Here is a 144,179-nt window from a genome sequence, read left to right as displayed (position 1 = left end):
TTTTATGTTCCTCTTCTTGGCCCAATCTCTAAGGTTAAATGCCCTGGGATTCAGTCTTTCCTCTCTACATTTTCTCCCTGGGCTTACATACTAGTTATGTGCTAGTGACTCAGGATCATCAGTTAGGATTCATTCACTGCAAATAACCAAAAATCAAACTCTGTCCTAAAAGTAATAAAGCAGGAGGCCTATTGGCTCACATACATGAAAAGTCCAGAGGCAAGGTAGTCTTCAGGGCTTAATGATGTCATCAGGGAACCAGATTCTTTCCAATTCTCTGTCCTGCCTTCCATGTTATTAGCTCTATGTGTCCCTCCTATGTGTGAGCCAATGTGTCCCTCATGTTGACAAAATGGTTGCAGTGGTTCCAGACTTTATATCCACAAATCATGCCATCCGAATGAGAAATAAGATTGATTTATAGTAGCTTTCTCAGTATTCTCGGCAAGACCTGAAAGATTCTTTCTTAAAAGATCTCCCAAAATGAAACCCTACATGTGGCTATTTGCCCCAAATTTTTCACAGACCTACTTCTGATCTGATTCTTTTGCATAGGGTAATGCTATGTACAGGGTGCCTTAAATCTAAGTTTCCTGAATCAATAACGATGTGGGAGAGGTATGCAAAATACTTCTATAGGCTGATTAATCCATTTCCTCTCCATCTACGTTGAACTTAGGCCAATTACATTAAGATATATGTCCTTTATTCTTTTTATATAGCCCTGCAACTTTCCCGTACCAAATTTTTATATTCTATATTTTTTAACTATCCTGAAGTGACTGCTGATTCTCTATTATTGTGCCTTGACTTTTATAACAATATATCAATTGGAGAAGTTTGGAAAGAAATATGATTAATTCTATTTGATTATGTTTTGCTTGAGATGCAAGGGTAAAATTGGTCCAGATGGCCTTTGGATATAGGTCTGGATCTTCACTTTACCAGTTTTTGTTGCTGTCTATAGTAAATGATGTAAATGACTGGGTTTAGGTGAGTTTGGTGCTTCCATCATGTAGACTTTTCTCTGTTTCTTTGTGTCCTAAAAAGAATTTTAGGCTCAATAGTTTTATAACTAAAATCAGAATCTTTTTGTGTATAAACATTAATAGTGACTCAAAGAGATAATTGCCTATAAAGTGATGAATAGATTTTTTAATATAATTTTTCTCAAAAAGTACACATCAAAGATTATAGTTATTAAATTTAGCCTTAAATAAACACAGAACAAGTATCTTCAAAGTATCTTGAGCTCAGAAAGAATGGAAATATGAATGTATTAATGAGGTAAATAAAGAGCAAGAGTTGAATCCTCGACATTTACTTAGAAGCTAGGTTAATTTTATAAAGCTGCATTATTTTTTAAGACTTTACATATTTGCCTTTTTAAAAATATTTTTTTTCAGTAATCCTTTGAAAGGTCTTGCATTGCTCATAAATGGAGTAGTTTACAGTCATATTATTTAAAAATTCTTGATTGCTAACCTACTTGGTGAACAGCTAATAGCATGACTGATTAGAAATCATTTTGGCTTCCTTTACCTGAGGTAGGGTCATCTTAGAAAACATTCTTCATGTTCACTAGAATTGAAATTACAATTAAATAGATGAAATGTGTTGAGTTCTTATCAAGAAAGTTTTTAAAATTAAATATACTTCAAAATAAAAAAATCTTAAAATTTTATTATAGTCAAAAGGGGAATAAGAAAAAATATGGCTCCGAAACTTTGTGTTGTCTCTACATTGAATACACCTAAGATGGGGCAGCAAGTCCTGTCTTTCTTGCAGAACTATCCCCAGATTGCTCTCCTTCTATGGCAAATAGGAGAGCCATAGGATTTGTACATGGAAGGTCTCCTTATTGAGGGCTCAAGAGGCCTCAAGTAGGAAGAATTTGGACCAAGAGTAGACAGGAGTGGAGAGAGGAAAAGAGGGAAGGAGAGACTCCTCTAGAAGCTCATAAAATAAAACATAAACCCTTAAACCCTATCACAATAAATAGGAAAAAATTACACCATGCCCAAAGTTACACAGTATCATTGTGTCTTCTTTCTCCCTGTCAAGGGGAGATCTCACATACATAAGATAAGCCACTGGTGACTGAACAAGGGTGTGGAATTGGAAAAGAAGAGGGTACCAGGCATCATGATGCACCAGGAGCCCCAAGGCCTTGTAATCCCACACTTTGATTTTAGTTTTAAAAGGAGAAAAGAATTGTGATTAGCCATTAAAACACTCATTGAGTTAACCTTTTATTTTATGTAGTCTCGTAGTAGCAGGGGAGATACAAAGATGGGATGTTTTGGGGATACATTTTTGGAAATAGATTAACAGTTGGGCTAATAGCAAAAAACACAAGAATTTCCCTGAGGTTTTTGAGTAACTGAGTGAGTGATGGATGCCACTGACGTCAACAGAAAGATGGTTAAGAAATAGGGTTGGGGATGAGGATTGGAAAGTAAGAGTTCTAATTTGGCCATGCAGTATCTTCTGTAATGTCTTCTATAGTCCCAGTGAATGCAGACCTCAGAGGTTCTGTTGCTAAGCTTAGACCAACATTCCTCATTCACTGGAACGACACCCTATACACCCTGTCTCCCAAGAGCAAAGCCTGAATGTCATTTTAGACCAGTCCTTCCCCTTCCTGCCAGCCATCAGCTCAAGCTGTCTACATTTCACCATCTTATTATATCTGACTCTCATACCCAACCCCACCTTTATGATCCAATTCCCACTACTCTGTGCCTCCTCCAATGATTAGAACCTAAATAGTACTATGTGAAACTATGGCTGGGTGGTACCCATCACCACACAGGACACAATCCAAGCAATGATAAAGATTTGATGATCCAGAGTATAAGTTTCTTTTTAAGTCTTTCCTTTTTATATCCTCCCCATGCACCCTAATGCTAGCATTATTTTCTGGATAGCCCCTGCAGCAATCTGGTTGACCAGAACTCCAGTTAAGATATACAGACTAGTTGTTCCAAAGTCTGAAAAATATCAGCATCACCTTAGACAGCCCAGAGTTTTCAACCCAGGTTTGTCCATCTTAAGAACTCCAGCTTTACCTAGCATTTCCTTGTCTCTATCAAGCAATAGAAGAAGGAGAAGGAAAGAGGAAGAAAGAGAGGATGGAAAGAAAAATCTGTATATATGTCATCTTGTTTCCACCCTCTCAACACTATCATCATTCTAATATAGTATGCTATTTGGATCATTTTCCTGTTCCAAGGGCCATCAGAATCTCCAGTGAATGCAGTCTTCTGTATATATAACCAATGTTGCTAACAGAATCAAAAGAGAAGAGCTGATTATAAGTAATTAAAAATTATTTAAATTTCTTCAGACAAAGTTCTTGGGATAAGAGGGTTTCCGTTGGTATTGATGGGGGAAACCGAGATTCCGCCCACAGAAAGGAAGACAGATATTATGCTAACTAGAGAAAGTAAGGTAAAACCAGTCCACTTAGAGGCAGTTCATGAGGAGGTATGCCTCAGGAGATGGGGACACACACACACACACACACACACACACACACACACACGCACGAGGCCAGTGTTGGCATGTGATGGATATTAGTAGAGTCCATGGGAAGGAATTTGAATTTCATGCCTGAGGTAACTGAGAAATCCTCCAAGCAAATTTGACCAATTATCTGCAACCCCATTGGAACAGGCATCGTTAGAAGCACACTTCCCTTCTGTTTTCCAGACTCCACCTCCATAAGAAGTTAATTTGTATTGCACAACCCAGTCTTCTGGCTTAGACAGAAACATTTCGTTTTTTTAGAAATTACCAAAAATATTTATAGCTTGACTAAGCTAATTTAAAACACATAGCAAAAGCATGCCGTGCCTTGCGCTCTCTGGGCTGCAGCTGTGGGAGCGGCTGCTTGCCTCTCAGCCAGGGGGGACTTGGTCGGTGGGGACACTGTCAGGAAATCGCTCTCCATTCATCACAACCTTGCACAGGTTACACGGGACCCCTTTGCTCACTAGGTAACTGTCTGGCATGGATGCAACCGTTTCCAGGCAAGTTTTCTTCAGAACCTAAACTTTCAAGGCATTTGAGCCTCAAGCAAGACCCTGAGCTTGTCTCAGGGTGAAATATGTTGTGTCCTGACCCAGCAAAATATTTTACAATCTGTTTCCTAATCCTGGAAAAGCTGAGTCTTACCCTTGTATAAACCAAAAAATTGCCCTAAAAAATGAAAGCAATTAAATAAAACAATAGGGAAAAGATTTCCTTTGTTCTGTGGAGAAAATTCAACATTTGCCCCCCTGGGCCACAGCCAGCGGGCTATCAGGAATCTCAGCTGAGTGAAGGCGGCCAAGCCTGCCCCAAGCACCTGAACCAGACACCAGACATTCTGCACCTTCTCCCTGGTGTTTCAGTGGAAGCAGCGGTTATTATTAGCTTCTGTAATATTAAGAGACGTGCCAAAAGATTCTCAGATCTCCAGAAAACATAAAGTTCATAAATTATAGGTATACTGGGTAGACTTATTTTTCTGATTAAACTAGGAACGCTTCCTCTGGAAAAACTGTTTTGTCATCAATTAGAAAAGGCATGGAAGGAGAAATTTTAAAAAAAGTTTTTTTTCTCCAAAATGTACATGGAGAAAACGACTATGGAAGAGGGGACAGAAAGGGAGGCCACTAGGAAGTGGAAATGACCACCAGCCACTTTTGTTCTGAAAACCAAGCAGATGATGACTGCAACAGTACATTTGATACATATATACCTCCTGATAAAAGCAAAGATGACAAAATTACAAAGCCAACATTATCATTGTTGAAAAGCAATATGCAAATTATGGTCTTAAAATAAGCCTGGGAGAGGCCTGGGCTTCACCCACATGAAGGCCACTTCTTTGCTAGGCTGCTCTTATTGTTTACACTAATCTCCGGTAAGGCGAGCGTGGAGTTTCTATGAAGTGCACTGTTGTGATTCATGACATTTAGCAGATGAGGAAGGGCCCTCTCCAGAAATGAGCCTCTCCGCTGAGGCTGAGCAGAAAAGAGCCTGAAATGAGTCACACAACGTAAGAGACAGCACAAAAGATGATTCATTGGGTCCCAAGGAAAATAAATAGGAGTGAATGGCTAGTGTGCCCAGGGAAACTCAGGCTCAGTGGGCAGAATTTATTGGTCTGCCTCACACTGAGCCCCGTCACTGAAGCTGGTGGGACAGAGGTGCTGGGGCTGAAAATGTGATGGGTGACAGTGAGCTCCTTTTGAGGCAGTGGCACTGCAGTGGCTGCTAGCTTTCAGTGAAGGATCTTTGTGGCTGAGGGATACATCTGCACTAAATGCTGTGAAGTATATGTTGTGAAATGATTTATCCAGAAGGCTACACAGCTGGCATCAGATAAAACATTTGGAATCATTTTAGATGTACATTACCTAGAGGCAGCCTTCCCTCCCCAATGCTAAATTTAAACCATTCCTGTCATTTCAGACACTAATGAAATCTGTTTCTCATAGGATGTCTGTCTTGGAAATAGCATGCAACCCCCACCCCACCCGTAAAATGGAAGAGAATTTGAAATTTATAAATCACCCGTTCTTCCACCTTCCTCTCCCTGTGCGCATGTGTGCGCGCCCACACACGCGCGCACACACACACTCATGCACAGCCCTACCTCTTTTAAGAATTTCAGAACAGAAGAAGGAATGCATGGAAGTGATAAAGATGAGCTTCCCAGGATGGAGGAAGGAGAAGGAGGGGGTGGCTGGTGCCTGCCAATAACACACAAACAGCGGCACTGAATGACTCATGCAAAAGCCCCAGAGGGATCATCGGTTCCCTCAGTCGCCCTTTAGAAGAGAGACAGAAAACACGGTATTATAAATGTTCCCACAGAATCACAGCTTTCCTGGATCCAAGGGAACCACAAGCTTACCCTGCTGCTCACTATGCTGTAGTATAAATAAGCTGATGTGCCCTACATACCAAGAAACCCAACAGAAAACATTGAACACACACGTGATTCAATATCCAATGGGAAAGCTCACATAGTCTGATTGAGTCTGTCCTGTTCTATGCTTGAATATTACAGTTTTAAAAGCTTCCAATGTTCCTTGATGCCATTTAAAGGCAAAATGAACATATGAATATTATTATCCTTATCTCAACTGTAGATTCCAAAACTATTTCAAGAAATTAAAAACCAACTTTAAGCAGAACCCAGGAAGAGTTCCAGTTTGAAACCCAAATACGAATGCTCTTTGCTCTTTTTATGTAAAGAAGGGGCTTGCTCACATCACTGATGATCATAACACACAGTCACAGGAACACCACATCTTTAACTTTTCCCATATGTCTTAGTTTTGCATGATGATGATGCTACTGCTTACCATAGTTCTTCACCTCATCTGGAATGAGTTAGCAGAGGAATTGGATGCTATTGCACGGGGGCCAGGAAAGATGCCTAGGATCCTGCCCAATGTGTAGCAGTGCTTGTAAATGTCTGCAAGTGTAAAAAAGGATTGGCAAGCCTTGCTTTGTCTGAGTAACCTTCTCCCTTCCCTCAGTGTGGCTCAGAAAGAGCACGTTTCTATGGCCCTCTCCTAAACTGAGCAGACAGGCGGAGATACCACAGGCCTTGAACCAACACTTGTTCAGTAAGTGTTGTAAGACTGGGAAAAGTCTTTGACTGTAGGATGCCCAAAGTAGTAGATCCCCCGAATACTTCCTTAGAGAGTCTAAACTACCTGAGTTGCTGTGTCTCTTGAGTTTTCAGGGTTTTCCATCAAGGCATTTGGCCAAGACTGTTGTGGCTACCATGCATTGTGACATTGCATTGCTCAAATAGCTGATGTGGCTCAAAGCCTCCACTTGACATTTCAAGGAATGTGCATAAAACCACTGGGGAAAAAGTGGTTCTTCATAGGAAGTCCTTAAATCCAATGTCATACATCACCTCAAGTGTGAGAATCTCCTGTTCTCAAGCTCTATCATCAGTGCTTCTGGCCTTAATTAATCCAAGGAAAACCACGTGCTGTACTCACTACCACAGTTAAGAGTTTTGGCCTTCTTTGGGCTCTGCCATGTTTTCCTTCCATAGTAAGTACTGCTGAAATACCCAGTCCCCTCACACGTTTCTTTTTTTAAGACTTTATTTATTTACTCATGAGAGACATGGAGAGAGAGGGGGGGGGGGCAGAAACACAGGCAGAAGGAGAAGCAGGCTCCATGCAGGGAGCCTGATGCGGGACTCGATCCCAGGACTCCAGGATCAGGCCCTGGGCCGAAGGTAGATGCCCAACCGCTGGGCCACCCTGGCTGTCCCCTCACATTTCTTGATGTGAGACTTGCCATCAGGAATAGAAATAGTCAATCCACTATTGACAACCTAGTGTATATCAATATATACTGTTCAGTGCAAATGACTGTTTTATATCACCATATTACTTTGTGATGAAAGAGATCTGTGAACTCATAAGATCACTTGCAGTCATCTACAGAATGTAACCACCTCTACGGTGACAAGATGATACTGCTATCATCAAAACGTCCTAACCTGGCTCTGTCCTACAAATTGGACTCCTGATTATAAGCACCTTCTTCTGGGTGGAGTCTGCCTAAAGTAAAAGTTACTTCAATGAAGGTATGTTAACAAAGGCCAGTTCACTCCCACTTGTTATTTAAATCTTTACCCAGTGCTCAGAACAAAGTTTGATCAATTCCCTATTGACTTTCAGAATGCACACAGAATCCATATTTTCTCTTTGATTAAAACACACAGTGATTAGCAGAGCCTGGCAATACATACCCAGTCACTTAAATTTTTTTTGAAAGTATCACAAGATGCTTTAGAGTCAAGACTCAGGAAACCAAGACTCACAGTCAAATGTAAAACAAGGCACAACACTTAGGCATATTTCTTTACTATAAAATATATTTGAAGATCTCTTGATTGACACAGGAAATAGTTTTGGTTATTCTAATAGCAGTTTATAATACTGGCCATCTCTTCAGGGTTTCCAGTGTTCCTGGTCAAGGCTGGGCTGTGCTTTCTACAGAGTAATCAGGGTAACCTAATGGCCACTGACAATGTGTAAAGGGGACTATGAGTTATTCCCTATGGCTGGGCCCAGAATTCCATGTTCTGCATTCCCAAAAACAGCCTATTTTCGAACAGAAAATAAAAGGTGATTCCCACTATGTTAGAGAAGCTCAAAGAGCTTTGTGTTTTTTTAAAAAAATTAACTTTGATGGCAACCCATTGAGATAAGGAACAGGTGTTGACCAGATTCTTATTGGGAGATTGTAGTTATAAGCTGTGAAGGACATGGTATGCCAGCGAGCAGGCTGTATTACAGTCAAACATTGGGTTGACATCTTTGCACTTGACTTCCTGCTGTATCACTTCATGCTTTCATGCAACACATTTATTCAATATGTAAAACTAGATTCAGAATCATCTTCTTGTTAGTGTATGAAACTTCTGATAATTGAAATCCTGGCTATTACAGCCACTACTATCTTTGTTAAAATATAGCCATTATGATGTTTGGTACCACTTGGAATTATATTCCAATAGAAAAATCTGCATGAGATAAATGCCAAATTTAAGTCATAAGGGCAACTAAGCAAGTGATTTTATCACCAAAACTATTATTCACAGTTGCTTCAGATTTTTTTTTTAATTCCATATGTTCTGTTTAATTGAGAGCATGTATTCAAATAATATCCTGCACTAATTCAAGATTTTGAAGCACTGTGTGTTCGGTAGCTAATTTAAAATAATTGACTATCAAATTGATTTTTTAAATGTACTCTGTGTAAATTCTAGGCATTCTGAATATCTTCAGAAATAAAATTACATCCTAGAAAGCACTTGAAGTGTGTGTGCCTGGTACTCAACATTTCTAACATTCAATTAGGGGATTGAGTTGTATATGGGTATAAAGAGCATAAAATTCTATATAAAACATTCTTCTCAAGGATGGAGTGGAAAGGCAGAGAGACTCCAAATAAGACAGTCAGCATTTACTCAAATGACTATTCACAATGGGAACAAGAACTCAACCTATTGATCTAATCCCATTATACTGGGATGCAGGGATAGAAAAAAAGAGAAAGCAATTTGCCTTTTTGTCTGTTTTGCAAAGTGAACAAGAGACTATTTGGTCAGGGAAAATTTAGAGAACAAATACTTACATGTATTGACATAGCTTTGGGGGCAGGGGGATTATATTGAGATTATTTTAAAAGTTCTTCCTTCTGTTCAAAGAAAAAGCAAGGACAGCGTCCAGAAAGCACATTGCCATTCAGAACTACCACCACCACCCCACCACCCCCACAAAAGAAATAGAATGACTTCAGTCACCCTATGTGGTTTGATTTCGTCTAAGTATAACTTTAACAATCCTTGCTAATCAGTATTTTAGTTCTATAAAAAGAAATATAGTACTTTGCAGTCATTTCCTAATTAAAAACATATGCAAGAAATGCAATGGTAAAGGAAAGGAGGTAAAACTTGGGATTCCTTGGAAAAGGAAAGTGCCTATTTTCTCTTTATGCTTTGACCTTTGCGTGATTTCTACTGTCCACATTCTCTAAGCTCCTCACCATGATGTCCCATGTGAGCTTGGGCCTCTCCCAGTTCCAGAAGTCTTTCAATGGGTCTGTGCACTTTACCTGCCTCTGAACCCAACACTGTAGGATTTGGTGATGAGTAACACTGTCAGCAAAGGACCCACTGGCTCAGATGCCTCAAAATTTATTGCCAAAACTCTGCAAGTCTGTCTAATCCCCAGGTTGCCCATTCCTTTCTCCAATTTGGCCTCATTTTCAGAATTAGGTCTCTACCTAGGTTTCCCTTTAATTTTTGCCAGTTAGTTGCTCCATCTGATAGACTCTTTACCCTCAAAGATAGGTGCTAGATCTTGAGGCTGAATTAATGGAGATTAAACCCTGCTTGTTCTAACTCATGGCTCCTGCCTCCTATCCTCTTAAATAGGAACAGATCATCCAAAATCATGACTTTTGTTTGCTGGCTCCTAGAGCCCAAATTCTGTTTTTATGTCACTATTTACTCACTTACCTAGGAGACTGTGTAACAACTTGTCTCTAAAATGGTAGCAATAATCCCTCCCATCCCACATGCACATTTTTTTTTAACTTGCATTTTGAGATAACTATAGACTCACAGGAAGTTGCAAAACTGGTACAGAGTCCCATGTAGCCTTCAACCAACTTCACAAAATGGTGATCTTAAAAGTATAACTATGGTATGATATCATGATTATTGGACAATATATAGTACACTATTAAAACCAGGAAATTGACAATATATTATAGCTAAGTAAAGATCTTTACATTATTTTTGAACCTTTATTCATTTGTGTTGCTTATAGTATATCTATATACTTTTCTCATTTTGAGAATGTTTCATAAATGAAATCTTACAGCATGTAATCTTTCAAGATTGATTTTTTTTTTTTTTTTTTTTTTTTACTAAGCCTAAGACCCTTGATGTCTACCCAGGCTGTTGCTTTTATCAACAGTTCATTCCTTTTTATTGCAGTATTCCATTGTATGGATGTACAAATTTGTTCAGTTGAATGCAGGATGAGGGATTATTGCTGCCATCTTGGAGACAAGTTATACAACTCTTCAGGTGACTGAGTAAATATTGGCACAAAGACTGAGAACTCTTTACGCATAATGTAGGAGATTTAGGTTGAAGATTTAATTTGCTTCCAGGATTTTTCTGTTATAATTAAAGTTACTATGAATATTTGTATACAGGCTTTGTGTGAATATAAGTTTTCATTTCTCTAGGATAAATGCCCAAGAGTGCAAATGGTGGGTCATATGGTAAGTGCAGGTTTAGTTTTATGAGAAACTGCCAAACTATCTTCCAGAGTGGCTGTGCCATTTCACATATCCACCAGCTAATGAGACCCAATTTCTCTACATCTTCCCTCACTAGCAATTGGCATTATCACTAGTTTTGATCTTAGCTATTGTAGTAGCTGTATGATGAATACCTCACTGTGGCTTTAATTGGTATTTTTCTAATGGCTGATGTTGAATGTGGTTTCATGTGCTTATTTGCCATGTGTATCTTCTCTGTGGTGAAAAATCTGTTTATATCTTTTGTATATTTTAGGATTCATTTTTCAGATGTGATTCCTTACTCTGTAGTCTTTCATCCTCTTAACAAGGTCTTTCACAGCACAAAAGTTTTAATATATGTTGATTCATTTGATTCATCATGCTTTCGATGTCCTACCTAAGAACTCCACATATTTTTGGAGAAATTGAAAACGTATATTTATATGTGCTTGAATCTGCATAAAGGAACTGGAAAAACACCTAATCTAATGAAAGTGTGAGGCACCTGAATGTGGGAATTGGAGAATATAGGCAGGGATAGGAAATGTGACTTTTCATCTTTTTATATTCAAGTTTTTAACTATATGAGGATATTAATTTTATTTTTTTAAGATTTTATTTATTTATTCATGAGAGACACACAGAGAAAGGCAGAGATACAGGCAAAGGAAGAAGCAGGCTTCCTGTAGGGATCCTGATGCGGGACTTGATCCCAGGACCCGGGGATCACGACCTAAGCCAAAGACAGATACTCAACCACTGAGCCACCCAGGTGCCTTGAGGATATTAATTTTAAAAACAGAGCATGGGCTTTGGAATCAGATCAGTTTCAATATAGGCTCCACAAATTAGCTGTTAGAGCTTGGAAAGTTATTTATTACTTTAGTTTTCTCATCTGTAAAATTAAATGTAAATAGACATAGTATCAGTCATTTTTAGGAAGATTAAATAAGATTGTGAAAATAGTTTAATAGTGAGATTATGAGATTGAAGTACAAATCATAAGCCAAAGTAAAATTTATATTTAGTATAAAATAGTTCAGTTTTTTCCTCCTGCTTCAGAGTTATCTTTGGTGACATATTGCTCAGTTTTTCTAGGCTTTGTACATTCTGCTGAGGAATTACAGTGGCTACTTTTGTGGACTCTGCTTCTCCAATTAATGCTGTTTTGATAAGTAAGCATTTTTTATTTGTGCTTATAATAAGCTCTGTTCTTTACACAAACTAGCAATCTCTAATACTCTCATTAAGTGGCAATTTATATTCTTCCTGAATAGGTGAGAACTCAGGGCTCAGAGAGGTAAAGTGACTTGATAGTTTGTCAATTCCAGAGCTTCATATGTAACTTTGGGGTGCTTGGGGGAGCTCAGTCAGTTAAGCGTCCCAACTTTTGATCTCAGGTCAAGTATTGATATCAGGATCATGAATTCAAGCCCCATATTGGACTCCACACTGGATGTGGAGTCTACCTAAAAAGAAAAAAAACAAAACAAAACAAACAAAAACAAGAAAAACAAAAGAAAACAAAAACAGCATATAGCTAACTTTGATGCCAGTATAATCTAGAATATTTTCCAGGGAACTCCAGTCCCTTAGAGATATTGCTCAAAAACAAAAAACAAACAAAAGGCATTGATTCAGTGAACTTCATGTATATTTTAAAATAAAGCATGTTGAAAAAGTCCCTTCTTGAGAGTCTGCATTGCCTAATCACAAATTAAAGGTTCTGAGGAATCCTATAGTCTTGAACCAGCATTTCCCAGATTAACTTTATTACAAGGCTCTTAAGAAATATAGAACTATTAGGGCAGCCCAGGTAGCTCAGCTGTTTAGCGCCACCTTCAGCCCAGGGTGTGATCTTGAAGACCCCGGATCCAGTCCCACGTTGGGCTCCCTGCATGGAGCCTGCTTCTCCCTCTGCCTGTGTCTCTGCCTCTCTCTGTTTCTCTCATGAATAAACAAATAAAATCTTAAAATATATATATATATATATATAACTATTAGAATCACTCAGAATTAGAATTCCATAAATATTTTAGGACTCCTTAAAGCCCTAAAGAGCATATGCTTTGCCCTATTTTAAAATGCTTGATATTTCTGTAAACTATTTCTAGCATAGCTTCACAAAAACTCCACAGATAGTTCATTTATATGACATTATAGCATCCTACTGATGAAAATAATAATCTTGTGGCAAACTTCATGAAATATATATGCTTTGGATTTATGAAGAAAACCCCCAGGGTAGCAAGTTTTGCACCAACTCTGAGGGCAAATGGTGTTAAAGAGAACATAAATCTCCTTCTTGATAAGTCTGTGACTTTTCACCTTGAATGGTGTACTATTCTGAAAACTTTAAGATAAGGTCATGTTGGAAACTCCAACTAATGCAAAATATTGTTTAACATACATACAACCAAAAATGAAATTTATTTTCTTTAATCTCAGTCGCTACCTTTAATTCTGGTACTTCTTACCTATTTCTTCTTACAGGCTTTTAGAAACATAAGGTATTATGTTATCAGCTCAAATGTCGGTTCCTAGATGGAAGGGAATATACTTGCTATTTCCTGTCCTTGGATTCTACCCTCTGTGCAGTAGCTATTTAAACAAAGGCTTGGTAATGAATGTGATGGTTTTGTTTCTTTTTTAAAGATTATATTTATTTATTCATGAAAAACAGAGAGAGAGGCAGAGACATAGGCAGAGGGAGAAGCAGGCTCCCCAGGAGGAGCCTGATGTGGGACTCAATTCCAGATCACGGGATCATGCCCTGAGCCAAAGGCAGACGCTCAACTGCTGAGCCACCTAGGCGTACCATGAATGTGATGGTTTTAGATACATAGTTATAGACATGTATGTAACATAAAATCATACTAAATACCTCTTTTCCTAAATTTTTCCGTGTCTGATGATGGCAAAATGAGTCAAATACGCTATTTTATTACTTATTAGACTGGTCACTGCTATGTTATTCTTGAAAGGTAAAAGAAAATTCATCTTTTCATTTCAGCCTATTGTTATTTACATTTTACTTTTTATTAATAAGTACAATTAGAAATTTGTTTCCGAAAGTTTAAAATTTCTTTAGAAACTTTAAATGCCTTAATTGAAACCAGTGACATATGTAACAAATAGAACTTTAGAGATAAAATAAACTCATTTTCTCTAAAAATTAAATTAAAATGATAATAAGTTTTATTTCCTCTAAATATTATGCAAGAAGTGAAGAATTGAGTTATAATAACACAATACTTTAATTATTTTAATAGAATCATCTGTAATTTCTACCAATAGAATATTTCAAAAGTTTAAACTTAGACATTTAATAGTGTCAGGCATAAGTTGTTATGAATTGAACTTAATTATGATGCTTTTATTTTCTCTTATTAATTTTTTTCAGTAAGGGTGGACATTGATACTTCCTTTTTGTCCTAAATTATACAAATATGCTTTTGTGATATTTCAGAATATTATGTTCCACAGAATTTTAAGACTAGCTCATTAAAGTAAGGTACCGTGGAGCAAAATCTACCTTGATTTGATGCTTATGACTTGATTTTAAAAGAATTTATTTACCTCCTGAATTTTAAGCTTGCTTATTTGGCTCACAATAAAATAAAAACAGAAAAATAAATTGATGAGTGTACTTTGTGTAATTCTTTTTAAACATTTATCCATCTTTAAATATTATCCATGTAGCAACTGTAGGTGTGTTCATAGAGAATATAAAAAACTCTCACACTTCCAATTCCTAAGCTTATGATTTTGATGCAATTCACAACTAAAAATTCTAAACTAAGAGGCCATCTGTTTCTATGAATCTGAAAGATACTGCCCTATTTGGAGACTTTTATTACATTAAACATGAAAATCTGGAGTTTTAAACTTCTAGTTACCTGTAAAAAAAACTCTAACATCTAATTTGAGGATAGTTTTAATATTCACATATTCTTAAAACACAAACCTCAAAGTGATTCCAAAGAAGACTCTAAGGCTGAAATGGAACACAAGATTAAAACCAATTTTTTAGGGATCCCTGGGTGGCGCAGCGGTTTGGCGCTTGTCTTTGGCCCGGGGCGCGATCCTGGAGACCCGGGATCGAATCCCACGTCGGGCTCCCGGTGCATGGAGCCTGCTTCTCCCTCTGCCTGTGTCTCTGCCTCTCTCTCTCTCTCTCACTCTCTCTCTCTGTGACTATCATAAATAAATAAAAATTAAAAAAAAAAAAACCAATTTTTTAAATGCTTATTAGCTTTAATAAAAACCAACCCCCAAGTATTGATAAACTTTAACTGACTTCATTCATTTTCTGCTTTAGTTTCTTTTAAAAAAAAAATATTTTACTTATTTATTAATAGAGACACACACACAGAGAGAGAGAGAGAGAGAGAGAGAGAGAGGCAGAGAGAGAAGCAGGCTCCATGCAGGGAGCCCGACGTGGGACTCGATCCCGGGTCTCCAGGATCACACCCCGGGCTGCAGGCGGCGCCAAACCACTGTGCCACTGGGGTTGCCCTAGAGTTACTTTCTTGGCTGACTCATTGTCCATTAATTGTTGGATCTTCCAGCAATTAATATGCTTATTAGAGGGACAGTTGGGTGGCTCAGTGGTTGAGTGTCTGCCTTTGGCTCAGGGCGTGGTCCTGGGATCAAGCCCTCCTCATGCTCCCCCACTCCTCCGCAGGAGCCTGCTTCTCCCTCTCCCTATGTCTCTGCCTCTCTCTCTGTGTTTCTCATGATTAAATAAGTAAAATCTTTTTAAAAAATGCTTATTAGAAAAGGGTTTTTTCAAATATGCTTATCTACTGCTGTATATGGTATATTTTGGTAATTTATCAGAATACACAGTTTACTCATCTCTTTATATCATTTATACATCACAATAGGATTCAAAAGTTTTTTGCTTTAACAAGTCTAAAAAATACTCTGAAACAAGATTTAACATATGTAAATAATCTAAATGCTTATGTTATATTACACCACAGATTTTGCCTTAAAATATTTGATAGCTGTAGCAAATGAAGATAGATGCTTTACACTATACATTTTCTGAGACTAGGGCTTATTTTATGAAGCAAACTTGACTGAATAATTAGAGCTTTTGTGTTGACAAGTTCAGGGTTTTTTGTTTTGTTTTTTTTACAGTCTCAGATTTTAAGATTAAACTAGTTAAAGCAATAGTTATACTGAGCAAGAATTATGTCTGGTTTTCTTTTCTATAAAGCCATCTAATAGATTTTTTAGTTTATATTATAGTTAATTTTACAATTTTTAAATTATTTTATACTTGTAGAGCTTAGAAGTCAAGCCCTGCTAAAAAAGGCTTGTGCCAAAATAGTTGCTCCCTGACCTCAGCTCAAACACAATCCCTGTCAGCTCTTTCACCTGTTTCTTCTTTATTTCAATTTATTTTTTAAACCACTTTACTTACGTATGACTGACAGGTAAAAAGCTTACATATTTAATGTATACAACTTCATGAGTTTGGTAGTAAGTGTATACCCATGAAGCCATTACCAACTTCACTATTATTAAGGTCATAGACATATCCATCACCCCCAAAGTTTCCTCCTTCCCTCTTTATTAGTAGTAGTAATGTGTGTGTGTGTGTGTGTGTGTGTGTGTGTGTGTGTGTGTGTGTGTATGATAACAACACAAGATCTACGGTCTTGGCAAATTTTAAGTATAAAATAAGCAGTGTTAGCTCTAGGTGGTACGCAGCATAATAGATCTCCAGAACTTATTGGCTTGGGCCATAAGAGCAAAGCACTATGCTAAAGTCTACTAAAAGCTGAAGTCATTGGTTAATCTACAAATTACTGAAACTCCTCAAAGTGGACAATCAAATCTCCTCTGAGAAATGAGAAAATTCTCAGTAACTTGGGATAGATATATTGGACCCAAAAGAGGTCAAACTAGAACCAATTTAAAGGGTAAAATCTGCAAAGAACCAGAGCTTTTCTGTAGTTATAATCAAATAATAAAAGTGGAGGTCATTCTGCTTGAAGTTTGATGGGATCCATACATTTCATCTTATACTGAGATTTAGTCTTAAGAATAACTCCTGGTTTGGTCAAAGGGGAAATTTGTGTTTGCTTCTTGTTTTTCTTATTATTTAGAAGTGATTTCAATAGCCTTGAAGATATCTTTTCTCTGTCATCTTAAAACTGGAAGTCCTACTGCACACTAACTTGTGCTTCCAAAGTCTCTATAAGTAAAAACAAAACAAAAAAACACATCACCACCAAACCTTTCTTTCATGTGCACATGAAAGCACTAGGGGTTTCCTTAATTTTTAGCCTAACTTTAAAAGAATACTATATATATTTGCCATCAATTTCAAATACTATCTATTTTTAAAGGAGTCTATAGGGCAGCCCGGGTGGCTCAGTGGTTTAGTGCCACCTTCAGCCCAGGGAGTGATCTGGAGACCTGGGATTGAGTCCCACGTCAGGCTTCTTGCATGGAGCCTGTTTCTCTCTCTGCCTGTGACTCTGCTGCTCTCTCTCACTCTCTCTGTGTCTCTCATGAATAAATAAATACAATCTTTAAAAATAAAAAATAAAAAAAAATACAAGGAGTCTATAGGATTTTATTTTTTTAGGAGCTCCAAGTACATCCTAAATTGAACTCCACAGCTAAGGAGATTTGTAAGTATTTTGGAAAATATTTGTACTGTAAGTTCGTATTCATAATTTTAAATGCATTCAGTTCTTCATTTTCTGTGCAAATTAAACTCAAAGTTAAAAGTCCACATGAAAAAAAAAATAAAAATTAAAAAATAAATAAATAAATAAAAGTCCACATGCAGGATCCCTGGGTGGCTCAGTGGTTTAGCGCCTGCCTTTGGCCCAGGGTGCGATCCTGGAGTCCCGGGATCAAGTCCCACGTCAGGCTCCCAGCATGGAGCCTGCTTCTCCCTCCTCCTGTGTCTCTGCCTCTCTCCCTGTCTATCATAAATAAATCTTTTTTAAAAAAGTCCATATGCACATAATTTATAAAAGATGGGTAAAGGGAGAGCTTGTATAACAAAATACCTGATTACTTAAGAAATGATAATCTGTTTGGGATATCTGAAAATAAGTTTGGCTCTCTAATTCTTCCCACACAGTTTTAGTCTACACTGTTTAACTTTTATTTTCTATCAGAGAATATAACTAGAAAAAAATTAATTAATTGAGGTATAATTGACTTAGTTTCAGGTGTAAAACATAATACTTCGTTATTTGTATATATTGCAAAATTATCACTGCAATAAGTCTACTTAACATCCATCACCACATATCATTAGAAAATTTTTTCTTCTTGTGGTGACTTTTAAGATCTATACTCTTAGCACTGTTCAGATTTGCAATGTGTTATTAACTACAGTCCCCATGTCTCCATGACTTGCTTATAACTGGAAGTTTGTACCTTTTAAACTCCTTCACTCATTTTATCCACCCTTCACCTCCTGCCTCTAGCAATTGGCAATCTGTTCTATCTACTAACTTAGGGTGTGTGTATAATATTTAATATAAAATATGTTATTTTTATATATAATTATATAAACATTAAATATAAATTATATATATTTTAAGATTTCACATATATATATATATATTTTAAGACTGCACCTATACATGAGATCATATGGTATTTGTTTTTCCTGTCTTATTTCACTAGCATAGTGCCCTCCTGATCCATCTGTTATTGCAAAAGGCAAGACTTCTCTTCTTTCCATGGCTGAGTGATATTCCTGTATGTGTGTGTATGTCACAATTTTTTACCATTCATCCATCAATGGACACATAGGTTGTTTCCATATCTTGGCTGCTATAAAATAATACTGCAATGAACATTGGGGTGCATCTCTCTTCCAGTCGTGTGTTCTTCTTAGAAAAGCACCCAGACATGTAATTGCTGGATCATGTGGTAGTTCTATTTCTAATTTTTTGAGGAACCTCCATACTGTTTTCCATAGAAGCTCTACCAATTTATATTCCCACCAACAGTGCACAAGTGTTCCTGTTTCCCTACATCCTTACCAAGACTTATCCCTTTTTTGTTGTTAACTGTCATTCTAACAGGTGTGAGTGATATTTCCTTGTAGCTTTGATATGCATTTCTCTGATGACCACTGATGTTAAGCCCCTTTCATATGTCTGTTGGCCATCTGTATGCCTTTGGAGAAATGTCTATTCAGGTCTTCTGCCAATTTTCTTTCTATCTATCTATCTATCTATCTATCTATCTATCTATCTATCATCTATCTATCTATCTATCTATATTTGCTATTGTATGGCAATATTTAAAATTTTAATTTTTTAAATTCAATTAACCTAGTGTTATATTAATTTTAGGTGTACAATATAATAATTCAATAATTCTATATATTGATGCTCATCACAGTACATGTACTCTTAATACACTTCACCTGTTTCACCTATCCCCCCAACCCACCTCGCCTCTGGCAGCCACCAGTTTGTTCTCTATATTTCAGAGGGGTTTTTTTTTTTTTTTGCTCATCTTTTTTGTTTTGTCCCTTAAATTCTACATGAGTGAAGTCATATTTTTCTGTGATATTTTTCATTTAGCCTTATACTTTCTAGATCCATCCATGTTGTTGCAAATGGCATGATCTCATTCTTTTTTGTGGCTGTGTAATATTCCACTGTATGTATATGTGGGGTGTGTGTGTCTGTATACCACCTCTTCTTTGTCCATCTATTGATGGACATTTGGTTTACTTCCATATCTTGGCTATTGTAAATAATGCTGCAGTAAACATAGGGATGCATATGTCTTTTTTGAATGAGTGCTTTCATTTTCTTTGGGCAAATAGCCTAAAGTAGAATTACTGGATCATATGGTAATTCTATTTTTAGGTTTTTGAGGAACATCCATTCTATTTTCCACAGTGGCTGTACCAGCTTGCATTCCTACCAACAGTGCACAAGGGTTCCTTTTTCTCCACATCCTTGCCAATACTTCTTATTTCTTGTATTTTTTATTTTGGCTATTCTGACAGGTTTAACTTGATAACTCATTGTTTGATTTGCGATTTCCTGATGATTAGTGATGTCAGGCTTCTTTTCATGTGTTTGTTGAGTTTTAGTTCTTTATATATATATTTTGATATTAGTCCCTCATTTGCAAATATTATCTCCCACTTGGTAGGTTGCCTTTTCATTTTATTGGTGACTTCCTTTGCTGTGCAAAGCTTTTTAGTTCGATGTAGTCTCATCTGTTTGTTTTTATTTCCTTTGTTTTTGTCAAATTCAAAAAATCTTTGCGAAGACTGATGTCAAAGACTTTATCACCTTTTTCTTTTAGTAGTTTTATGGTTTCAGGTCTTTATTCCAGTCTTTAACTCATTCTGAATTAAATTTTATACATGGTGTATGATAGTTTTTCCAACATCATTTATTGAAGAGACTGCCCTTCCTGCGTTGTATACTCTTGACTCCTTTGTTGTAAATTAATTGGCCATATATGTATGGGTTTATTTCTGGGCTCTCTGTTCTATTCCATTCATCTGTGTCTTTTTATGGCAATACCATTTCGATTACTATAGCTTGGTAATAGAATTTGAAATCAGGAAATGGTGATGCCTTCAGCTTTTTTAGTCTCCCTCAAAATTGCTTTTGCTATTCAGTCATACACATTTCAGAACTGTTCTATTTCTGTGAAAAATGCCATTGGAATTTTGATAGAGATTGCTTTGGATAGTATGGCCATTTTAACATGACTTCTTCCAGTCCATGAATATAGAACATCTTTCTATTTATATCTTCCTCAGCTTCTTTCGATATTTTACAGTTCTCAGTGCACAGATCTTTCACTTCCTATTTTATTCTTTTTGCTGCAACTGAATATGTTCATTTAAATTCCTCTGATGGTTCATTATTAGTGTATAGAAACAACAGATTTCTGCGTGTTTATTTTGTATCTTGCAACTTTACTGAATTTATTAGCTCTAACACTTTTAGTGAAATCTTCAGGGTTTTCTGTTTAGTGTCATGTTATCTGCAAGTAGTGGCAGTTCTACTTATTTCTTTCCAATCTGGATGCCTTTTCTTTTCTTGGCAAAAATGCTCTAGCTAGGACTTCCAATATTATGTTAAATGAAAGTGGCAAGAGTGAGCATCCTCATATTGTTTCTGATCTTTCAGCTTTTCCCTGCTGAATATGATGTTACCTGTGGGCTTGTTGTATATGGCCTTTATTATGTTGAGGTACATCTCCTCTAAATCCACTTTGTTTTTATCATAAATTGGTGCTGCATTTTGTCAAATGTTTTTTCTGCAAGTATTAAAGTTGGTCATATTTATCCTTCATTTTGTTAATGTGGTATATCACATTGTTTTAGATGTTGAACCACCCCTGGAATAAATCCCACTTGATCATAGTATATGATCCTTTTAATGTACTGTTGAATGTGATTTGCTAATATTTTGTTGAAAATTTTGCATCAGTGTCAATTGGGGATATAGGCTGGAATTTTAGTTTTCTTGTGGTGTCCCTGTCTGGTTTTGGTATTAGGGTGATGCTGGTTTTGCAAAATGAGTTTGGAAGTGTTTCTTCTTCTACTTTTTGGAAGAGTGTGATAAGGATTGGTGCTAATTCTCCTTTAAATATTTCGCTAGAATTCATCAGTAAAGCTACCTGGGCTTTTGTTTGTTGGGAGGTTTTTGATCGCCAATTCAATCTCCTGAATAGTAAGCAATGTGTTCAGGTTTTTAATTTCCTTGATTCAGTCTTGGTAAGTTGTATGTCTCTAGTTTATCCATTCCAGACAGATTTCAAACTTGTTGTGTTCATAGTAACTTATGGATCCTTTGTATCTCTGTAGTATTAGTTGTAACATCTCTTTCATTCAAATTTTGTTCCTGTCCTTTTGTTTGTTTGTTTGTTTTGTATTTTTACCTTGGGGAGTCTTGCTAAACGTTTGCCAATTTTATTTACCTTTTCAAAAATCAACTCTTGGGCAGCCCAGTGGCTCAGCGGTTTGGCGCCACCTTTGGCCCAGGGTGTGATCCTGGAGACCCGGGATCTTGTCCCATGTTGGGCTCCCTGCATGGAGCCTGCTTCTCCCTCTGCCTGTGTCTCTGCCTCTTTCTGTCTCTCATGAATAAATAAAATCTTTAAAAAAAAAAAAATCAACTCTTAGTTTCATCGACACGCTCAACTGTCTTTTTAGTTTCTATTTCATTTCTTTCTATTCTGATCCTTGTTATTTCCTTCCTACTACTAATTTTGGACTTCATTTGTTCCTCTTTCTCTAGTTTGTTGAGGTGTAAAGTTAGGTTGAGATTTTTTTTTGTTTCTTGATGTAGGCATTTACTGCTATGAACTTCCCTCTTAGAGCCACCTTTGCTACATCCTCTAAGTTTTATTATGTTGTATTTCTATTATCATTTTTCCCAAAGTATTTTTTCTTTTGATTTGTTCTTTGACCCACTGTTGTTCAGTAGTATGTTGTTTAATCTCCACATATTTCTGAATTTTCCAGTTTTCTTCCTGTGATTGATTCTAGTTTATACATTGTGGTCAGAAACGATGCTTGATAGGATTTTAATTTTTTTTTTTTAGCCTTAGGCATGGTCTTTACAATTTTTTTATTTATTTATGATAGGCACACAGTGAGAGAGAGAGAAGCAGAGACACAGGCAGAGGGAGAAGCAGGCTCCATGTACCGGGAGCCCGATGTGGGATTCGATCCCAGGTCTCCAGGATCGCGCCCTGGGCCAAAGGCAGGCGCTAAACCGCTGCGCCACCCAGGGATCCCAGGCATGGTCTTTATTCACTTGGATACTGTACAAATATTACAATTTCTTTTTGCTGCAAAAAGTATAAAAATAATCTTTATATAGGAATCCATTCGTTACTGCAAATCTTTCTAAATCTCTGCAAATGGCTCTAAATGAGGGTAAATGGATAAACAAGAAGGGAGGGTTGGTCTACAGCACAGCAGGAGATTGGGCCAATCCTCAGGGGCTCACCTGCCCAGATTTCTAAAGACCTCTCTGTTCCTTCTGGTTGACAGCCCCTCTCCCCCACCTATAGGTACTCAGAGCTAAAGGTCCAGGAGATGAGGGGTACACAGGAGAGGTCTAGGGGGAGCTGCAGGGTCGGGGTGGGGAGAAGTGAAGGAGGCTCGGAGTGGTGCTGGCAAGCATCTGGCTCCACCCTCAGCTTCCCTCCCGAGTGGGAGGTGTTGGCTGGAACAGGGCAGTGGGGCTGGACAAGCTGCCCTACGGGGATTATGGCAGGTCTTCAGTTCTGTGCCACTGAGTAGCAGCCTTGGCTCTGAGAGGTGTTGGCTGGAACAGGGCAGTGGGGCTGGACAAGCTGCCCTATGGGGATTATGGCAGGTCTTCAGTTCTGTGCCACTGAGTGGCAGCCTTGGCTCTGAGAGGGCATGAGGTGGGGGGAAGCCCCAGAAAAGGAGAGGCAAACACTCTGGTGATAGGATTTTAATTTTAAGTTTATTAAGATGTGTTTAGTGGCCTAACATATGATCTATCCTGGAAAAATGTTCCATGTGCACTTCAGAAGAATGTGTATTCTGTTATTTCTGGATGGAATGTTGAGTATATAACTGGTTTACTATGCCATTTCAGGTCATTATTTCCTCTGGATGATCTTTTGAAAAACTATTACTTTCTTTATAACAAGTTATAATGAGGACTAGTGGATTTTAGGGCACTAAGGAAATTCAAAATCTTTTTTTAAACTGTACTAAATATTTGAGAATTAAAGTTGTAAGCAATTTACAAATATTCCCCTTTTGCTATCAATTAATAAAAAGCCCTCCATTTAGTGACAAAATTTAAGTTTTTAAATTTATATTGCAAGTATGTTTTTGACTGGCCTTCTCTGTGCTATGAAAAATAGATTATCAAGCCAAGTTTATCTTCCCTTTTCTTTCACCTCAAAATGTCCTCTGTACTATGGTTTTTTAAACTTTAGCATGCATCCGAATCTCCTGGAGAGCCTGCTAAAACATAGATTGCAGGGTTCTACTCCAAGTTTCAGGTTTAACAGAACTGTTGTAGAGCTTATTAATTTGCATTTCTTACAAGTTCCTGATAATTTTGATATTCTTTATCTGGATACCAAACTGAGAACCACTGATCTAGGATTATACTAAGTTACTCTCCTTCAGTTTAAGAGAAATAAATAGCACTTCTCTCCAACAAATTTTACTTTGTACTCTTGATTCCATCTTCATCTCTATCACACAATTATTTCCTCTGTTTGCAGCTCTCCAATCTCTGTATGCACTGACTTCCTCCATGCTGCTTTCCTGATGAGTAAACTTCAATTTTTAAAAACACAAAACAAGGGCACCATCTAAATACCATTTTTGTCTCATGAATTACCTGTTCACTGCCAAATTTCTAGACAAAATATCCTTGAACCAGAACCTCTGCATGCTCTTGCTTTTCTTCATTACTTGGACCATCTCTGAATCAATTTAGAGTCCCAGCAGGAAACAGGTAGCACTCTCAACTTAGGTAAATTATTAATAAACCTATAAAAGTGTCAGCAGGATATAGGGAAACTACAATGGATACTGCAGTAACCTGAGCTAGAAACAATGAGATCATCCTGTCATTCCTAGATCTGAATGAGAGGAAGCAACACTTAACAGAATCTGAAGAACGCTCCATGGGAACAAGTTGCCTAATAGGATTTATGACCTTCTGGCGAGTAGGGTAGCCCATAGCAATACCATGTAGGCAGGAGACAGGAAAAAACAAACAAAACAAAACAAAACAAAACAAAACAAAAAACTGTTCAGACTCTTTCCTCCTGTCAATATGCCAATATTATACTAGTTGCTCCAAACTAGCTAAAGTAACCAGAAGCTAGAAGGAAAATGAGCTAGCTGATAAAGTTCTAGAGTTCAACCTCACAAAGACAGAATAGTGGAGAGAATAGAGAATGGATCTGAGGTGCAAATAGATGATATCCAGCACAGCCCATACCTTTTGATTTTTAGCTTCTATTCTTGTCCTTTATTTTGGTAACAATTTCTGTTCTCAACACAGAAAACAAAATCCTATAAGCTGCCATTTCAGAAGATGATGTCAAATTCATTCATATTCTTCTCATGAACACATGGAGCAATCTCTAAGATTCTACATGATAAAATACATCTAAATAAATTAATAAATTTAAAAGGATTGAAACAATACAAATAGGTTCTCCAAATTTAACAAAATTAAAACAGAAATAAACAACAAAAGGATACTGGAGAAATTCCTGAATATTTTAAAATTAAACAATATACTTTTAAATAATCCACAGTTCAAAAAAGAAATCAAAAGGAAATTTTAAAATTTTTGAATGAAAATGAAAACATACAAAAATTAATGTGCTAAATGGTAAATTTATAGCTTTAAGTGCCTATTACTTGGAAAAAAGAAAGCTCTTAAAATCAGTAATCTAGGGTTAAACATCTAGCAAAAGAACAATAAATTAAAGCTAAAGCAAGCAGAAAAAGGGAAATAATGAACATCAAGGTTAAAACCAATGGGGGAAAAATAGGGAAAGCAATCAATGAACCCCAAAGTTGATTCTTTGAATAGATTAACAAAATTAATATATCAAGGGAAGAAAGGAAAGAAAACACAGACCCAAAATTGAGAGTGAAAGTGGAGACCTCACCACCAAGCTTATCGAGATTAAAAGGATTAGAAATACTGTGCAGAACTTTATGCCAACAAACCAGGTAATTCAGATAAAGTCCTAGAGATATAAATTATTGAAACTGACCCAAGTAGGGGCACCTGGGTGGCTCAGTGGTTGAATATCTGCCTTTGGCTCAGGTGGTAATCTGGGGTCCTGGGATTGAGTCCCACACTACACTCCCTTCGGGGAGCCTGCTTCTCCCTCTGCCTATGTCTCTGCCTCTGTCTGTGTCTCTCATGAATAAAGAAAATCTTAAAAAAAAAAAATGACTCAAGAAGACATTAAAAAAAAATCCTGTAATAAGCCTGTAATATGTAGAGAAATACTGTATTACTAAAGATTTTCTCAGAAAGAAAAGCCCATATCCAGATGGAAAAAAAGGATAGCAGCTAAGGACTAAAGCAGTGTTTCTTAATGATGTTCTCAACCTTTCAAGAGTTAGTGAGGTCAAAACCATTTTCATAAGTTGTCATTTGTCTCTATCTCAGTTTCTCAAGTTTCTAGACACTATATGACAAAGGACACTGCAACAGAATGAATGCAGAAGCAGCTGGGAGAATTGAGGAGTCCTCTATTAACCCAGACAGCAAAGACCTAAACCTGAAATATGGAGTTATATATTTTTATATATAGAAATATAAAATGATCCAAATCTTATTGTTTTGTAAAATAGTTACATTTCCATTAAAAATGTTATTTAACATGATAGTTTATTATTTTTAAAGGAACTGAATTTTTACAGTTCTCATGTTGCATACATTAAATACAAATATACGTGACACATATAAATTAAAGCTCTCTGGAGTTCTCAATTTTGTATCAGTATAAACCTTTGGTTGTGGGACCAAAAGGTCTGAGCATTTTTGGAAAAAAAGGACATAAAACACAGTAGTAAGTAATGAGAATGAAATGGAAAGGATTAAATAAAAGATAGAAGTTGGACAACCAATAAATTTGGGGGCAAATGAGGAAAGAGATAAAGTAGAATCCAGAAATTTGGCTCAGGGATGCCTGGGTGGCTCAGAGGTTGAGCCTCTACCTTTGGCTCAGGGTGTGATCCCGGAGTGCCGGGATTGAGTCTTGCATTGGGCTTCCTGCATGGAGTGTGCTTCTCCTTCTGCCTATGTCTGTGCCTCTCTCTGTGTCTCTCTCAAGTAAAATCAATCAATCAAATGTATGTATATATGTATGTATGTTTAGCCCAAATGCCATAGAAGAATGACAAATTAAGAGATAAGGAAATAAAAAAAAAGATCAGTGAGTTTGGTGATATCAAGAATTCAGTTTTGACATACATGAAATGCCAGCCAAGCAGCCAAGTAGACATATAAGAAAATAAAATATATAAAGACTAAGATATAGTTTGAAAGTTATGTGTGTATGAAAGATCAGGTTGAGGGATCCCTGGGTGGCACAGCGGTTTGGCACCTGCCTTTGGCCCAGGGCGCGATCTTGGAGACCCGGGATCGAATCCCACATCAGGCTCCCGGTGCATGGAGCCTGCTTCTCCCTCCGCCTGTGTCTCTGCCTCTCTCTCTCTGTGTGTGACTATCATAAATAAATATTAAAAAAATAAAATAAAATAAAATAGTTTCCTTGTTTTAAAAAAAAAAAAGGAAAGATCAGGTTGTCCTGGCATCTTACATAACTGAGCATCACTTCAAGCAAATAAGATATTCATAACCATAAATCTTGGATCACTTTTCCCTAATTCCTTGGTGGATGATTGTTATGGTTCTTCTGAAAAGCTCTCTTAAATGGACAATTCTGGAAGCGTCTGGGTTATACATTTATCTTCTCTAAGTGCTTTTTTATATTTTCTCAGTCTCAGTTAAATTACTATAGACCATTAACAATTTCTAAGAGGCCCAGCTTTAGGGGAATCAGACTGAAAAGACAAACTTCACTCTCATTAGTCACTTTCTCTGGAGTTTACTTTCTTTTTTTTTTTTTTTTTTAATGAAACAGCTATTAATGCCCTTATCATGAGCAAACACATATATTCCAACCTCCAAAAGAGTTACAGAACAAACCTAGATACTGACTAGCAGTATTTCTCAACTGTCTGTCATTCCTATATAATATAAAGTAGAAATATCTTAAACTTCTTTTAAAAGACATCCCTTTTGAACTTTGAGAGGTCCTAAATCCTACTATTCTGACAAAAAATTTACTTTTACTTTGATTGGTAGACTTATCAATTTTCCAAGTTTTCAGGATATTTTTATTTTATACCTCCACCTCCATGTAACCATCACCTTTCCAGGCTAAAGAGTTCTATGACTGTTGTGGTCAATCTTAAAATCTTCTTCACCTCCCCGATCCTTTAAATTGACAATTTCTAGATTTTCTTCAATTCTATTAAGTCTTGAAGTCAAGAGATTAAAGATACATTAATTATTACAGGCAAAATAATATTGTTAGCAGAAAAAATCCCATCACTTTCCCAGGCTTTTTGGCAGCAAAGTATTAGGTTACTATCTTTATGGAATTATTAATGAAGAGTTATAGTGTATAGCAGTGCTTATCTTTCATTGTACTAGCAAAATAATTCTTTTTCTCCCAATGAAATTTTATACAATACCTCACTATATAAAATGGGCCATAAAGTGCAATGCTCTGATGTTTGTAAAGACTTAAAGCCCCCAGAGGCTCAGTCAGCCCTTTTTCCTCCTTCACAACCCATCCAAAAAAAGGCTCTTTAGGGTGCTTACCAGGCAACATGGAATGCACTGTGAAAACCATCATTTTAAAGCATCATTAAATGTTAAAGATGCCAATATGGATTTAGAATCAAAGCTTCACATGAAATAAAGCAATTACTTCAGAAGGCCTCTTTACTGCAACTTCAATAAAACTTTATAAAATCCATTTCTTCTCAAAAATAATATAAAACTTTTCACAGATGCATCCTCAGAAAACTGCCTTTCTTAAGCAGTGAAGGAATGAACATAGCATCACTTTAAACAATACTGGTTATAGTACAGTAGATCAGGAGGTCTACTGTAACTCCTCTTATGGTAGATGTCAATATAGTGTATCAAAGACACATTAACAGTAAAATGGATCAAGATTATTTTTTATTGCACATGTGCTTACAAATTTGCTGTTTTAAGTATAGCTAAATCTCAAGTATTAAGTTAGTTTCAGCCATATTTCCATCAACTGAATTAAAGCAGTGAATTGCCTATATATTCCCTTAAGATTATGTTTCAGAAACTGGAACATTAACCTTCCCAATTTGTCTAGTTTATTGGAGCACATATTTAACATTTGTTTTTTAAAAATTTAACTACTCAAAACCAAATAGCATACAATAAAGAAAACAATGTTTATGTCTATTCATATAACTCAAGCTCAGAGAACTTCTGATTACATAATATGGTAAAGGGTCTTCAAAACTATTCAATTCTTCTTTGTATAATTTTGGAAATTTTAATATTTTGAGAAATTGATTCTCTCATAATCAGACTTTTATAAAGTTTCCCCTCCCCACCAAAAAACAACCCACAATGACTCCAAATTTAATAAAGGAACCATTATCTTGGACTAAGCTTCAAAATAGTATTCACATTCTCTATTCACTGTACTCCACAGTTTAATGCAAAATGCAAAATGTGCTATACAAATCGAAATAATATGGCATTTGAGCAGTCCATGCTTTAAACAGACCTTGAAACATTGATAGCCTGATCAAAAGAAACACAAGAATGAAAACAACTACTGCAAATGCAAAATTTTGGCCATTAATGGATTAGAGTAATGGCTGATGCTCCTAATAAGCTCATCAATATCATATAAAAAACAAAGAAGAGTAACAACAGACATTTGGCAAAACCTTCTAAATTATTTATCCCAAATTCTCAAACGGAATTTTTAATGCCTCACTCTTAAATTTTACACTTCAATCATTCATGTTTTCCTTTTCAGACTGTTAAGAAATAATTCTACTTAAACTTTTAACCTATTTATCCTCTCACACATTTTTACATAAAAAATTACTAAAATCACAATTCTGTGGCATCTGTTTATAATCATACACCTAAACTGCAGTAAAGAAATTAGATCCTTTCTTACTCTATCTAGAAAGATGTTTCCGAATCTCTAAGAACTCTTTTCCACAGCTCTTCTTTGTAACAACCATGATTTATGAAAATTGCATTTCAACTCCATAGCAAATTAACATCCATGCTTATTCCACATAGGTACTGCTAGTGGTCCCTGTGGTGTCCTTTCAACAATAACAAACTCATCAGGGTTGCCAAATGCCTCATAGAAAACCAATAAATCTTGTATTGCACGCTCTTCAATCTGAAAAAAAAGGTGAAAAAAAAGATCCTTTAATCTTTTAGCAAGATTATATTAGCTTTCCAATTTCCTTTTGTGGAAGTACAACTTTATATGAATACAATGCAGCAGAATTAAATGAGGTATCCTGCTATCCCCTAGGCAAGTAGAAGGCTTAAGGCCTGAAGAATAATCAGATACCCATCCTCCTTTGAATTTTAATCTTGAGCAGAAAGAAAAAAACCCTGAAAATAGTTGTTGGAATCCATTTATTCCAATAACTTCAGGAAGATGCTTTCTGCTACATAAGTCTTCTAACTCTCCAGGGCAACTATGGGTCTTATCTGTTTCCAAGCCTGGCTCTCTGGTCTTTCAAGTAAATCTCAAATTTTAGCATCCCTTGATAATTTATCTTTCCTTGAACTAGTCAAAATTGGTATCTGTGGCTTACAACCTAAGGACACTTTCTGATACAGAAGCACCAGATAACGCCAAGTTTGTTACTAATCATTCATTCATTCATTTATTCATTTTATATTTATTTATTTATTTTTTTTTTGAGAGCAAATGCGAGTGCAGCGGGAAGGGTGTAAGACAGAGAGAATCTTAAGCAAGCTCCACTGCCCAGCGTGGAGTCAGAAAGGGGGCTCAATCTCATGACCCTGAGATCATGACCTGAGCTGAAATCAAGCGCTGCATGCTTAACTGAGCCACCAGGTGCCCCTATTGATCACTTAAAAAAAAAAAAAAAAAAGCCTTGTGACAATTTATTCATTCTACATTAACCTAAATTCCTTCAATTAATACTCATTGAGCACCTCAGTTTTGTTTTATAGTACATTTTAACACAATAAATATATGTACCTTTGCAATGAAAATAAACATAATTTTCTTAAGATGAAATGTAGTGTAGTTCTTCCCTAAATTAAGTCCATAAAAGCATATTACTTACCTGAATCAAAGCCAAGGGTTTTTCTCGACTTCTGATTAAAGCTGCTTCCTGCTGTAATTCTTCTTCTACAATAGATGCAAAAGTGACTGGAGCTACCATAGGAGGAGCAGTCAATGAAGAAGACAGCCAGGGACTGAAAGAATAGTAACAATGAGCTCTCATTATCTTCCCAAATTCTTGCATGTAAATTCTCCTCTGAAATAGTCTTCAACAGTGTTACACTTTTTCCCAACAACCTTTATAATATGAGGGGACTTGAAAGCTTTTGCCTTCTTTTTATAGAATAGTAACGTTAAGAAACAGAGGAAAGGAGAGCTAATATTTTATTTGGATCAGTGCTAAAAAGAATACTTTAGAAAACACCAAAAGGCTGGATGGAGCAAAAATGATATAACTAAACAGAAAGGTAACTCAAACTGTGGAGCAGACAGTAGTCAGCTAACACATTCTATTCAATATCATACTACTCCCAATTTCTTAATATTATCTTTCAGTGCTAAACAACAGCCTAGCTTTTGATGCTCCAAAGCTAATCAATAAGCCTTACTTGGGACTGTCTAGAAGTGGTAAATCTGAAATATGGTTGCCTTCTGGTCCTGGGGTACCATGAGGGGAGCATCTGCAAAACAAATGCCAAAACTGGAGATTAAAATTTCTACTAATATTAGTAAAACTGTTTATTCATAGAAATACAGAGGACGAATTATAAGTCCTGACACAGGATACAAGTTAATGTGTGGAATCAGACTTACTTTTAAAATTTAAGTTAAAAAAAAAAAAAAGTCCACAGGTATATAAACCCTAATAATATTCATAGAACCATTTACTATTATCAAACATACATTAGGAAATACAGAAAACTTTGTAAATTAAGTTTTACATTAAAAATTGTTTATGAATAAAAGTGAAAAATTAGCACTAAGTTTCAAAATACATACAAACTGAATAATTAGCCAAATTTTGTGAGCAACTAATATAGTAAATACTTTGATAAGCCAGGAATTATAGGATAGAAATATATGATTACTATGTTCTAAGAACTCACAAACTAAGTGAGGAAACAATATATAAAATGACGTAGCAGAAAATAATTTAAGATACGATCTAACAGGGGCACCTGGGTAGCTCAGTGGTTGAGTAGGACAAAGGTAGATGCCTTTGTCTCAGGTGGTGATCCTGGGGTCCTAGGATCGAGTCCCACACCAGGCTCCCTGTGAGGAGCCTGTTTCTCTCTCTGCCTATGTCTCTCTGCATCTCTCATAAATAAATAAAAATCATTAAAAATAAAAAAAAGATAAACTAACAGGGCTATAGAAATCAAAAAAGATCTGATCATTTGAGAGGGCCTCATGGAGAAGACAATAAAAGAGGTGTAGGATGAGGGGGCAGAAGTATTCGTGTAAGAGAAATAATTAAAGGTACTATAGAGACTGACCTAAATGTGGAATTTTACAGCTAAAAATACCCAGAGATTATCTGGATTAATCCAATCCCCTCTTTCAGAATGAGCAAACTTAGGCCTAGACAGGGTTATCAGAAAGTCAGAGAATGAACAAATAGCACCTAAAACACTGACTTCCTGATTCATTTATGGAGTTGCTAGGTATGTGTAGCACTATGGTGCTAAAAATCAGGCTGATTAAAATTCAGTCTCTTCTCCTCTAAAAATACTGGGGGGAGAGGTTTAAAAATCTATTTATAAACAATAATAAAAAATGTGAGATAAAACAATTGATACCTGTACCACTACGTACAAAGTAATATGAATTAACAGGAGATACTGACATAATATGGATGAGGATACATGCTCTTGGCTTCACTGGGGAAATGGCATCAAAGCTGAGAGTGGCAGTGAAATAGCGTTTTTGGTTGTACAAATGAATGGAATGGTAAAAGCCACCAAAGCCTTTTCAATAAATAGGATAGGATTAAGTGTTTGGAAGGGATTAAAAGAGAAATAAAGTTAAAATGAACCAGTAGGCCAAGAGTACCAAATGCACTGAAAGCTAAAACGTTTAGACCTAATGTGTGGGCAAATAAATTTACTGAGAGTATTTTTATATACATATCTCATTTAATCTTTGCAATACTCTATTAAAAACCATGTATTATTTCCATTACACTGATTAGAAAATTAGGCTCAAAGAATATTATATAATTGTCCGATTCACAGATTGCCTAAGTAGAGACAGAACTCAAAGCAGGTCTTTTTTACTCAGAGTACAGTATGTTTTCCATTATCACAAACCTGCCTTTATTTCTATTATTCCTCTTAGTTTAGAATACATTCCACTAAAAATGTCTTCTTATTCTTTAAGGACTAGCTCAAATATCACCTTCTCTCTCTTCCTACAGCATTTCAACTACTATTATAGAGCTTCACACACAGTAATTATTGCTTACATGTCTATCTTAACTACTAGACTAGTCTCTCAAGGTACGGCACTGTGCGTCATTCTTGTTTGTATCTCAGTGTCCAACAGAACACCTGGCACATAGTTGTTTGTAAAAATATAATTAAAGTATAAACAACAGGGGCGCCTGGATGATTCAGTCAGTTAAGCATCTGCCTTTGGCTCAGGTCATGACCCCAGGGTCCTGGGATCACACCCTGCATCAATCAGGCTCCCTGTTCAGTAGAGAGCCTGCTTCTTCCTCTCCCTCTTGTTGCTCCTCCTGCTTGTGTGCTCTCTCTCTCCCTCTCAAATAAATAAATATTTTAAAAAATAACAGTAAGAAAGCCAAAGGATTTTAAGTATGAGATAAAAGCAGGATTTTTTTTAAAGTTCCTTATTCCTTTGAATTACTGATAACTTCTTTCTTCTAGATGTTAGGTACTGAAATACAAAATGAAATGAAAGGTATAGCTATAGGTTTTTAGTTTTAAGTTTTAGGACTTGAAATCTACTGTGTGCTTGACCTATGACCTCCAAAATAAAGAGATATCCCCAGGATAAAGTAGAAGACTTCCAACCAGGAGAAAAATGAAGCTAAGGAGATAAATTAGAAAGCTACTGGAGTGTTACAAGATGATGGAAACCTAGACTAGAATAACTACAAAATAAATGGGAAAAATTTTACATTCTGATGAAAGAGAGAGCTACCTTAGAGACTAAATGTAAATTCCCATGGTTTAAGTTCCCTGAAGTCCTTAAAAAAAGAAAGAAAGAAAAAAAAAAGGAAAGAAGGAAATTAGGGAAAGAAAGCATCCTAAAGTCAGTCCAAAGCTATAGATTAGAGGCCTTCTAGGCACTAAAGCAAACATGGAATAAACACAAACACAGATAATGACTTAAGTGGTGCTCAAAAATCTCTCTGGTATCTGGGGATTGGCTAAAAGTGTTTGACACTTTCAAAGAAATAGAAAAATACTGTGGAATCTATTATTAAGTAAGAAGCCGCAACTACAAGCTGTCTGTGAAAGTGATATGGTACTGGCTAGAACAAATTGAGTATCAGGATTAAAGTATTTTATATAGGCCTTATTAAACCAAAGTTAAGCAATCAGAGCTTAAGCTTATAACTTACCTGTATAATCTATAATTTATAGAGTACTTCCATATATATTATCAGATATAAGCCATAATAAACCTGTATGATAGGCATTATTGTTCTTATTTCATATTTGATAAAACTGGTTCAGAAAAGTTCAGAGGGCTACTGTGTCAGACTGAAACTCAAATCTGTTTCATAAGATTGTAATCCCAGAAGTCTTTCCATGGATAATCTCATTAGTTATAAATTTACCCCAACAACTGAAGCTCCATGAAAATTTCATCTTAAAATAAAACTATTAAATAGAGCTATGATTAAACAAATATCAAAAACATGCTAAGCTTTCAGATAATAAATACAGCATTATTAAGCTGTAGGTATTTGCAAGACAGAAATAGACATCTCAACAATCTATAAAACTTAGCCTTCTGAAAAAATCATTTAGAGATTTTTGTTCAAACTGAACATTAATCTTACTAAGTTTAGACTTTGAGAATAAATAACTTCTTATATAGCTGACTTTTAATTTTTTTTAAAGAATCCTGTATTAGCTTAATTACAAAGTTTTTAAGTATAGAACTTATATAATAATTTTTTGTCTCACAAGCAGTTTTCCTTACCAATAAGAAACACAAGATCGGTTTCTGCCCAAGAATTACATAAAAGGGTGTTTAAGTGGAAGGAAAATGAAAGAAAATGCATGAAAATGAAAAAGAACACATAAGTAACATACATAAGTTCCACAAATCTCTTTACATTTTAACATCCCCAAATAACAATGGCATTCCTGGACTTCCCTAGCTTTGAGGGAAAAATTACATTTTCTACAATTAAAACAAGAATATATGATTTGAGGAACTTCTAAAATGAGCTCCATTACACTTGCCACACAAATTCCCTAAATACCACAGCATTTCTGTCTTCTAGCTGTAATTCTATTTCCTCTATTTAATTTACACTGCCTCTTCTCTTTTAAAAATCCTATCCTAAGTTCAAAAGCTTATGGCAATGAAATAGATCAATATTTTTCTAATACTATTCATATGGCCATACATATAATGATCAAATATTTGGCACTAATTAAGAAAAGTGTTTATAAACTATTCCTCAAGCCCTTCTTCAATTAGATTTTTCCTGATAATTCCAGCCCATGGTCATTTCTTCCTCTCTGAACCACTCATCTGACACTTAAATCATATATTGCCTTGTGACTTAATACTCTTACATTATATTGCAATTTCATTCTTGACCTTTCATTTAACTTTCATGTGTGCCCCCTTAGACTTACCAACTAGATTTCAAACACATTTAAGGGACTAGGCCTATATATAACACTTTTATAAATACACCTAATAGAAGCTAGCAGAATGTTGTGCAAATATAATTTGGTGATTATACTTTTATTATTTCCTTTTTATATCTCACTTATGATTACACATTTTCACAATGAAATTAAAAAATTAAAATGAAAGTCACGCTATTTCCCTTCTCAGTGATCAAATGGTAATACACAGTGATCAGTGATAACATACAGCTATTTAAAACATTAACTTCCATGCTATGGCTGTCATGATCATTATTATATACTCCTTTACAATTTCTAAACCGGTATAATAGCAGATGCCACTTTTCACGATTAAGAGCCCTGATGTTATAGCACGCTCTAGTGATCAACTATGAAACCACAGATCTTCAATACTTTAAGACAAAGACTTACCCAAAGAAAGTAAGAAATTTTCAATCAATAGTGTTAATATTTAAAATGTAAAAATATTACAAAAATGAACTTAATGTTCATACCTTACAATTTACAAACTTGAAGCATACAATAAAACTTACTCATTAGAAACAACTGTTACCTAAACAGCTACAGTTTTACCTCATTTATTCATCTTGTTCTGGGTATTTATTACATGCTAAAAAATATTCTAAGCATTGATAGTTCAGCGAGAAGCAGAGATCAACCTCTCATTGAGAGGATTCTCTTCTATGTTTTCATTAAACATATAGTTGGATATTCAGTCAGTCATTAAAATACTTGTATTGAAAACATTAAACAAAGAATCACACTAGTAACTGAAAAGTCCAATGAGTGAGAAGTGCTGTGGGAATATATCAAAGAAAACTGACTCAGGAAGGGAAGTCTGACTCCAAAAAATACGATTGAATAGAGACGGAAAGAAAAATAAGAGTCAACTAGTCAAAGGGTAGGCAAGTGGCAAGAAATAAATGGCATTTATTTTTTTATTTTTTTTTAATTTTTATTTATCTATGATAGTCACACACAGAGAGAAAGAGAGGCAGAGACACAGGCAGAGGGAGAAGCAGGCTCCACGGACCGGGAGCCCGATGTGGGACTCGATCCCGGGTCTCCAGGATCGCGCCCTGGGCCATGCAGGTGCCAAACCGCTGCGCCACCCAGGGATCCCCAATAAATGGCATTTAGAACAAGATAATGAGAATAGAGAGATGTTAAAAGAGGAAGATAAGAGGTTGGCAGAAACCAGACTATGTAAGGCCTTAAAGGCTATATAAGAAATCTAGCTTTTCCCTAAGAGCAGTAAGATCTGCCATTTCAAAGAAGAACAAAACTGGCTCAGTATTTTGGAGGGACGGAAGAAAGGTTATGGCAAGACCAGTTAGGAGGCTACTCAGGTAGCCCAGGTGAAAGATCACAGTAATCTGAATGAGAGTAAAAACAGTGGAGATAAAATTTAACATATGATTTGAGGAATATTTAAGAGCTAAAACTGGCATGTCCTGATGATAGACTGAATATTAGGAAGATGGAATAGTAAAGACTTTCAAATGCCATCTTCCAAGGAAGGAAACTCAGGAAGAATTTTTTTTTTTTTTAAGATTTTATTTATTTATTCATGAGACACACAGAGAGAGAGGCAGAGACACAGGCAGAGAAAGAAGCAGGCTCCATGTAGGAAGCCCGATGTGGGGACTCAATGTGAGGAACTCAATCTGAGGAACTCCAGGATCACGCCCTGTGCCAAAGGCAGATGCTCAACTGCTGAGCCACCCAGGCGTCCCAGAATGGACTTTTTTTTTTTTTTTTAAACTAAGCACTATTTTGTTTCCAACTAACCATAAAATATTCCTTCTTCTGAGGCACCTAGGTGGGGCTCAGTTGGTTAAGCATCTGCCTTCAGCTCAGGTCATGATCTCAGGGTACTGAGATTAAGCCCCAAGTGGGGCTCCGAGGTCAGTGGGGAGTCTGCTTCTCCCTCTCCGTCTGCCCCTCCCCCTTCTAGCACATGTGAATTCTCACTCTCAAATAAAGAAATAAAATCTTAAAAAAAAATACACTCCATTCTTTAATGAAGAATTAGACTTCAGGAGTTCATTTAGGCATTTTTTTTTTTAAATTGAGGTAGTATTGATTACAATGTGGTATTTGTTTTAGGTGTACCTCAGTGATTTAACAATTCTATACACTATGCTATGCTTAACCACAAGTGTAGTCACCATCTACCACCATACGTTATTACATATTACTGACTATATTCCCTATGCTGTATTTCTTATCCCCATGACTTATGTATAACTGGAAGTTTGTATCTCTCAATACCCTTCACCTATTTTGACCATCCTCCCAACCCCCTCCACTCTGGCAACCACAAACCTACCCATTCTATTTATAGACAAAAATGTTTTTGCTTGTTTCTTTTGTTAGATTCCACTTACAAGTGAAATTATATGGTATTTGTCTTTCTCTGACTTCACTTAGCATAGTACCCTTTAGGTCCATCTATGTTGTCACAAATGACAAGATCTCATTCTTCTTTATGACCATCTCTCTCTCACTCACTCACACACACACACACACACACACACACACACACTCTATATCTTCTTTATCCATTTATCTATTGATGGACACTTACGCTGCTTCCATATCTTGGCTATCAAAAATGCTGCAATAAATATAGAAGTATGTATATCTTTTTGAATTCATGTTTTCCTTTGGGTAAATGAGGAAAAAAATCAGGAAGTATGGATTGTTTTATGTTTTCTATTTTTGTTTGATTTTATGAAAGAGGTATGAAGAAAAACATTGTTTGGTTTTACATAAAGTTAATAAAGTATTTCTGAATATCCAAGTAGGATGGAGATTTCAAGAAGACAGCTAATTCTGAAGTTCAGATGATAGCTGTGGACAGGCAATATAATTTTTGAGTCTTTAGTGTATAGCTGATAACTGAAAATAGAAGCTCATGAAATGATGTAGAAAGAGTATATAAAGTGAAATGAGAAGATGACCTGTAATTGAACTTCAAGTAAAATGAGTCATATAAAAAGTTCATGGTTTTGGCAAAATGGAGGTCACTGCTGAACTTATCCTGAACTGTTTCAGTTTAGTAATGGGACTAGAAGCCAGACTGGATTAAGAAGTGATTGGGAGCTGACAGCTCTTTTGAGAAATCTGGCTGTGAAGAGAGTAGGGGATTGGTAATGATAGGACAACTGTTAGAAGAAAGTGCGAGGGATGACTGAAGGATTCATTACCTCACCCAGACCACATGACAGAGATCTAAGCATATTCAAAACAAGATGGGAGGTATCCACCTAAAAGGACAATGTTGACTATCCACAAGAAAAGAGAGGGACAATTAATAGTGTAAGGCTTTTAGTAAGGCTTTTAAAGAGGAAAGGAATGAAGATACCAGCACAGGTATAAATATGAACCATCAATAGGAAAAGTAATTCTAGTGCAAAACAAGAAAGGAGAAAAAAAATGAACAAAAATAGAGGCAGATTTAGGTGTTTCATAGTAAGAAGATAAAGAAGTTATGTGTCTTATTTATTTATTTAAAGATTTTATTTATTTATTCATGACAGACAGAGAGAGAGACAGAGGCAGAGGGAGAAGCAGGCTCCATGCAGGGAGCCCGATCTGGGAGATATAGGACTCAATACGGGGACTCTAGGATCGTGCCCTGAGCCAAAGGCAGACCCTTAACCGTTGAGCCACCCACATGTTTTTCTATTTAAAAGCATGGTCAGCATCACTCATCACACAACTTATAAAAACCAATAGTATGCCTACATTTCTCTTTTATCAAAAAAGACTACACTATATTCAATTTTTAAAAATATTGTGATAGATGCAGGATCATTATAGAGTAGAACAACAAATTTTTAAAAAACATTTATAAAAAATTTGGAATCAAAAACGTAATGAGATGTACAAATGACTTTTTGAAACGGAAACATTTGTTTAGAATTATATAGAGACATTTCTGAAATAAACATATAATCATAAATGCATGTGTATCTGTACACTGGCACGCAAATGCAGTTGAAAATAAACATTTTTACTGGGCGAATTTAACACTTAAAAAACTACCTGTCACCTAGGAATGGACTAAAATGCCCTTCCCTCAACATCTTTAAGAATACAACTTATAAAATACTAAATAGTTTTACATTGCTTGGGTTCAGTCATTTTCAGTGTATCATAAAATGTTCACCAACTTTTGTTAGTACTTTTATTCTGAAATACATTTTGAATCTAATAAAAATATATAGATTCAAATACTTTTTACACACTGAAGATCACTGGCATGTTAATTTCTGTTGCGAGCTTAATTCATTTCTATATTAATTCAAGAATATAATTTCTTCTGCCATCTCTGTTTAAACAAAAGTGCACTCTTAGAGAATCTTAAATCACAACTATTTCAGAGTTTTCTTAATATTAGACAAATGTTGAAATATATGTTGAGAATATTTTTCATTATGCTTTATATACTACTTGCTTGGACTGTGTGTGCTCCACGGGCAGGCACTATGTTAATTTTGTTTGCCACTGTAACTCTAGTACCTAGTGTAATGTCTGATACAGAGTAGATAAGTCATTAAATATTTGTCAGTTTTAAGACTACAAATGTCTTATATCACATCTAATTCTACATTTATAACCCTAACAAATCAGCTTTAATATTTTTTCATAAGTAAGCATATAAAAAATTTATCTATTTTATATGTTAGAGTTACACTTAAGATGTTTTATAGTGTTCCACTAATAAAAGTTTTCATAAAGATAGGGAGATAGACCAAATGATTTCTTCAGGTTCTTTCTGATCTTTTGGTTTTCCATATTGTAAATAGAGATCTTTGGTCCAAATGTACATTATCTATAATAAGGCAGCCAGTCACAATATCAACAATGAAAATATGTTTATGTTTAGAGTTCATATAAACCAGTAGTTTCCAGGGTTGTTAGAAGACTTTGACAATTCCCCAGAAGTTGCTTGCAGAGCAGATATGATGAGGTTAAACTATAGTATGATTCCCAGACCCCTCTCTTCTTGATTCAATCAGAGAAATTTATATTAATATGTTTATAATGTTGGAATTGGACATAAGATTTCACTAAAAAAAAAGGTTTAGGGAGAAAAAGGTTTAACAAATAGTGAAAAAAGCTTTATCATTATGTAAAATAAAATATTAATCTGGTCACGGCTGACATTTTTAATTATATTTTTGTTTTGTCTGAAATACTTTAGGGATTAATATCTCTGGGAGATGTCATATTAACAAAAATAAGAAAAAAATTCCACTTAGTCAACTAACTTGAAACACAGTTCTTTCTTCCAACACTGGACTATCTAATGCTCCAAGAATGTTCCTTTTTGTACAGTGATTAAGAGAATTTACATACCATGGCAGAAAAACTACTTTATTAGAAAATTGCTTTTAAATTATGTTTAGATTTTCATGTTCCACAGAGGCATTTAAAATATGAAACATCTTTTAAAATACATTAAACTTTAAAAACTAGTATCAAAAATAGTCTAGAGGAAAAACTGGAAACACCCAAAGGTCTATCAATAGATGCAGATAAATGGGTTGTTTTATAACAATGGAATACTACTCAGCAATAAAATGATATGAATTAATGATACACACGGCAACTTGGATGACTCAAAAACTGTATCCTGAGTAAAAGAGAATTTTTAAAAGTACAGACTGAATAATCCTATAGATATAAAACTAGAATATACAAGTTGTCTATACTGACACAAGAAGATTAGTAGTAGCTGCATAGAGAGTAAAATGGGGGAGAGGAAGATTACCAAGGCACATGAGGAAACTTCTGGGAATGATGGTTATAGTCACTGTCTTGAATATAACTAGTAATGGTTTCACAGGTGCATACATATACCAAAACACCAAACTGTATACTTAAAGCTTAAAAAAAGTAGACCTGTAACTTTTCAATGTAAAAGAATGTGTAAAACTGCCTGATAAATTTTTAAAGATTATTTCAGAATGTCAAACTACTATAGAGCTTTTTAAGGTAAAAAATGTTTATTACCTTTCAACTTTTGATGCCTGAGAATTTTCTATTCCTTTAAAACAAACTTTTTTGACATGATCTCCTGAACTATGGCCAGTAATAGATTTTTTTTCTTCATAGAAATCCCGGAATGACTTGGATGAAACTGAATGTACAGAAGATGCCCTGCAAAGAACAACAGAGATCATGTTAAAAAGTCCATTTTTAAAAAAGGTCAATGCTAGAAAACACAAGTAGAAAATGGAGAGAATGTATTATCAAAAATTTTACACTGATATTATATAATTAGTTTTTAATGTGATGTTAGATTCTTGCTGTCAGTTGTGAACTCATCAGAATGATGTGATAAAAGAAAAATGGAGACCAATACTGAAGATAACCCAGATGTTGAAATTAGCAATGATATTAAAAACAAGTGTCGTAACTATGCCTCAGGCAACAATTAAAAAAAGCTCAGAATAAATTAAAGAATAAGCTCAGGGAAAAGAAACTATGAAAAAGAACAAAATAGAAGTTCAAGAAGTTTTAATACAATATTTAAAAAACAAAATTCATTGGATGGATGTAACAAACAACTGGAATAGAATCAAGAAAAACTGAAGATAAATCAACAAATTTTTAAATCTAAACAGAGGTAAGAAAAGACTGAAAAAACTTCCACCATGGTGACTTAATCAGATATCAAAAGGTCTACCATAAGTGTAACTGGGAATACCAGGAAGAGAGGTTAGAAATACAGCAGATAAAAATATTTCAAGAAACAGTAGCCAAGCATGCCCCAAATCTGGTGGAAGATATAAATTTAAAGATTCAAGAATTTTAGAAAACCCCAAGGAATATCAATCTAAAGAAAACCATACTTAGGCACATAATGAGCAAACTGCTAAAAACCAAAGACCAAAAGAAAAGCTTGAAAGCATCTTGAAAGAAATACAACACAGTATGAAAACACTTAGCTTATTATTAGAAACAAGGAAAGCCAAAAGACAGTGGAACAACATCTTTAATATGATGAAAGGTAGGAAAAAAACTATTAATCCAGTATTCTATATCCATATTAGTCAACTTGGACAAGGATCCTCTCCAAGTCAGGATCAGAAATGATTACAGTTCTGCCTGAACCTTGATTGCAGCAGTGTGGGAGACATGAGCCAGGGGCACTCATAAGCAATAACTCAGTGAAGCCCGACCTAAAGGAACTATGAGATAATAAACATTGATTGTTTTAAGCTATTTTTTAGGGATAATTTGTTACAAAGTAATAGATAACTAATATAAGATACCATTGGAATTAAAAAGATAATAAAGATTATAAATAACTTTAGGCAAATAAATGACAACTTATGTAAAATGGACAAATATCTTGAAAAATATATATATTTTAAAGATTTTATTTATTTATTCATGAGAGACACAGAGAGAGAAGCAGAGACATGGAGGGAGAAGCAGGCTCCTCCACTGGAGCCTAACATGGGACTTGATCCTGGGTTTCCGGGACCACACCCTGAGGTGAAGACATACACTCAACCACTGAGCCACCCAGGCATCCCGAAAAAACTATTTATTAAGGGTACCTGGGTGGCTCAGTTGGCTAAGCATCTGACCTCAGATCAGGTCATGATCTCTGGGGTTGTGGGATCAAGCCCCATGCTCAGCAGAGTCTGCTTCTCCATTACATCTCCCTTTGCCCCTCTCCCTCCTTGGACACTCTGAAATAAGTCTTTATCAAAGATAAAAATATGAAATAAAAAAGAGACCTATCTCTATTTAAAAAACTGAATTAATCCCACCAGTTTAGAAGTTGACAAATTGATTCTAAAATTTTTATGGGAATACAAAAAACCTAGATTAGCCCAAGTATTCTTAAAGCAATACAAAATTGGAAGAAGATAAAACAAGTCACAGTAATCAAGACAGAGGCTTAAAAATCCAATCAGTGGAAAAGAATAGAGAGCTCAAATATAGATCCTCACGTATACAATCATTTTAATTTCAATAATTAGTTCCCAAAACAATTCAGTGGCAAAAGTATTTTATCTAAAAACAAATGGTTATAAAAGAAAGAAACCTTCACCTTTATCATATCCTAAAATTAATTCAGGGTGGATAACAGACCTAATGTAAAAACTATCCTAGAAAAAAACAAAAGACTATCTTCATAACTTGGTGGTAGGCAAAGGTTTCCTTGGGCTTATACTACAGGAATAAACAAATGACGAATTACACTTAACCAAAATTAAAACTTCTGATCAGAAGACATCATTAAGAAATCAGAAAATAACTGCAAAACACTATGTGACAAATGACTTGTACCCAGATTGTAAAAAGAACTAGAACTCAAAACTAAAAAAACCTTAACACATAATAAAAGACAAGGCAATTTCAAAAAGCAAGCAAAAACAATTTGAATAGACACTTCAGAAAGAAAGATATGCTAATGATCAAAAAGCACATTAAAAAGTGCTCAGTATTCATCAGGGAAACACAAAGCCACAATGAGAGGCTGCTATATGCCCACCAAAATGGGTAAAATTAATGGACAATACCAAATGTTGGCAAGAACGTGAAATAACCAGTGCTCTCACATACATTGTTGGTGGGTGGATAAAATGGTACTAATGCTGTGGGGAAAGGTCTGGCAGTTTCTTAGTAAGTAAACATATTTTTCTGTATAATCCAATAATTCTCCCTAATAATTATCCAAGAGAAATTAAAATATATGTCAATAAAAAGGCCCAAACAAGAATATTAGCAGCAGCTTTACTCATAATAGCCAAAAACTGGAAAGAGACCAGGTGTCCATCAACAGGAATAAACACAAATTGTATATTCATACCTTGGAATACTACTGAGTAATAAAAAGGAATAAACCATTGGCATACACAATCCAGATAAATCTGAAGAACACGTGAATGAAAGAAGCCAGATGGATAAAAGTACATTATGTTTCATTTGCATAATATAAAGTTCTAGAAGAGGTAAAAATAATCTTTGGTCAAAAAAGGAAAAAGTCACAATAGTGATTGACATTGGTATGGAGGAGGGCACCAAGATGAAAGAGAACTTTCTGAAGAAAACTTTCTGGGATAATGGTAATGCCCAGCAATTTATTAAAAAGATAATAAATAATGACCAAGTGAAGTTTTCCCCAGTAATGCAAAGTTGGTCTAACACTCAAAAGAAAAAAAAAATCAGTATGAAACATAAACAGGATAAAGTAGAAAAATCCTATGGAAAAGACTTATGATCCAAAATATGACCAATAACAGGCAAGGACATGCATCCCAAAGATATGAAAATGGCCAATAAGCCCCTGAGAAGTGTAAAATAAACCACACTTACTAGTAGCTAAAATTAAAACAATTACGTGTACCAAATGTTCGAAAGAGTATGGAACAAGAGGAACTCTCATACACTGCAGACAAAAAGTGTAAAATATGAACATTTTGGAACATTGGTGCTTTTCTTATATTATAAAGTCTAACATTCACTTAACATATGATCCAGCAATTCCACTCCTAAGTATTTATCAAGAGATATAAAAACATGTCTATTATGACTTATACATAATCACTTTTTTCATAAAAACATACTAGAAACCAGTATTTCTCAACAAAAAAGGAAGAAATTACTGGTAAATGCAACATGGATGAAGCTCCAAAACTTTAAGTCAAATGACAGAAAGCCAGACATAAAACAGAACATAATGAGCTTACATGCCATTTATATAGTTTGAAAGCAGACAAAAACTAAGTTATAGTGACAGAAAATTTCATCAATGATGGCATAGGTGGAGACTAAGAAAAGGTACTGCAATGAGGGAAATATTTCTTTTTATTTTCACTGGGGTGGTGAATACACAGATGAATGTATTTGTAAAAACTCCTGTATACAAAATTAGTCCACTTACTGCATGTAAATCATATCTTGACAAAGTTATTAAAAAAAAACAAACAAAAGGAAATCTGCACTCCTTCTCAAATGACTAAAAGTTGAAAAATGTCAAGTTTTGGTAAAGAGGTGGAAGAAGTACAACTCATACAACGCTGATGAAAATGTTTTGTGATGCCACTAAAAATGAATATATGTATATCTTATTATCCAGTTATTCCTAGTTAAGATACCCAATAGAAATACAAATGTACATTCACCTAAGACATGAACTAGAACATCTATAGCAACACTAATCTAACAGTAAAACAATGAAGATATTCAAATGCTAACAAAAACTGAGTAAGTTGCAGTATATTTACACAATGGAAATTAGCTAGTACTCATCAAAATATGAATTTCATAAATATGTTGAAAAAAAGAAGCCAGACACAATTCTATTTATATACATTAAAAGAAAATCTATGAAAAGAGAAGTCAGGATAGTGGATGATAAAAAAGATAGTGGGTTGCTGCAGGGAGAAGAGGGCATGTAAGGGTGGCAGAGGGGGACTTAGAAGATGATGGTAATGTACTTCTTAATTTGAGTGCTGGTTGTACAGGATGTGTTCAGTTTGTGAAAATTCAGCCTATATATTTATGGTTATTGTACTTTTAAGTGTATATTATGTTTTAATAAAAAGTTACTTAAAATGTTAGCCTGCTTTTACATGATAAACCAGAAGAAATAAAAATTAGGTTGATCTAAATTTACAAAATTAATCACACCCAACATAGCTGTAATACTTTGATAATTAGTTAAAAGTGGAATATATTTTAGAATACCAAAAAACAGGCAAAAAATTAAAAATCACCATTACAAACTAATTTAGTTTTCAAAGATTTCATACTCAGAGTTTAATGATTTCAGAATCTTTTAATTCAACTATCAATATTTTATTTTACAGCCATGCAAAAACAATCTGCAGAGTAATAGGGCTAGACATATAAAGCTCTATTGCTTAGACTGGGTTCAAATTTTGGCTCTGACTTTGGGAAGTTAAGCTTTGTGCTTCAGTTTCCTCATCAATAATACGACAATACTATCTCCATCATCATAATGGTTGTTATGAGGATCAAATGTTAATTTATGGAAAAATACTTAAAACAGTAGCTGACACAGAGAAATGCTATGTAAGTCTTACTATCCATAATTTTCATAGCATTTAACAAAACTGTGATTTAAGAGAAAAAGAAGACATGAACAAAGTTCATGACATGAAGACATATAATCAGTTATAAATAGGCTTAGTATCTCTTTCCTTCTAAAGTAGACTTAGAAAAATTAATTTAAAAAGCTAAACTTTAGTTATTAGTTCTTTTATACACTAGATCTACACCATATCCTTAGATCATTTTCAGAATCCTTAACATTAGAGAGTCAAAGTTATAAGCAATAATAATGTATAAACAATTTCCATACCTAGGTTTTTTCTTTTTTTACTATTTTCTTTACTCAGAGAACAAAGTGGTCAAATGCTAAATGGATAATTCCTGAAAAAGTTAAATTCGTAGGGGCAAGAAACCATAAAATCCAAACCTAAATTAAGTTCATAAACAATTTGAGGTATCCCATAAAAGAGGAAGTCTTTCTAAAATCCTATTATTTTGTCTGAATAGCTCATTTGTACCTCTGATCTAATTACCAAACTATATTTGCAAAACGCTTTAACATGTATCATGTCATTTAATTCTTGTAGTAACAATCCTAAAAAGTAAGTATTTTTATCATCTCCTAAGTTTAAAAGAAGAGTAAAACCAAAGTTCAGGGACCACCAGAGATAAGGCAGAACTGGGATCCAAACCTAATTCTTTTTTTTTCCTAAAAATATTTTATTTATTCATAAGAGACACAGAAAGAGAAAGGCAGAGACACAGGCAGAGGGAGAAGCAGGCTCCATGCAGGGAGCCAGACGTGGGACTTGATCCTGGGTCTCCAGGATCAGGCCCTTGGCTGAAGGCGGCGCTAAACCACTGAGCCACCCAGGCATCCCCCTAATTCTTAATGACCACAGAACTCATCCTTTAATCTACCACTGCCTTCAGTAAGAAATCAAGACAACACTTCTTATAAAGTGCCAAAGAGAAAACAGATAGGAAGATACTGATGATTCACACTTTGTTTTGTTACCATATGAACTAAGCATCCATTCATAACAAAATGAAAACTATTTTACCCAATTTCTATTTGATCAATAAAGATTAGATCATTCAATACAAAAGGTCTCCTAAAAGATTTTTTTTAAGGGACTCCTGGGTGGCTCAGCAGTTGAGCATCTGCCTTCGGCTCAGGTCGTGATCCCAGTGGGGAGCCTGCTTCTCTCTATGCCTCTCTCTGTGTCTCTCATGAATGAATAAATAAATCTTAAAAAAAAAAAGATTTTAAGAAAAAAGAAAAGTTCACCAAAAAGTTAATACATGTTAAGGAAATCAGTTAATCATATGGCCATATTACAAATCAAGTTACCATTTATTAAAATATAAATGGCTAACATTTATATATTTGATTAGACAATGTTGAAGGTGCTATGCTAAATGTTCGATGCTTTAACTCAGCTTCAACTTCATAATACCCCTGTGAAATAGGTACTGTTTTTAGCTCTATTTATGGACAAGGAAAGAAAGACAGAGAAAGATTAAATAACTGATCTAAGCTTACATTGCTACCAAATTAACAGATCCATGATTTAAACTCAAGCAAGGCTAACTCCAGAACCCAGGCCTAATCACTATACTGCTGTGTCTACATATTAAAGTTGTTTGCTCTAAGTAAAGTCTTAAATTACATCAGAGAAATTTTCCTTATAGATTTGTGTCAGAAACATGACCTACCTAGGTATTCATGCTAAAAATACTTCTTCAAATGGAACTTCCCTATGACTTGACCATGCAATTTTTCCCCAAATACATACATATACAAATTATAAAAAGCTAAACACATATACAATTTGTGTTTCCTTAACAATTCCTTCCTCCTCCCAAAAGCATACATACCTAAAGGATTCTGTTGGCAAACAAGGTAACTATGGTGTACAGTGTAACATTAGCAATTTGGGAATACTGATGGCAAATGTTCTTGCCTGAGAATACACTGAATGTCTCCTTTAAGTAAATCATGTTTCTAAATACAGAAATTTCAATCTATAAAGCATAAGTTGTCAGATTCATTCTAGTAGTAATTCAGAGACTCCTAGATGTGATAAATTATACATACTTTTAAAAGACTTCCAAAACTTTTTTAAAAAGCTACTGATACCTCCTTAGGAATAAATGTAAGTAACAGTGCTTATAAAATATCTTAAACTCACATGTTCATTAATCATGCACAGTGGTTACTTATAAAATGACTTACCAGATTTCCTTAAATGAGTTCTACTATTCTTTCCACTGATCATGCCATAATTTGAAACAGTGTCTGATTTCCCATGATTTTGCTTTCTTAACTCAGGCTCTGGCTATTTTCCATCTTAGGAGCCACAGTAGCTTTATGAAGAAGCATTTGTAGACATTGGTAACCACGTAAAAAATTAATCAAGATTTTGTTTCTTAGCTAAAGCAGCTCTGAAATTTTAGCTTTAATAGATAAAATTTCCAGCTCTAAAAAGTTAAGAAGTTGAATTAGTTTATAATTTATAGGTTACCTCTATATGGAATTTAGAAGAATTTATATTCATCAAGCCAGGCCACAAAGATTGTGCATTCTTCCACTGAAGATGACTCATGAGAAATGTATTATTTCTCCAAGTAAAACAGGTGATAATGAAAAGTGGCCAACTCCCACATACACTTGGTGTTTTCACACTATATTATATCAGAAATTCATTCTAATGCAAGAACCAATTATATTTAATATATAATATTGCCACACCTAACTGTAGAGAGCAGGAGTACAACTATGTATTATGAGTCATAAAAACGAGCTGAGAAAATCTGTGATCAAACTAGTAAAAATCCTTTCCACAATCAGAAGCAGATTTATAGGGCTAATTTGTGATTTGCTAATGAGCTTTATCTTAACCTTAATACTAAGATAAACACAGCATAAAAACATATTCTACAAAAATAAAATCATGTTAGATGGTTCTTCAGATGATGAAGATGCTCTTTTAAGGAATATTTTTAAAAACTTAAGTCACTACAGTTCTGAATATACTCTACATACAATTCATAAATCAGATTAAATGCTAATTTAATTTTCTAATTTATTCATAGCATAGTAAAGTTTAAGTGCTACCAAATTTCATTAGATCATCATTTACATGGGATATTCTAAGGAAAACAAATCCATTTTTAATTTCTTCAAGCATATACTACATGTATTTACACCCTGTGTGTAAAAAGTATTCAACAAATGATTATTTCCGTTTACACTAAACATGGATCAAAATTCATGAACACCAAACATCAACCAGTTTATATAAACATGTTTTAAAAATTTCTAACAAATATTTTGATTTGTGCCATTAACTTATAAAATTTCCATAACCAAAGTATATATATTATATCCTTATAGTTATTCTATACTTATTGACAAATATATTTTACTAAGTTAACCTTTAATTTAGAGTACAAATAAAAGTATATATATTCAGAATTTAGCAGAAATAAATTTTAAAAGTCCTTCAAATATCAAAAATGGTCTCAAGAAGTCATAAAAAGGACACAAATGATTAATTTTATAGCTCAGATAATTCAGAATAAAATTATCCCTAATTAAATTTGCTTGGTGTCCTAAGAAACATAAAACTGCTATTGATTAGTTTGTATTTTTTTTAATTCAAGTATAGTTGGCATAATTTCAGGTATGCAACATGTATATATGTTGTGAAGTGATCACCTACCATAAATCTAGCTACCATCTGTCACCAAAATTGTTACACATTAACTTTATTCCCTATGTTGCACATTGTATCTATGTGCCTTATTTATTTTATGACTGGAAGCATGTTATTTTGACTTTTTAATCCCCTTCCCCTTCTCCCTTCTCCCATCTGGTAACCATCAGTTTGTTCTTTGTATATATGAGTCTGTTTCTGTCTTATTCATTTATTTTTTGATTCTACATATAAGGGAAGACATACAGTACTTGTCTTTTTTTTTCCTTATTTCATTTAGCATAATACCTTCTAGTCCATCCATCTTGCTGCAGATGGCAAAATTTCATTCTTTTCTTTTATGGCTAAGATTTCATTCTTTTTTTTATGGCTCCTATTCCATTGTATGTATTTATACCTAAACTTTATCCATTCATCCATCAATTGTACGAAGTTGCATCCATATCATGGCTATTATAAATAATGCTGCAATGAACAAAGGATTCTAAATATCTCTCTTCAAATTACTGTTTTCATTTTCTCCAGATAGATACCAGAAGTGGAATTGCAGGATCATATATAGTAGGTCTATTTTTAATTTTGTTGAGAAACCTCCATACAGTTTTTCATAGTGCCCGCACCATTTTGCATTCTACCAACAGTGACAGGACATCAGAGTTCCCTTTCCTCTACATCCTCACCAACATTTAATGTCATTTTTGATAATAGCCATTCTGACAGGTGTGTGGTGATAGCTCATTGTGGTTTTGATTTGCATTGCTCATATGATTAGTGATGCTAAACATCTTTTCATGCGTCTGTTGGCTACCTGTATGTCTTCTTTGGAAAAATGTATATTCAGGCCCTCGGCCTGTTTTTGTTGTTTTGATACTGAGTTGTGTATATTCTTTATATATAATGGATATTCAACCCTTATCAATCATTATCATTTGCCAATATCATCTCCCAATTAGTAGGTTGCCTTTTTGTTTTGTTGGTTTTCTTCATTCTGCAAAGGCTTATTTAACATAGTTTCATTTGTTTATTTTTGCTTTTGATTCCCTTTGCCAGAGGAGACATATCAAAAAACCATGTTGCTCAGGGATGCCTGTGTGGTTCAGACAGTTGAGCGTCCAGCTTTTGGTATCAGCTCAGGTCATGATCTCAATCATGAAACTGAGCCCCATGTCAGCCTCTGTGCTCAGCACAGAGTCTGCTTTAGACTGTTTCCCTCTAACCCTTCCTGCCACTGACTTTTGTGCGCACTTTCTAAAATAAGTAAATCCTTAAAAAAATACGTTGCTCAGACCAATATCCAAAGCTTACCACTTATGTTTTCTACCAGTAGTTTTATGGCTTCTGATCTTAAATTTAAATCTTTAACTCACCTTGAGGTTTCTTTTTGTATATGGTATAAGAAAATGACTGTTTTCCCAACACCATTTATTGAAGAAACCTGTTCTTTCCCCATTATATGCTCATGCCTCCTTTGTCAAAGATTAATTGACCAGAAGCACAGGTTTATTTATGGACTCTATTCTGTTCCACTGATCTATGTGTCTGTTTTTGTGCCAATACCATAGGGTCTTTATTATTATAGCTTTGTAATAATTTGAAATCAGGGAGTATGATACCTCCAGCTTTGTTCTCTCTTAAGATTGCTTTGGCTCTTCGGGGTATTTTGTGATTTCATACAAATTTTAGGATTATTTGTTCTAGTCCTGTGAAAAATGCCCTTGTTATTTTGATAGGGATAGCACTGAATCTGTAGATTGTTCTTGGTAATAAGGGCATTTTAAAAAAATAAGTTCTTCCAACACAGGAGAGCAGTGTACCTTTCTGTTTGTGTTATCTTTATTTCATCATTTAGTTTTTATAGTTCTTTCACCTACTTGGTTAAATTTATTTCTAGATGTTTTATTCATTTCAATGCAATTGTAAATAGTACTGTGGTCTTAAATTTTCTGACAGCTCATTATTAGTGTATATATATGTGACAAATTTCTGTATACTAACTTTGTATGAAACTTTTTTTAAGATTTTTTTCCATGAGAGAGAGAGAGAGAGAAGAGAGGCAGAAACACAGGCAAAGGGAGAAGCAGGCTCATTGCAGGGAACCTGACATGGGACTTGACCCTGGGTTTCCAGGATTATGCCCTGGGCTGAAGGCAGGCACTAAACCGCTGATCCACCCAGGCTGCCCTGTATGAAACTTATTAGTTGTAATGGTTTTTGGTGGATCTTTAGAGTTTTATATATATATATATATTCATATTCATGTGTTCAAATAGTTAAGTTTTACTCCTTTTCCAATTTGGATGCCCTTTATTTCTTTTTCTTACCTGATTGCTGTAACTAGGACTTCCAGTACTATGTTGAATGAAAGTGTTGAGAATGGACACCCTTGTCTTATTCCTTATCTTAGAGGAAAAGCTCTCCACTTTTCACCATTGAGTATGATGTTAGCTGTGGGCTTTTCATATATGGCCTTTATTATGTAGACATATGTTCCCTCTAAATCTACTTTATGGAGAGTTTTTATATTGATTGGAAACTATTTGTCAATTGTTCGGTTTATCTATTGAAAGGATCATATGGATTTTATCCCTTCTCTTGTTGATGTGGATGTATCACATTGACTGATTTGTGAATAATGAACCACCCTTGCATCCCAGAAAGAAATCCCACTTGATCTTGGTGAATGATATTTGATGTATTGTTGGATTCAGTTTGCCAATATTTTGTTGAGGATTTCTGAATCTATATTCATCAGATATACTGGCCTGAAATTTTTTTGGTTTGGGGTTTGTGTTTTTTTGAGGAGGGTGCTGCTGTCTTTATCTGATTTTGGTATTAAAGTAATGCTGGGCTTATAGAATGAATATGGAGTTTTCTTCCTCTTCTATTTTGGAAAGGTTTGAAAAGAATAGATATTAACTCTTCTTTAAATGTTTGCTAGAATTCACATGTGAAGTCATCAGGTCCTGGACTTTTATTTGCTGGGGGTTTTTGATTACTGATTCAATTTCATTGCTGGTAATCAATTGTTCATATTTTCTATTCCTGCTTCAGTTCTGGTAGGTTATGTATCTCTAGGAATTTATCCACTTCTAGGTTGTCCAATTTGTTGGCATATAATATTTCATAATATTCTCTTACAATCCCTTGTATTTCTATGGTGTTAGTTGTTATTCTTCCTCTTTCATTTCTGATTTTGTTTATAGGAGTTCTCTCTTTTTGGGGGGTGGGGGAATCAGTCTGGCTACAAATTTGTCAGTTTTGTTGATCTTTACAAAGAACCAGCTCCTAGTTTCATTGATCGGTTCTACTGTTTTTTTAGTTTTTATATCATTTATTTCCACTCTAATCTTTATTATTTCTTTCCTCCTACAAGTTTGGAGTTTTGTTTGTTCTTCTCTTTTTCTAGCTCCTTTAGGTATAAGGTTAGGTTGTTTGAGACGTTTCTTGCTTCATAATATAGGCCTGTATTGCTATAAACTTCTCTTAAAACTGCTTTTGCTGCACAGCCCAAAGATTTTGGACCTGTTTTCATTTTCATTTGTCTCCATGTATTTTTTTAATGCCTTCTTTGATTTTTTGGGTTGGCCCATTCATTGTTTAGTACCATGTTATTTAACCTCCATGTATTTGTCCTCTTTCCGGAATTTTTTTAAAGATTTGAGAGAGTGCATGCATGCATGCATAAGCAGTGCAGGAGAGGCAGTAGGAAAGGGAGGAGAGTCTTAAGTAGACTCTGTGCTCAGTAAGGCAGGGCTAATTCTCATGACCCCGAGATCACAACTTGAACCAAAACCAAGAGTCACTTATCTGACTATGCCACCCAAGTGCCCTCCTGAGTTTTTTATTGTGGTTGATTTCTAGTTTCATAGCAATATGGAAAATATGTGTAGTATGACTTCAGTCTTTTTAATTTGTTGAGACTTGCTTTGTGGTCTAATATGTGATCTATTCTGGAGAATGTTTCATGTGCACATGTGCAAATAGAATGTGTATTCTATTTGAGGATGGAATGTTCTGAATATATGTATTAAATCCATTTGGTTCAATATGTCATTCAAGGCCATTATTTCCTTGTTTTTGTTTAGATTATCCATCCATTGATGTAATTGGGATGTTAAAGTCCCCTACAATTATGTATTATTACTTTTAGTTCCTTTATGGTTGTTATTAACTGCTTAATGTATTTCAGTGCCTGCATGCTGGGTGCATAGATATTTACAATTGTTCTATCTTCTTGTTGGATCATCCCCTTTAGGATTATAGAGCATCCTTCTTTGTTGCTACAGCCTTTGTTTAAAAGTCTACTTTGTCCAATATACGTATTACTATCCTGGCTTTCCTTTCATCACTAGTTGTATGATTTTTCTCCATCCCCTCACTTTCAGCCTGTGGGTATCTTTAGGTCTGAAATGAGTCTCTTATAGCCAGCATATAGATAGGTCTTGTTTTTTTTTTTAACCCATTCTCTCACTGTGTCTTTTGATTGGAGCATTTAGTACATTTACATTCAAAGTGGTATTTGGGGACTCCTAGGTGGCTCAGTGGTTGAGCATCTGCCTTTGGCTCAGGGCGTGATCCCAGAGTCCCGAGATCGAGTCCCACATCAGGCTCCCTGCATGGAGCCTGCTTCCCCCTCTGCCTGTGTCTCTGCCTCTCTCTATCTCTGTGTCTCTCATTAATTAATAAAGTCTTTAAAAAAAAAAAAAAACAAAGTGGTATTTGATAGGTATGTGTTTATTGCCATTCTGTTGCTTGTCTTGTGGTTGTTTTTGTGTTTTTTTCTGTTTCTTTCTTCTATTGCTCTCTTCCCTCACCATAAGTTGGCTTTCTTTAGTGATATACTTGGATTCTTTATTTTTTGCATATATATTGCTGGTTTTTAATTTGTGTTACCATTAGGTTTGCATACAACATCTTCTGCATCTATCAGTCTATGTAAACTTGATGGTCACTTAGGTTGAACCCATTTACTCCTCTCCCCACCACAATTTAGGTATAAGGTGTCATACTTTATATACTTTTCGTTTGTGAGTCCCTTCACTGGTTTCTACAGATACCTTTTTTTTTTTTTTTCTTCTAAATACTTTTGTGCTTCCTGCTTTTCTTGCTTATGGTCTTTCTATTCAGAGTCCCCTTTAACATTTCTTATAGGGCTGGTTTAGTGGTCATGAACTCTTCTAACTTTTGTTTGGGAAACTCTCTCCTAATCTGAATGATAGCCCTACTGGATACAGTATTCCTAGCTGCAGATATTTTTCCTGTCAGCACTTTGAATGTATCATGCCAATCCCTTCTGGCCTGCAAAGTTTCTGCTGAAAAATCCACAGATAGCTTTATGGGGTTTCCCTTGTATGTAACTGTCTTCCTTTTTTCTTGCTGCTTTTAAAGTTCTTTATCACTACTTTTTGCCATTTTAATTACTATGTGTCTTGGTATGGACCTCCCCGGGTTGATTTTGTTGGGGGGTTCTCTGTACCTCCTGGATCTGAATTTGTTACCTTCCCCAGATTTAGGAAATTTTCAGCTGTTATTTCTTCAAATAATGATCTGCCCTGTTTTCTCTCCATTTTCTTCTGGAATCCCTATAATGTGAATGTTACTACTCTTGATGGGAGTCATTGAGTTCCCCGAGTTTGTTCTCATTTTGCATAATTTTTTTTCTCTCACCTGCTCAGCTTGATTCTTTCCATAACTTTGTCCTCCAGGTCACTGATCTGTTGTTCCCTTTAGTCTGTTCTTTATTGCATCTTGTGTATTTTTAATTTCATTTACTGTGTTCTTCATCTCTGTTTCTTTCTTTAATCTTTTTGTTAAGGGTTTCAGTGACGTCCTCTACTCTTTCAAATATACTGATTATCTTTATGACCATTACTTTAGATTCTCTATCAGGCATAATATTACTTATCTATCTCCATTTTGCTTAGGTTTCTTGCTATGATTTTGTCTTGTTCTTTGATTAGGAACATACTCCTCTTTCTCTTCATTTTATCTAACTTTCTGTGTATGTTTCCATGCCTTAAGAAAGTCAGCTACATTGCCTATTCTTGAAAGTAGTGGCCTTTTGATGTCCCGTAGTGCCCCACAGTGCAGTATCACCTGTTTACCAGAATGTGGCACCAGGGGTGTCTCCTATGTGTGTTGCATGTACCCTGCTACTGTGGCCAAGCCACGTTTTCCTTTGGTCCAGTTGTCTGCAGTGGCTCTCTTAGCCTATTGTGGGCAGTTTTTGATTCCTGTGGACCAGTCTGGGCCACCTTGGGCTTGAGTTGAGGCAGACCAGGCTTTCACCAGAGATGCAATAGCAGCTAATTGCAGGGCACTTTCCCTGTGTTGTCCCCTGAAAAGCTTTTGGTAGTGGGCAGGGCCTGCTATCAAACCAGCTGTCTGCCCATAGCCCACTCCTGGGGCTGTAATCTAATTAGTTTGTGTGGTTATGTTTTCCTCTCCCCAGATTATGAGTCACTTTGGAGTGGTGCTAGCCTCTGTCAGGGCTGCCTCAACACTGCCACACTTATGGCCCTGGTCTAAATGGGCTCTAGCCAAGAATGTATTGGTGAGGATGGATCTACAATATGCTCAGGGGCAGAGCATGCAGTAGGTCCTCTGAGAGAAAGGATGAGGATCACAGCCATCTGGGCTTATCAGGAAAGCATGTGGGCTGGGTGCAGTTTTAACAAATGCATACGAGTCCTCTGCCAGTGGGAAAGGGCCGCGGCTGATTGCAAATTAGCCCTGGCCTACTCCAAAGTGTGAGTATACAGGGTACACAGTGCCTCCAAGTTTTGCATGCCACTTCTCTGCTGGGGGGGATGTGCCTCTGACACAAGGGAGGTCAGCTGGGCCTGTCTGCAAAGAAGGTAGGGGTGGCATGCACAGTTTTAACAAGGTTCTTGCTGGTCTTCTGATACCACAGGGACCAAAGACCTGTAAAGCACGCTGTCAGGAGATGTGGTATTGGCAAGGCTTGCAATGGTCTTCTGGGGGAGGAGACCTGTAGTGCTGGGACTAAGGCAGGCCTGGCTAGAGGGGGCAGATCCCTGAAGCAGGGAAAGGGGCTGGGGAAATGGCACCTCCAGCTCCTCTGTTTCTGGAGGAGTCTCGCAGTGATGTCTGTCCCTCTGGAATATGCTCTGAGATTAGTAAATAATTCTCCCTCCCATATGCTCCAAGGGTTTTGAAACTGCTGCTTCTATGCTGTAGGTCAGTAGGCTGTCTCTTTTAATTTCAGGGACTCATTTTCCTATAGTCCTCCAGGCTCTCCTAGAACTAAGCCTGCTGATTGTTTTAATCCCATGCTTTGGGGCACGTGGGTGGCTCAGTGGTTGACCATCTGCCTTTGGTTCAGGTCGTGAACCCGGAGTCCTGGGACTGAGTCCCACCTCAGGCTCCCCAAAGGGAGACTGCTTCTCCCTCTGCCTATGTCTCTGCCTCTCTCTCTGTGTCTCTCATGAACAAATAAAGTCTTAAAAAAAAAATTTCATGCTTTAGGTCCTGCTGGTTTTAAGAACTCACAAAATTCTATGCCTCTGATTTTCAAAGCCAAATGTTATGGGGATTTGTTTTCCCCATTCAGGTTCCCTGGTATGACAGTCTGTTTGTCTCCCCTCTCTCCACCCTCAAGTCCCTCTCTCAAGAGAAGTCCCTTTAGCTCCCCACTATCTCTGCCCTTCTTACACTCTTTGATGTGGCCTCTTCTCTAAATTTAGTTGTAGAGTTTGTTCTGCCAGTCTTTGGATCATTTTCTGGGTTATTTACAATTAGGTTTGTGTATCTATTGCATCATGAGATAAAGTGAGCTTAAGGTCCCCCTAATCTACCATCTTTCCAGGAAGCCTCCTCTACTTTTTGTTTTTAAATAATGAAACTGATTAATGGCATGGCTATATTACTAAGCCCAAAGCTTCTTCATATGCTTAGTTAATTCTCTCAAATTGCAGTATTATTTAGTATCTTGAGAGTTGATCTAAGAACTTTTGTATCTCTTCCATACTTTTCTTAGGGAAAACACAACTCAATGTTGTAACAGCTATCTTACAAACCCTACAAAGACAGTGAACAAATCAGTCTACCACATATAGAAGGTATGCAACAAATACTAATGAATTAAAACATTCTACTAAACTCATTTTCTCAAATTTTACTCTTTTCTTTTTTGAGTTTTCCCACCTCTTTCTTTACTTTCTTTCCTGTGATCATGCTTTAGATCTACAAGTAGTCCTAACATTGATTTAGTCCCCTTGGTAGCACCAAATGAGTTGCCACTCTTTTCAAAGTAATTTACTTTTTTAATTGGGAAAACTATTCTCTTACAAGTAGGAAAATGCGGCATTAGAAGCAATGAAAGGGGGACACCTGAGTGGTTCAGTCGGTTAAGCGTCCAAATCTTGATTTCAGCTCAGGTAATGATCTCAGAGTTGTGAGACTAAGCCCCGAGTCATTTCCTTTGGGCCTGAAGCTTAAGATTCTCTTTCTCCTTCTCTCCCTGCCTCTCCCTGTGCCCCCACCCCCCACTCTTTCTCTCTAAACTAAATAAATAAAAAGAAGCAATAAAAAGATTCCCTCCAAAAAGGGTAGCTTCCAAGACGCTCTTCAGTCCTTATGAGAAAAACGGGAGTTCAGTGAATCTCTTCCTTGCCTTTCACTCTATCCATATGCTTTTCCTCTGAAATTGCTTTTTAATTAAAGGGAAACAGGAAGTACAACCTATTTTATACACCTCAAAATTGCTAGTTGACCTCTTTGGAGATTTTTCCTATTAATGTTGCTATTATAGGGGAATTCTAATGGAGAAAACTTGCAGCAATTAGATAACCCTGCTTAAGAGTGACAATGAAACCCATGATTATAACAATGTAAAGAGATTCCCAATGTATCCAGAAGGACAAAGAAATTAAGGTGGTTAAAAAAAAAAAATGTGTTTATCCAATTTTTCTATGATATATATTGTTTCTTTTTTTTTTTTTTAATATATATTGTTTCTTATAACAAATGAAAAAACAGACTACTTTCTTAAATTACTTTAGCAAGACACACTAATTAGAATACCAAGAAGAAATTATATCTATGTACAAAAAAATTTTGGAAACCATGATGTAAATGAAAACCATGATGTAAATGTCAAAACAAAAAAAATTACTTCACAAGGTCTAATTTTTAACTTTTTAAAGAGAGGAATGAAATATTTGAAAAAATGGGAAGGGGACCCAAAAGCCAAGAGCAACCTTAAACTCTAATGCACAGATCTCTGCTTATTTTAATAAAAATCAAAGCATACCATGCGTTTGCTGGTTTTGGAGTTTTTGAAGGAGCAGTTAAAGCTGTTTCCATGCTATTCGTTCCTGAATTGTTTTCTTTGGTAGTCATTGCAATCATTTTCCGTTGCTTCTGAGAAAGTTTAACTCCATGAGAAATCATCTTGCTAGGAATTAAATGAATTGGCATTAATTTCTACTTAATAAAGACTACAGGTAATTATATTGCTTTTTTTATTTGATGTGCTTTTACTATTACTGGATCAAAATGGCAACATGATTCAACAGTGACAGTATCCATTTACACTATCAACGATCAAATAATAGATACAAATGAGCCTTCATACTAATATTACATCACAGTTGCATCAAATATAGTCCACAATGATCATTTTAGGGGTCAATTTCTGACCATCAGAGCTGGACTACCAACCCAACTCAGTCTTTAGCATATATTTGAGAAATGTCAGGAAGGCTAGAGTATCTAGGAAAGAGCTTAAAATTTAACATCAAATATAGAAAAACAAAAAAAGTCCAGTAGGTCTTTCCAATTCTTTAGGGCAGAATTATAAAACAACACAGTCTTTGCTTTCTTATGATTTTTTAACGAACCCCAAATTTGTCTTTGGTGTAGCTCCACATTTTTGTCTACTTTCTTCAATTTGCATGATGGTTCTGAGATCCATAACAGGAGGGCTGACAGGACTAAAACACATATGAAGGTTATTTTACAACAGTTATTAGAAAAAAAAAAAAAAAAGAAAAAAAAAAAAAGGAAAAAAAGAAAACAGTTATTGATCCATAAAGTACAAACCTCCAAACGTCACTGAAATTGTAAATTACACGTAAGATTAATAATGAGAGGATACTTTAGGTCTGTCAACTACGGTCAAATTAAAAAAGGATACTTTGAACGAAGGCTACTTTTATATATACATAACTAAAATGCATCCAAAGTCATAATATATAGCTGAAACATTAAAAAAAAAAAAAAAAAACAAGCAATAGAATGATTCTTATTTGACTCAGACAGAAGTAATCAAAGTTCTGTTTAAATTCTTATTCTTTAAGATGAATAGAACATGCAAATTATATTCTATTTTTAACAAAATTCTTACTACTAAATGTTAACAACAACAAAAATTTAACAGTGAAGTTTGAGGGTGCTCTATAATATTAGAAACCACCTGATGGAGTTAAATTATGAGAAAAAAAAATTTACAATCTTTAGAAATAGCCAATCTATTTTGCTGACTTTATACCAAGTGAATTATTCTTAAAACACATTTTATAAAATAGTCTACTGTTTAGAAGATGCTTCTCAGTGTTCCCACATACATGTTTACTTAAAAAGACAACAAATTTGAGACTGATTTCTAAACTACTTTTAGAATATGAAGCAACATAAACCAGTACATCATAATCTGGTCTTCCAACTTCGTAAAATACAGCACATTTCAAAATAATTACATTAATATAATAATTGATAAGTCAATTATCAGGTTTAGTTTATTATAAACCATAGTAGGTATATAAAGATGAAGCACAACCTCAATTAGCACTTTGTTTTTTTTGTTTTTTTGTTTTTATTTATTTATGATAGTCACAGAGAAAGAGAGAGAGAGAGAGAGGCAGAGACATAGGCAGAGGGAGAAGCAGGCTCCATGCACCGGGAGCCCGACGTGGGATTCGATCCTGGGTCTCCAGGATCGCACCCTGGGCCAAAGGCAGGCGCTAAACCGCTGCGCCACCCAGGGATCCCTCAATTAGCACTTTGAAAGAATACTTACTATATCTACTTCAACCTAAAAACTTGACTTTTTTAAACAAAAGAAAAATATGGATATGGTACATGTAAGTTAAAGCATAGTGTAACATAAATGAAATGTCCTCTGACAAATAACTGAATAACAATACATTTTGTGAGATCTTAAATACCCTTTAATGTGCTAAAAAAAAAAAAAAAAAAAAAGTAAACCCAAAAATGACAAATGGTCTTCCTGAAAGGGAATTTTAAGTAATATATATGATAAAAAAAAACCCATATATTAAGTCACTATATATCTAGATACAGATATCTGTGTGTTATATAGTATTTACTAGTATTCACAAATGACACTATAAAGGGAACTAAAGGAACTAAATCCTGTCTAGGGGGAAAAGTGCCTATTTTAGCTGGCTACTAGTTTGTATGCATTCAGGTAATTTTCTGTGTATTAGAAACTTACATTAATACTTTTTAAATGTGCGTCATTAAAAATTTCCATTGTACTAAAAATGAGTAATATTTTTCTAACAGAATATAGAACAAAATGAAAATCCTACCTGAAAGAGCCAGCAACCCAACTAGAAGAGTTTGTAGTATCAATTCTGTTACTAGGAATGGTCTGTGGAGCAGATATGTTAAGTATTGGTGATTTTTCCCATGGTTTTAAATCTTCCCTAGAATATGCAGGAGGTGTACCATTAACATATGGTTTAATTCTCCCCTGGAGGTTAAAAAAAAAAAAAAAAGTACAATAGCAGGCACCTGGCATAATAGCTGGTACTAACTAATAGTTAGTTGGTACTTAATATTGGTTAAAGTATAAAATCTTGTAACAATAATCATCTAGCATTCCTCTAGTTTAGTGCCTTAACCAATTCTCAAACTTTATCAGTGACTATAACCCAATTATCGTGAACTTTGAGAATAATTTTTAGGAGAATCAGTTTACACATTAAATCCCTATTAAATATTCTAAAATATTAAATTGAGTATAAAACAAAAATGTTAATAAAAGTTCTTCAAATAAGGTATGAAGCAGCAACTTTAAAATTAATGTCTGTGACTTTTATATCAAGCTTTCATTTTCTTTCGTATTAACATCATATAATTCATTCTGAATAAAATTAAAGTTAAATAATACTGACAGCTCAAAAGGAACCCTAAAAGGACTGCCATTACAGTAAGTCAGAAAAGTTATTAAAATAGCTATTTCCATTGCCAAGATAGATGCTTATTGCCAGACATTCACAGCATGCCTTTAATCTTCCTTTTAAGCCTTGTCTTCTACACCCACCTTGACGTTAATAAGAATTGTCCCCAAACTTCTATCCTACATAAATAAAAATAAATTTTAAAATCCACATTAAGGGGCATGTGGGTGCTCAGTCATTAAGTGTCTATGTTCAGCTCAGATCATGATCCCAGGGTTCTGGGACTGAGCCTTGAGTCGGGGCTCCCTGCTCAGCAGGGAGTTTGCTTCTCCCTCTTCCTGCCCTCCACTCAAGCTCTCTCTTGCTATCTCTCCCTCTCGAATAAATAAAGAAGATCTCTAAAAAAAATAATTTAAAAACCACATTAAAAAAAAAGCAATCCTGAGGCTTAGAACACTAAGAAGAATGGGTAAATTTTCCATTGTTTCATGAACTTCTCAAAGTTTTAATAGTTCTGTGAAGACTAGGGGTTAGAGAAAAATGACTCGATATCTAATAAGTTAGACACTATCTTTTCCTATAGATTAACAATTATGGAATAAAATGTTAAGATATGTCTAAAAATGGCCTCCCCAGAGTTTAACCAGACTAGAAATTCTGCAGCTTAATGTCAATTGTACCACAGTAGGAGAACTCCATTCCAGATTGTATTGCTCCTAATAACGATAGAAGAAAGAGACTATGCAGAATTTGAAGTTAGGCTTACTTTCAAAATAATTCTGTTTTGACAGTTTTCAGCTGGTGGTAACTGACATTTCACAATATAAATATCAAGTAATTTAGCTATAGATTTATTTTTCCATATGTCTATACAGTGCTGCTGTATTTTACATCAATGTTTTAATTTGAACTGCAGAAAGAGTATTAGAAATATAATGTCATAAAAGGTTCAAACTGCCATTAAAATCTTTAAAACTAGAAATAAAATGCAAATTTGAAAAAACTAATACTACATATGTTCTATTTTTTTTGTAAACCAGCCAAGAGAATATTTTAAAGTTAGACAAAAAATAATAATAGTAAAAAAGTACAGATTGTCTATAGATCTAAAATTTGAAGAAAACAGTGCATTAATTAAAACAAACCTCAATTTTATCGGACTGAAATCCTGCTGTGAAATCAGGGGACTGTAAATCTCTAGGACTACCCACTCCTGCATAGCTTCCTTCAGAGTCTGATGTCAACAGTTCTGGAAGAGATTCCACAGAATTGTTCTTACCAGACTTTAATAATCCTGAAAGGTAAAATTTTTAAAAATATTTAAACACATATACATTCGATGCACTAAACAGAGCTAAGAACTTCCATTTATCCAGAAATTTAATAACATTTATATTATATTCACTGTATCAAATCTTGGCAATTCAAGCTAACTGATGAAAAAATTAAAAAACTAAAATGAAGGATTCTTTAACACAACAGTTTTATCCATTTCAATTACACAACAATTATGCCACAAACGTAAGGAAGACACTTCTTTGGGATCTGCTTTAAGAAGTGATTCAGCACTGGATGTTATACAATATGTTGGCAAATTGAATTTAAATTAAAAAAAATTTTTTAAAGTGTTTCAGAACTTCTTTTTCTCCATAAAAAAGGAAAAGATAAACTTCAGACACCCCCCCTCCCTCTCATCTCTCTTTACCAAGTTCTCTGCACCCATGCAGAAGGGGACTGGCCCCATTCTGTGTGGGAGGAACACTATAACTTTTCTACCTCTCATCTAGTCAACAAACTGGCCCAGTAGCAGAGGCTATGCTGATGCCAACTGTAGCCTGTTTGAGGGTTTTTACTTCTGCAAAAAAAAGAAAAAAAAAATCTGTAGCTTGAGAGCTACTTTAATTTTTAATTAGCTTATCACCTAAAGCAAAAGGTTATGAAATGTACATGCCATTTTCTTTCCTAGGCAACCTAAATACCTATCTCCCTGCCATACTTGGTATGTATATTCATTAGTACATTAGAGTCATTTCAAATATCAAGAGAAAAACCAGTAAACTTTTGCCTAAGTTCACGGTGTTTATTTTCATCAAATTTCGTAGAATCTAAATGAGATAGCAAAAGAACTCATATATGAGCTATAACTAAAAGTAACTAAAAGTTTTACAAATGACTTAAGTAAAATATACCATCTTTTATACATTCAAATAAGTGTTTTCTTTAAAGTAAATCACTTTAACAAGACATATGCCTCTTTTTTTACTGCTAAAATAGTCTGAAAGCAACATTCAGCAACGCCCCCCCCATCTTTTCAATGTTTTTAAGAGCAGCAAAAATTTTTTAAAAGATTTATTTATTCATTTATTCATTTTAGAGAGAGAACATAACCAGGAGGGGCAGAGGGAAAGGGATAGAGAATCCCAGGCTGACTCCACACTGAGCATGGAGCCTGAGATCTCACAACCCTGAGATCATGACCTGAGCTGAAACAAAGAGTCAAGTGCTAGCCACCTAGGGGCCCCAGTAGCAATTTTTAATCTAAAAGAACATATTTAATGCCAGAATGCTCCCAAAAGTCAATTAGAAATAAATCTAATGAATAAAGGGGATATTTTAAAGTAGACAATTATTTTTAATATAAAACATTTTCACAGAATGTCTTTTGTCTAACGTTAAGAGATCAACACAAATAAATTTACTTCCAAAACAGGACTTTTTTGGCCCCCAACTAAATTTGACCTTTCAATCATTATCTACTTTGGCCACAGACAGAGTGGTACAGCATAAAGAATACAGAACTGGAATTGAAAAAATAAATTCTATTTCTGTCTGTCTGTACTTCAAATCACTGAAGTTTTCTGAGCTTATTTCCTCAGGTTTAAAGGAAGGGACATAAATTAGTTTTCACTATTAATGTCTCTCTCAGCTATGAAATGCTAAGATTCTAGCATACGTAATAATAATACCACTATTTAAAGCAAATCAACTAGGGGCACCTGAGTGGCTCAGTCAGCTAAGCTGGAAGAGTCTTGGTCTCAGCTCAGGTCATGATCTCAGGGTCCTGGGATCTAGCCCCACATCAGGCTCTGTATGCAGTATAGAGTCTGTCCTTTTCCCTCTTCTTTTGTTCCCTCATCCCTCATGGCCTCTCAAACAAACAAACAAATCCAAATACCTGCTTTTATCCTAAGTCTTTTAGGTAACTGGAAAACCACTAGTCTCATGACTGTCTATCCATTTATTCATCTTTACATCTATCTACCCATGTGTCCTTCTAAGGACTAGAGGTTAACTCATGTAACACAGAGAACACAAAATCACAGAATTTTACATTATGAAAGGTCCTAAAACAGGAATGAGATGTAGTGAATGCAAAAGATCTATCGTCAATGCTTCAAATCAATTTAGATATAGTATCTTTTTTTATATCTTCTTTTTGTTACCTGAAACAATTATTCTTGACATTATTTATCCTTTGAACATTATCAAACACATCAAGTACCTCACTTGTAGACAAGAGATACTCTTTCTCTGCCCTGAATGAAGCTTTTTTTTTTTTTTATTCCCCCCACAGGGACACAAACAGTATGCACTTGTATTTTTTGAAGTACCTTATCAGGCTGACTGACTATGAAAATACTGCTGATAGAAATTATACCTATTTATGTCTTATTGCCATAGACATACATACCATTCTTTAAAGCCATACTGTAGTCTCATTATTTTATGGTCACACTTCCATATTTTCATCTAAAGAAACTATTAACATGTAAATAATTTAATCTGGATCTAATCAGATGAATCTATAATGTGGAATAATAGTCTATACCACTGGTCTGAACTTTTGAAAACAAAACAGAAAAGTATGAGAGGTGCTGCAATAATTAAAAGAGACTAAAGAGACATTAATAAGCAAAGGCAATGTCTATCTTCATAAGATACCAGGTCATTTTTAAGGATAAAAGACAAAAGGCTATAAAAATATTCTTAAACAATTAAGGATATCTGGATAGAGACTATAATTCTAGGTAATATTAGTGAATTAATGTTAATTGTCTTAGATGTGATAATGATATTATAGATGTGAAAACAATATTGTGGTTATGTAGAATATCCTTATTCTTAGGAGATTCATATTAGTATTAATTCATATCAAACTGTCATGCCTACAACTTCCAAGTGGATCTATAAAAAAGTGTATAGAGGGATGCCTGGGTGGCTCAGTGGTTGAGCGCCTGCCTTCAGCCCAGGCCATGATCCTGGATTCCCGGGATCATGTCCCACATCGGCTCCCTGCATGGAATCTGGTTCTCTCTGCCCATGTCTCTGCCTCTCTGTCTCTCATGAAAAAGTAAATAAAATATTTTTTAAAAAATGTACAGAATGCCTGGAGGATGAGGGAAGAGAGCATGCAACAGAAAGTCTGTTAGAAAACATGTGGTAAGAGGCTAACAATCTGAATGAAAGTTATATATACAATTTTTTTCAAAATAAACTGGGAAAAAAATTTAGAAAAACTACATAACCTTTACTTTCAAATAGCTCACATAATGCACAGATATGAAATGTGTTATATTATATCACTGGATTATAACCTAATGCAAATGAAGGGCATCTTGCTTGGAGCACTGATATATAAATGAAATGGATCTATATGATAAGAGTATCTCTGTCATGCTTTGCCTATCTCTAACTCTCTATGCCACTAGACAGGGTAGTTTTTCTAAAAAAATTTAACCACTCACATCATATGCCTTAAAAATCCATCAACTAGGGGCGCCTGAGTGGCTCACTTGGTCAAATGTCCAACTCTTCATTTCAGCTCAGGTTGTGATCTTAGGGTTGTGAAATCAAACCCCACACTGGGCTCTGTGCTGGGTGTAGAGTCGGCTTAGGATTCTCCTTCCCTCTCTGCTGCTCCCCCGCCCCCCCCATCACTCCCTCTCCAAAAAAAAAAAAAAAAAAAAGCCCATCAACTACCCATAGCCTTCAGAATAAAATTCAAATTCCTTAGTTTAGCATAAAATACCTCCAGTATCTGACCAGTTTTTGACTACCACCTATATGCACATACTCCATATGGCTGAGTCATGCTAAACCATAGGCATAAGAAATTTGCAGTTCTTTCTAGGGCCTCTAGTCTTGGAAGCATATTGCCCCTTTTGCTTAGTATGTCTATCAGCTTGCCTCCTTTTCTTGGCCAATTCCTCATTCTTCAAGATCCAACTCACATATCATTTTCCTCTAAGAAGTCTTCCCTGATCTTCTTAGACTAACATGGGCTCTTCTTTTGTGTTTCCAAAGCAAACTTCAATCAGATTATTAAAATATACTATCAAAAAAATAAAATAAAATAAAATAAAATATACTATCATTTTCTCTAGCCTCCCTAAGACAAAGACTATTTTCTATTGCAGTAGGCCTGGCAAATGACATGCAATAGTATTTAATATGTGTTAAATGAATTAGGTAACAGACTTGAAAGATTAGATCAGGAAATAAATCCTAAGACACTTTCACTAACCTGTAGATGGTGGACTCTGAATAACATCTGAAAGGTTATAACCTCCAGAACTATCTGAACGCTTACGCGGCTTCTTTTTTGCTTTTGTTTTTGCCTTCTTGAACATACTTTCTCTATGAAAAAAAGCAAATATATAAAATGCATTTTTTAGAAATAAGTTACGGATTAACAGAACTACAAATTCGGAGTATATACAGCATTTTAGTCAAACAGAGAACACAAAAATATGCATGCTCTATTTGCATTTATCTATGTGGCCCAGAGCAAATTACTCTGTTTCAACGAACCTCAGTGTGATACTCTTAACTTGTTCTAACTCTACTATTTCTGTAAAACAAGATCATATATAGGAAAATAATTTGAAAAGTAAAATCAGGTATCAGAAACTTTAAGCAAACCAAATGCTAACAAACTCTAGAAAAAGGGTTAAAAAAGACCTCTGGAACCCAAGAGCAGTTTCTCAGTGAGCCATACAGTATACATAGTAAGTGACTTGAATGCCCAAAGATTTTAACAAGTCATTTATCAAGTAGAGGAAAGTAATTCTGTAACCAGTTGATAAAGGAGCCTAACACCCAGATTGGAAATTCTAAATTCGGCTTGTCAAATGGTTGGCTACACTATAGGGAGATACTGAAGAACCTGGGATATATTGTTGGAGGATTTCCAAATGTCAGTCACTGTAGGTCCTATCTTGAACCAGTAAGGTTCTCTATAGAGAAAAATTTATAGTAGCTGATGCACTCCTCTTAGGTTCAAACTCTCCAGAGGGCAAATATTTCTGCTAAGAAAGGGGCACAGGAGGGGCAATCACTTGGTTGAATGGGGTTCAGAAAGAGATCATGCTCTTTGAAAGAATCTCAAGGGATGCCTGGGTGGCTCAGTGGCTGAGAGTCTGCCTTTGGCTCAGGGCATGGTTCTGGAGTCCCGGGATCAAGTCCCACATCAGGCTTCCTGCATATGGAGCCTGCTTCTCCCTCTGCCTGTGTCTCTGCCTCTCTCTCTGTCTCTCTCATGAATAAATAAATAAAATCTTTAAAAAAAAAAAAAAAAGAAAGAAAGAATCTCAAAAAAATGCTCTTTCCCAAATCTAATCACTTAACCTGGTTGTCATAAACCTGGTACCTCTTAATTCTTAAGCCTTTCTGGAATTTTGCTTTAGTTTTCTTTTTGTTCTAAGTCATTACACTCTCAGCAACCACTTTCCAACTTCCAAAACTGTACATCTCCTAACTGCTGTTTTCTCCTTTCCTGTTCTCCCTGCTCTAGTGCAATATGCCTTTCTTATTTCTTTATCATAATTTCAGCAGAGTTTGGGAAGGTAGCTAAGGTAAATGCACTTATTCAATTTGACATTTTAATTTGAAAGCTGTATTCCTTCTATATTTATACTTAATTTTGTTACATCTGTAAACAGTTATACACTTACTTTCTTATAATAAGGCTAAAAATAAATATAAATATATACTTAGGTCAGGATTCTCCAATTTTTCTTTTTCAGTATAAAACTGTTAAGAGTGTCAAAGATTGAGGAGGGGGAGCAGAAGGAGAGGAGGGAAGAAGAGAAACAGAGCTTACGAATAATTTTGTTCCATATTTATTTCTTCTTTCAAAAAGACATCTCCATCTTCTACTTCCAAATAGCTAATATCTGGTCCATCTTGGTATGGTGTAATGACTCTTCTATCCATTGCTGGAATCTATTTATATTAAAAAAAAAAAAGAAAAGAAAAAAAAGAAAAAGGTGTTCCTTTTTCAATACAAGATTTGTAAAGACTTTTAAAATAATAGGTAAATCCCACTTGTTTATATGGATATGTGGTTACACTAACAAGGAAAAGTCTACAATGCCTAATGACTTCCAAAGTCCAAGGTTTACAACAATGGAAAGAAATTGGTTAGATTTATTCATTTATTCCAAAAAACTGTCCAAAAAAAAAAAAAAAAGCTCCATCTTATTATCAAATACAAATTAATTCATTTCTTAGGGATCATGTGAATCCTTATTTTTGTACTATCCTAAACTTTGGTATAGTAACAAATAATGAAAGACTCAAAAAGCTTTCAATAACTTTCATTTAGAAAGGAATTAAAATAGGGATGCCTGGGTGGCTCAGCAGCTGAGTGCCTGCCTTCGGCCTAGGGTGTGATCCTGGAGTCCCAGGATCAAGTACCACATTGGGCTCCTTGCATGAAGCCTGCTTCTCCCTCTGCCTGTGTCTCTGCCTCTCTGTCTCTCATGAATAAATAAATAAAATCTTTTTTTTTTTTAAAAAAAGGAAGGAATTAAAATAGATAATAATTTTATCATTGAATACTTTCAATTTTTGATTATCACACTAATCTGTGGGATCTATAAAAAAAATTATGTCCTCATTTTTAAAAGATCCTAATATATTAGAATTCATCAGGAAATTATTCCATTGAGAAGTGTGACCTAATATAATATAGTACTACTTTGGTTTTATTATATTATTGGAAAAAAAATAATAAACCTTACCATTTTTCTATAAAACACAGAAAGATCCTTCAAAACACCATCACTTAAAACATCAAGAGACCTAAAAAATAAGATAAAAAATTCTATCTCGAGGACTTAATTTACATTGCTGAATAAGTAACAGTTATTTTTAAAATCAATATGCCAGCTATTACAAATTCTTTTTGGAAGTATATATAGTTATATATTTTAAATGAACCACATTATATATACACAAGTACCTTCAATAAAACAACTCTTAGAAAGGATTTTTCAAAAAAAAAAAAAAAAAAAGAAAGGATTTTTCTATCACTCATTTATATCATAGCAAAATACAACTATAGTTCTTCCTCAACATCCCAATAAATCATAAATTAAAAATCTCTTATGTCAAAAATACATTTAATATACCTACCTACTGGACATCACAGCTTAGTCTAAACTACCTTAAATGTGCTCAGAACATATACATTAGCTTACAGTTGGCCAAAATCATCTAATGCAAAGCCTATTTCATAACAAAATATTGAATACCTTATGTAATTTATTAATTACTGTACTGAAAATATAAAACAAGTGTGTCAGTTGTTTACACCCTTGTGACCCTATGTGTCACTGGGAACTGTGGCTCCCAGCCCAGGATCACCACAGAATATCTTACTACTTCTCACTAGCATGGAGATAAGATCAAAATGTAAACTTTGCAGTACAGTTTCTACTGAATGTGTATCACTTTCACACCACTGTAAAGTGGAAAAATCCTAAGTCAAATCATGGAAAGTCAGGGGTTACACATATTCATTTTCCAACCTTCCAATCTTTAACTACAAAAGGAACACTATATTGACATAATACAATGGCCTGATACCTGAATTTTATCTAGAACTATCACTCACAGTTACCTTGAATGCCTCTGAGCAATGCACTTCACTTCTTTGGACTTTAGTATGTTCACGACATATAAAATAATGTTTGGACTAGATCAGTTGCATTCAAAGTAGATTTCAAGGAACTCTCAAGTTCCAAAGAGATAATTTTAAGGCATCAGTGAAAAAGTTTACATTTTAAAATATATTTAAACTATTTTTACAAGTGCAAAACAACTTGTCTATTCTGTAAAATATCAGTTTTTAACATTTTAACGATAATTAACTTGTGATGTTCTATCAGTTTTGGTGTAGCTCTCCTTTTTGAACATCTCTACATATTTATTTACACTCCTAGGAAACATATTTGATAATGAATAATTAAATCTGTACAAATCTTTGTTTTAATCTGAGTTACACATATCTACTCATGTAAAATTACACAAGTAGACATCACCACAGCACATGTGTCTTTTTTAATGGTTCACCTGACAAACCTGTCACAACATAACAATTGAACAATGGCAGTGAGACACATCATTTTCCACTACGATATTTATAGATAGATTTGGTACTTATTTTGCATTTTGGTTGATTCTTTTTTTTTTTTTTTTAATTTTTTATTTATTTATGATAGTCACAGAGAGAGAGGCAGAGACACAGGCAGAGGGAGAAGCAGGCTCCATGCACCGGGAGCCCGACGTGGGATTCGATCCCGGGTCTCCAGGATCACGCCCTGGGCCAAAGGCAGGCGCTAAACCGCTGCGCCACCCAGGGATCCCTCATTTTGGTTGATTCTTATCTGACAAACTGAATGAGCTTAATTTGGTAAGCAAAAACTGCTTTGATTACAATTATTAATGTAAGATCAGCAAAGAAATTTATTACAAAACCCTAGCCAGGTTCTGATACTAAAATACTATTGGCATTTTAAAATCACATTGTCTGTTATCCCATAACATTAATTTGCATTTGAAAAGCATTTTCCACAAAATAACAAAGGATTATACTATGAAAAGAATTTCCTCTGAATTGAACTCTATGTAACAATTATTAAGAATCTGTTAGTGATTCACCTAAAAATCAGAACCTTTTATTTCAATCATATTTTAACATTAGTTTCATTAAAGATTATCCTGTCTTTGAAAGGTAAGATATCAAAAACCTGTTACCATTTATAATAAATTATATGGATCAAGATTTTGATTCTTTGCCAAAAAAGGGTTCTTGCATTTTCTCATCAGTAATAAGAGGATATAAACAGAATCTACTTCTTCAGAAGGTTTTCATGAAAATCTAATGAGATCTACATAATACTTTTAGAATGCTCCCTGGCACATAGTATTTGCTATCATTATTATGACTAAGAAAAATACGGGGGCGCCTGGGTGGCTCAGTGGGTTAAAAGCGTCATGCCTTAGGTCATGATCCAGAAGTCCAGGGATCGAGCCCATCATCAGGCTCCCTGCTAAGCGGGGAGTCTGCTTCTCCCTCTGCTCCTCACCCCACTCATACTCTTTCTCACTCTCTCAATTTAAAAAAAAAAAAAAATACAGAAATAAATGATACTAAAGCTTCAAAAATACAAACTGAAAGAAATGCAAATTGACTCATCTAAAACTTCTATGTTCACCAAAACAGTCATTTTTCTCACCAATGACTTTGTAGTAATAGAAATTTGACCTTATGTTAAATAAATCTGTAAACTTATTTCCTTAAACAATTCCACTAAGACAGTTGAAAACATGGGATAAAATTTCCAAGATCCCTCTGATTCTAAAAAAATCTAGTAACTCCTAAATTATTAGCATTAAATTTTTCTAATCCAAGTAAACATCCATAATATGAAATACTAGCTTATAAAAAGAATGTATATATTTGGCCAATTGTTTTATGTAAAATGTGTCACTTTTTAAAAGAATCATTTCATTATTCATTGATTCCAACATAGACTTGAATATTCATCAAGCTTGCAACAAAATAAACCAACTAAATTTTCAGGCCATCTGCTAGGCCTAAGATTGACTAAGGAAGCAATATGTAATATAAGAAATATCCAAAGAGAGGGGCAGCCCGGGTGGCTCAGCGGTTTAGTGCCGCCTTCAGCCCAGGGCCTGATCCTGGAGACCGGAGATCGAGTCCCACATCAGGCTCCCTGCATGGAGCCTGTTTCTCCATCTGCCTGTGTCTCTGCCTCTTTCTCTCTCTCTCTCTGTCTCTCATGAATAAATAAATAAAAATCTTAAAAAAAAAAAAAAGAAAAAAGAAATATCCAAAGAGAAAAATACAAGGAGAAAAGGAAATAAACTAATAACAAATTTTTCACATGCTTACATGTCAATTAAATGTTATCCTATTTAGTATTACATAGTTTCCAAAACCCAAAGTAACATTGCTACTTTTTTTTACAACTTTACAGTTGTAAATCAACCCAGACAAGAGATATGTACACTATAAAAAATATACTAGGAATAATATTTTTTTCATGAATTCCCAACAAGACTGTAAGCTCTCCATTGAGTGCAAGGATTTTGTCTGTTTTGTTGACAGTTGTATCTTAGCAGTAGCTGGCATATATGAGGCACTTAAATATTGATGGAATGACTGAATCCTCAAAATTTTTATTTTCTACAAATCTGCAATTTATCATTATGCCTTTTTAAATTAGTAACGTATCAGCTATTATATATAAATAATTGCTTTCACAATGGTCATATAATGTATGCACCCAACCTACCTTGCTTCAAGTAAAGCGGCCATATTCAGTCCTATAAACTGCAAACAAGACAGTTTCAATTGTTCAGCATTATACATTGCTGCAAACTCCAGTACCATAGTAGCATTCTTAAGGGTAACTACAAAAAAAGAGTCAAAGTGAGATAAAAGCCCTATTACTACAGCAAATACAATATACTTATTTTTTAAAGTTGTCAGGTTTGAACATTAGGAACAAGGAAGTAGTTTCTTGCTAAAAAATAATGTATACTAGAGCAAATATAGAATGCTGTTTTCCATCCCAATGTGCCAAACCAGTTTTAAATGACTGGTTATGAGGAGAAATAAGCACACCAAAAGAAAATAAAAATGACATGTTACAGTGTCACCTAAAAGCAAACACATTACAACTGACCATCTTCCACCTAACATTTTTACAGTAGTTTTAACTTTCACAGATAAACAACTTTCCTTTTCATTAATATAGCACAGAATAGTTATTCTCTCTTCTATGAAACTAAAAAGATCTTAAGACTAAGAGAATCTAGAAATATGGCTGGCTCAGTCAGTAGAGCCTGCAACTCCTGATGTTGAGGGGAGTCTGAGCCTCATTTTGGGCACAGATATTACTTTCAAATTTTTTTAAAATATATTTTAAAATAAAAAGTAAAATTAAAAAAAGCCAGGGGTCATGTTAAGGGTAATTTACAAAAAAAGACTAAGATACACTGATGAAATCAGCCTATAAAATATATTTACATTGAGTAATCCATCAGAATTTGTATGGATGTATTTACATAAACACATATACACACTATATATTTGAAAAATAATTACATTTAAATATCACTGTATTCATGCCATGTATTCATTATTCATGCCAGTGCAGAATCTGGTACACTGTACCAAAGATTCTTGATTTGATTACAATCTTAGTACTTTATATATGAAGTGTCCTATTTTGCTAGAGGACATCTAAGAATATTCTATCTACCTAGCATTTAACTTGGGTTTCTCAAACCCCTCCATTCTTTATTTACTGTGAGTTCTAATGAACAGAAGAACACACCAGTTTTCTACACCTGGCTTACTCCACATGCTTTTTTTTCTTCCTTGTAACTCTGTCAAAAGGTATAACTACAATCCATAACAGTCTGCTCCACTCCTAACCAAACCTAAAATTTCAACTAATCATGAACCCAAAGTCTCCCCTTTCGCAAAAATAAAAATGGATCATATAAAAACTCTAGAGTTGTTCAGCTAGGAACAAGGACTGCCCAATACTAAAAGGCCACACCTCTGTTGAACCCTTCTCTTACTAGGTTCTAGGAAAATCAAGATATTCACTGGTAAGACAGTTTGCAGCATGGGCCAAAAAAGAATACAAGCAGTGCCAGGAAAGTCAATTGAACAACTGAAAATATCTCCAATATGTATACTTTATTCCTGTTATACTAAAATAAAGAATGCAACAAACATTTCCATTTTCTAGCTTAAAACACTAGAACTATTGTTCTTTTTGATAACCAAGGAGAGGATATTCCATAAAGCTCAAGAAAAGTAAGTAAATAAGATACCAGAGCTAAGACAAACTATCAGCAATTACAAATTAGAAAATTCTGACAGGAAATCCCTTCATGTGGCAGTGTGACAATGAAAATGAACAAAGATAAAATTACAATCTTTTGTAACCTAGAGTAAGCAATTAAAAATATCTAAAGAGAGGAAGACATAATTACTTCCAACAGGAAGATTAAAAAAGAGAGAAGTAGAAAGAAAAAGGACTTAAAAGATTACTGTGACCCTACACAGAAGGGATGGATAAGTGATCTCAACTAGCAGAGTGACAGAATAAAAAGGTGGGGGAAATGTGATCAATAAATATAATTAAGATGCAGCAGTTCTGTCAAATGAAAAAATTTGGATGTAAAGAAAAAAACAACAAAAAATAGCTTTGGGTTTCAAAAGTTTAATGTTCAAATGTTCAAAAAGACAGCAACGAAATTTACTGAAATAATGAAGTATTTATTAAATGAAATAACAGAGAAAGAAATAAAGAGTTTAAAACAAAAGAGATGTGTTTTGATCAAATATATAAATGAAACCATTATATAAAAATTCCAGTGACTAGTAAGAAAGAGGTAGCTAAACACAGACCTACAGCTAAGATCAGGGCAAAAGGAAAATTCCTTTCAAAGGCTCATCTTTGAAATTTCAAAATAAAGTTCCTATCATCTTTATTATTCAAGGTTTTATGACAATTTAAAAAACTTAACATTCAATTATAAGATGTACTTATTTTCACATATTAATGATCTGAAATAAGAACGTGCTAACTTACAATGACACAAAATAGTTTAAATGTTTTAACAGTTTCCATGATTCAAAAAAATAATGGCGCAGTTTACCACAAATGGCATCATAAAGTCAATGAATAATCCTGTATCGACCTGAAAACACAGTTAACAGTCAAATTCAAAAATACTCACGTTTCTCAGTTAATGCTACTTCACAAATCCCTTTCAATCGAGTTATAAGAAGCTGATCAGCCACCACAAGAACACTACAAACAAAATCCACATTTTGAGATTCTAAGAAAAGAAAATAAACAGAATTATTTTGTAAACATTATACTTATGAAAAAAGTTTCAATTAATTAAGACACAAAGAAGATTATGACTATTTTCTAAATGTTGCAATGGCAAATATGATAAACAGCAATAATGTGAGAATTTTCTACCTTGTAAGTAGAAAGCTGAAGAGAAATACACCAAAATGCCCTGGTTCACACCAGAACATAAAATGGGCAACTTTAATTGATCTTTTTAGCCTAGAAGGCTACTAGAATGCCTGCCTATTTAAAATTTCCCATGTTGTTAGATAAGTATTTCTCAATCTAATAAATACAGGGGAAATTCAAATCTCAGCATCAAATTTATTATGTAGGTATATGTTAAATACATATAGCATATATGTTAAGAAAATATAGATAGAGAGAAAGGGGTGAATAATACTCTTAGATGATCATTTTTGTTTTAAATAAAAAAGCCTAAAAGTACATTGTCTTCTTAATCCATAAGATGCTCTTTAATTTAAAATAAACTTCTTGTTTCTGAGCATTACTAATGGCCCTAAGCAATAACCCTGAGCCACTGCCAGAATAGCAACATAAATACAAAAACAAAACAAAGCCACAATAGAAAGGGGGGAAAAAAAAGACTAAGAAGAAAAAATGAAGAAAAATCATTTTTAACAAAGGAGGAAGAGGTGAAGTCACTGAATGGCAAACTAAGGACTACTTCTAGAACTCCTCTTCTCCACAAAAGCAATGAAGATACTATGAAAATTGTCAAAATCAACTTTTTCAAAATTCTAGAAATTAGCCAAAGGCTTGCAATGACCTGGGGAGTGTTGACTCAAGAAAAATGGCTGAATCTTGGTAAAAACAGTAAGTGATGGGACACTGTAGCTTTTTCTATTTAAATCCTCCTTTCCCCTCCTCCACAGTAGTCTTAAAAACCAATAACCCTGCAATCATAGTGGAAAAGAACCACCATTAAAGGAGGTAGAAAGTTATAAAGAAACATTATCAAAGAATCCTCATTATTTGACATGTCTGACAGTTCCCTGGAAATCCCCACTGGAAGGTTGACCTGACTTAAAGCTTTACTGGTCTAAACAGCCTCTTCTCTCAGGGTATTTATTAAAAAGAATCAGTAGCAATTGTTTAACACTGAAGCTGACTGAGACAATGACAAGAGAGCAAACAAGAAGCAGATCAAAAAAGGTTTTTAAGTTAGAAAAGAGATATTGTTATGACTGGATGTTTGTGTCCCCTAAAAATCCACATGTTGAAGCCCTAATTTCCAGTGTGGTTATATCTGGAGATGGGGCCTCACAGGAAATAATTAAGGATAAATGAAGTTATAAGGGTAGGGCCCTGGTCCAATAGGATTAGGGTCCTTCTAAGGAAAGGTATCAAAGAGGTTATCTATTTACCTCCCTCCCTCTTCCACTCCCTAAACACACACACACACAGGAAAGGCCATGTGAAGACATAACAAGAAGGCAGAAATAGTCATCAGTACAGCAATAAAAGAACTTGAATATATTCATGTTCAAATATGGATAGATCATGGAAAAAGAAAATCAACCAGGAAACATCAAACCTGACCAACACTACAGACCAAATGAACCTAACAGATGTATACAGAACATTCCATTCACAAAAGCAAAACACACATCCTTCTTGACACACATCCTTCTTGACACACATAAAACATTCTTCAGAGTGCATCATATATTGGGCCACAAAACAAGCCTTAACAATTTAAGAAAATTGAAATGATACCACTATCCTCTCCAACTACAGTGGCATCAAACTAGAATAACAAGAGGGTATAAGGGAAATGTGTAGATATGTGAAAATTAACAAAATCAAAGACAAAATCAAAGAGAAAGCAAAAAATATCTTGAGACAAATGAAAGTGGAGATACAACATACCAAAACTTACAGGATGCAGTAAAAAGTTCTAACAAGGACATTAATACTGATAAATGCCTTAATGAAAAAGAAAGATCTTGAAAAAACCACTTTAGGGTTTTTACACAATAAGGACTACAAAAAGAAGAAACAAAGCCCAAGTCAGCAGAAGAAAGAAAATAATAAAGACTGAGCAGAGGGGTGCCTGGGTGACTCAGTCGGTAAACATCTAACTTTGTCTCAGGGTCCTGGGAGGCACTGGGATTGGGAATCTATGCTCAGCAGCGAGTCTGTTAGTCTGCCTCTCTCTTTGCCTCTCTCCTGCCCCACTCATGCTCTCTCTCTCTCTCTCTCTCTCTCAAATAAATAAAATCTTAAAAGAAAAAAAAACTGAGCAGAAATAAATGACCTAGAGGCAGCAGAAAAACAAGGTCAATGAAACTAAGGTTGATTATTTGAAAAGATAAAATTAACAAGCCCTTAAGTAGCCTAAGAAAAAGGATCCCCCCAAAATAAAATTCTAAATGAAAGAGAAGACATTACAAGTGATATAACAGAAATGCAAATTATCAGAGACTAATATCAACAATTATAAGCGAACACATTGCATAACCTAGAATAGATGAATTCCTAGAAACACATGATCTATGAAGACTGAATCATGAGGAAACAGAATCTAAATAGACTAAAAACAGAGTAAGGAGACTGAATCTGTAATCAAAAATCTCCCCCAAAAAGAAAAGCCCTAGGCCAGATGGCTTCGTGAATGAAATCTACCAAACATTTAAAGAAGAATTAAAAACAATATTTCTCAAAATTGTTCCCCCCCCCCAAAAAACAAACTGAAGAAGAGGGAACACTTCTAAATTTATTTTATGAGGCCAGGATTATCCTGATACCAAAAGGAGTCAAGGACACCACCAGAGAAGAAAATCACAGTACAGTATCACTGATGAACATATGTGCAAAAATCCTTAATAAAGTACTAATAAATCAAATTCAATAGCATGTTAAAAAAGACCATACACCATGATCAAGTACAATTTATGTCTGGATGCAAGGATGGTCAATACATGCAGATCAATGAATATGATACTATCTTAACAGAATAAAGAACAAAAATCATATGATCAATTCAGTACATGCAGAATATGCATAAGACAAAACTCAACATCCATTCATGATTAAAACTCAACAAGTTAGGTAAAGAAGGACTGTGCCTCAACATAATAAATTAGGCCATCTATGACAAGTCCACAGCTAACATCATACTCAACAGTAAAAATCTGAAAGCTATTTGTCTAAGATCAGGAACAAGACAGGGATGCCCATTCATGACACTCCTACTCAACACAGTACTGGAAATCCTAGCAAGAGTAATGAGGCAAAAAAATGAAATAATCATCCAATAGAAAAGGAAGAAGTAAAACTATCTCTGCAGATTAACAAGGTCTTATATCTAGAAAACCCTAAATATACCATCAAAAATCTATTAGAAGTAATAAACTCAGTGAAGTTGCAGGATACAAAAATCAACACAAAAATCAGTTGCTTTTCTATGCACAATGTACTATCCAAAAAAGTAATGAAATGTCTATTCTACCCAAAACAATCTACAGATTCAACAAAATCCTATCAAAATTCCAATGGCATTTTACACAGGAATAGAAAAAGCAATCCTGGGCAATCCAGGTGGCTCAGCAATTTAGCATTGCCTTCTACCCAGGGCCTGATCCTGGAGACCTGGGATCAAGTCCCACGTCAGGCTCCCTGCATGGAGCCTACTTCTCCCTCTGCCTGTGTTTCTGCCTCTCTCTCTCAATCTGTGTCTCTCATGAATAAATAAAAAATAAAATCTTTTCTTAAAAAAAAAAAAAGGAAAAAGCAATCCTAAAATGTATATGGAACCACAAAAACCCTGATCAGCCAAAGTAATATTGAGAAAGAAGGTGGAAGGATCCCTGGGTGGTGCAGCGGTTTGGCGCCTGCCTTTGGCCCAGGGCGCGATCCTGGAGACCCGGGATCGAATCCCATGTCGGGCTCCCAGTGCATGGAGCCTGCTTCTCCCTCTGCCTTTATCTCTGCCTTGTCTCTGCCTCTCTCTATATATATGACTATCATAAATAAATAATAAAAAAAAAATTTAAAAAAAAAAAGAAGGTGGCTAGAAGTGTTATACTTCATGACTTCAAAATATGTTACAAAGCTACAGCAATCAAAAATTAATGTACTGCCATAAAAAGCAGACATATATACCAATAGAATAGAATAGAAAGCCCAGAAACAAACCCTCATTTTACAGTCAATTAATCTTCAACAAGGGCATAAAGAATACAAAATGGTGGAAAGGATAGTCTCTTCAATAAAGAGTTCTAGGAAAACTAAATATCCACATGCAAGAGAATGAAACTGGACCCACACTATACACTAAAGTCACCTCAAAATGGATTAAAGATGTAAAAAAAAAGACCTGAAACTATAAAATTCCTAGAAGAAAATGGTAAAAGATCCTAGTCTTGCCAATGGTTTACTGAATAGGACATCAAAACCACATGCAACAAAAGCAGAAATAAGCAAATGGAATTACATGAAACTACAAAGTTTCTACAAAGCAAAGGGGAAAAAAAAATCAACAAAATGAAAGGCAACCTTCAGAATGGGAGAAAATATTTGCAAACCACATTTCATAAGGGATTAATATCCAAAATATATAAGGAATCCTTATAATTCAACAGCAAAAAAAACAAAGTAACTAAAAAATAGGCAAAGGACGTTTCTCCAAAAAAGACACAGGGATAGCCAACAGATACATGAAAAGGTGCTCAATGTCACTAATTATCAGGAAAATGTAAATCAGTATTATAATGAGATGTTACCTTAACACCTGTTAAGATGGCTATTATCAATAAAACAAAAAATAACAAGTGTTGGCAAGGATGTGGAGACAAGGGAACACTTGTGTGCACTCTTGGTAGGACTATAAAATGATACAACCACTATGGAAAACAATATGGAGGTTCCTCCAAAAAATAAAATAGAACTACCATATGATATAGCAATCCCACTCCTGGATATTTAGCCAAAGGAATTGAAATCAGGATCTTGAAGACATATCTGCCCTTTCATGTTCACTGAAGCAAAATTAACAACAGTGAGGATATACAACAGTCTAAATGTCCATTGACAGATGAAAGGATTAAAACAAAATGTGGTATATACATACAATTGAACACAGTAGTTCACCATGCCTATGACTGAAGACACTAACTAAAACATTGGTATAGTGCTTTAAAAAGTATATAAATGCAATCTCTCCTTAAATTTTGATTCAATTCTATTTCTTTTACTTCAGAGATATTATCACCAGGGGAAAAACAAACACTAAAAAACTTTTGTCAAATATTTGTCAAAACTATTCCCTATTGACAGTTTCTCATCTCAATCACAGAAGCAGCTGGCATGAAATTTAAATCTAATCTCAACCATTATACATAATCCTTATAGAGTTCATTTTCACATAGGTTAACAAAATTTTTCTTTTTCTATTCCTTTACTATTAGTAATCATCCCTATTGCTCATTCTAAATTAAGCCTCTGTTGATGGTTTACTTCAATTAGAGTAGAAATTAAGATTCATGGTGACTTTGCCGTATTCAATTTTACCTTAAAATATCTAAAACATCCTCTTATTAATACCTTTTATCACCACAGCTTCATCAGTATAGAGGTAGTCCAAAATAACTTCCAGTATGTCAGAATGTATTGGCATTTCCAGAGCCGTACAAGTAGAAGCCTAAATAAAATAAAATAATTAATTTTAAATTATGGAAAACTACCATATTCTGACTGGTACAGAAAACTTTGAATTGGGAAATTGGGAATCATGTCAAATGCAAAAGAAAGTAACATTTATAAAACACAAATCTACAATGATATACATTTAATTTTAAAATGCCTTGTAACATGGAGAATATGATAAAAAATTGAAACAAAAACCAATCACACTGGTATTCCAAATACATGGCCAAATAATAAAAGGTGATATTCTACTGTAAGAAGTTTTTCTGTAACAATTTTTAATTCTAAATATTGCTGTTTTCCAGCAGGCTTCAGCATAAAGTTTAGAACAAAATTAAAACGGAGTTAAAATATCAGGCTCCCGTTCTGAATTTCTTTGTACGTAATTTTCCAAAAAGAAAAAGAAGTGTGATTACCAGCCACGTGGTTTGATTTTAAATCTTACCTCAATCCATGAGCTACTCAGCATACTATGAAAATATTCTGGGAAAAGAAAAAGTATAATTCATTAGACAGTGAAATAATAAAACAAATAAATCAGCAACTAATAAAAAGTATACCTACCAAGTCTAGCACAAAGAACACACTTATGACAAGGAAATTCCTTTCCATCTACTGATTTCATGGTCACATCACATAAAAAGGAACTGAAAAAACAAATTTTTTAATTGAAGTGAGTGATTTCTTTACATATTTAGCCAACAGAAAATTTATTATAGGATTTGGCTTCAGTTGATTTTCTCTTAAAGACAGCAGAGAACAAACTTGAGGGTACACATACAAATAAAGTTATCTCCTTCCACTTGAGTAAAGATAATAAGGGCCTTATAATAAAGATAGTAAATGGAACCGAATACAGATAAGTATTCAAAAAAGTCTTCTAATTTTCCTTTTGCATTACAGACCAGGTGTTAATAATGTAATAGTAAGTGACATCATAGTCAAAGGTCTTTAATTCACTTCTTTTTACAACATATTCTTTGCTGAAATAGTCTAGATATCTCTAGTTTCTCTTTCTCCAAAACTTTTCCCCTACAAAGTACAAATACCTAAAAATAAAAACTTTTTAATAAATAACATATTGAGAATAGTATATTTATTACTTAAAAAACTTACACTAAAGAAAATAATCATCATAATGATGAAGAGGGACAATTAGTTTGGTTTTGGGCTAACATTTCCTACATATTGAAAAATATAAAATTTGGGCAAGGAAAAAAAATTAAAAATTTCTTCCTTAAAAACCAATTTAAAAATGAACTGTTTCAATGTCTTATTGAATAGTTAACATTTTATCCATTTATCTCAACAGCTCTCCAACACTTCTAGAAATGAAAACTAGTAAAGGTGAGGGTACCTACTCAAATATTTTGCTTTGTATGGTCAGTAACAAGAGCTGTTTTCACAGTTAGGTCTCAAAATCTACAGATAAAAGTTTATCTTCATTTCCTAACTTACCATTTTTTCTGATTTAGCTTTGATTTATTACCAGTTTTCTTCTCAATAACATTAATTTTTCCATTTTCAAATCTGACTCCATCTAACCTATCAAAAATAGATAAAAATTAAGTTGATGGACCAAAACAACAGCAAAAACCCAACAATTTACATCTGGACATAATTATATAATTTATATCACCTAAAAAAGTATCTCAATAAACTCAACTCTGTGATAAAGAAGTATCGTTTATTCTCCTTCAGTTTTACTTAGAATTCAAAGTACAGTTAATCCTTGAACAATGCAGAAATTAGAGTCACCATGCCCCCCACCTGAGTTGAAATCTGCATATAATTTTGACTACCCCAAAACTTAACTACTAGTACCTCAATGTTGACTGGAAGCCTTCCCAATAACTTAAACAGTAGGCTTGTATGTTTGTAGTTTGTATATTATTTGCATTATATATTGTATTCTTACAATAGAGAAAGCTAGAGAAAAGAAATTGTTAAGACAATCCTAAGGAAGATGATCAATATGGTTTAATGGTACCATACTGAATTTATCATAAAAAATCTGAATACAAGTGGATCTGCACAGTTCAAACCCATGTTTTTCAAGGGTCAAATGCATATTAAATATGGTTACTGACAAAAAACATACCAAAACCATAGCGCAAAACCCTTCAGTGTTTTTAAATAGGAAACCTGATAAATGCTCCTTCTCTGCTCCTACCCCACACACATAAGATTACACTATCAAAAGCAACATACATATCTTAAAAAAAAGAATTCCAAAGAATATGGTTTATCTGACAAATCTCTCTTAGGCAGTTTACACATACTGTAGGACAGAACTATACCAACAAATTGAACCACTATTATCCCTCCTTTCTAAATACTGAGAAACTGAAGTTCAAAGAAACTAACAAATCTGCCTCAGCTAGTCACTAGCAGAGCCAAAAGGCAAATAAATACAGGCCTAACTCCAAAGATAGTATTTTTTCCAGCATACCACACTGCCTACCATTCCAGATCAACACAGAGTTCACACCCACAAACAACACAGAGTTCACACCCACTAACAACCTCCAAAGTTTTAATCCAAGGGGTCCTACAGAGATAGCTTTAGCAGAAAATGAAGAAAGAACACATACAAAAAGGTACATGCGGGCAGAACTGAGGGACGGGAAAAGACGAGTAGCAAAGAAAAAGAATTTTTAAAAGGAGCTCATAATTAGGTTCAAGGACAGATATTAAGAAGAAGCCATACCTACTACTCAAATTACTGAAACCAAATTTCTTTGCAACATTTTGCAACATTCTTACAGGATCATCTTCCCCAATACTTTTCCCTTTATTGGAAGCCTTTGATTTGCTTTTTTGCTTTTCATTAACTGTGTGTGCTTGATTACTTCTGTAAACTTCAAATGCTGACTTCTGATTATCTTCATGGCAATGCATTTTATTTGAATGTGAATTCATAGTGCCCTGATATTCTTCTGGCTTTTTGTTTAAGTTTATCCTTGGTGTGAAGCCATGAATTAAAAAGTCACAAGTATCTGTGTATATAAATTGTAAAAGGTACTCAAACAAGTCAGGATGAACCTTCTCTATGACAAAGAGATGGCATCCTGCAGAATCTTCATCTTTCCGATAAACATCTATAAAATCTAAAGTAGTCCCATCTGAAAGAAACAATTTCTGAAAAAAGTCAGAACGCACTGCCAAAATATATTTATGTGCAGGGAAAATTCTATTGCCAACTTGAAATGTCACATCATGAATATTGTCCGTTTCATCTGTTTCCCTTAAGAGTTTGCCAAACTCTTCAAAAAAGGATGATGAGGATACGGCTGGAATTTCATAAAGGCTAGAAATGAAACAAAAATAATTTTTACTTTCAAGAAAATGAAAAAAAAAAAAAGCATCCCATCCCTAGCCAATTCTTTTAAAGTACAATTTATTTTTTAGCTATTAAACTTCTAAAAATTTAAATCTGGCAATTTCTGAAAATATAAGAATACTGCAAAGTCTTAGATACTGTATCACATTTTAAAATGTGAATCCTTTTTATATTTTTTTACTAAACTAAAATGACAAGACTTAAGTTTTCCTTCAAAAGCAGAGTTTTCTATTTCTACTAGGAAATGCTAGAATGTAAATGAGTATTTTCATAGAAATTTTTTAAATGACTATAACTAAACACAAATGACTATAAAATTAAAAATATCCAGAAAAGTGTACAGTTCTCAACTTTTTCTTTGATATCCTTTTATCCTTTATTCTTTTATTTTAAGTGAAGAAAACCAAATATACAAAGAACTAACTGAGCAAATACTTCAGGTCAAATCCCAGAATAGGCCAGAAATTCAGGGAGGAAAAATAAATACACACACAGATATACAATCAGTCCATAACTCTGGTTCTTTAGCACTGTAAAAATGTTATCACATCTTCCCTATCCACATTTCACCCTTTCAGGTAGGGGAAACAATCCTCCTGGTTTGCCCTGGATTGAGTACTTTCCCAGGAAATGAGAGTTTTGGTGCTAAATATGGACAGGCAGGCCTAGGCAAACCAGAATGGAAGGTCACCCTACTTCCAGGACTTCTTTCCAACAGTACCCTGGACATTTATCTTAACCTGTCATCTCTCTACTAATGTGACTTAGAGAATATTTGCACTGAGATTCACACTACCCTACAGATGACTCTATACCACCTCTTCTTTTGTTAATTATTATATTCAAGTATTAGAGATTTTTGCAAACTGTGTAATATTTATAATATATTATATTTCTCAGAATTTGAGAACCCAGAGTACATCATAAAGTACTGTTATAAATTTTGTGCATGCACATATATATTTTCAAGATTTTCAATAAATACCAGTTTACAAACTAAAAGAAATACTTATCATTCCCATATAACAAATTCCACCTCTGAGTTTTCCAGATAACATGATTTTATGTCTGAAGCTTCTACAATTGTGTCTTGGCAAAAGCATTTCAATTAAATTTGCTCCAGGAGCTACTGAAAAAAAAGGAAAACTCAGCGATTATTCCTTCTAAAAATGAAATTTAATATATACAAGTGTACCTTGTTTTAGGATCTGACTGCAGGATTGCAAAGTTGCATCCACTTGGATCTGTGCTGACACTAACAGCTCTATGGGCAAAAGTAAGTTTCTCAAGTCGAATTCTTTCGTATACACTATTTATATCAGAGACACAAGACACATCTGATGAGGAATTATGAAGATTTGATAAAATCTCTGCTAAAAAGAAAAATAAACAAACTTCCATTAGTGGAGGCTTTATTGAAACTATTAAAATGCTTTAGGAGTAAAGAAAATAGAAAAATAAAATATGAAAGTATCTTTCATATATAAGTCCTTTTGAAGAATTATATTCCCCCGCCCCCCAACACAATTTGCACCCTATGTATAGTATAGGTACTATAAAGGAAATTTTGTTTCGTCAATTCTCAATTACCCATGATTTTATCCCTTTCAACAAAAACATCCTCCACACTGCACCAAAGTTAACTTTCTAAGAAGCAAATATAGTGTTACACCACCTTCTAAAACTCCTCAGCTTGCATTAAAAATATATAAACTTAGCATCCCTATAGTTTGTTATTTGGTCCCAAATATGTGAGTGACCATACTGTGCTACTATGATACAGTGATCATCAATCTGTCCCTAATGATACAGTAGTGAACAAGATAGGCATGTCCCTGCCATCCTGGAGTGCACAATCTAGCAGAGAAGACAGACATTAAAACAAATTATTATATCCATTACGAGTCAAATTAAGGCTATGAAAGAAAAATATGAAATTTGCATGCAAAGAAATTATTCTTCAGTAGGAAGAATATTGAAAGTAATTAAAAATAAAGACAAAGAGATCATTTAGGAAACTAATAAGAATCCAAAGAATAAATAATATACATTGAAGTTGTAGCAATAAAAGTGGAGAAAAGTGGAAAGATTTCAGAAATATTTGAGACAAAAGTGACAAAATTTAGTGACTGATCGGATATAGGGATGGCGGGGTGTGAGGTGTCAAAGACAACCATTTACTTAGATATAAAACATTAAAAAGCAAATGCGGAAGCATGAGATCATGAATTCAGATCACTAAATGTGACTAAGATACAATTCTAAGACTTCCAACATTTATATGCAGTCAAACCTGCATTTTGGTTACTCTCTCAAATTCACTCTATTTCAGTCTTACAGGGCTTTGCTAATTTTCCCCACACACTCAGTTATTGCAATTTCTACTCTCAAAAAACCTAACATATGCATATTAGCATTTGTAAACTGTAAATATTAATATGTATCTATTATCCCTACAAACTTATGAGTGTCTGAGAACAGGGGCCCTGTTATCAACATATATGTTATCAATAAAGCATAGCTCTATATGTGACACACAGTAAATCTAATTTAAATGTTTACAGACTTGCATAATCTATAAAGAAATAAAAGAAATACAACAAATCTCTAATCACTCCACTGTGACTTTGATTTTGAAAACTATGTTTATAATTTTCTGAATTAATTATAAACGTTCCTTATATGTGTCTTAGCATATTCATTCAACAGATCTTAATGAGGGACTACTATGTATCAGGAAATATGCTGAATGCCAAGGACACAGTGCAATAGTCAAGGTCTTTGCCATCTTATAGCCTGATAGGAGATAAGCATTAAAAAAACTAATCACAAAGATAAATACAGGGATGCCTTGGTGGCTCAGTGGTTGAGCATCTGCTTTTGGCTCAGGGCATGATTCCAGACATCAGGCTTCCTGCATGGGGCCTGCTTTTCCCTCTGCCTGCATCTCTGTCTCTGTCTCTCTCATAAATAGATAAAAACTTAAAAAAAAATAAAAAAGATACATAAAAACAAGTAGAGACAAGTTGCATCATGGAAATCCAAAGGGAATATGAAAAGTGAAACAGGGTACTTCAATTTAGATTGAGGGATTTGTGAAAACATTTCTGGTGAAGTATAAATGAATCTGAGATGTGAAAAATTAGAGAAAGTCCTGGGACTACTGAACAAAATTGAAAACCTGAAGATGGATGTGACTGAAGAATGATAAATGAAAGCAGTTCAGGTACATAGACAAAAGTCAGAGAAGGAGCTTTTGGGACAATGTTTAGGAAGTGAGAAAACATTAAAGAGTTTTTAAATACAGGAATATTAAAAACAGATCAAATATTAAAATAAGATCACTCTAATAGTTAAGAACAGATAAAAAGAAATAAGAGTACGAATAAGGAAAACATTTTTTTTTTTCTAGGAAAATATATTTTTTGCAGTAGTCCATATGATTTGGGCTACAGTGGGACCCATTAACTGTGAAGAGGTAAATGAATTTTAGTTTTTCCAGAAAAAAAATCAACAAATAATTATGGATGAAAGAAAAATTTGGCAACTTAAGTTAAAAAACAATGCAAATAATCATAAATTTATAAATTTATAATCAGATAAAATTAAGAATGAACTATATAATGAATAATTTCTATTTTCAAAGGTAGCATCTTAAAGCTATCCTTTCTATTCATCAAGGAATGAAAATTTATCTCTACCCAACAACTATTTAATACAACTATTGCTGTAAATTCTCAATATAAAAATTTATTCTTCCCATGATTTTCCTTTAAGCCATGAAATGTGTGTTTAAAAAATTTTAATTTTACATATACAAGTATATAAAAAGACAATACATAAAATGTAAAAAAAAAAAAATATATATATATATATACACACACACACACACACATACACTATAAGCCAGTCAATTCTCAATTTAGGGAAGAAGATAAAAAAATGGAGCTTGGAAGATGGTTCAAAAGCATCTGGGGAGTTTTTTCTTTAAACTTTACATTTCCCTGTCCCTAGAGCCAAGCAGTGATCTACTATTAGTGATAGGAATGCACCATGACCTCAGGATATACTGAGACAGATAAAAGGTTGAAAACCAGAGTTAAGTGAATTAACTATTTACCTACATACACATAAACCAAAATCAAAAGACAATACTTAAGGGTAAAACCTAATAACCCTTGTCAAACCTAATGATAAACACTTGTGAAACTAAAGGTTAATTGAAAGATACTTTATGCTCTATTCACATATATGAACTGACCTTTCTTTTCAGAATTCTTTTTTTTTTCTTCAAACCATTTCCCTCTAAAACCTTCTCCATCTTGTGTGACAAATAAAATGTCTTTTCTATTTAAAGCAATATCAGAAATGAAGACCTGGCGTGGATAGGCCCATCGACACTGCTTTAGAGAACTGCTGACTGATCTCCAGCAAAATACCTAAAATAAATCCAAATTACACTGGAATAAAAATATATTCCCATATAGCACCTGAACAATCAAAAACTGGTATCAAAGGATTATATCTCTGATTAATATGAATTTCACAGAAAAAGAAACTATAAAAATCAATTCATTGTGTCTTTCAGAAAAAGTACATCAAGCAAATATGAAGCACTAAAAATACTTCAAAGACACTCCCCTTAAGAAGATGTAATTTTCAGTATTACTCGTTTTTGGCAAATTGATCTGCCACAATGGTAAAGAAAAGCAAAAATATGAAAACTAAAACTTAGATATTGGACTTGTAGTACCATCTATTTGCAAGAAGAATGAAAATCACCCTAAGAAAATACAAACTTTAGCTCTCAAGAAAAAAAGGACATGAATTACCCAATTATAGAACTAAATCTTACAGGCAGAAAAATCATAGTAGAGTTCAATGGCTTCCAAGCGGGTCTGCAAGCTTTAATGTTTCTGAGAAATGGTTTGGAAACTACTAGTTAGGGATGGAGAGAATAAGGAGAGGTATGGTATTGAGTTTCCCAATCCAGCTTCATCCAGAACAGTAACTCTTAACTGCTTCATATATTTGCATTCCAAGAAAAATTACATTTGAAAAATTAATGCTGCTGATTTTTAAAAGTTTGATCCCCTCATATTTAAGAAAACTAAAACACAAAATGGTATCTGCCAAAATTTTAAAATTTATGTAAAAAAAAAAAGACTATACTGATTGAGTCCTTCAGAGATTGGTTTTCATAGTAAGATTCTATTTTGCAGAAATTAAAGATACAGAAGTATAAACTAGATCCATATTAATATAAATGAAATATATCCTAGAGTCAAATGCTTTTTATACTATTTTATGTAATCCCATGCCACTGCTTCCTCCCATAGTATAAAATTAGAGTTCTAATATAGTCCTCTATATTAAAATTATCAGCTACAAACTTATACCTGTTAAGTACCAGTAGGTGGAGCTTTATGATTAATTCTTCAATTTCCAAATGTCAAATTTTATAGCACTTTGTAAGATTCAGAAAACATTCTCATTGTATGTTTCTATTTTATAAACAAAAAGCAGAAGGCAATCTGTGTTTTTCTAGCCAGTGTAAAATTCTTTGTGTTACTAACATGTATGAATATATGCTTAATTTAACAATTTCCTTAGAGAAATGTACTGATATATTTGCACAGGGCACTGAAATTGAAGTCTACTTAAATGTAAAGAGATTAGAGATTCTTCCTATAGTGATCTAGGAATGCATTATCTTTTATATATGACAGTTATAATCTCTGAAAATATACATTATGTGTACATTTCCTTAAAACTAAATCTGGGGGAAATTTTCTAATTACAAAATTTTTAATTTTGCCTGTTCAGCTTTTACTTTTTTTAAGGAGCTGTTACATAAAATATATCTATGCGATTCGATATCTTCCATACTCAGTATACATATCAAATAATCCATCAAAATCCTTATTTCCATTTTAAGCACAGTAAATGAAATTTTAAGCTACAGTTTAACAAAGCTGTACTGTGCAACATTAATTGTCATCAAACTTTCTTTGAAATATCAGCTCCATACTAATTACTACTGATGTCAAAAGTAAGTAGAGAAAAAAATCAATGGGAATCATCATTATCATAATAATACATATTCACATTATCAGGTCCCTTACAGCTATCAATTGAGAACAAAATTTCTTTACCACACTTTTGCATAAATATACACTTACCCTTCCAGCTCCATCCATTGCAAGAATGCAAATTTTTTGACCCCCATTTTCCTTTAAATTTTCAGGATCAACTTTGTATTCCATACGTCCCCCAGAAACAAGAACTTTTTTCAAGTTTAGTTGTCTAGGTGAAAAAGAAAATTCTCCATTAATATGTTCTCTAAAAAAAAAGAAATAATAAAAAAAAATATGTTCTCTAAAATATACTTGGCTCAATTTTTAAGAAATTACTATTCAAACAATAATCTACAGTGATTATTGTGACACGTGAAGTAAGACAATTTGGCCTTTGGTATCCTTAATCCCTCCTTTCTCTATAAGTTTCCCCTACATTATGGCAGTTTCTTTTTATAGCAAGTCCTTCCCTCCCAAATGCCTGTACCTACACACATACACACCTCTGAAATCTAAAGTCCCATTTGTGAATGCACACGTTCACTCTACTTTAATTAACTGATAAGACTAAAAGCTCCTAACAGACCAGAAAAACTTAAAACCTCAAAATGAAACAAATCTTTAATTTCAAATATGAACAACCCTAAATAGCTAATAGCTACCAGGAAAATCATCACTAATTTAATTTTGGGGACGCCTGGGTGGCTCAGAAGTTGAGCTTCTGCCTTCGGCTCAGGGCGTGATCCTGGAGTCCCAGGATCGAGTCCCACATTGGGCTCACTGCATGGAGCCTGCTTCTCTCTCTGCCTGTCTGTGTCTCTCATGAATAAATAAATAAAATCTTAAAAAAAAAAAAAAAGTTGAATACTTTGGAATGACACATTAAAATGCATAGCAAAATACTGCTGTCAAATCAGAAATGGATTAATCAACTATAAAAGATTGAAATATATGAAAAGTAAAGGACTCTAACCATATTAATTTACCTCACAATTGTTTTTAAGAGCTTCCTCCTTAAAGTGTTCAAAATGAAATCACAGATGATACATTATGGGTAGGTTTATGCTCAAAAGCTAAGGAACTCCAATTGGTGGACACATCCATGGATGTGTCCTTAGTTTTATGATTCCCTGCTTTACCTGGCTTTTTTGATGAGTTAACAAACTGCTAGTTTTTACTGCATGCTACTATATGCTACTATAGGATATGTCATACTATATCCTACTCTCAGGTAACAAAAGACTACACAAATATAAAGATAAAAAATATACCAGTTAATTATAAACACACGACTGAGAATCCATGATAAATAATTAGTTATTTTTAAAAAATAAATAAATGCATAACATAAGAAAGCCACACATGAACCAATGATGATTGTGTCATAAACCAAGAATTATAATTAATCTAGTACTATGTACCTGAAGCATAAAAAACGGAAATGTATAGGTCATATTTAACCATATGTTAAATATAGTTCTGAAATACTGTTTAACAATTTACAGAGAACTTCTACATATGCTCCCTGGATGCTTCTCAAAGACTAAGCTCAAAGGCAAAAACTCTTGATTTTCCCTTTCAGTTTTAAATTTTCTCCATTCAGTTTTCTTCATCTGACACTCTAGAACATAGCACATAAAGCTTATACTCAAAGTCTTGCTGGAAGAATTGAATTATTATTATTAAAATTATATTTCTTTACAAAAATACACATAACATACTTAGAAGCCATCTTCTTGCACTGATAGTCTGCAAGTAAGTAAATATCTCCCCTTGTGGTAACACAGACTGTGGCCCCATCACTTGCAGCAACTAAAGACAAAGTGATATCCTTATGATGAAGGGCAGAGACTTGACGAGGAGCAGTTACATACTTTTCTCCATTGGGATCTGGCAAATAACCTAAAAAACCAGACAAATAAATTAAAAAAATTTATTTTTAAAAAATTTTTAAGTTTTTTATTGTTTTAAAAATGCGATTTACTTTTCAGATATTGTCATCAAGATTTCTCACCCAGTTGTCCACCATTTAGTCCCATAGTGTAAACAGCTTCTCTAGTCCACAGCACTGTATGAAACCTGCCTGCCGCTACTCCAATGATTGTCCTTCCTTTCAGATATTTTGCCTGCATCTATTCAAAAAGATAAGTAAGACAGCAGTTTATTATATTACCAAGTACTAGAATAATTTTTTAAAGATCCAGTAGACCAGAGTAGCAAATATATGACATACCCACTACCAGTGCCCCCTCATGTTCTAATGCCAGAATTCACCGAAGATCTCAGCACTAACACTGAGACTCCAACCCTTCTCAGAACACAAGCTTTTTGAAGCAGCATCTTTAAGTCAGCAGTTTTAATATATAAAAAATTAACAGTATAAAAAACAAATCATTCAACTTTTCAACAAGCAACATGCAAAACAAGGATTCTCATTCTATCAGAAAATTCAACACTTTTAAATGTGACATATTCAACAGTGGCACTATTGATTTTACAGCCAGCTGACTCTTACTAATGTGATGTATCACAATGATTCTTGTATGAATACTGAATCACACTTGCATCCCAGGAATAGCCAAAGCAATCTCAAAAAAGAAAACCAAAACTGGAGGTATCACAATTCCAGATTTCAAGTTATATTACAAAACAATAGTAACTATAACAGTATGGTATTAGCATAAAAAGAGACACATACAGGGATCCCTGGGTGGCGCAGCGGTTTGGCGCCTGCCTTTGGCCCAGGGCGCGATCCTGGAGACCCGGGATCGAATCCCACATCAGGCTCCCGGTGCATGGAGCCTGCTTCTCCCTCTGCCTATGTCTCTGCCTCTCTCTCTCTCTCTCTCTGTGACTATCATAAATAAATAAAAATTAAAAAAAAAAAAAAAAGATCAGACCCACTGCGATATCTCTTTAAAAAAAAAAAAAAAGAGACACATACATCAATGGAAAAGAACAGAAAATTCAGAAATAAACCCACAATTATGTGGCCAATTAATCCTCAACAAAGGAAGAATGAATGTTTACAATGGGGAAAAAGACAATCGTTTTGTCTTTTTCGTACAAATCTTATTGAGAAAACTGGAGAGAAACACGCAAAGAATGAAACTGGACCACTTTCTCTCACCATACACAAAACTAAACTCAAAATGTATTAAAGACCTAAATGTGAGACCTGAAACCACAAAGATCCTTGAAGAGAACACAGGCAATAAGGTCTCTGACACTGGCTGTAGCAACTTTTTTCTAGATATGTCTCCTGAGATAAGGGAAACAAAAGCAGAAATAAACTACTGGGGATCCCTGGGTGGCGCAGCGGTTTAGCGCCTGCCTTTGGCCCAGGGCGCGATCCTGGAGACCCAGGATCAAATCCCGCGTCGGGCTCCTGGTGCATGGAGCCTGCTTCTCCCTCTGCCTGTGTCTCTGCCTCTCTCTCTCTCTCTGTGTGACTATTATAAATAAAGAAAAAATTAAAAAAAAAAAAAGAAATAAACTACTGAGACCACATCAAAATAAAAAGTTTCTACACAACAAAGGAAACAATCAATAAAAACTAAAAAGCAACCTATGGAATGAAAGAAGATATTTGCAAATGACATATTCAATAAAGGTTTAGTATCCAAAATATATAAAGAACTCCTACAACTCAATACTCAAAAAAACTCAATACTCAAAAAAAAAATAATCCAACTAAAAAATGGGCAGAAAAAATAAAATAAAAAAATAAAAAATGGGCAGAAGACACGAATAGACATTTCTCCAAAGAAGACATACATAGATGGCCGAAAGACAATAAAACTATGCTCATTATCAAGGTAATACAAATCAAAAATACAATGAGGTATCACCTCACACCTGTCAGAATGGCTAAAATAAAAAACACAAGTAACAAACGCTGGCAAGGATGTGGAAAAAAGGGAACCCTCTTGCACTGTTGGTGGGAATGCAAACTATTGCAGCCATTATGTAAAACAATATGAAGGTTCCTTAAAAAATTAAAAATAAAACTACCCTATGATCCAGGAATCATATTACTGGGTATTTAACCAGAGAATACAGAAACACTAATTAAAAAAAAAAAAAAAGAAAAGAAACACTAATTTAAAGGGATACATGCACCCCTATGTTTACTACAGCATTATTTTCAATAGCCAAACTATGGAAACAGCCAAGTGTCCCTCAATAAATGAATGCATAAAGATGTGGTGTGTATATACACAATGGAATACTATTCAGCCATAAAAAAGAATGAAATCTTGCCATTTGTAACAACAGGGATAGAGTACAATGCTGAGCAAAAGAAAGTTAGTCAGGGAAAGACAAATACCATGATCTCACTCACATGGAATTTAAGGGAAAAAAATTAGCAAAGAAAAAGGAGAGAGAGAAAGACAAATCAAGATGACAACTCTTATCTATAGACAACAAACTGATGGTCAACAGAGGGGAGGTGCCGGGGGAATGAGTGACACAGGTGATAGAGATTAAAGAGTGCACTTCCTATGTTGAAAAAAAAAATAGAAGAAAATGAAAATAAATTAAAGAAAAACTATTGGACATATTCAGGGTCCCCCAACAGCGGCACTACTGACATTTTTCAGTCAGATGAACCTTTGCGGTGGGGGACTACCTTATAAACTACAGGTTTAGCAGCACCCCTGAACTCTACCTACTGGATGTCAGTAGCACTACTCCCAACCCCACCCCCAGCTGTGACAACTAAAAATGTCTCTGCACATTGCCAAATGGCTCCAAGGGATGCAAAATTGAGAATACTAGATATGTCCATGTCAACCTAAAGCTCCAAGATAGCCACATAACACTAATAATAAAAACAAGAATAAAATCTACCATTTATAAAGAAATCTACAAAATGATTAATATCCACAAATTTCATGATTATAGAAAATGGATCCTCCAACCAAAAAGTACCACATATTGGAGGCTACCTCTATTTCTCAGTAATTCCTATCAATTCATTAGTCATCCAGAATGGAAAAACATTAGATTTAAAAGCTTATTAATAAAAACTGTGTATCTAATAATAATTTTAAATCCAGAGGATTAAACCAGTAAGAAATTTAATCTCTGAAATACAAAATTTACAAATTGGAAACACATTTGTTATTGAGTGATGATTCTAGCAACATATTAATTTATTTTTTTTTTAATTTTTATTTATTTATGATAGGCACACAGTGAGAGAGAGAGAGAGAGAGGCAGAGACACAGGCAGAGGGAGAAGCAGGCTCCATGCACCGGGAGCCCGACGTGGGATTCGATCCTGGGTCTCCAGGATCGCGCCCTGGGCCAAAGGCAGGCGCCAAACCGCTGCGCCACCCAGGGATCCCGCAACATATTAATTTAAAGCACCAGTCCTAGCCCAATAAGCTTGGACTTCTGGATAACTCACTTATACGGCACATTTTGCGTTTATTATTCTTTTTTAAAGACTTCAATTACTTATTCATGAGAGACACAGAGAGAGAGAGGCAGAGACAGAAGCAGAGGGAGAAGCAGGCTCCATGCAGGGTGCCCGATGCGAGACTTGATCTCAGGACCCAGGATCATCATACCCTGAGCTCAAGGCAGACACTCAACCACTAAACCACCCAGGAGCCCCCATAAATTTCATGTTTTCTTAAGGAGGGCTCAAAATTATTTGTTTTAAACCCCAAAAATGTGGATCCCCCTCTGCTTATAAATAAAAAAGTTTAAACTACAGAACTTTTTGGGCCTAATTTCCCAAACGCTTTCTCTTACTCCAAACAAATGCTGATTTATACCCTGCTTAGTATCTCCTGTGGAAAATAAAGTATATACCATTAAATATAAGTAAAATAAGTTACATGTCAGTATCTTCCATCTTTTTGTCCATACAGGTTTTATAGCAAATAGTCACCTTGTTTTAAAAAAGGAAGCTTACCTGTCTGGGTACATTACAACTGGAAGGTGGAGGAATAATTCCTAATTGATGAAAAATATTCAAACCAAATGTATAAACACATCCATCTTCAGTCAGTACAACAGTATGATCCTTAGCGGCTGCCACTTGGGAACAAGTATGACCACTCAGTCCTTCGACAAGCCTAGGAATCTACAAAATAAAAGTATCTTTAGTATATATTAACCATTTATACCAAAATGCAAACAGAATCTGGTGATCCCATTTCCAAAATGACATAACTAATAAATGGCTGACATATCATAGGTAAACTCTACAATTTAGCAAGGGATATGTTTAACAGGATAGGGGGCAGCCCCGGTGGCCTAGCGGTTTAGTGCTGCCTTCAGCCCAAGGTGTGATCCTGGAGACCTGGGATCAAGTCGCACATCAGGCTCCCTGCATAGAACCTGCTTCTCCCTCTGCCTGTGTCTCTTCCTCTCTCTCCGTGTCTCTCATGAATAAATAATAAAATCTTAAAAAAATAAACTTTTTTAAAAAGTTTAGGGGGGATGCCTGAGTGGCTTAGCGGTTTAGCGCCTGCCTTCGGCCCAGGGTGTGGTCTTGGAATCCCAGGATCGAGTCCCACATCGGGTTCCCTGCGTGGAGCCTGCTTTTCCCTCTGCCTGTGTCTCTGCCTCTATGTCTCTCATGAATAAATAAATAAAATCTTAAAAAAAAAAAAAAAGTTTAACAGGATATGGACATTGGTTTATGAGTAAAATGCAAAACCCAGTAAGACATTTCAGTAAAATAATTCAATCCAACAAATGATTTTTGAGCCCTTATCATACACCAAGTATAAATTTGTTTGGTATAAATAAAAGAAGTCTTCAGCTAAGGTATTCACTGATATATTGAAAAAATAAATAAAAATACAGGAAAATACAGGTGCGAAGAGTAAATGAGTTGGTCAGTAAAAAATACAAGTCTCTGACATTGCATAAAATGAAGACAATAATGTCTGTAATCTCACAGGGTTGTTTGTGAGGCTTAAGTCAATGATACCGTACGAAAAGCATCACTGATGCCTAGAACATAATAAACCCAGGAAAATTGGAAGCTGTTATTATAGCTCTCTCTTCTTTTCAAAGCACCCTTTAATAGATAAATATAGCAGTAATCCTGTCAAAAAATTTTACCTTAAAAATAATCTACTAGGCAATTTTTTTAATGCAATAATTATTTAGGTTTCTTCCAATTAACAGTTTCAGTAGCGTAAGAGTCAATCTTTGATTATACAATGAAAAAACAGGCTCAACTTTTATTTTTGTTTAAAGACTGATTTATTTTAGAGAGAGAACACATGAACATAAGAGGAGGGAAGGAAAGAGGGAAAGAATCTTCAAGCAGATGTCCCCCTGAGTAAAGAGCCCTACCCAGAGCTGAATCTCACAATCCATGAGATCATGACCTGATCTGAAACCAAGATTTGGAGGCTCAACCAAATGAGCCACCCAGAGGCCCCAACTCAACTGGTAGGCCACAAATACTTTGATGAGAACTGAAAAGTAAATAAATAAAAACCAGGACTACTTCAAGAAAAGGGCTTTATAATTAGTCTTTTAAAATTTCAAATATGGAAATATTTTAAAGCTTATTTATATGCTCTCCTGTCTTAATATTTGCTATATGCAAAATATAATTTTTCTTTGATGCTTCAGAACGCCTGGGTGGCTCAGCAGTTGAGCGTCTGCCTTTGGCTCAGGGCGTGATCCCGGGGTTCCAGGATTGAGTCCCACATCAGGTTTCCAATGTGGAGCCTGCTTCTCCCTCTGCCTATGTCTCTGCCTCTCTCTCTGTGTCTCTCATGAATAAATAAAATATTATCTTTAAAAAAATTTTTTAAAAAAAGAACTCTATCTAAATGATTTAAACATGATATACAAGGAAACTAAATGATCTTTTTTTAAACGATTTTTAAGATTTATTTATTTCAGAGAGAGAGTTTGTGCAAAAGCGCGGATTAGGGGTAAAAGGGAAGAAAACTCCCTGCTGAGCAGTGAGCCCAACTCAAGGCTCTGTCCCAAGACCCAGAAAGCACAACCTGAGCTGAAACCAAGAATCAGAGGCTTAACTGAGCCACCCAGGCGCCACAACTAAATTTTTTAACTCTATAATCAACTGTTATATTACTCTCTGCTTATAGTAGGTTAAAAACAATATCTCTTTAGTTAACTGAAGCTTCCATTTTAGGGAAATTTTACTGAAGTTACCTAAGATGGGTAATGACATTTCAATTACCAAGCATGTCTGTTCATCTCCATGGCCTAAACGTCCTCCAGGACCATGACCACAGGTATAAACCTGCCCTTTCTGAGAAAGAAACACTGAATGAAATTTACAAAGCACCACCTAGGAGAAAACAAAAGAATATGATTAAATTTCTCTGAATAAAATAACTTTTATAAAAAGAATAAATTACAGAATACTGCTATTTAAGCTGGATGACATGTATGTGGGGATTCATTATATATTCTATTTTGTATATATATGTATGTACTATAATATATAGTTCTATAATAAATATTAAAAATACAATTTTAAAACTATGTCTACAAATCTGATAAATGGGAAAAGGAAAAAAGAAATTAAGTATATATTACCCACAAAAGACACTAAACAAAGGATAATGCAAATCTCAAGCATTCAACTAGGAAAAGCAGTAGTCAGCTGTTTCCCAACTATAAAATCACAAACAAGAACAAAGCAGTACAACATGAAGCACAAACATCAAAAATACTAACATGTTATTAAAGAAAACAGTACATATGGCTTAAGAATATTTTTTTAAAGGTATTGCCTATACAGGGTTTGGTGGTTCAATAGTATGTCCTTTCAATATCTGTTTCTGTCTAATATACCTTTAACATCATTACATGGCTTTAAATAAAACTTATTTTCAAGTTTTACCCTCTTCCCCATTTCCTTTTCTACCTGCCATCTTTCCAAACCCTCCTTGCCCTATTGACATGCAATTATATATTCACATACCCTTATCAGAAGGCTAATTAAAGGACTAAACTTCATGGAAGGCAATAATATGAAACCAATAGCAGTTTTAAGTACAGGCATATCTCGTAGATATTGTGGATTTGGTTCCAGATTAGCACAATAGGGAAAATTTCTCGGTAAAGTGAGTCAAATTAATTTTTGGTTTCCAAGAGCATATAAAAGTTATGTTTCTATTATACTGTAGTCTGTTAAGTAAGCAATAGTACTGGGTCTTTAAAAAAATAATGCTCTTATCTTAGTTTTAAAAATACTTTAGTACTAGAAAGTACTAAACCATCATCAGATGTTTCAGCAAGTCATAATCTTTTTACTGGTGGATGGTCTTGCCTCAGTGTTGATGGCTGCTGACTGATCAAGGTGGTGGTTGCTGAAAGTGGGGAAGACTATGGCAACTTCTTAAAACAATTCAACAATGAAGTTAACCAAACCAACAGACTCATCCTTTCATGAATGTTTTCTCTCTAGCATGCCATGCTATTTGATAGCATTTTACCCACAGTAGAACTTCTTTAAAAACTGAAGTCAAGGGATCCCTGGGTGGCACAGCGGTTTAGCGCCTGCCTTTGGCCCAGGGCGCGATTCTGGAGACCCGGGATCGAATCCCACGTCGGGCTTCCGGTGCATGGAGCCTGCTTCTCCCTCTGCCTATGTCTCTGCCTCTCTCTCTCTCTGTGACTATCATAAATAAATAAAAATTTAAAAAAATAAAAAATAAAAAAAATAAAAACTGAAGTCAATCCTCAAACCCTGCCACTGCTTTATCAACTAAGTTTATATCATATTCTAAATCCTTAGTGTCATTTGAACAGTCTTTACAGCATCTTCACCAGGAGTAGAATGCATCTCATGACACCACACCTTTTGCTCATCCATAAGAAGCAGCTCCTCAACCCGTCAAGTTTGATGATGACATGGCAACGATGCAGTCCCATCTTCAGGCTCCACTTCTAATTCTAGTTCTCTTGCTATTTCTACCACATCTGCACTTACTTTCCCCAGTGAAGACCTGAACCCCTCAAAGTCGTCCATGAGGGCTAGAATCAAATTTCTTCTAAACTCCTGTGATGTGGATATTTTCACATCTTTCCGTGAATCACAAATGTTCATGGCATCTGGAACGTTTTTCTGTTTTCTTTCCAGAAGATTTTCTGTTTACTTGCCCAGACCCTTAAGAAGAATCACTATCTATGGCAACTATAGCCATATGAAACATGCTTCTTAAATAATAAGACTTGAAAGTCAAAAATGACTTCTTGATCCATGGGCCACAGAATGCTGCTTTAGCAGGCAAGAAAACAACATCAATCACATTGTACATCTCCATCAGAGCTCCCAGGTGACAAGGTGCATCATCAATGAGCAGTAATGTTTTGAAAGAATCTTTTTTTCTGAGCAGTAGGTCTCAACAGTGGGCTTAAGACATATATTCAGTAAACCATGCAGTAAACAGATATGCTATCAACCAGGCTCTGTTCTAGTTTTAGAGCACAAGCAGAAGACATCTAGCATTATTCTTAAGAACCCTAGGATTTTTAGTATTGTTAAGTGAACACTGGCTTCACCAGCTATATTAGCCCCTAACAAGACAATCAGCCTGTCCTTTGAAGCTTTGAAGCCACTCACTGACCTCTCCCAATAGAAAGCTGTCTGTCCACATTGAAAATCTGTTGTTTAGTGCAGCAGCCTGCATTGTCTTGGCTGGATCTTTGGGATAACTTGCTGGGGCATCTACATCAGCACCTTCTGCTTCACCTTGCACTTTGATGTTAGCAAGACGGCTTCTTTCCTTAAACTTCATGAACTCACTAAACTCTCCTAGCTTCAAATTTTCTTCTGCAACTTCCTCGCCTCTCCTAGCCTTCATAGAATTGAAGAGAGTTAAAGGCCTTGCTCTGGATTAGGCTTTGGCTGAAGGGAATGTTGTGTCTGGTTTGATCTTATACTAAGGTCACTAAAACTTTCTATATACCGGTAATAAGGCTGTTTCACTTTCTTACGATTTGTGTGTTCACTGGAGTAGCACTTTTCTTTTCTTTCAAGAACTTTTCCTTTGAATTCACAACTTGGCCAACTTGCTGGTTCAGAAGGCCTACCTTTCCACCTATCTCAGTTTTTGGCACACTTTACTCTCTAAGCTTAATCATTTTTAGCTTTTGATTTAAAAAGTGAGAGACATTCAATTCTTCCTTTCACTTAAACACTTAGAGGACATTGCAGAGTCTTAACAGAACTAATTTCAATAATCTGTGTCTCAGAGAATTAAGGAGGCCCAAGAAAAGGTAGAGAAATAGGGAACAATGGCCAGTGGAGCAGTGAGAACACACACATTTATCAATTAAGTTCACCATCTTATATGGATGCAGTTTGTGGTACCCAAAACCAATTACAATAGTAATATCAAAGATCACTGATCACATATCACCAGAACAAATACAAATGACTTCTGAACAACACCGGTTTGAGCTTCAGTGTGTATCTACTTATAAGCAGATATTTTTCCAGGAAATATAGTATAATACTTTAAATGTATTCTCTTTCCTTATGACTTTCTTAATAACAATTTCTTTTCCCCACCTTACCTTACTGTAAGAATACAGTGTATAATGCATATAAGTATGTGCTAATTGACTATGTTCCTCAGTAAGACTTCTAATCAACAGCAGTTAAGTTTTTGGTGAGTCAGAAGTTATGCATGGATTTTTGATTGAATGGAGGGGCTCAAGTGTCCTGACCTCCATGTTCTTCAAGGGTCAACTGTATAATACTAATGAAAAAGTTTGATATTATTGAGAGAATTAACAAAATGTGACACAGAGACACGAAGTAAAGAAATGCTATTGGAAAAATGGCAAAGACTTACTCAATGCAAAACTGCCATAAACCTTCAATTTGTAAAAAATCCAGTGTTTGTGAAGTCCAATAAAGCAAAGTGCAATAAAACAAAGTATGCCTGTTTATGTACATACATATTTAACCCCTCCACCACACTTTGTTATTTTGCAAACCATCTAATATCAGTATATTAGTTGTACCTTAATACCATTTAAAAACCATTTTTTCTTTTTAAAAATTATGTGCTTTTACATTTATGTCACCTATAATATTTCTAACTTTGGATATAAAAAATTATTACAAAATAAAGCAATCGGAGAATTATTTTCCAGAAAATCAGGTTCTTATGGTAAATAAGAAAGTTAGAAGCTGACTTACAAGCTCTATTCACACATGTCTTTTAATTACTTGGTAAGTTCTGTGAATACGTATATTTATCTAAGTAATAAAAAAGTCATTAATTCATTTAATTATACCGCAAATAACCAAAAAGTCTAAAAATAAAACCCAACATTATATTCATATTTGTAACACAAATTTAGAATTTGTAAAGGAAAAATCATTTTTTGAAACCAGAAATAATACATTTTGCTTGGTTTTATACTCAATATTAGAATGCCATTCTATTTCTGACTTATATTAAACAAGCAATACCAGAGTTTAAGTCTTCCAACCTTGGGACGCCTGGGTGGCTCAGCGGTTGAGCATCTGCCTTTGGCTCAGGGTGTGATCCCAGAGTCCCAGTATCGAGTCCCACGTCGGGCTCCCTGCATGGAGCCTGCTTCTCCCTCTGCCTGTGTCTCTGCCTCTCTCTCTCTCTCTCTGTGTCTCTCATGAATAAATAAAATCTTAAAAAAAAAAAAAAGTCTTCCAACCTTAAAACCTCTAAATTTTTTTTTAAGATTTTATTTATTTATTCATGAGAGACACACACACACAGAGAGAGAGAGAGAGAGAGAGGCAGACACACAGGCAGAGGAAGAAGCAGGCTCCATCCAGGAAGCCCGACGTGGGACTCGATCCCCGGTCTCCGGGATCACACCCTGGGCTGAAGGCAGCGTTAACCGCTGAGCCACCCGGGCTGCCCAAACCTCCAAATTTTTTTAAGGAGATAACTTATTATGCCTTTCATCTTAATTCTCTGGAATATACTGTGCTGAGATTAATAGTATCTGCCCCATGATATCAATTCATTTAGTTCTAGAGTATAGAATCAGTCCATTTCAATTACTACTAATGGGGCTCTCTGTATAACTGGTGCTCAGTAAATATTCCCATAAAACTTGTCTTCTCTTTTCTGACTGTAATTTACAGTGCTTTCCTTCATAACCTATCCAGTGCTTGCTTCAATCTCATTCTGTGGTAAATCAAATTCCTTAGATCCTTAATCTCTTCACAAAATATTCTCACTTCCTTGCCTTAAGTATAGCTCTCTCCTTAAGTGTACTATTTCATCCTAACAAAGGATAAATATGCTCATTTCTTCCATAACACATATATCTTAGGACCTGAAGGTATAACCAGTATCTGGTTTCCTAGCGCTACCATTTATTCTTTTACTCTTGTTTAAAAATCCTTGCTCCTGAAAAATCTCAGCTCATACAAGGTAACTACACCATGTATTATCTCAGAAAAGGAAAAGAGGTATCTTTTCTAAGTGCCCTGTGATCAATCATTAGTGGCTGCTAATGGGTGGAATAGCATTTTAAGAATTATGAGGACCTAGTAAGCTCAGATGAACACACCACACACACACACACACACACACACACACACACACACACACTGCGTTATGGAATAAATTGAGTATGTCAAGAGTAACAAAATCCACGGAGGTGGAAAACATGATTCAGCATAATGAAGACCAAAGACCAAAACTGTACAATTATATCAACTAAAATTTTATAATTACCCATATTTAAGAACTCAGGTTTACTCACCTGAAACTAACAGTGAGTTTCAACAACAAATTCACTTGAGAAACAATGTGAAGAACTATAATTTTTGTGAAATGAAAACAAATGCTAGAAAATCAATAGAAGCTCTTGCCTTTTAAAGTAGTATCTCTACACTGCCTTCTAATTTCTAATACTGTTTGCACAAACATCTCAGTTTTATGGCATTTAACACAATCTAAATAATATTAAAGCTAACACAATCTAAAATAGAATTAGTGAAGTTCTGTTGATTGATTTCTTCATTAAAATGTTACTATCCCTTCCACAAAGTTAACGTAATCCAAATGAAAAATAAACTATCAAACACAAAAGTTATTTTTAATCTCTGAAAGTTCTCATTGCACTTCAAAATACCTGCTTGATATAAACCCCACTCCTGGAGAACAGATCCACCAACTCTGGATGGTGTTTGCTATTCTGGCTTCCATGACCCAGGGTGAAATTTGTATTATCTCCCCAGGTGTAGACATCTGTAGGATCTAAAATGTAAATTAATTTTTATACTTTAATATTTTAAAACAAATACAGTTGAGTTATATACCCTACTAATCAGTTTACCCCAAACACAGACTCTAATTTAACCAGCATATTTAGAAAGACGCTGTCAACTTTATCTCTTACATTATGAAACTATTAACATATTATCTAATTTTAGAAATAGATACCAGAAAATCTAAATCAGCACAAGTCTGTCTCAATGTTAGGAATCTAATACTTGTTCCTGGTTTTGTTAGCAGCTAGTTTAATTGCCAAATGAATAAAATACCACCTGCTGTATCCACTTAGTTTCCATGAAAATAATTACTTAAATACAGAATGTTACTAATACATATATATATTATTTATATGTTACATATACACATATAAAGGTTCTAAAAGCAGCAAATGTATCATTAAGTTACTTTTCCTAGAGAAATATTAACTTCAATAGTTTGCTCTTGATAGATGAAAAATCACACTAGTGATACCTATTAAAGTGGAATAAAAAAAAAAAAATCACCGCTAAGTTTATGATCTAAGTCTTAATTTTTACTTTGGAAGGCATATAACATACCATTCTTGAATGGAATTATAACTATAACTTGCAATACAGTATCAAGGATAGAAATAAAAATGAAAAAAGAATGTGTCCTTATTTATTAGCTTGCTCACTATTTAAATGCAAATTATAGAGTGGACTCATGTAAACCTCTTCTCCTTTTCCACCAATTCCCATTTCCAAAGTTCAAAGGCACACAAATTAGAGAAATAAGCAAAATCAAAAAGATATGAAAGTAGCAGAATCACTTCCTTTTCCCTTCTACTTCAAGTACTGATGTTGCTTTCTGGATGCACATTAATTACTTTACAGTAGTTACAATTCTAATTGTCTTCCCACTTGTCTATGTTTTTATTCTCACAGACGTAATATAGATTAAAACTGAAAATACAAAATAAATCAGTGTTCTGAATAAAAACCCAAAATAATCAGCTAACATACACCAAGATAAAAGTTCTTTGCAGATATCCACACAAAAATAAATTTTCTCATGTATTTTAAAATGAACAAAGTTTCACTAAAATTTTCCCAGCTGTATCTTCATGAAATATATTTGCGGAACTTTCTTACCAGTAGTTTTGAATACTACATGAGTTGGTCTATCCTTCATTACAAGATCCAAAGCTGACAAGCCTTCTTTGTCTTGAATATACAGACTAACACCATGCTAAAAAAAAAAAGATAGAGATAAATATACAAATATGTTACCTCCTATGCCCACCCACATTTTTTCACACACAGAAGAGAACCAAAAAAAAAATAAATAAATAAAAAATCTAGTTCTTAAAATAAGAACTAGAAAACATGAACAAATAAGTAACATTTAAAATCAAAATGAACTAGAGATGAAAATTTTCTACAGTCTGGCTGCCCTAGTTCTGGGTCTCTCTGTATGTGCCTGTGCTTGCACACATATACTTTATGTATGTAAAGAGCCATGCTGGGATCCCTGGGTGGCGCAGCGGTTTAGCGCCTGCCTTTGGCCCAGGGCGCGATCCTGGAGACCCGGGATCAAATCCCACGTCGGGCTCCCGGTGCATGGAGCCTGCTTCTCCCTCTGCCTGTGTCTCTGCCTCTCTCTCTCACTGTGTGCCTATCATAAATAAATAAAAAATTAAAAAAAAAAAGAGCCATGCTCCATGTCTAGTTCAGTTAAGAGCTATAAAGACTTCAAGTAATGGCAGGACAATATTGATATCAGAATTTACGGTTTATAAATATGATGTGATCGGGTGATCCCTGGGTGGCGCAGCGGTTTGGCGCCTGGCTTTGGCCCAAGGCGCGATCCTGGAGACCGGGGATCGGATCCCACGTCGGGCTCCTGGTGCATGGAGCCTGCTTCTCCCTCTGCCTGTGACTCTGCCTCTCTCTCTCTCTGTGACTATCATAAATAAATAAAGAACTTTAAAAAATATTTAAAAAAATAAATAAATAAATAAATAAATATGATGTGATCATCTAGGCTGCATCTCTTCCTGCCTTGAATTTTGTTACGTCTGTTATTTACATTTAAGACAATTCTATTCCTTTATTTCTATTAGTGTGATACAGGTTTTCATCTTTGTATTCAAACTTTAAAGCAATGTTTAATTGTAGCTTCTTATAAATCCTAATAAAAAAATCTGGGAATGTGTCTATGTGTTTTAAGGATGAATTTAAAGTAATTTTTTTATCTTCACAGTTCAAAATCAAACATGAAAGAGAACATTTTCTGTCCCCCTTATATAAGGCAGTTAGCAAACCCTATCCCTAACACCATACTTTTCTATCTTTTAAAATATAATAGAAGAGGGGTAAGGGGGACAGATAGTAATGTTCAATTGATATTGTTGTTACTTCACTACAGTTTTTTAAATATAAAATGTTCTTTTTGAGAATAATCTTTGGAAAAAAAAAGAACTTTTGGTACTTGCTGACAGTTTATTAAGACATTCAACAATTAGACTTACCTCTATTTTAACCTGTCTATTGTGTTCATTACATATCCCTATGACCTAGATCAGTGCCTAGATCAGTGGAACACATCAGGCACTCAAAAAAAAAAAAAAAAAATTGTTCCAAATACTTTACAAATAGCAGAGCATTTAATCCATACAACCTTATGATTAGGTTAGTTCTATTCACAAATGAAGAAAGTTAAAGCAGTTTTGGGACACCTGGGTTGCTCAGTTGTTGAGCATCTGCCTTTGGCTCAGGTCGTGATCTCCAGGGTCCTGGGATTGAGTCCTACATCAGGCTCCCCTTGAGGAGCTTGCTTCTCCCTCTGCTTGTGTCTCTGCCTCTCTTTCTGTGTCTCTCATGAATAAAATAAATAAACTCTTTTAAAAAATAAAAATAAAGCAAGTTTTTCCAGAATAGAAATGTAAGTAAACTATTTGTATGAAAAAACAATGATATACCAATAACATACAACAGGACCCTACAAGCATAAAGAGTCTTTGACAGCCACTCATCTTGTCATGAAATCAAGGAGTCAAAGAAGATATGTATAAGATAGGCTGTCTCTATTCCAGTTTTTGGTAGACAAGTAGTTTCTGCTGAGGTTTCTCTTATCTTTGGCAATCAGGAACTGGTAGTACAGGTGTATATTTATTGTACAATTTGTTTTGGTAATTAAAAAGTCTTATAGCTATAAAGTTGTTATCAAATGCAATTTATTTAAAATGTGTACTTGTGTATAGTCTCTCTCTGCCAACCATAATACCTTAAGGGCTACAGTTGTCATAATACTTTAAATGCTACAGTTGTCCAGAAATAGAATTGACATGCACACCCCAATCACTGCGGCCCTTCCAATTAAATGATGTTAAAAGGTCAAAGGAAAAAAGGATATGCTATGTTGAGACATGAATACTAAATGGATAGGAAAAGTTTTCTGTGAGAAAATTTTACCAGTGTAATGTATCCACTCTTAGATATCTATCATTGATCAGTTGGGCTTTGATGATGACAAACGACAATCAAGCCAAGCACAAGGTAGCCAAAGGCACAATTTTCTGGCTTCTCTTAGCCAAGGAGGAAAGAATGAGGATTTCTAAAGGGAAATGAAACTTCAAAGGGAAGGAAGGTTCAAAATTCAGACCAGGCCCTATTTCAAACTGAAGCCCCAAATCTTGACACCTGAATGGCAACTCCTATGACAAGAGAAAATCCAAGGATGCTCATAAGCTTGACAGAACTAGGAGTCATCCAACTTTCTAGCAGAAACTGTTAAAAAGGTGAGGTTTTAGAGGTGGGAGAGGATAAGAGTAGATCTGGTAAGATGTGTTAACTCTTACCAACCTAGCTTTCTGTATAAAATAAAAGGAATTGAACCAATATTCAAATGTTTTAGATATAAAAGGAATTACCAGTACTATTAGTAAACTTTCTTTAAAATCAAAAATAGATGAAGACACTGAAGATAAACTCCCTAATGTGACCATAAATTCCTTGAGGACAGGAAGTGTTTTGCTCTTCTCTGTATCCTCTACAAACACGACAAAATGCCTAAAATGTTAAAACATTTTGACTTTTGACTGTTAACGTGCATTCATCAGTGAAATGACATTGGGATACATCTCAGGAAACTTCATTATTTGACTATACAGTACAACAAACCTAGATTTAATTTACTTAGTGGGAAATTTCAATTCAATTAAACTGACTCTATTTTTTTTACAACTATATACTATATCCTAGCCAAACAAGAAGAAACATGGTACCCAAAAACAGTCCCTAAATGTTATATTTCAATAACTAGTGCCCTTTTAAAGCTAATAACAGGGATCCCTGGGTGGCGCAGCGGTTTGGCGCCTGCCTTTGGCCCAGGGCGCGATCCTGGAGACCCGGGATCGAATCCCACATCGGGCTCCCGGTGCATGGAGCCCGCTTCTCCCTCTGCCTGTGTCTCTGCCTCTCTCTCTCTCTCCCTGTGTGACTATCATAAATAAATAAAAAATTAAAAAAAAAAAAAAGAAGCTAATAACAGTTACAGAAAAGTATATCATTTTTCTTAAGAATACTAAAAGATTAAAAAAAAAAAAAAAAGAATACTAAAAGATGGGCAGCCTGGGTGGCTCAGTGGTTTAGCGCCTGCCTTCAGCCCAGGATGTGATCCCGGAGACCCGGGATTGAGTCCCACGTCAGGCTCCCTACATGGAGCCTGCTTCTCCCCCTGCCTCTCTGTGTCTCTCATGAATAAATAAATAAAATATTTTTTAAAAATATACTAAAAGATACATAATACTGATGAAATGATAAAATGTGTGGGATTTACTTCAAAATAGTAGGAGATAAACAAGACAGCAGGGACATGTATAACATAACTAGCTAACAGTCCACTATGTATTAGAACTTTAGTATATGCTTAAAATCTACATCATAAAAAGTCTAAATAAAAATATATATGGGATTTGAGTTCTAAAGATCAGTCAGTTACAATAGTAAAAGATAACAAACAATTGATAAGAACAAACTCAAATCTCTGGAAAATAAATGGGGTGTTTGAAACAGACTAAGAAAAACATATACCAAACAGTTTTAAGTAAACAAATGATACTTACCTTCAAGAGAGACCAAACACAATCAATATGTCCATAAAAAATGCTTCTGTGCAAAGCTGTCCATCCTGATTCCTTGTCTTTCACCAGCAGATCCACTCCTTTCTCAATAAGCCAATCTAATACTCCTTTCTTTCCACAGGAGGAAACAAGGTGGAGGGCGTTTCTGCCAAAGGCATCTTTGATAGTTGCAGCATTGTAACAATAACTGGAGAGAAAGGCCTTAATCTGGTTTTCATTCCCCTTTGTTACGACAGAAAGGACATCCAGAGCATGCTTCAGGGATCGACACTTTGATGTGCAGTCAGGGATGGAAGAATTCATCCTAATTGTTTTATACTGCTTAGTAGTTCTTCGAAATAGTTAAGACTAATTTTTAAAAATAAAAAAGCCAGGACAAAAAGGTGCTATTCAGTAAGATTTATAGAGAATAAATGACTTGTTTAGGATTATAATTTAAATCCTAAATGGCAATAGTATAAAACTATATATCTTTGTACAATTTATTTTGGCACTTAAATCAAAAAATTATAAATAGTTCTATAAAGTTTATATCAAATGCAAATTCTTTATTAAAAAAAAAACTTTCCACAGTTTATAAATTATTCCTGGAATCAAGCACCAAGGGGGAGTGAGGAGGGGAACTCCCCCTCCACACTGTCCGATCCTTTTAAATATCCATAATTGCAAGGGTGACCTATAAAAGAAAGAGAAAGAAAAAGTAAAAAATACAAAATTTACCCCTCACTCTCAAGTGCTTTACAACTACCTCTATATTTAAGTGCCCCCTAAAAAAATAAGTGCCCCCAATTCCTATTTGAAACACATAAATAAAAATGTATCACCTTTTCACCTTCATACTTCACATCCACAGAATTCTAGAACTATATCAATCAGCTTTACCGCCTTTTGTCCAGTCACCTGTTTGGGGTCAACCACTGTATCTGTACTTTGGAGTCCATCGCTTTCTTTCCAAAAGCTTCATTCCTTCTCCCCTGTATTTTTACACTCTACTAGCTATGTCCCCACAAATTATAAGCACACTTAATTCTACCATCTTTATAACAATCCCATCTCAAAACTTTACCCCCTAAAATTATTTCACCACCATCACCATCCAACACCACCCATCACCACCACAAAAGCGAATCATCTCTCTCATCATTCAGTTTTTATTAAGGCTTAGACACTGTAATAATGTTCTCTGTGCCTGGAAAGTCCTTTACCATATGAGCAGATGATAATTAAATATCAGGTATCAAAACCACTAGGTATCAACCTGAAAAAAAAACTTTTAGATATTTATACCTTATACCAATATAAATCCCAGATGGGGCAATGATAAACAAAAATAATACCATAAAAACACGAGAAGCATGGGAGATTCTTTTTTACAATTTCAAAGTACAAGAGGACTTTTAAAGCATAATCTGAAATTTGAGAATTATAAAAATTATAAAAATTTAATCAGTTTAAAGCCTACATTAAAAAAAATTTAAGACAAAAAAGGAGAAAATCTACCTTACCATATAGTCTCTACAAATTAGAGACCAACAGAATAAAACTCAAAGAATATGATATTTTCAAAAAAAAAAAGGGGGGGGGTAATTTAAACAGATTTTTTTTAATAGACTCATCTCACTCAAAAGATATGTAAATTAAAACTATAATGAGATACCATACAACAACATGAATGGAGCTAGAGAGTATAATGCTTAAGCAAAGTCAGTCAGAGAAAGACAAATACCATATGATTTCATTCAAATGTGAAATTTAAGAAACAAATGAGCAAAGGGAAAAAAGAGAAAAATCAAGAAACAGAGCCTTAATTATAGAGAACAAACTGATGGTTACCAGAGGAGAGGTGGGGGGAGGGTTATATAGGCGATGGAGATTAAGGAGTGCACTTGTCAGTGATGAACAAAGGGTGATTCATGGAATTGTTGAATCACTACATTGTATCCATGAAACTAATATAACACTGTTAACTAACTGGAATTTAAATAAAAACTTAAAAAAAAACTATAATAAGATACCACTTTTTAATCTAACAAGATAGCAAAGATCAAAAGGTTGATATTATGTACTGACAAGATTCTAAGAAAATACATACCTACTCCATTGCCAGTAAACATATACACTAATACAATCTCTTTGGAGAGCAATTTGGTATAGTTATGAAAATGTAAAATACACATTTTTTTCTGACCCAAACAATTTTACCTCTAGGAATTTATCTTGTAAAACCTTACATTATGTGTGAAATGGCATAAGTACAAGAATATTCACTGAGTCATTGTTTGAAATAGTAAAGCATGGAAAAACCCTAAATAGCTAAAAGTATATCCATGCAAAAGAGTATTATTCATGCATCAAAAAGAATGAAGCAACTATGTATATGAAATAATGTATAATAACTATTATACATTATTTATAATGTATAATAAATAATAGTATAACTATTTATATGAAATAATCTCTAAGATACACTGTACAATGTTCTTTAAAATGAGATGTAAATTAATACTCTTTCTAGAAAAAATGTATATGTATTTACATGATTATGCATGAATATGTACAAAAGATGTCTCGAAGAATATACAGGAAAATGGTTAACAGTAGTTCCTATGGAGAAGAGCACCACTAGCTGGAGACAGAAATGGAAGGCACACTTACTTATATTTTACGATGACCCAATTTTGAATGCTTTACCATGAGCATGAATACCTATTCAAAAATAAACATCCAAAAAATAGAAATACTAATATATTGATTAGACAGGCTGTAGGAAAATCTAGAAAACTCAGCCACCATATAAGAGCCTTTATTTCCTTTTTTTCCAATATGCTACACTGTCTGCTTTCCCTTGTTCAGATCTGGAGAAATGAAATACAATGTCAACTATATGATATGATAAATTACTATTCTTCAGTTTCTTTACTTCCTGTTAGAAAACTAACCACCTATGTATTAGAAATTTTATATCTAGAGTGAACTACTTTCCATTCAACATTTCTCCATCATCTTTTTATTTATTATCTCCTAATTATTTTTCTTTCAATATTTTTGTACTCTGGATTTTATTTTATTTTAGTCCTCTGGATTTTTTTTAAGATTTTATTTATTTATTTGAGAGAGAGAGAGAGAGACAGCAGGAACGGGGAGGGGGAGAGGGAGAAGCAGACACCCCACTGAGCAGGAAACCTATTGTGGAACTTGATCCCAAGACCTTGAGGTCATGATCTGGGTCAAAAGCAGATGGGACTGAGCCACCCAGGCGCCCACCCCAGTCCTCCGTATTTTAAATAACCAGTCAATCCATTTCATAATGGTTACATTTTAAAACTTTTATAACAGAAATTCTATATAAATTCTCTTCTCCAAGGAACTGATCATAAATACTTAACAGAACAATCTTAAAACCAAAAAAGACTCCAAGTAGCCAAAGCAACCTTGAGAAAGAAGACCAAGGCTGGTAGCAGCACAACCTGTGATTTCAAACTATATTACAAACTAGTAATTAAAACAGTAGGATATTGGCATACAAAGAAACACATAGATCAATGGAAAAGAAATCCATGCATACATGATTTACAACAAAGGAATCAAAAATACACAATGGCAAGAGGACAATCTCTTCAATAGATGGGTGTTGAAAAACTGGACAGCCACAGGCAAAATGAAACTGGCTCCCTATCTTAAATCATACCCAAAAATTAACTCAAATGGTTTTAAACACTTTTAAGACCTGAAACCATAAAACTCCCAAAAGAAAAGAGGCAGTAAGCTCCCTGACATCGGTCTTGGAAATTATTTTTTTAATCTGACACCAAAAGCAAAAGTCACAAAAGCAAAAATAAACAAGTGGCACCACATCAAATTAAAAAGCTCCTGCATAGCAAAGGAAACCATCAACAAAATGAAAAACCAACCTACTGAATGGGAGAAAAATTTTTGCAAGTCATACATCTCACAAAGGGCTAATCAATCTAAAATATTCAAAGAACTCATACAATTCAAGAGCAAAAAACAAACCATCTGATTAAAAAAAAATGGGCAAAAGATCTAAATAGACAATTTTCCAAATGTGCCCAGTGGTACATAAAAAATGCTCAACATTACTAATCATCACGAAAATGCAAATCAAAATCACAATGAGATATTACCTCACTCCTTCAGAATGGCTATTATAAAAATAAATAATTACTGTTGGCAAAGATGTAAAGAAAAAGGAACCCTTTTACACTATTGATGGGAATGTAAACTGATACAACCACTGTGGAAAATAGTATGGAGGCTCCCCCCAAAATTAAAAACAGAACTACCATATGATCCAGCAAGTCCGTTTCTGGATATTTATCCAAAGAAAATAGAACACTAACTTGAAAAGATAGATGGATTCCCCATGTTCACTGTAGCATTATTTATAATAGCCAAGATATGGAAACAACCTAAGCATCCATCAATGGATAAATGGATAAAAAAGTTATACATACACACGCGCGCGCACATGCACACACACACACACACACACACAATGGAATATTATTCGGCCATTAAAAAGAATGAAATCTTGCCATTTGCAACAACTTGGATGGACCTCAAGGGCATTATGCTAAGTGAAATAAGTCAGAAGAAAGAAAATAGCTTATGACTCTTATATGTGGTATTTTTAAAAAACAAAACAAGCTCACAAAGAGAACAGATTGATATTTCTAAGATGGGGGTAGGGGTGCAGAAATGGATGAACTAGTTCAACTGGCTTTTTTTTTGTTTTGTTTGAAATAAATTGAATGAACTTTAAAAATAAAACTTAAATTCCCCAAAATACTTTATTCATTTTAATTTTTTAAAGATGATTTATTTATTTGACAAACAAAGAAAGAGCCCACGCACAAGCAAGGGGAGCAGGAAACAGAGGGAGGGAGAAGCAGGCTCCCTGCCAAGCAGGAAACCTGACCCGGGGCTCCATCTCAGGGCCCTGGGATCATGACCCGAGATGAAGGCAGACACTTACATTACTGAGCCACCCAGGGACCCCTCATTTTAATTTTTTAAATACAACTGAGTGACCAGAAAAACACTTATGAGGCAGTTATTTAGAGGGACCAAAAAAAAAAAAAAAAAAAGAGGGACATATGATGAGTTTACTGTATGTATAGGGAAACCTCCTGTGCACCATAGACAGTGCAAATCTGCACTTTTAACTCCCATTTCAAACCACATTAAGAGTCAAAAGTCCTAAATTTAACTAGTTCTTCCCTTTCTGACTTTCCCATCTGGAAGTGACAGCACAGAATTAGAGGACTCCCAATCCTCTTTAGCCTCAGCTGTTTCTACTTGTCTGTATGTTTTATAACTTGATATAAGCCTTATAACATTCATCCCAACTGTTGATGGGTATCAAAAACAAAAAGGTACCAAAGCTTCAAGTAGTTTAAAATGTGAAAACTGGAAAATGAGATACATGGCAAAATAGTCAACTGTAATTAATTTCATTCTTTGGAGGCTCTAAATATCTTCCCACCTTTGTAGTTTTAGTGTATTCATAATACCTGAGAAGAACTACTTATTGGCAAATAACTCAAACATTACATGAAAGAATTAAGGTATAACTATAGAAAATTCCATAACTGTTACTATATAGACAATTTAAATGAAAAAAAAAAGGAATATTAAATGTAAAAATCATAGCACACTATAATATAGAGAAACATATAGAATACTATGAACATAAATATGGAAGTGACTAAGAACTAGAGTTTCTTAGAGTCTTACATATTTGGATTCAAATATAGTAATGCCAGCTGTTACTAGTTACATAACTAAAAATTACATAATCTCTCATTTCTTCATCTGAAAACAAAGACAATGTCACCAACCTCACAGGGTTACTGTAAATGAAATTGCTTAGTCTAGTACCTGGAACAAAACAGGCAATCAACAAATAATATCTTTTATTACTAATATTACTTCTGTAACAAAAGGGTAACAAATTTAATCTCGAAATTCACGTTTGAGTTTCACTGTCTCTGCAACCTGGTTTCCCTGATACTTCTATACTTCTCCAATTAAACTACATACACTAAGATTACCAAAATCACCTCCAAACCGCCAGATACTTTTAGCTACTCTCAGTTGTTGGTTTTTTAAAGATTTTTATTTATTTATTTGAGAGAGAGAGAAAGAATATACACATGCAGGGGGAGGGGCAGAGGGAGAGAAGCCAACTCCCCACTGAGCAGGGAGGCCCACATGGCTTTGGATCCCAGAACCTTGAGATCATGACCTGAGCTGGAGGTAGACGTTTAACCCACTGAGCCACCCAGGCACTCCACTACTTTCAGTTCTTATTTTATTTTACTTACCTGCTTTTGGTCATTAATCTGGCATTCTCCTAAGGTATTCAGGAAGGGATACTTGAAGCATTTAAGCATGGACTCCATCTCACCACATCTTCCAAAGATGTTATCTCTACCCCTTACCTTCAAATTTTGGGCTTCTCTCAATGTTTCATCCTCAATCTTCTTTTCCCCTCTACTTCATATTCTCCCTGGGTAATTTCAATCTCTTTCTAGCTTTTAACTGTAACTGATATGCTCATAACCCCCAAATATGTCTTCTGCCCTCACATCTTTCCTAAACTCCAGGCCCATATTTCCAATTACCAGTGTAAATGTTATTTATGCATTCAGCAAATGCTTACTGAAGGCAAAGAAAGCAACGAAAATAAATATTTATTAAGCACCTGATACATACTGGATATCTTACATATCAGACAGGTTTAAGCCACCCAAATCATAGCACCAATAAAAGAGGAGTTAGAATTTAAGCATAGATCTGTTTAACAGCAAAGTCCACGCTATTTCTACTACACTACTGCCTCTCCAATGAATCTACAGCAGGTCACAAGGTACTGGAAATACAAATATTTTAGATAACATGAAAAAAAATACAAGTTCATGGATAATACTTAAGTGAAACTACAGCTCATTTAACATCTGCATTCAATGAACAAAATTTATTACCTATTATAATCTACCATCAAAGGATCACAATTTGATAAAGGAGACTGATTTTATTTAAACAATAAAAACATGATTATAAACTTATAATAAAGATAAAGCAAGTGACTCATAGAAATAGGGAGTTGACAAGAAAGAGATATTTCCCACATCAGGATGTACATGTTTGCCTGATAAATTCAGGGTGGGTAGGCATTCAAGGCAGAGGGAACAATAAATATAAATGAAAGCATTAGAATCATTTTGGTCTATTCTGAAAATTCCAAGTAATTCAGAAGACAGAAAAGAGGCCTAACACATACACACGGATGGGTCAGATTATAGACAGCTTTCTGTGCCTTTTTTTTTTTTTTTCTGTGCCTTTCTTTAGGTCTAAAGAAAGTGAGCGATTCAGAGACACACTTAGATATATTTAAGCTCTTGAACTGACAAGATGTGGTGAACTCCCAAGTTTCTAGCCTGATTATAGATAGAACAGCCAAGAAGTAGAGTAAGGGTTAAATACTTTGGAAATTAGAAAAACAAAACAAACTTTTAAAAACCAACAAACAAAAATTAAAGGTGAAAAATTGTTTTATATGTGAATATAAAAATGCTGATGGGAAACTGAGTTGGAGCAGTATAAGCTAGCTACAGGCAATTTTGTTCAGCCTTGAGCACTGGGCCACCACAAAAGTGTTAGTCAGTAGAAGTAGAGACCTCATAATTGTTCCACTTATCCTTGGTTAGGAGTTTAGGTATCTTCCTAAAACACAAATCTTATCATGCCATTCTCTGACAAATCTAAGCCCAATATCTATGTTTTATGTGTTAAGGTTAGTCTTGTGATCTCAGGAAGAGGATATCAATTAGGCCTGAAGATCACGTAGCATGTAAAATTCAGATCTAAATTCAGAACACCGGAGCTAGGAACCCATTAGTACACCACTGACTAAATAATCCTAGACACATTACAATTTCCTAAGCTTCAATTCTCTCACTTGTAAAAAGTGGGGAACAACTATTTATCTCCTGAGTTGTTCTGAAAAAATAAATGAGACCATTTATTCATATGTAAGCACCCAACAAATGTTTCAAAAAAAGAATGGTGGGTAGGGGGAAGAGGACATATTAGTATACAGGTCACAAAATGGCATTACTTTATATTAGAGTCCTTTCTGCTTGGAATGCTTTTCACTCAAACCCTTACATGACTGCCAACGTGCCCATGAGTTACAAAACAGATATCGACCATCTTCTGAACTATGATACAGACAACCACAGGCTTTACACAAATTTCAGACTCATATTGCCCCTTTATATGTGAGAACCTTCATTTTACATAAAGGAAATTTACGTGAAAGTTTAAGTAGCCTATCCAAAATCACAAATATAGAAAAGTTTACTCTAGATTCTATCTATTCTACTCTACTCATATTGCTCTCTCAAAATGCAGTTAGGAAATCTTTAATGAGAAATAGAATAGTGTAGTATGAAAAAAGTTATCATTATTTGTAGTCATAAGAATTAGGTTCCTACTATCTAAAACCTTGGACAAATAACTTAATCTCCCTAGTCCTATTTCTCCATCTGCAAAGTTGATGATAATAACTTGCCCTGTTAGTATGTCCCTCATGTACACAAAGGTTTTAAGTTCTTGGGGGAGGGGGGATGTCCTATTTCTCCCTATGTCTCACTCTCTATATATATAATCAGTAAGTAGATTTGTAAAAGCACTAATACCAAAATATCTTTCTTTTAAACTTGTATCTATATTAACTGTTACAAAGCTACAAATTGTAACTCAATATTAAAGAGTTTAATTTTTTTTAATTCCTTCTATAAGCCTTGAAAATAATTCACATAACAATTTTTTTTTTCTTTTCTTTTTTATTTATTTATGATAGTCACACTCACACACACAGAGAGAGGCAGAGACATAGGCAGAGGGAGAAGCAGGCTCCATGCACCGGGAGCCCGACGAGGGATTCGATCCCGGGTCTCCAGGATCGCGCCCTGGGCCAAAGGCAGGCGCCAAACCGCTGCGCCACCCAGGGATCCCTCACATAACAATTTTAAAACACAAGCACTTACTTCCTTAGGAAATTAGTAATTTTGCTTCATCAATATTATTTTAGTCTAATGTTTTCTCAAATATTTTCTTGGTACAAAACAGAAACTTCAATGCTTTATCAGAGCAATACTGTTTCACAACAGAAAAATTCTCCAAGTTTTAGGGGGCAAGCACATCTCTACATGTAGCAATAAATTATTGACCTATTGATAACAGTAAACTGACTTTGATATTACTTATAATAATAAACCAAGTAATACGGAGCTCCTTTATGTAATAGGTAAATAAATTCACTTATGGTCTATTGAACTTTATACGGTCCCAAAGTATAATGAGTATAAAAGAATTTAGTAAGTTCCTTCATAAAATTTAGCATACTAAGAACCCTCAATACAAGTTTCTTTAGGGTTTGAGGTTTTTATTTAAATCATGGAACAGGGGATCCCTGGGTGGCACAGCGGTTTGGCGCCTGCCTTTGGCCCGGGGCGCGATCCTGGAGACCCGGGATCGAATCCCACATCGGGCTCCCGGTACATGGAGCCTGCTTCTCCCTCTGCCTATGTCTCTGCTTCTCTCTCTCTCTCACTGTGTGCCTATCATAAAATAAATAAAATTTAAAAATAAAAATAAAAATAAAATAAATCATGGAACAGCCATTTTTTAAAAAACTTCTTGAAGTAAACTCTTAAGTTTCTGCAAATATCTGTAACAAATTCTTTTTAGAAAACAGACCTTGGGCAGCCCGGGTGGCTCAGCGGTTTGGCGCCACCTTCAGCCCAGGGCCTGACCTTGGAGACACAGGATCGAGTCCCACGCCGGGCTCCCTGCCTGGAGCCTGCTTCTGCTTCTCCCTCTGCCTGTGTCTGTGTCTCTGCCTGCCTCTCTCTCTCTCTCTCTCAATCATGAATAAATAAAATCTTTAAAAAAAAAAAAAAAAAGAAAGCAGACTTTTCTGTCCTCATCTTTTGTTTCTAAAACCAATAAAAATCAAGGAATTCAAAAAGGAGTGAGAAGATCAAGAAGCGGCTATGCAAGGATGTGAATCGGTACATCCTGGGTAGAGAAACACACTCACAGAAGTCACATTCTTTCAGTAATTCTGATAAATTTCGAATTTCAAACGCCCTGCTTGGAAGCATGGGAGGGGGGAGGGGGCAGCGAGCAGGGGGGTTGGGGGCTACATCAATTTCTGCTTCCTGAAAAATATTTTTAAGTTTTATTAACTAGGCTGAAGAACAGTAGTCAAGAATGTCCGTGCTCACCGATTTTGCTGCTGAACTACAACTTTTTAGAACCAGGAAGCATGATCACAATAAAAAGCCTCTGTCCTGTCTCCCCCACCCCCTTTTCACATAATGGTCGACAGACACAGAATTTCAGAGTCGGTGTCACCATAGTGGAATAAAAATAGGTGGCCCTGCGAAGGGATAACGCTTCAAAGAACGGACTCGAATCCCAGGCTTGAAGGGGAGCCACACGGACAACTATCCTGAGACTAGCAAGGCAACAACGCTGGAGGGCGTGTCGGGCAAGACGGCAACGTCGCACGTCGCAGAACAGACCATTCATACGCTGCGCGAGGCTGCGGGAAGGCGGAGGCAGGGAGCCCGGCCACTCGGCCCGCTCCGTGCCTCGGAGCCAGTGGCTTCCCTCCCCGCGGCCCACCCGCGCCACTGGCGTCCCCGGTCACCCGCCCCCCGGGAAAGTGAATACTGTCCCGTCGCCCCCCGGCTGAAGAGCGCCGGCGCCTCAGCCCGCTCCGCACGCGGAGGCCGCGCACAGCGCTCCCTCACCAGTCGCTAGATGAAAGTGCGCCGGTGGTCTCCGCGAGACGGGCACACAGCGGCGCAGGGACACATCCTCAGTGAAGACAACTGGAGAAACCCAACGGTGCCAGGAGGAGGCCAATCCTCAGACCCCGGCCAGCTGTGGAGGCGGCTGCAGCTTCAGCCGCGACTACAGGCACGGGGAAGGGGGGGCAGGGAGAAAAGGCCGGGGCGGGCGGGACCCAGGAATAAGACGGGCGTTGATTGGCTGCGGCGCGTGTATGCCTCCTGAGGATTGGCTGCGGTCCGCCCAGAAGGCCTCGCGCGGCAGCCCCTCAGCTGTGGCCTTTCCCGGGACCCCTGAGGGAACTTGACCCCTGCCGGCCTTCTGGCCCCCGGCGCAAGCCATGGCGGGGCGGGGCCACGCGGTCGCTGAGGGCTGTCAGCCAACAACGGTGGTGGAAATGTCCCTTTCAGGGTCAGCCGTGGCGGCCTAGGTAGGAACGTCAGCTGCAGACTTGGAATTCAGGGTAAACCCGGTGGGGAGAGAGCCCCGGAGACCTGGCGGAATGCCCTGGGCAGCCGGTCCCCCTGCTGCAGAAGCCAAATGCGTAGGCATCTTGCACAGGAGACTTCTCCCGTTGCCCTACCAGTGGGGTCACTGAAAAGCCAAAGGCGTTGCCTTGCAGAGACGCAGCATCGCCCTTCCCTTCCCCCTCGTACACCCGGATTGTAGAAGAGTCACTCCTTTGGTCCGAAGGCGTCACTGCCTTTCTAGATTGCTACTGGGACCTGCTGCCCACCAGGGTCCCGTCACTGACGCGGGGCTTGCAGTACGCTTTTCCCCATTTAACTCAGCATCCGAGGCCAGTTTTAAAAGTAATGCAGTGGAGAAAAGGGGGGAAAAAAAAAAAGCGCGGAGGGGGCGGGGGTGGGCCGGTAAGAAAGTAGCAGCATTAGGAGGAGGAGGAAGTCAGTAGTGGCCTACCAAACCGGAACCACTCCTGCCAAATGCCTCATACAGTAGGCATCCAGTAAAGGTCCAAGGAGGGGTAGGTTGACTCAGAACAAACAGCATCAGCAGTTAGGAGTTGCCTGTCCAGCTCGGCCACGTTGTCGATTATACAAGCTCTCTCATCTATAAAACGAAGGCGTTGGACGACATTTCTTCTTAAGGGCAGCCAGGTCAGCTTTACTGTCTTTTTATATAGCCTTTCTTATGGAGTGCAAAGACACACAGCTGCTTAGTGCTGGGGAGAGGGAGAATAGCTCCCCTGCTGCCCTTCCCAATACAATGGTCTGTTTCTTTGCCCCGTATTCAAAGTGCCCTATTTCCCAATTTGACAGAACAAAAAAACAGTTTGTAATGTAAAAATTTAATGATTTTGAAAAGGAGCTATATATGATGACATATATTGATGAACAAAGACACCAATAATGGCAAATAAGGGTAATGTAAATAAATGCATAGGCCTGGGTTCAAATATTTGTTGATGTCTTTTATCCGGGCAAGTTAAATAGTTTTTTTTTTTTTTTTTTTTTAAGATTTTATTTATTTATCAATGAGAGACACACACACAGAGAGGTAGAGAGACACAGGCAGAGGGAGAAGCAGGCTCCATGCAGGGAGCTCGACGGGGGACTCGATTCCGGGTCTCCAGGATCACACCCTGGGCCGAAGGCGGCGCTAAACCGCAGAGCCACCCGGGCTGTCCTAAATAGCTTTTTTGAAGACTTATTTTCCCATTCGTAAACTAGGAGCAATAATGTATTTTAGAAGCAAAAATGCATTTACATTTGTGAAAAATGTAATTAATTATATAATTATACAGCACACGAGTGCCTAGCACTTCATGAATAATAATAAGTCTTACGTTGATAAATCAAAAGGTATTTCCAGTGGCATCTGACTGGCTCAGTCAGAAAAGTGTGTGACTTTTGATCTAAGGGTTGTGAGTTCAAGCCCCACTCTGGATGTAGATAGTAGTTAAGAATAAAATCCTTAAAAAAAAAAAAAAAAGTATTTCCATAACAACAGAATTATTCCAAGCAGTCATTCATTCCTTGTAACAACTGCCAAGTGCCAGTCATGTGTGGTAAGCACTGAGGATCCAATAGTGAGTGGAAACACAAATAGACCCAGATAATTCCAAACATAAGACTAGATTGCAACCTTCAAAAGAACTACAATATTACCAATTTAATCTAACTTTCCAGAGAAGTGACACTTGAACTATGATTGTAGGAATGAGTAGGCAATAACTAGATGAAGCAAGGAAGAAAGAATATTCCAGTCCAAACGATGTGGAATTGGTCCTCATTTCCCTAGAAAACTAAATGCCTTCAAATATATCGGTTATTTGCAAGAAATATTGAAATGATTAGGAATTAATGCAAATGAAATACAATTAAATGAAAAATGCATTGCAGCTGTTTTTAGGGGAGGATGAGATCAAAATTAGCCATTTTGTGAGGCTTTTCAAACATGTTTGTGTTTATATATAAGAAAGAAAGATAGCAATATACTACTGATTATCTCAATGTGATGAAATTGGGGTAATTCTTAATTTCTATATCTTTGAATTTTATAATTTATTTGTCTTTGCAATAATTAAATGTTGTTTTAAAAAAATTGACTAGAATTTCTGAAGTAGGGCAGCCCCGGTGGCTCAGCAGTTTAGCCCCACCTTCAGTCCAGGGCGTGATCCGGGAGACCGGTATGGAGTCTCATGTCCAGCTCCCTGCATGGAGCCTGCTCCTACCTCTGCCTGTGTCTCTGCCTCTCTCTCTCTCTCTTTCTCTCTCTCTCTCTGCATCTCTCATGAATAAATAAATAAAATCTTAAAAAAAAAAAAAACAATTTCTGAAGTAAACTTAAAGCAAGAAATAAATCCAGAGAGGGCTTTAGAAGATTGCAGTGATGTAGTTGGGGAAAAGTAGGAGAATAATCCAGGCATCAGGAATGGAGTATGAAATTAAGCCAGAATAGAGCACTGCAGAAATATTCTTAAGCAACATAGCATTTGCAATACTTCCTAAATTCCATTTTTCCAAATTAAATTAACAGTGCTATTCTTCATAATCAAGATGTATTGTGCTATATGCAAGTTGCATATAGGCAGTGTTGCCCCTACTTCAGCTAGTAACATCAAGAATGTTAGAACTTGTATGGTTGCAGTGGATCAAAACCCAAACCTGATTAGGTTCTGCAAGAATAGTTATTACTATAGAAAAGTCAGCATTGCAGCTGGCCTAGAGACTGGAACTTCATGGTTTGGCCCTATTCTCTTCCATTCCAGACCATTCTCCATGTGAGAACACTTGGCTGGCTGCAGCTTTCTGACACACACCTCAGCTTTTCCATTAAAGAACACAGTGCTGTGTCCCCTGCCTAAGCACAAAAATTCCAGGGTCCCTGATGGGTACATGTTGGCTCAGATTAGGTGAGGAGTCAAAGGTATAATCCTTAAGATTTATTAAACTCATATTAAACTATGAGAATCATATGTTTGAAGCAAAGTAATGAGTAGTTCTCCCAAAGAAGGCAGGGTACAGGGAAGGCAAAATAATAGACAAATAGGGTGTTTCTATACAATTAGATCCAGGAGATATGGTCTCAGCTACACTCTTCCTATGCAATGATTATCCTTCAAATCCTCTCATAAAGGAGAGTACCTCCTTAAAAATCTGTGAACACTTGCCTGGTGCCCCTTCCTAAAAGTTATCTCCTCCTCTTTAACTTCTATAACTTACTCATATAATTGTGTCACACTGTAGTATTCTTAAGTTTATTATTTTACATGTGGACGCTGTAAAACCCGGGGCTCCAGAGGCATACCACCTGAATATAAATTTTACTCATCTTCTTACTAGTTGTGAGACCTTATGCAAATTACATAACCCATGTAGGCCTCAGTTTCCTCATCTCTAACATTTAATTAATAATAGTTGATGCATAAAGTTCTTGTGAAGTTTAAATGAGGTATCCGTAATGCTCTCAGTAGAGCTCTTAGCACTAAAAAGTGTTGACATAGCTCAACTCTTCTGGTTATATTTGTGTGAGGGAGCATTTGAGGGGTGGTATGGGGAGACAAAAGGAATGACCCACAAGATGGCAGTGTTTGAATATAACTTTAGAATTGGGGATCCCTGGGTGGCGCAGCGGTTTGGGGCCTGCCTTTGGCCCAGGGCGCGATCCTGGAGACCCGGGATCGAGTCCCACGTCGGGCTCTCCGTGCATGGAGCCTGCTTCTCCCTCTGCCTGTGTCTCTGCCTCTCTCTCTCTCTCTCTCTCTCTCTCTCTCTCTGTGACTATCATAAATAAATAAATAAATAAAAAGTTAAAAAAAAAAAAAAGAATTGTATAAGCTTGAAAGCAGAGTCCAGCAATGAATCTAAAACTTTAGGACAATCCAAGGCAAATTCAAAGCCTTCATGAAACAAACCTGTGAAAAAGCAAACCTATGAATGTGGCAATCTTAGCATCATTTCATAGCAATGTGAACTGTCTAAACTCTCTCTCCCCTTTAAAATAACTAAAAATTTATAGAGTTCCCTGCTTGAAATTGCTTGTGTTCCTTCTATACCTAACTACATAATTAAGTCAGACTATTAACACCACTACTTCCTCTTTTAAAAAGGAGAAGAAAAGTAAGTTTGATTTAAAATGGCAGACTAAATTGAACACCAATAAAAAATAAATCTATAAATAAATAAATAAATAAAATGGCAGAGTAGGCACATGATGCAACCTTCTTTTTATGCCACAAACCCCTAGACCTGGCAGAAAATACATATTTTTAAAAATTAAATTCATTAGTGCATTGGAAAACAAGAAGGTTGAAGATTAGCTGTTGATGGTCCAGAACTTATGAGAATTCCCTGAAAAGTGGATAGGAAGCTGGATTGGACAGAAGAAAGGAGTAACAGCCCCAAACAACAAGACAGAACTGCTACAAAAGGTAATAGCAGGACCAAAAATGTTCAACATCTAGAGGTGACCATCAGGAACAGGAAGGAGTCCAGACTAAACCACAAAGTAACTGGAGTCCCACAGCAGGAGCAAGTAAGCCAATTGAAGTTCCCCATCCCCCATCCCCTGATGGCAATATGGGTATCTATCCATAGGTAGAATACAAGACCTTCAGTTTAATAGATAGGCCACCTTCCATATGCCGGTGAAACCTGGAACAATCAGGATGCTCTTGAACCCAGAACACCAGCTCTTAGTTCTTCCTTTTCGGCAGTATCCCCCACCCCTTCCTCATACATCTAAAGAAAAGGCAGGTATTTAGGCCGTGGCCATAGGTCTTAGTCCTCCCCATAGAGTTAGTGTGTAACAAGCACAACCTCCTCCCAAAATAAAACAAAACAAGAAAAGAATCCCAAATACACAGATAAACACAAAAGCAAGAATCACCAAATATTTGAGGAAACCTTACAAACATCCTGAGAGACATAAAATTTACAAATTTTTGTAAGAAGCTTAGGAAACCCCAGGCAGAATAAATAACTATGTGCCCAGACACATCACGATCAGATTGTTGAAAACCAAATATCTGACATCTGAAAGCATTCAGAGAAAAATAGAATACTATGTAAAAGAAGAATGATTTAAAATACTAGATTTCACACAGGAACTATGAAGATGACTTTAGATCAATACTTTTAAAGAGCAAAAGAAAGAAATTGTCAACCCAGAAAATTTTCCACAATAATGAAGGCAAATGAAGATATTTTCAGAGAAGCAAAAATTAAGAGAAATAGTAGCCATTAGAACTGCCCTCACCAGAAATTCTAAAGAAAGTTCTTCAGCCGGAGGGGAAAGCTACAGATGGAAACTCAAAATTTCAGGACAGAAGGATGAACATGAGAAATGGAAGACACTTGATGAAATAAAGTCAATCTCTGTTACGTGCCCACCTCAGAGATCTTGCACTTCTTCACTACTGTAGTAAAGCAAATATCACAATAAAGTGAGTCAAATAAATGTTTTTGGTTTCCAAAGCTACATAAAAGTTATTTTTACACTCTACAATTAAGTATGAAAGTATGTCTTAAAAAAAAAAAACGATGTACATACCTTAATTTAAAAAAATATTTTAGTGGGGTGCCTGTCAGTTGATAAAGCATGCTATCTTGATCTCAAGGTATGAGTTCAAGCCTCATGTTGGGCCTAGACATTACTTTAAAAAATAAAAAAAATTAAAAATGTGTTATTGCTTAAAAAAATGCTAACCATCATCAGATGTTCAGCAAGTCATAACCTTTTTGCTGGTGGATGGTCTTGCCTCAGTGTTGATGGCTGCTGACTGATCAAGGTGGTGGTTGCTGAAAGTGGGGAAGGCTATGGCAATTCCTTAAAACAATTCAACAATGAAGTTAACCGAATCAATAGACTCATCCTTTCATGAATGTTTTCTCTCTAGTATGCAATGCTATTTGATAGCATTTTACCCACAGTAGAATTTCTTTAAAAACTGAGGTCAATCCTCTCAAACCCTGCCGCTGCTTTATCAATTAAGTTTATATAATATTCTAAATCCTTTATTTTTAATTTTTTAAAAGATTTTATTTATTTATTAATGAGAGATGCAGAGAGAAAGAGAGAGGCAGAGGAGGAAGCAGGCTCCATTCAGGGAGCCCAATGTGGGACTAGATCCCGGAACTCCAGGATCAGAACCTGGACTGAAGGTGGCGCTAAACCGCTGAGCCACCCGGGCTGCCCTCTAAATCCTTTATTGTCAGTTGAACAGTCTTTACAGCATCTTCACCAGGAGTAGAATGCATCTCACGACACCACTCCCTTTGCTCATCCATGAGAAGCAGCTAGCTGCTCAACCCGTCAAGTTTGATGATGAGATGGCAACGATGCAGTCCCATCTTCAGGCTCCACTTCTAATTCTAGTTCTCTTGCTATTTCTACCACATCTGCACTTACTTTCCCCAGTGAAGACCTGAACCCCTCAAAGTCGTCCATGAGGGCTAGAATCAAATTTCTTCTAAACTCCTGTGATGTGGATATTTTCACATCTTTCCGTGAATCACAAATGTTCATGGCATCTGGAACGTTTTTCTGTTTTCTTTCCAGAAGATTTTCTGTTTACTTTGCCCAGACCCTTAAGAAGAATCACTATCTATGGCAACTATAGCCATGTGAAATGTGCTTCTTAAATAATAAGTCTTGAAAGTCAAAAATGACTCCTTGATCCATGGGCCACAGAATGAATGCTGCCTTAGCAGGCAAGAAAACAACATCAATCACATTGTACATCTCCATCAGAGCTCCCAGGTGACAAGGTGCATCATCAATGAGCAGTAATGTTTTGAAAGAATCTTTTTTTCTTTCTGAGTAGTAGGTCTCAACAGTGGGCTTAAGACATATTCAGTAAACCATGCAGTAAACAGATATGCTATCAACCAGGCTCTGTTCTAGTTTTAGAGCACAAGCATAAGACATTTAGCATTATTCTTAAGAACCCTAGGATTTGGGCAGCCTGGGTGGCTCAGCAGTTTAGTACTGCCTTCAGCCCAGGGCGTGATCCTGGAGACCTGGGATTGAGTCCCACGTCAGGCTCCCTGCATGGAGCCTGCTTCTCCCTCCGCCTGTGTCTCTGCCTCTCTGTATGTGTGTGTGTGTCTCTCATGAATAAATAAATAAAATCTTAAAAAAAAAAAAAAAAACTAGGACTTTTAGTATTGTTAAGTGAACACTGGCTTCACCAGCTGCATTAGCCCCTAACAAAACAATCAGCCTGTCCTTTGAAGCTTTGAAGCCACTCACTGACCTCTCCCAATAGAAAGCTGTCTGTCCACATTGAAAATCTGTTTTTTAGTGCAGCAGCCTGCATTATCTTAGCTGGATCTTTGGGATAACTTGCTGGGGCATCTACATCAGCACCTGCTGCTTTACCTTGCACTTTGATGTTACTGAGACTTCTTTCCTTAAACTTCATGAACCCACCAACTTCTGCTAGCTTCAAATTTTCTTCTGCAACTTCCTCGCCTCTCCTAGCCTTCGTAGAATTGAAGAGAGTTAAGGGCCTTGCTCTGGATTAGGCTTTGGCTGATGAGAATGTTATGTCTGGTTTGATCTTATATTGAGATCACTAAAACTTTTCCATGCCGGTAATAAGGCTGTTTCACTTTCTTACCATTTGTGTGTTCACTGGAGAAGCACTTTCCGTTTCCTTCAAGAACTTTTCCTTTGAATTCACAACTTGGCTAACTTGCTGATTCAGAAGGCCTACCTTTCCACCTATCTCAGCTTTTGACACACTTTACTCTCTAAGCTTAATCATTTTTAGCTTTTGATTTAAAGTGAGAGACATTCAATTCTTCCTTTCACTTAAGCACTTAGAGGACATTGCAGAGTTCTTAATAAGACCCATTTCAATAATCTGTGTCTCCAGGAATGGGAGGCCTGAGGAGAAGTAGAAAGTTAGAGGGAATGACTAGCTGGTGAGGATGTCAGAACACATGATATTTACCAATTAACTTCACCATTTTATATGAATGGCGTCCAAAAACAACTACCAGAATAACATCAAAGATCACCAAACTGATTACAGAGCACCATAACAAGCATTACAATAATAATAATAATAATTAATAAATAAAGATTTGAAATATTGCTCGAATTACTAAAATGTGACACTGATACACAAAGCGAAAAAATGGTGCCGATAGACCTGCTCAAGGCAGGGGGTGCCACAAACCTTCAATTTGTAAAAAACACATCTACAAAGTGCAGTAAAACAAAGTGCAATAAAATGAGATATAGCTATATTCATAGATTCCATATTCGTGAATTTGTCCACTTGCTAAAATTTATGGATAACTTCCAAATCAGTACTCACAGTACTTTCACAGTCATTTAGGGGCATATGCAGAACCAAATAAAGAGCAAAATAATCCAAAGAGCAAAATAAACTCAAAATGGGCAGAAAGAAGAGAAAATTAAAGAATGAAAATCAATTAAATTGGGGATCCCTGGGTGGCGCAGTGGTTTAGCACCTGCCTTTGGCCCAGGGCGCGATCCTGGACACCTGGGATCGAATCCCACATCGGGCTCCCGGTGCATGGAGCCTGCTTCTCCCTCTGCCTATGTCTCTGCCTCTCTCTCGCTCTCTCTCTCTGTGACTATCATAAATAATTTTTTTAAAATTAAAAAAAAGAAAATCAATTAAATTGAATATTAAAAAAACAGAAAATCAGAAAGCCAAAAGTTGTTCTTTGGAAAGATCAATAAAATTCATAAACTCCTTGCTAGAGTAGTTGTCAAGAAAAAAATGAAAATTCGGAACTGTCAAGAATTTCGAGGTTTATTGTCCAATATAATAAAGATAATTTCTACCTCAGAGGTAAAAGATAAGCAAGTTTGTTTGCAGTCTTTTTTAAAATGTTAAGTTTCCTTGAAACAAACCTATCCTCTGTTCTGGAGGAAGCCACTATCACTATTTACCAAGGCTCTTTGTTGGAACAACATCCTTGAGAAGATAGTCAAGGACAAAGTTGTCAGTGATTGAGCTCACAAAATGTGCAGAAATGTAAAGAGACCCATGAGTAGTTGTCTCTCAAAAAGAACTTCAATCACTAGTATCAGTAATAAAAGAAGTCACCACATTGAAAAAGCAAAGCAAAGCTGGAGGCATAACAATTTCAGACTTCAAGTTATATTACAAAGCAGTAGTGATCAAAACACTATGGTACTGGAACAAAAATAGACATATATCAATTGGACAGAATAGAAAATAAGCCCACAATTATGTGGTCAATTTATCTTTGAGGAAAGAGGAACAAATATACAATGGAAAAAGACAGTCTCTTCAACAGTTTTGGGAAACTGGACAGCAACATGCAAAAAGAAGGAAACCTGGACCACTTTCTCTCATGATACACAAAAATAAACTCAAAGTGGATTAAAGACCAAATTGTGAGACCTGAAACTAAAAATCTTAGAAGAGAACACAGGTGATAACTTCTTTGACATCAGCTGTAGCAACTTCTTTTAGATATCTCCCAAGGCAAAGGAAATAAAAGTAAAAATAAACTGTTGACTACATCAAAATAATAAGCTTCTGCACAGTGAAGGAAAAACTCAACAAAACTAAAAGGCAACCAAAAAAAAAAAAAAAAAAAACTAAAAGGCAACCAATTGAATGGGAAGAAATATCTGCAAATGACATATCTGATAAAGGGTTGATATCCAAAATATATAAAGAACTGCTACAACTCAAGACCCAAAGAACAATCTAATAAAAAAAATTGATAGAAGACATAAACATCTTCTCCAAAGATGACATACAGTTGGATAACAAACACATGAAAGGATACTCATCATCACTTACCAGGGAAATTCAAATAAAAACTCTAATAAGATATCACCCCACACTTGTCAGAATGGATAAAATAAAAAACACAAGAAACAACAGGTGTTGGCAAGGACGTGGAGGAAAGACAACCCTCTTGCTCTGTTGGTGGCAATACAAACTGGTACTAATATTGTGGAAGACAGTATAGAGTTCTCAAAAAGTTAAAAATAGAACTACCTTATGACCCAGCAAATGCACTACTAGGTATTTACCCAAAACAAAGGAACCTTAATTCAGAGGGATACATGCACCCCAATGTTGATAGCAGTATACAATAGCCAAGATATGGAAGCAGCCCAAGTATCTACAATTGACAAATGGATAAAAAAAGTGGTAAATATATACCATGGAATATTATTCAGTCATAAAAAAGAATGAAATCTTGCCATTTGTAATGACATGGATGGAGCTAGAAAGTATAATGCTAAGTGAAATTCATCAGTCAGAGAAAGACATATATCATATGATTTCACTCATATGTGGAATTTAAGAAACTAAACAAACAAGCAAAGGAAAAAAAAAAAAAGAGAGACACAAATCAAGAAAGAGACTCTTAACTATAGAGAACTAACTGATGGTTACCAGAGGGAAAGGAGGAAGGTAGGTGAAAAAGGTGATGGGGATGAAGGAGTGTACTTGTTATGATGAACACTGGGGGTGATGTATGGAAGTGTTGAATTACTCTACTATATACCTGGAACTGATATAACAATGTATGTTAACTAACTGGAATTAAAATTAAAACATAAAATTAAAAAATGTTTTAAGTGTCATCATTATAGATCCTATGGACATTAGAAGGAAAAATAAGAGAATAATGTAAACAATATTAAGTTAAAAATTCAGAGCAGTGGGTTGTCTTTGAAGAGTTGGGGGTAGGAATTGACGAGAGGACTTTCTGAGGTGGTAAAAATGTTCTGTATTTTGAGAGGGATGTGTTACACAGGTGTATGCATTATCAAAACAGTTCTACACTTAAAATTGGTGCATTTGTAAAATTTACCTCAAAAGAAAAAAAATACATAATATGAACTTTGGCAATAATTTTTATGCTGAAGGGTTTAAATGTCAATTGATAGCTCCAATTTACTACAAAATGCATCAAGAATATTATTTGGAAAAAAAGGTGAATAGATGGTAGATAAGTGATAAAGGAAGTATATTTAAAATGTTGATGCTGGGATCCCTGGGTGGCGCAGCGGTTTGGCGCCTGCCTTTGGCCCGGGGCGCGATCCTGGAGACCCGGGATCGAGTCCCGCGTCGGGCTCCCGGTGCGTGGAGCCTGCTTCTTCCTCTGCCTGTGTCTCTGCCCCTCTCTCTCTCTCTGTGACTATCATAGATAAATGGAAATTTAAAAAAAATAAAATAAAATAAAATGTTGATGCTTTAATCTTGATGGATATATAGTTGTTCACAGTAAAATTCTTCCAAATTTGTTACATTTTTTTAAAATTTCAAACTAAAAGTTGGAAGTAAGAGACTTAAACACATATAAATCAATTACGCTGTTTGGACTTTATTTGGATCATGATTTGGACACATAAGCTGTAAAATATGAGAAACTAGGGAAATGTGGTCACTGACTGTTTACTTGTTCATTGTTTTTAGGCCTATGTAGGGTATGCTGTGAGTTCCTAGGCCCCATAGTCCCTCACCCTTACCACTTCGGTGCATGATACACAGAATTCAGGTACCAGCACCTGCATGTCTTTGCCTGAGGACTTTCTCTGCCTGCTATGTGACTACCTGCTAGTGCTGAGGGATTCATGCTTTCCAGAGCAGCCTTCTGTCCACACCTAACTTACAACCTTCCCTTTTCTCTCTCTCACTTCCCTATTGATGTCTACCCCCTCTGAAATAGAATGTTAGCCTTCAAGCTTTTGTTTCAGTATCAGCTTTTGGAGGAACCCACAGTAAGACATAGGGTTAAGGAAAAAAAAAAAAAAAAAGACATAGGGTTAAGGGCACTTTTGTTGTTTTTTTAAAAGAGTTTTTTTTTTTTTTTAAGATTTTATTTATTTATTCATGAGAGACACAGAGAGAAAGGCAGAGACATAGGCAGAGGGAGAAGCAGGCTCCATGCAGGGAGCCCGATGTGGGACTCAATCCTGGGACTCTGGGATCACCCTGAGCCAAAGGCAGACATTCAACCCCTGAGCCACCCAGGCATCCCATTTTTTAAAAAGAGTTCTTAATTTTTCGAGATACATATTAAAATATTCACAGACAAAATGGCATTATCTTGGATTTGTTTCAAAATAGTCAAGTGTTGGTAGGAAGAGTAGGTGGAGGTAGGGATGAAAATAATGGCAGAATGCTGATAATCGCTGCAGCTCAGTGATTGACATAGGTGTTCATTATGTACTACTGTCTACTTTGTAAATTTTAGATATTGTACTGAAAATGACCTGTAGGGATTAATGATGGTAAGAGAGATCTATTGAGAGGCTAGAACACAAACTCTGACCTGGGCTTATCAAGCAGACTCACCTGAAGAAGATACTGGTTTAAATGTTGACCAGAGAATCTACACTAGAATATTCATAGCAACCTTATTTATAATAGCCCCAAACTAGAAGCAACCAGAATGTCTTTTAATGAGTGAACAGTTAAACAAGCTATGACTGGGATCCCTGGGTGGCTCAGCGGTTTAGCACCTGCCTTTGGCCAGGGCGCGATCCTGGAGTCCCGGGATCGAGTCCCGGGATCGAGTCCCACGTCAGGCTCCTGGCATGGAGCCTGCTTCTCCCTCCTCCTGTGTCTCTGCCTCTCTCTCTCTCCCTCTTTCTGTGTCTATCATAAATAAATAATTAAATAAATCTTTAAAAAATAAAACTAAAAAAATAAACAAGCTATGACTTATTTATACATTTGGGGAATACTATCTGACAATGAAAAGGAACTAACTATTGCTAACACATAATAACCTGAATGGATCTGAGGGCAATATGCTGAGTTTAAAATGCTAATCTCAGAAGATCACATATGCTTCCATTTATACAACATTCTTGAAATCACGAAGTATAGAGACAGAGATAGATTAATTGTTGCCAGGGGTCAAGGACAGGAAGATGTAGGTAAAACTATAAAAGAGTAGCAAAAAGATCTTTGTGATGATGGACCAGTTTTATATCTGGATGGTGGTGGTGGTTACATGAATCCAAATATTCTCAGAGACCTGTACACACAGACATATACGCACATATATGCAATGAAGTTCATGTAAAATTTGCAAAATCTCGATAAGTTCTGTGGATTGTACCAATATCAATTTCCTTGTTTTGAATTTGTGCTATAGTTAAAGTAAAATGTAACTGTTAAGGGAAACTGGGTAAAAGGTACAAGAGACCTCTCTAAACTATTTTTGCATCTGGGAATCTCTATCACAAAATATAAAGGTTTTCTAAAAAGAAAAGAAATGGAAATTAAGTTTTATTTTTATTTTTTTTAAAGATTTTATTTATTCATGAGAGAAAGAGGCAGAGAAATAGGCAGAGGGAGAAGAAGGCTCTCTGCAGGAGCCTGATGTGGGACTAGATCCTGGACCCTGCAATCAGGCCCTGAGTCAAAGGCAGATACTCAACCGCTGAGCCACGCAGGCATCCCATGAGCCACCCAGGTGTCCCAAGAAATAAAATTCTAAAAGAAGACATGTAGATTTTTTTTAAGTGACCTCTATACACAGTGTGAGGCTCAAACTCATACCCCCCAGATTAAGGGTCAGATGCTCTACCAACTGAGCCAGCCAGGCACTCCTTGCATCCATGTTTCAAAGATAGCTAGGATGAAGGCACTAACAGTTGAGTCCCATATCCAGTGTTGAGAATGCTAAAAGTCTAAGATTTCTTCCTTCATCTATAAAGCAGGAGGCACAGAGCCTTCACTGGAAAGCCCAGTAGCCTAATTATTGCAGGCCACATAGCTTGTAAGCCTGATTATACAGCCCTCTAGCAGATTGGTAAGGTATCCAACATCTTAATACATTCCTTTTCTGCTTAAACTAGACAATATGGGCTCTGTTGTTTACAGTTTTAAACACTGGTTGATTTTTATTCTAATCACTTTAATTGCATCTGAATTTTCTGAGGCATTTTAAAGAGTAATAAATAAAGTTAAAATGTATCTCTACACACTGAGCCCACACTATCAAGCTAAACATTAATAAATGGGTATATGATACTCTTCAAGAATTTCTTTGTTATGAGCCTGATTATAGATGCTTATCTTAGAAAGAGAGAACTGGAGTCTAAGTTGCCTTGCAATTATTATTATTATTATTATTATTATTGCCTTGCAATTATTCATGATCCTCTCTTTCTGAGGTTTTTAGTTGTCCTGAAATCCCTAAGAAACCAGAACTCTTGCGTGTACTTCTGTGTCCAGAATATGGATCTTTCTTCTGTACGTCACTGATGATATGCAGCACTGACCCTTTAAACCCCCTAAGAGTGGCTCATACTGGTTATTAAATGGAGGGAATTCTGTCTGGAAAACCCTTCTGCTTTAAGCACGTCTTAAATTGAGGGCTCTGCAAGGGGGATGTTGAGGCTTTAAAATTACCATATACTATAAGTGGTTAAGGAATGGACAAAAGGCCAGGCAAAGGACAAGAGAAGAGAGCAAGGGAAAAGAATGAGAAATGGAGTTCTGAGAAAAGGAAAGAGTGACCGAAATAGTCCTGGCCTAAGTAAAAGGAGGAGGAGGAAGAGAGTCAGAGCGGGATCTTTAAGGACCTCTGTGGAGGCTGAGAAAAATTAAGGCTATCCCACCTAAAGTTTAGCATTAGCACAAGTACAGCCATCTTAGGCCCTTGTGAATAAGAGCTGAACTTAATAGGAAAAACTGCAGAATGTCCTCAATGTCCTCGCAGGGAATCCCATATCAGAAAGACAACAGAGCTCAGAATTGCCCTCGGCAGAGAATCCCATATCAGAAAGACAACAGAGCCCACACCCGTGGTAGAAAGTCCCATATTAGAATGAGAACAGAGCTCAATGCCCTTAAGCCCCATATCAGAATGTAAACAGAACTTGAGAAATTCCTCCCCCCTCTCCTGGAGGTCCCCTAGACCAGCCTATAAAAAACCCAGCTGTAACCCACTTCGGGGTCCAAGTCCCTGCTCTGCTGTGTCGGGTATACTTGGACCCAAGCTTGAGCTTGTAAATAAACCCTCGTGTGTTTGCATCGGGTGTCGGCTCCTTGGTGGTTTCCCGGATTTGCAATTTTGGGCACAACACTTCATGGTCACAATTCCCCTTTCTATTCTTTGTATCAAATGTGTATGTAGGTTTGGATCTTTGCTGGTGTTGGAACTTTGTGTCTAATTTATTTAGGTTATAATGTGAAGAAGTCAATTTATAAAGTTTACAAAAGCAGAACCACCCAAACAACTTCATTTGAATGGAATTTTTACCTGGCCCCAAACAGAAACATCCAGGTTTATTTTACATCTGTCTCTTGATCTCAGTTTTACATTTGTGGGTAAAATGTAGCCACATAAACACTTTATAAAATTTAATGTAATTGTCCAATGGAGTTCCCCTAAATGGAGATGATAGGATCATCTCAGAGGTACACATGCTATGACGTGCACAACAATATCTTCTTCATAGCTTTGTCACTATTCCTTTTATGTCTTCTAAAATTTCTACCATTCATTATTAAAACAAAACAAAGTAAAAAACCAGAGTCTGCTAAGGGCCACCATTAATCATTATTACTGCCTACTTTTCTTCGGTGCTTTCCAGTTTAGAAAGTATCTTGACATTGTTTATTTCCCATTATGATTTTGCTTTTCTACAACAATCCTGAGAAAGAAGTAGGAACTTAAACAATTATCAATGGGTTTAAAGTGGAAAAAGTCAATGCTCAAAAGGGTTGACTTTCTCAAGGTCACAGAGCTAGTAAAAACATCCCTCATCACTCACATCAGAAACAATAAACCTGCTGCCTTTTCTAATGCTAAGGTATTAAATTAGAGAAAAGAGAGCCCTAGGGAATTTCCTCTAATCATCCCACATTAGCTGAAAAGCACAGATTGCCTCCTACTTCCTCTCAAATCCCATTGCACTCGCCATCTGTAAAATTTACTTGATCTCTTCATATTTTTTGCCTTGCCTTGCTTTTAAGAGTTGAATAAATGTATAGATGGATAGGGTGTGTGTGTGTGTGTGTGTGTGTGTGTGTGTGTGTGTAACTCCCTAAATTAAATAGTATAAATATTAGAAAAAAGAACCTAGACTTTTGTATTCTCACAAAATTTAGCACCATGCGATGCCTATAACTTTTTATTTGAATTTAATTAGATTAGAGAATAGCTTGGAAAATACAGACTTTGCCCTAGGAAAGTAAAGTAGAGAAAAGGACAATTTTAGTGGAGGTCAACCAGGTACTTTCACAGCTATGGAGTCAATCACTGAATGATCAGTCTAATCATTCTTTTGCCAAGACATTTAATTCCCTTGACCTAGTTGCCCAAGCTCACCTCAGTCATAACCCTGGATCAACCTACAAATCCGCTTTCTTCACTCTTTACTTTGGTGAGGCTAGGGACAAGGTTACAAGGAATAGAATGATTAACATACACTTGCTTAAATAATAAAGGGTGTTTGGATGGAAAAATTGGGGTTAAATTGCCTTCAAATGAGGATTGATCTCACAGCTCAAATGATGTGAACAAGACCAACTTTCTTTTTGTCTTTTTGCTGTGTCTTCCTCAGAGTTGGCTTCGTGCTCAGGCCAGGCATTGCTCCATTGCCTTCTGGTTTTCAGTAGGGCTATTGAGAATTCTGATCCCATTTTTTTGTTTCCAATTCTTGGTATGTGACCTATTTTTCCCCCATTGGGAGACTTAGAGTTCTAAAATTTCAAAGAATCCTTCTTCAATCATATCCAGCAAGGAAAAGCAAATACATGTCCCAGTATTCGCAGTAAAGTCCTAGGTTAGGTATCAAGCATTGAACCAATCACTCCAGCCAGGTAATCTGAATAGACTAAAAAGTTTAAACTCAGTTCTGTGTCTCATATTAGAGCTAGAAAGGAATCCATTTTCCTGGGATCATATGGGTTCCCAGTGGGAATTAGTAGTTACTGGAAAAAGGAAAATAGTTTAACTTGATCAAGCATCTCTCTTCACAAAAAAAGAGTAAAACTCACTCAAACCAATCAGACTTAACTACTACCTTGATTACCTCCTGTCACAACCAAGTATATGAAGCCTACACATCATGTAAAACATAATGAAGTGAAACAAAAAGAAGGCCACTGAAACCCACAAAATATCTAACACCCTCCCTCTCCCAGGCAACATGAATGACTGCTACTTTTTTTTTTTTTTTACCAATCCTCCATTTAGGCTGCCTTCCCTTATAGGTAAGATTTATTGATATACCTAATCATAGAATTGCCCTTTTTTGATAGTGAGTAAATCCCCACTTTCTTAGGCTCTCCCCAAAATTATCCCACTATGGCTCAAATCTGATAAATGGGGTTCTAACACTCTCTTACTGAAATACCTCTCCATTTCTCTTGGTGACTGCTCTCCCCTTTTGCACTTAGTAATAAAATCAAGGTGGTCAACTAAAGGTGTTTTCTGGTGGTCTGTGGCTGGAAGGTGTTGGCAGTCCTTACTGAATCCATTGGAGTCCATTGAAACATCCTTCATTTCCTTCTGAATTACTTCAACATTCTCAGAATGGTTTCCCCTGTCCCCCATCTCATTTCCTCTAACATTCTAGAGTCCTTTCCAGGGTGATCTTTCTGATCCTCAAATATGATCATGTCACTTCCATTTCCCCATATTCCTAACAATAAAGTCTAAATATTTTAGCCTGGACTGTGACACTCTCCTTACAATCTCACCTCCTGTCCAATTAGTCACTACCTCCCCAACTACAGTTCCATGCAATGGTCTTTGGTAAATTTGCTTGCAGTTCTCCTAAAGCATTTTGCTAAATGCTGGCATGGACTTTGGACCTCTTCTGATGCTTAGAAAACTTCTTCATCTAGTTAATTTTTGCTTGTACTTAAAGACCTGGCTCAAGCATTTTCTTCTCTGAGAAAACTTCTTGAACATTCCTGAGTGTCATTATTGTGTTTTTCTCTCAAGCGTGTATCACACTGTACTGTATGTGTTTACTTGTTTTCCCCACAAGACAAACAACTTCTTGAGATCCACAACCTTATTTTATTCATCCTGATATTCTCTGGTAGTGGGTCATACCCAGGATTCTTCTCTTATGATGTTTGGAAATAGAAGGGGGGAGTATGGTTAGGCTGCTCAGGATTGAGACCTGTTTTGTGGATATGGCCCAAAGATAATAAATGTTTTGCAATATATTGGGCAATCCTGTACAAAGGATTATCTCCAAGGACTGTTTCACCCAAAATGTCTATATCATCTCCATTAAGAAACACCACGGATTCTCAGTAGGTGTTTGTTTATTGAAGGAATGAATAAATAAACATGAATGATGTAAAAATAAAGGAATAAATTATGGAACAAATGAAGATGGAGAAAAGCAGCCTGAGCACTGTAAGTATACCCCAAGGGAAGGTATTGACTGGGAAATTCATACTTTGACAACTTAAAATTTTCTTCTGGTCATAATTATGGCCCTTTTCCCCTAGGGTTATGAGTACAAAGTGCAACCTGAGTTGAAAGAACTAATTAAAGTAAAAAAGATTCATATGAAGATATGTGAGGTAGGAGACTATCTAGATGTGAGACTGGAGGCATTTCTGTAAGGCTTCTCAGATCATTTGGCCTACAACATTTACCTCATCTTTGCAAGACCAGACCTCTTAATTCTGATGTGAACTTTATATTTAACCATTTAACCTGAGGCCCATTACTTGCAGTTTATTGTTGCTGCAAATTAAAATCTGCAGGGAGCAGACATGCACTGTGGTTTTATTTGCCAATGTAAGTACTGTGTGACTCACATCCTCCCTTCAGGGGAATCTTAGCTAGGTAAAACTTTTCCAGGGCTCAACTTTTCCTGGAATAACTTTGTCATTAAAGACATAGGCACTGAATCAAAAGCTAATTGAATCAAAACTGTGGATAATTTAATCTAGAATTCGAGACCTATTTAGTGCATAAATAATTGGTACCAAGTGTCTTCTGTGCACAGATGCCAACTGTTTCTGGGTCCCAATGAAATCATTTCTAGTTTTGAAGGTTATTTTAAATTCCTTCAATCTGTTCACATACCCAATATCATAAAGAAGATTTCAATGTAAAACCAATCTATAAATATTAGTTGGTGATCATAGTCTAATTCATACTTCAAAAAATAAGTGGCAACCTTAAGAATGTTTTTAAAATTTTTCATTCACACTTCCCATGGAAATATTTTTCAGAACTTCTAATTTCACTGTGCAAAATAGTAGTAAGTTGACATAAGGATGACTATGAAGGACTTCTGTTCATCTTCAATTATTGCAGATCTAGCGTTTCCTGAACCATAGGTGTTCTATTTCCTCACTTACTATTTAAAAGAAAGGGGGGGGGGGAGAAACTTTCCTTTTCTTTACCATTCTTTTGAGACCTATCAAATTAACAAACTATTTTGTGCTGATCTATTAGTGGGAGCTAATGGCTAGTGGGGTTTTCAGTAGTGATATAGCCTTTTCAAGATGTCTTAATTCACCAAATTCCCAAGTAAATCCAATGATAGGAGTGTTTTTAGGCACTCATAGTAGTTTGAGAGAGAGATTTGGGAATAAACTGGTTCTAAAGCAAGCATGGCCCGGAGTTATTCAATTCATATTAAAGCTGTGGAAGATGATTCTATATAAAGTTCAGCTTCTGAGATCTTACTTTGCAGCAAGCTGCAATCTTTACCTATAAAAGGGCCAATGAGGACTAGCTGAATGGATATAAGAATTGCATTAAATTCAATGAAACATATCGAGCACATGACATATTTCAGCACTCTGATAGCAACTGCAGAGGACTTTTAAAAAGCAACTTAAAATCCAACATGGGGATTACATAGATACATATTATCACTGGTGGTAAAATGAAATACTACCATGAAAGGAAGACAAGGCATTGTGAGGCTATAAAGGGATCAGTTGAGGGGATCAGAAAAAACTCCTAATGTTATCGATGAAGAAACTTGGGGATGAATAGGATTTTGTAGAGCATCTGAAAGCAATCTCTTGTTGCCATATTTGCCAGTGCAGAGAAAAATTATAGAAGACTCTGAAATGGACCAAAAAGATTACTGGATGACTTCAGTGGAGAAAACAAGGTGGAGGGATGCCTGGATGGCTCAGCGGTTGAGTGGTTGAGCATCTGCCATCAGCTCAGGCTGTGATCTGGGGTGCCAGGATCAAGTCCCACATCGGGCTCCTGCTTCTCCCTCTGCCTGTGTCTCTGCCTTCTCTCTGTGTCTCTCATGAATAAAGAAAATTTAAAAAAAGAGAAAGAAAAGAAAAAAGAAAAGAAAAGAAAAGAAAAGAAAAGAAAAGAAAAGAAAAGAAAAGAAAGAAAACTAGGTGAATCAGCTGTTTTTTTAGGGTCCCTGGGCCTTTCATTGCCCTTGAGCTATTTTACCATTCTATAACTTGCAGATAGATAATCAGAGGCAATGCAGATGACTTCTGTTCATAGATATATAAATCTGTCTTCTGGCAGGTAGTCCCTCCCCATTACCTCTGTCAGTCCAGAGAGCTCATGTAGAGTCCTGGTACCAAGTCCTAGCACCTACATTGTCAGCAACACTTTCACAGCCTCTCTCACTGAGGTCTCTTCTTGTAGAGCATAGTGTCCAAATAGGTTCCAGTCTCTTTAGCGGTGGAGCCCATATCTACCCTTCCAGTTCCTGCCATGTACCTTCCTCTCACTTCTGTCCCTACCACACAGGAATCATTTTGTTTTTAAACATAGAGTTATATTGTCCCCTGAAACAATGTAACTATAGACCATGGATTCTAGACTGTGAAGAGACAAATATCTGCTTATGTTCATCTCCATGTCACTTTCTCTTTAGTACCTGAAGCATTACAAATTCCTCTAAAAATAAGGAGAACTGAAAAATGAGGAATCCTGGTCACCTTAGAGTTCTCTGAGGTTGTCTCATAAGGTGAGACATGTCCATAAAATCCATGAATTATGTCCATAAAAATCCATTAAATTTTAATGGAAATCAATATATTTTAAAAATATTATTTGGACTCCACAGATATGCTTTTTTTTGAAGTCGTGTAAGGGCACAGAGCATGTCATTAACAAGAGTGGAGCAGAGATAAGCAGACACATTCTGAGGAGGGTCTTCTCAAGTCGGGTTGTTATTCTATCCTACTATTGGGTTTCATTATTCTACCTTGAAGGGCAGCACAAAATAGTGTTGCATTGGTAATTAGAAAGTTCAAGAACTGAGAGAAATCATAATAACACAGAAGGAATGCTTTTCTTACTGCATGATCTGAAAAAAAGAAAGAGATGCTACTACAGATTATGTATTACTTTAACTGAATCTCTGTATGTGACTTGATTAATATTTTTTGCCATATTTAAGGTTGTAAGATAGTATATTCATCATGACCTTGCATCACATCATGTCTGGTTATGTAATTATAAAATAATTAAACTGCCTTCATGAAATTATATGAAAATTAAATGATTACATTTTAGAAGTGGGTTGCTAGATCCTGTTCAGTTTCTAACCTATAATAAACTTGGCACCACTAGAGAGGGTTGGAAGTGAGACATAAAGTGAACATTGCTTGGCATTCTTCCACTAAAATTCCTGCTGTGGAAGATTGGCCCTTTCAAATAACACCAGATACTACACTGGTATTTAATTTAAAAAT

At 35.6% G+C, this 144,179-nt stretch overlaps 1 protein-coding gene and 2 pseudogenes across 3 annotated transcripts; all 3 read right to left on the bottom strand.

The window, feature by feature from the left end:
- Positions 1 to 28,602: 28,602 nt before the first annotated feature.
- Positions 28,603 to 123,503, bottom strand: IBTK (inhibitor of Bruton tyrosine kinase). Of its 3 annotated transcripts, none has more exons than XM_041759579.1 (29): positions 122,011 to 123,501; positions 111,143 to 111,836; positions 107,169 to 107,265; positions 105,914 to 106,038; positions 99,999 to 100,109; positions 97,737 to 97,907; positions 93,823 to 93,940; positions 93,530 to 93,710; positions 91,914 to 92,037; positions 89,993 to 90,170; positions 86,927 to 87,104; positions 85,099 to 85,698; positions 83,847 to 83,933; positions 82,953 to 83,035; positions 82,834 to 82,871; positions 82,287 to 82,383; positions 76,597 to 76,698; positions 74,130 to 74,247; positions 70,548 to 70,608; positions 69,626 to 69,747; positions 68,048 to 68,160; positions 63,669 to 63,817; positions 61,930 to 62,093; positions 60,217 to 60,309; positions 59,628 to 59,771; positions 41,607 to 41,753; positions 31,326 to 31,397; positions 30,779 to 30,911; positions 28,603 to 29,850 (listed from the first exon to the last, which is right to left on the bottom strand). In XM_041759579.1, the coding sequence occupies exons 2-29, from the start codon at positions 111,461 to 111,463 to the stop codon at positions 29,719 to 29,721; spliced, it is 4,059 nt and encodes a 1,352-aa protein (XP_041615513.1). In that variant the 5' UTR covers positions 111,464 to 111,836; positions 122,011 to 123,501; the 3' UTR covers positions 28,603 to 29,718. The 3 variants fall into 3 exon arrangements, with proteins under 3 accessions (XP_041615513.1, XP_041615520.1, XP_041615529.1); XM_041759586.1 differs by having other exon boundaries at positions 86,927 to 87,101; XM_041759595.1 differs by lacking the exons at positions 28,603 to 29,850; positions 30,779 to 30,911; positions 31,326 to 31,397; positions 41,607 to 41,753 and adding an exon at positions 48,870 to 49,001 and having other exon boundaries at positions 122,011 to 123,503.
- A 5,135-nt stretch (positions 123,504 to 128,638) lies between these two features.
- LOC121479098 lies at positions 128,639 to 129,483 on the bottom strand (annotated as a pseudogene).
- On the bottom strand, positions 129,321 to 130,349 carry LOC121495832 (annotated as a pseudogene).
- Between the last annotated feature and the right edge of the window lie 13,830 nt (positions 130,350 to 144,179).

The sequence above is a fragment of the Vulpes lagopus genome, chromosome 1 (assembly GCF_018345385.1).
Source record: "Vulpes lagopus strain Blue_001 chromosome 1, ASM1834538v1, whole genome shotgun sequence".
Taxonomy (NCBI): Eukaryota; Metazoa; Chordata; class Mammalia; order Carnivora; family Canidae; genus Vulpes; species Vulpes lagopus.
The sequence above is the reverse complement of the archived record's forward strand: the minus strand, read 5'-3'. Positions and strand labels throughout refer to the sequence as shown.

What these genes read in the sequence shown, in the direction of transcription:
- IBTK (XM_041759579.1), bottom strand. Translation starts at nt 111,463, where the DNA reads ATGAATTCTTCCATCCCTGACTGCACATCAAAGTGTCGATCCCTGAAG. An exon ending in TGCAAGAAGATGGCTTCTAA is followed by an intron (nt 92,038 to 93,529) that starts GTATGTTATGTG and finishes TTTTTCACCTAG; the next exon opens with ACAACTAAACTTGAAAAAAG. An exon ending in AGTAGCATTAACTGAGAAAC is followed by an intron (nt 74,248 to 76,596) that starts GTGAGTATTTTT and finishes CTTTTTTTGTAG; the next exon opens with TTACCCTTAAGAATGCTACT.